Genomic DNA, 144,179 nt, shown 5'->3' with positions numbered 1-144,179 from the left:
TAAGGTCTTGCTCTGTTATCATATTCTTCTTGACATAAATGTTTTTGTATACCTCTTTCTGAGTCATGGGCTCCCGTAGGATAAAGTTACTTGATTGTGGTACATGCTGAAGTGTAACAGTAGCTACAGCAGAACTTTCATAAATTTTGGGCATGCAAACATTAATATGCAGCATGGTTTATGTTAAGGCATATAGTTAAAGAGATTCATATTAAGATAGCTTAGAATAAATGAATTTTTGCAGATTTTATTTTACCACAAAGCATATGATCTTTCTTGGATTTTTAATTAATACCATAAATGAGAACTACATTGGTCACTTGTTAACATATGGCTCAGAATTAGATTCATGACAGAGAGATTTTGATGTTTGACCATTAGGTATGCCCAATGTGATTCTCATCACAGAATTTAGAAAGAGTTAAAGTTTTCTTGAAAGAGAATGCTCCATGAGAGAAGATTGAGATGTGAAAGTTCCCTTTCCCAATTTTTTTATCTTTCTGAATACTTCTAATTTACAAAGTAAACTATACCTTTCAAGTTTTTATAATATTGCCTCCAACAAGGTAAAGAGAGAGGGGGGAGAGGAAGGGAGGGAATTAGGGAGAGAGAGGAAAGGGAAAAAATACTATACTAGCCTACACTGTTAAGTCTAGGAAAAATTCAGAACATCTATTTTCCAAATACAATGACTCCCACATTTGTAAAAGCTCAAAACACACAGTACACTCATACTGGTAAACTTCAACAGCCTGCTCTCACCAATGCATAGATTAGGGGAAAGAAACTAAACAGAAACACAGTAAAACTATTAGAAGTTATGAAACAAACAGATTTAACCAACACCTATAAAACATCTTACCATAAAATATTATACCTTATTCTCAGCACATTATGGTACCTTCTCCAAATTTTATCGTATAATCAGACAAAACACAAGCCTTCAAAGAAACAAGAAGTTTGAAATAATCCCATGTATTCTTTTTTTTCCTTACCACTTTATTTTTAAAAAAGAGGGATACACTTACACATATCTAAAGGCATTTTGGCATAACATCATATGAATAATTTTGTCACTTCTTAATTCTTTTAGAGATTTGATAGCATACAGAGAAATCCAACTAGTTACCATAAGCATGGAGTACATGTAGGACAGAACATAATATGGAAACAGATTTCTTGTTGGGTATAGATTAAACATAAGTATCTGTGAATATCAAAAATTGCAACAAGCTATTATATTAGCTCTTGGATTATTAGTGATTTGAGATCCATGTGTACCTCTGAGAGGGTGCTATACAATTATTTTATTCTCTAAGAAGGATTGAGGCTGTCTTTTTCTATTCATTTTTTTTTTTTTGGTCTTTTTTTTTTCTTGTGCTTCATATAGTCTGTGAGTTGTTTCTGGAGCATTCAGAGCTTTCTGGGATTAGTGTCCAATTATCAGTGACTGCATATTATTGTTGTTATTTTGTGATTGGGTTACCTGACTCAGGATGATATTCTCTAGATGCATCTATTTTCTTAGCAATTTCATAAAGTCATTGTTTTTGATAGCTGAGTAGTACTCCACTGTGTAAATATATCAGAATTTTTGTATCCATTCATCTACTGAAGGACATCTAAGTACTTTCCAGTATCTGGCAATTATGAATAGAACTGCTATGAACATTGTGGTGCATAGGTCTTTGTAATATGTTGGAGTGTCTCTGGTTTATATGCCCAGAGTGGAATAACTATGTCTTCAGGTAGTATGTTTGATTTGTTGAGGAACTGCCAGACTGATTTCCAGAGTAGTTGTACCAGTTTATAGCCCCACCAACAGTAGAGAAGTGTTCCTCTTTCTTTGCATCCTTGCCAGCAACTGCAGTCATCAGGATTTTTGATCTTTGCCATTCTGACTGGAGTGAGGAAGAATCTCAGGGTTGTATGATTTGCATTTCCCTGATGACTAAGGATGACAAGCACTTCTTCAAATGCTTCTCAGAAATTCGATATTCCTCAATTAAGAACTTTTTGTTTAGCTCTGTACCCTATTTTTTAATAGGACTGATTAATTTTCTGGTGTCTAACTTCTTTAGTTCATGGTACACCTTGGATATTAGGTCTCCATCAGATGTGAGGTTGGTAAAGATTTTTTCCCAATCTATTGGCTGCCTTTTGTTTTGTTTTTTTTTTTTTTTGTTTTGTTTTGTTTTTTTGACAGTGTCCTTAGCCTTACAGAAACTTTGCAATTTCATTAAGTCCCATTTGTAGATCTTTGACCTAATACCATGAGACATTGGTGTTCTGTTCAAGAAAATTTCCCCTGTGCCTATGTGTTCTAAGGTTTTCCTACTTTCTCTTATAATATTTTCAGTGTACCTGGGTTAAGGTGGAGATATTTGATCCACTTGAACTTGAGATTTGTAAAAGTAGATAAGAAAGGTTATATTTTCATTCTTCTGCATGCTGAGTGTCAGTTGAACCAGCATCATTTGTTGAAGATGCTGTATTTTTTCCATTGAATGTTTACAGATCCATTGTCAAAAATAAAGTGACCATATATGGGAGGGTTTATTTCTGGATCTTCTATTCTATTCCATTGATCCACATGCCTATCTCTGTACCGGTACCATGCAGTTTTTAACACAATTGCCTTGTTATATAGCTTGAGGTCCAGGATGGTTATTCTCACAGACGTTTCCTTGTTGTTGAGGATGGATTTCACTATTCTAGGTCTTTTGTTATTCCAGATGAAATTGCACATTACTCTTTACAACTCAATGAAGAACTGTTTTGGAATTTTAATGGGGATTGCATTGAATCTATAGATTGCTTTTGGTAAGATGGCCATTTATACAATGTTAATCCTTCCAATCCATGAGCATAGAAAACCATCTCTTTTTCTGAGATCTTCCTCGATTTCCTTCTTCAGAGATTTGAAGTTCTTGTCATACAAGTCCTTGACTTGCTTAGTTATAGTCACACTAATGTATTTCATGTAGTTTATGACTATTGTGAAAATTATCATTTCCCTAATTTCTCTTTCTGCATGTTTGTCCTTTGAGTAGAGGAAGGCTACTGGCTTGTTTGAGTTAATTATATATACAGCCACTTTTCTGAACATGTTTGTCAGCAGTAGAAGTTCTCTGGTGGAATTTTTGGGGTCACTTACATACACTGTCATGTCATCTGAACACAGTGATTTTGTTACTGCTTCCTTTTCAATTTGTATCCCTTTGATTTTCTTTTGCTGTCTAATTGCTCTGGCCAGTACTTTCAGTACAGTTTTGAATAGGTAGGGGGAGAGTGAGAAGCCTTCACTGGTCCATGATTTTAGTGGGATTCCTTGAAGTTTCTCACTGTTTTATGTTGGCTATTGGTTTGCTGTATATTGCTTTTATTATGTTTAGGTATGGGCCTTTCGAAGAATTATAATATGAAGGGTTGTTGAATTGTGTCAAATGCTTTCTCAACATCTAGTGAGATGACCATGTGGTTTTATTCTTTGAGGTTGTTTATATGGTAAATTACATTGATGGATTTCTGTATATTAAACCATCCCTGCCTCCCAGGGATGAATCCTACTTGATCATGGTGAATTATCATTTTTATGTGTTCTTGTGTTCAGTTTGCAAGGATTTTTTTGAGTATTTTTGCATCAATGTCCATAACTGAGATTGGTTTGAAATTTCTTTCCTTGTAGGGTCTTTGTGTGGTTTAAGAAAAGAAGTTATTGTGGCTTCGAAAAATGAGTTAAGTAGTGTTTCATCTGACGCTATTTTGTAGAATAGTTTGGAGAGTATTGGTATTAGGTCGTCACTGTCTGATAGAATTCTACACTGAACCCATCTGGACCTGGACTTTTTTTGGTTGGAAGGCTTTTGATGATTGCTTCTATTTCTTTAAGTGTCGTGGGATTATTTAGATGGTTTTACAGGTCCATATTTAACTTTAGTATCTGGTATTTGTCTAGAAATTCATCTATTTCCTCCAAATTTTCCACTTTGTTGAATATAGGATTTGTAGTAGTATCTGATGATTTCTTGAATTTCCTTAGTTTCAGTTGTAATGTGTCCACCTTTTTTCTCCTTTTGTTAATTTAGATACTCTCTCTTTGCCCTCTAGTTAGTCTGGCTGAGGGTTTATCAATCTTATTAACTTTCTCAAAGAACCAGCTCTTGGTTTTGTTGATTCTTTGAATGGTTCTTTATGTTTCTATTTGGTCAATTTCTGCTCAAAGTTTGATTATTTCTTGCTGTGAACTTCTCTTGGGTGTATCTGCTTCCTTTTGTTCTGCAGATTTCAACTGTAGGGTCAAGTTGCTAGTGTATTCTCTCTCTAGATATTTTTTTCGAAGCACTCAGAGCTATGAATTTTTCTCTCAGTACTGCTTTCATTTCACCCCATAGGATTGGATATATTGTATTTTCATTTTCATTAAATTCTATAAAATCCTTAATTTTTGTCATTATTTCTTCTTTGACCATGCTTTCCTTTAATAGAGCATTGTTCAGTTTCCATGTGTATATGGGCTCTTTGTTGACTTTGTTGTTATTAAAGACCAGCCTTAGTTCATGGTGATCTGATAGGATTCATTGGAGTATTTCAATCTTCTTATATCTATTGAGGCTTGTTTTTTGACTTATTATATTGTCAATTTTGGAGAATCTGCTGTGAGGTTCTGAGATACTGTCTGCCTTTGTCTCTGAGATGAATTTTCTGTATGCAGCAAAATGTTGGATTCTGTTTATGTATATAGTCTGATATCCTATGTCTTTTTATTGGGGAATTGAGTCCATTTATGTTAACAAATATTAAAGAATAGTGGTTGCTGTTTCCTGTTATTTATGCTTTTAGAGGTACAATTGTGCTTGTGTGTATTTCTTCTTTTGGTTTTCTTGCTTCGTTATTTATTTTCTTGTTTTTACTAGGATGTTGTTTCCCTCCTTGCATTGGGTTTTCCACCTATAACTCTTTGAAGTGCTATATTTGTGTTCAGATATTGTGTAAATTTAGTTTTTTTCTTGGAATATCTTGTTCTTTCCATCTATGGTGATTGAGGGTTTTGCTGGGTTTAGCAGCCTGGGCAAACACTTGTGTTCTCTTGGGGTTGGCATGATATCTTTCATAGTCTTTGTTGAGAACTTGTGTGGAATTCTGATTGGTCTGTCTTTATATGTTACAGGACCTTTTCCCCTTATTGCTTTTAGTATACTTTCTTTGCTTTGGACACTTGGCGATTTTATTATTATGTGTCCAGACGAATTTCTTTCCTGGCCCACTCTACTTGGAGTTCTGTAGGCTTCTTTTATGCACATGGTCATCTCATTCGTAAAGGGTAGAGATGTTTTCTTCTACAATTTTGTTGAAGATATTTACTGTGCCTATTAGTTGATATTCTTCGCCCTCTTCTATTCCTATTATCCTTAGGTTTGGTCTTCTTATTGTATCCTGGATCTCCTGGACAGTTTGGGTTAGGCACTTTTTGGCTTTTGCTTCTTCTCTGACTGTTTTGTCAATGTTTTCAATGTTGTTTTTGGCCCCCGAGAGTCTCTCTTCCATCTCTTGTTGTCTGTTGGAAATACTTGCATCTGTGACTCCTGTTTTCTTTTATTTTTGGTTTTCCACCTCCAGGGTCATCTCTTTTAGTGTTTTCTTTATAGATTCCATTTCCATTTTTAATTCCCTTTTCAATTCCTTTATCTCTTTGGTTCTCTTTTTCTATAGTACTTTGAGTTCCTTGATTGTTTTTCTTGTTTCCTCTTTAAAAGCTTCTATTTATTTGTGCTTTTCCTGCTGTTCTTGTTTAGGATCTCCATCATCATCTTGAGGTATGGATTCGGGTCTGAGTCTTCTATTTTTGGAGGGTTTGACATTATGCTGCTTGCTGTGATGGAAGAGTTCGGTTCTTATGTTGCCAGTTTGTCTTGGTTTCCATTTCTTAAGTTCTTTAGATTTGCTTTTGTCATCTTGTTGTCTGTGATTATATGTGCTCTTGTTGTCAGTGATTGGTTACTCTCTCTCCCGTGTACCTTGCCTATGACCCTGGATCTCTGCTCTTTTAGGTGGCAAATGGCTTGAGTGTCTGGTCCACTTGCAAGTGCCTTCTGGTTGGACACTGAGTCCCTAAGGCATAATTCCTGATCCCCTGGACTAACTGGAGGGCTGTGCCCTCCGTTCACTAGGCCTAGCCCTGTCTGTGCCCCAGCTACTCACAGTACAGTCTCACCAGCCCTGAGTCCCTGGATCTCCGCTGTTTCTGGTGGCAATAACATGTATTCTGTCAAATAACTACATGCTAAAACTAAGTCTTCAACATCAACAAAAATAACAAAGTCCACACCCTCATGGAAAATGTAAAACTCTCTTCTCTACATAGTAAGTTACAGAATAGCCAGAGGTACATGGTAAAATTAGATTAGGGAAAAATAAGAAAAGAAATTAAAAGACACATTAAAAGACTTTCTGGAATGTGATAAAAATGAAGGTACAGAATACTAAAAATTTACAGGACAAAATGCACACAGTTAAAAGAGGAAGGAATTCATAGAACTAACTACTGAGTTCCTAAGTTAGAAACTTAGAAGCACATCTGGATGCTCTTGGACAAAATTTAGCAAATACCCCAAAAAGTAGTAAACAGCAGGAAATAATTAAATGTGGGACTGAAATCAATCAATTAGAAACAAAGAGAATTATACAAAGAATCAACAAAGCTGAAAGCTCATTATTTAATCGCAGAAGATAGATTCACCCTGAGACAAATTGAGTAAAGGACACAGAGACAACATCCAAGTTAAGAAACTCAAAAATGAAATGAAAGACATAACAATGAAAACTCAAAAATATTTTTAAAAACTTGCTCTTACTATACTAGCCTATACTAATCACAATTGTAAAATCTAGATGAAATGGGTGATTTTCAAGACACCATGTTACAAACTTAAAACAGGATCAGGTCAGCTAAATGAAATAAACAGTCCAATAACACTTAAGGAGGAAATAGAAGCAGTCATTAAAAATCTCCCATGCCAAAACAAAAATGACAGATTATTTAAGTGCAGAATTCTATCAGACCTTCAAAGAATACCTACTACCAATATTCCTCTAACTATTCCACAAGATAGAAAGAGAAGAAACTTTACCTGATTTCTTCTACAAAGTAACTGTTACTCTGATACCTAAACCACTCAAACATATAACAAAGAAACAGAACCTTAGACTAATCTCACTTATAAATATGGTCACAGCACTACTAAGTAAAATTCTCAAAACTGAATTCAAGAACGCATCAAAATGATCAGTCACCAAAATAAATTTGGCTTCATCCCAGGGATGAAAGGAAGGTTCAAGATATGGAAATACATCAGTGTAATTCTCTATATAAAAAAACTGCAACAAAAAAAAATATGATCATTCCATTAGATGCTGAAAAAAAGCCTTGACAATATACAACACCATTTCATGTTAAAAGTCTTTGAGAGGTTAGGAATTCAAACCACATAGCTAAACATAATAAAAGCAATATGCAGCAAACATGATCAATACGAAACAAGACAGAAAGAAACTTGAAGCAAGTCGCTAAAATTCGATGTAAGATAATGCTTCTGACTCTCTCCCTATTTATTCAATATAGTACTCAAAATTATAGCTATAGCAATTAGACAACAAAAGAGGGTTAAAGGAATACAAATTGGAAAGGAAGAATTCAAGGTATCACTATCTGCAGAGGATGTACATAAACTAATATACATTAGCGAATCAAACATTCTACAAGAAAATTCCTTCAGCTGAAAATCAATTTCAGCAAACTGGCAGGATATAAAATTAATTCAAACAAATCAGTAGTTTTTCTTTATATAAAAGATAAATGAGATGAGAAACGAGTTAGTAAAACACCTTTCACAAAAGTTAAATATAGTATAAAATATTTTTGGTATAACTTTTACCAAGTAAGTGAAAAATATACATTACAAGAATTTCTAGTCACTGAAAAAATAAATCAAAGAAAACCTCAGAAGATGGAAATATCTCCCATGTACTTAGATTTGTAGATAAACATATTAAAAATAGCCATCCTACCAAAAGCAATCTACAGATTCAATGCAATTCCCAACAAAATACCAACTCAATGCTTCACAGAAAGGGAAATAGCAATTCTCAAATTTATATGAAATAACAAAGTACTATTGACAATTCCAAATAGTGCTTAATGCCAGGAACCAGAGCCACACTGGTACAGAGAAGGATGCTTGCAGCTAACCATCCGACTGAACACAGGGACCCCAATGAAGGAGCTAGATAAAGGACTGAAGAGATGAAAGGGTCTTAAAACCCATGAAAAGAACAACATTATCAACTAACTAAGGCCACCACAGCTTTCAGTAACTAAATCACCAACTAATGAGTTCACATGGAGAGACCCATGGCCCCAGGTATATATGCAGCAGAGAATATCATTCACTGGCACCAATGAGAAAAGGCAACTTTGGTCCAGCAAAGGCTTGTTTTCCCAGTGTAGGGGAATGCCAAGGCACTGAGGTGGAAGAGGGAAGTTGGGAGAGGGAGCACCTTCATGGAGGTAATCGGAGGGGGAGTGAAGATGGGATTGGCAGAGAAGGGATAACAATTGAAATGCAAATACAGAGATTATCCAATAAAAAAAAAGCAAAACAAAACAGAATAATGAAAACTATTCTCTCTTCTGCCCACATTCTACCCTGGGAAAGGCTGCACAATCAGCAACATTGAACAGGGTTGCACACATCTGGCTCAAGGACAGACCCAGACTAGTTGCATAAGGACAGTTGGCCTGTCCCCCCACAGGTCCCTGGGGACTCAGAAGAATGGCAAGAATGCTTTCCAGCCTAAGCAGAACCAAGACTCAGTACCCTTCTGCACATGTCTGAGTCCAGAGAAAAGCCTTGTAAGCTCTCTCCCACCTGAACACATGCAAGAGAGATAGTTGACTGCTATCAAGACTCAGAACAGGCCCTCAGACTGCTGAGACCCAGGAACAACCTTGCAAGTGCTCTCTTCCAACTCAGCCCACGGAGAGCTTGCAACACACCTTTCAGACTGTCCCAGGAAGGATAGCTTGGAGGCCCTGGATGCCAACTAGCATGGTGCACTCTGGGATCAGGTCCTTTCTGGCTCAGCAAGAGAGCTGGCTGACAATCATCAAGACTCAGGACCCACCTGCACTTGGCTGAGCTCCCAGAACAGCCTCACAAGAGCTCTACCCCCTGAGCCCAGTGAGACAAAACAGAGTCACTGCCTGTATATAAAGATCCAAACACCCAGAAGCAATTTCCTTCCTGAGCCCATGGGTCCTCAGATCCACAGGAGAGAGAGGCTCCACTCAGAGATAACTAGATCTCTTATAGTCACAGACAACAAGATGTCAAGAAGAAAGCAAAAGAACCTAAGCAACAGAAACCAAGACAACCTGGCAACAGCAGAACCCAGTTCTCTCACCACAGCAAGTAGTGTATTGCCAAAAACACCAGAAAAACAAGACTTAAACTTGAAATCATACTTCATGATGATGGTGGAGATCTTAGAGAATGGCATAAATAACTCCCTTAAACAATTACAGGAGAACCAGGAAAAATCTGATTGAGAACTATAAAAAAACACAATCAAACACATAAAATAATTGAAAATGGAAAGAGACACAATAAAGAAAATACAAAAATAGACAACCCTGGAAATGGAAAACCAAAAAAAAAAAAAAAAAAAAAAAAAAATTAGGAGTCACATTTGCATATATCACCAACAGACTACAAGAGATGAAAGAGAGGATCTTAGGGACTAAAGACAACATAGAAAATATAGACAAAACAGTCAGAAAAGATGCAAAAACCAAAAATCTACTAACCCAAACTGTCCAGAAGATACAGGACACAATGAGAAGAACAAACTTAAGGATACTATGTGTAGAAAAAGGCTAAGAATATATCAACTAAAAGTCACAGTATATATCTTCAACAAAATCATAGAAGAAAATGTCCCTGCCTTTAGAACAAAATAACCATGAACATACATGAAGTCTACAGCACTCCAAAAAATAGACCAGAAAAGAAACTTCTCCTGACACATAATAGTCAAAACTCAAAATTTTTGAAACAAAGAAAGAATCAAAAAGGTTGTAAGGGAAAATGGACAAGTAACATATAAAGGCAGACCAATCAGAATTACAACAGATTTCCTAACAGAGACTATGAAAGCTGGAAGATCCTGGACAAACATCATACAGACCCTAAAAGAACACAAATGCTAGGCCCATTACTATATCCAGCAAAATTCTCAATCACCATAGATAAAGAAAAAAGGAATTTCAGGTAAAAACCAAATTTATACAATATTTGTCCACAAATTCTGCCCTACAAATAATGAAAAATGGAAAAATCAAACACAAAGAAAAAAAACTACACCAAAGGAAAAGAAAAAAAAAATCACTCAAGGAAAGAAAAAGAAGAAAAGCACACAAACATAAGTCTACCTCTAACAACAAAAATAACAGGAAACAAAAATCATTACTCCATAATTATTCTTAGCAGCAATGGACTCAATTCCCCAATAAAAAGACATAGACTATCAGATTGGAAACAAACAGGATCCAACATCTTGCTGCATACAGGAAACTCATCTCAGAGACAGACAGACAGTACCTCAGAGTAACAGTCTTGGAAAAATACCTTTCAAACAAATGGGCCCAGGAAACAAGCTGGAGTAGCTATTCTAATATCAAATAAAATATATTTTTCAAGCAAAAGTTATCAAAAAAGATAAGGAAGGACACTTTTTACTCATCACAGGAAAATCTATCATGCTGAACTCTCAATCTTGAACACTTATCATCCAAATATAAGGGCACATTTATAAAAGTATTACTGCTAAAGTGCATATATTACACCACACAAAATAATAGTAGGAGACTTCAACACTCTACTTCCATTAATGGACAGATCATGGAAGCAGAAACTGAACAACAACCCAGAAATCGACAAGATAGACAAAATCTTAGCCAGAATAACTAGAGACCAAAGAGCGAGTTTTCAAATTAACAAAATCAGAAATGTAAGGTGAGACATAACAACAGAAATATGCCTGGGAAATGTGGTGCTGGAAGGACAGCTCCACAGGAGCTTTTATACCTGGATCAAAAGTGAGACTGGCACATAGGTCCAGGGAAGGCACACTGAGAGTTTTGAGAGAGCAAAGAGTTCTGTGGTCTCATAATTACAGGAGAACCAGAAGATAACACTCAAAGAATTCAGAAAAACACAATGGAACAGATGATGGAAATGAAAACAGAAATAGAAACAATAAGGAAAACACAAAAACAGACAACCCTGGAAATAGAAAACCTAAAAGAAAAAAAAAAAAGATCCTTTCCAGTATTATATCTGATAGGAGCTAGTCTTCATTATATACAAAACTCTCAGGGAGCTAGACTATAGAACTATAGAGAATAAAATAAGCCTAATAATAAATGTGGTACAGAGCTGAACAAAAAATTCTCAGCTGGGGACAATTGAGTGGTTCAGAAACACCTAAAGAAATGCTCAAAGTCCCTAGTCATCAAGGAAATACAAATCAAAACAACCCTGAGAGTCTACCTCACTAGAGGCAGAATGGATAAGATAGAAATTCAGGTGACAGCAGATGCTAGAAAGGATGTGGAAAAAATTTACACTCCTCCACTGTTGGTGGGGTTGTAAGTTGGTGCAACCATTCTGGAAAGCAGTCTGGCTGTTCCTCAGAAAAATGGACATAGTACTATCTGAAGACCAAGTTATCCCACTTGTGGGCATAAACCCCAATGATACTTCAACCACTAACAAGGACACATGCTCCACCATGTTCATAGAAGCCTTATTTATAATAGCCAGAAGCTAGAAAGAACCCAGTTGTTCAGAAACAAATGAATGGATACAGAAATTGTGGCACACTCAATGTAGTACTTCCCAGTCATTAGAAAGAATGACTTCATGAAATTTGTTGGCAAATGGATGGAACTAGGGAATGTCATCCTGAGTGAGGTAACCCAGTCACAAAAAAAATACACAGGGTATGCACTCACTGATAACCCGATACTAGCCTCAGAAAGCTCTTAATGCCCAATACCCAAGAAACAATTCAGAGACATTGTGTAGCTCAAAAAGAAGTAAGGCCAAAATGGCGATGCCTTGGTCCTTCTTTGAAAGGTGTAGAAAACACTCATGGAGAGAAATGCAAGGTCAAACAGAAAAACAGGGATTGAAGGAAAGATTACACAGAAGCCTCCTCACCTGGGGATCCAACAAACCCAAGCACTATAGCTTATCCCAAAAAGTATTTACTGTCAGGAACCAGACAGAGATGCACCCTCAGGGATTATGCAAGAGTCATATAGACACAGTTGAGCATGCTTACAGCTAACAATAACTCTGAACTCGGGAATCCCAATGAGGTTGCTCATGAAAGGACCTAAGGAACTGATAGGGGTTGCTACCTCATGGGAAGATAACATTATCAACCAACCAAACCCTCCAAAACTCCCATGGAGTAAAACACCAACCTTTGTGTTCACTTTGAGAGACCTATTGGTCCAGCTTTGTATGTAGCTGAGGATAGCAGTGTGTGCCATCAATGTTAGAAGAGACTTTTGATCCAGAGAAGACATGTTTTCTCAATGTAGGAAAATGACAGGGAAATGTGGTGGAGAGGTGAATCAGAAGGGAGTGCACTTTGTGATGGCAAATGAAATGGGAGGGGAGACTGGAGTGGTGAATGTGGCAGTGTAAAGGGATAACATCTCAAATGTAAATACAGAGTATGTAATTAAAATTTTAAAGAAGAATAAGAAGAGTAAGAGGAAGAACAATAGCATCAACTAATTGGACTCTTCAGAGCCCATCAAAACTATGCCACCAACCAAAGAGCATAGGTTGGCTGGTTTGTGGCTCCAACTATATATGTAACAAAGGACTACCTTGTCTGGCCTCAGATGGAATGTACTTGGTCCTGTGAAGACCTAATGCCCTAGAAGAGAGGGATGCTCGAGAGGTAAGGTGGGTGGATGGGTTAGCTAGCACCTCTCTAGCTAACCTAGAGGTAAAGGTGAGGAAGAATAGGATGTGTTAATGGTGGAGTAAGAACCAGGAAGAGGGGAATTTAAAATGTAATTAAATAAAATTCTTAATAGAAAAGAAAAAAATGAAGGGATTAATTGTCTCTTTAATACAATATGGGCCCATGTAGTCCTAAATTATTTCCACCGTGGAGCCCATCTGCCTTTCTTCTGTCAGCTGCCAAGAGATTCCTATAGTGCCTTTCCTGGTTTGGTCTCTCCCTATCTCCAAAACAACATAACTTCTCTTTTGTTTTCAATACCCAGATTTTAGACCAAGACTTTACACTAAGGACTGTGTGTCCCACGGTGACACTAAAATGTATAATATTGGTTTTTGGCCTATTCACAATAATGACAACAGCTTTATTGGAAGCAATAGTCATGGTTTTGCCCATGGCAGTACCAGATAATATTTAAAAAGTACCTTGACAATAGTGACTTAAGAGAATCGTAATACTATAATCTAAAAAGATTCAACATTCTAAATGCAGGGACGGGATTACTCTCTGATAATTATCAAATTAGTTGTGATAGCTTGACAGGTTTTAGGTATGGTATAGACTATTTTTTTTCATTTTTGTTGTTGTTGTTTTTTATAATTATACAATAAACCAAATCTCATCATTGATTTATGAAATCTTTTAGGTGAATGGAAAGTGCAGAAGAGCAGAGAAGGAATGACATCAATTGCTTAGCATTAAATATTAAAATAAATTCAAAACATTGCTTTACTCTTCATTTTCTAGAAGGGGGGATTTCCTTTTTTTGGTTTCTTGTAGGGAGCCTCCAGCCCAGAGAGGGTAGTGGTGGCGTGCACAGAGCAGAACTATGGTGGTGGCTTTAAAGTCTGAGGCTCTCATGACATTTTAGCTCTCTTATTGTACTGAAAAGCTGATGATAACTTTTAAAAAGTCCTAAAATTTTTCTTGCACTTTCTGAGGGTAACTGCCTGCTGGTTTAGGCTGACACCTGTAGCCTAAGAGCAGAGGATTAAGTAATGTGGCCTTTGTTCAATTTAGCTGGAACTGGGCCTCTGGAGTGGCAGGAAGAAAATGAGAAACATAGAAAAGTGATTATAAGTTGTAAAATATTTTCTGTGAAAGCTATCTAAGGATAAGCAGAAAAATTCTAAGCCAAGAAAGGAGGAAAATTTCCTCTAAGTAGGGAAAAATATTCTAGTTAGGAAAAATTCTACTCTCTTCTCTTTATCCTCAGAACGTACACATCTTTCAGAATACACAAATCATATGCCAGAATATTCATCACAAGTTCACACACAAACTCAAATCATAAATTGAAATACAAGTTTACAACAGAGAATGCTTACATGCATATCCATGAGGAGTGATTATCTCACTAAACATCCATCACCTGCCTCAGCTCCACAGGTTCACTGAAGGTTTTAAACCATAACTAAGTTATTAGTGAAGTTTTGTATAAATAAATCCAGTAAATATTTTATCTGCTGTCCAAGCACCTATAATAAATCATTAGTTCCCCTTTTATGATCTTTGGTTAATTGTTTTACAACCTCTTGGAATGTGCTCTGAGTAGGAGAATGCCTGGTTAATATCTAAGAGGAATTAACTGGTGACAATTGGGAGAACAGCAGAGTTCTAATTGCAGTTTTGACTATCCAAAAAGGATCTAATAGCTGTTCCACTATAAAAGAGCTTAATAATCACTGATATATATTTAGGAATTCTCATAGGATCATCATTAAGACTTACTAAGTCATCAGGTTTTCTATATAGCATCACTGCAAGATAGTACATCTTCGTAGAGTTTCAGAGATCTTCTCCGAAGGGGTGAGCTATTACTATTAGTGATTGTTGTATATGTTTAATAATAGCAGGGAGAGCATATTAATAGCAGGAATCTTTCCTAAAGTGAATTCCCTTATAGCCTTGTTTTATAGGGCAAATCTGTCACAGGTTATATAATAATCTGAATCAAGTAGATCATCTGCTAGTTATTAGTTTGTCCCATTACAGCTTGTGACTGTGTTAGTTTGTTTTTGTTAAGAGAATGACATAATCTGAAACTGATGGTAAGAGAAGAAGCATTCTTGGTTGATGAGGGAATAAATTGATATAACTAAAATAATCTGCATAAAATTTGAAATAAACTTAAATTAAAATGGTAGCAGCAAATAGACAAAAGAAAATAAATATGAAAAATGCAACCCCATAGGAAGAACGGCAGTATCAACTCACCAGAATACAAAGAGCTTCCAGGAACTAAACCACAAATAAAAGAGGACACATGCAGGGTCCCACATCTCAAGATACATGTATAGCAGAGGATGGCCTTTTCTAACATCAATAGACGGGGAGGGGCTTGGTCCAGTGGAGGCTTGATGCCCCAGTGTAGAAGAGTGCTAGGGTGGTAAGGTAGGAGTGGTTTGGTTGGTAGAGGAGCACACTCACAGAGGTAGGTGCAGGGAGAATGTGATGGGGTTTTGTTGAAAGGAGACCAAGAAGGGAACAAAGCCTTACTTCTATATAATAGAAAATTTTTTTTAAAGAATTTACAAAAAAAAAAAAAAAAAAAAAAAGATGTGGGAGATGAAGCAAAGAAGACAAGATAAAATAAACACATAAATAACAACAATAATCCTCAAAGAATAAAGCATGCAGAGCAATTTAAGTAAGACAAAAGAAAAAGAAAAAGAGAAAGGGAAAAAGTAAAGCTTGGGATTTGATTCTAGTCTTTTTGTCTGTCTTTCATTTGCTCTGTTTATTTTTTTTTCCTTTATCTTTGTTACATTGATCTTTCCATTCTTTCTTTTTAATTACTATTCATTTATTCCTATAATTTGAATTTTTTAGGTGTGGCACTGCGTGGACATTATCTCGCCACTGGAGAAGAGGAGGCAGAATGGTCAGAAATCCCATGTTAGCACAGCCCATGGAGGGTCATTCTAGGTTTAAAGTGACAGTACTCCATTAAGAATGAAATACAACAGTCATCAAAACTGCTGTGTGGTAACTTGCTGAAGAAATCCAGAGGCCACTACAATGAGCAAGTATATGGTGGAAAGACTGGAAAGATTGAGAAGGGAAGAGTTTGGGCACTATAATAGAGGGAGACCTGGAGATAAAAGGGTGCAAAGGTTCAGCCTGATGTCACTAGCAGACACTGCCATTTGAAACCATGATGCTTCTGAGGGATGCATGTTCCTGCACTATCAATGTTTTTTTTTGATGTTCATGGTCATGTTGCTGTAAAGTGAAGTGCAAACATTGCTAGTGTGGTGTGCTTCTGGAGTCATCTCCATATCTAAGTCCTGCCCCCTCAGCAGCCATAGTGCTTAGGAAAGTAGCCTTGCCCCTTGACTGGGCATTGTAGGAACCTAGGGAAGGAGAGCAGAAGAGCTGTTTCTGTTCTCTCTTTTTTTTTTTCTTTTTTTTTTCTTTTTTTGGCTATGCAGTGTACAATGTCATGTGCATGGAGAGATGAACTCCACCCTTCCAAGTATCTCACACACACACTCAAACGCACACACACACACACACACACACAAACACACACACACACACACACACACACACACACCAGCCCCTTATAGGCCGTGGAAGGCTTAAGAACTGACCCCACCCACTTGCGTTGGTTAGCCCTGATGGCAGGAGTTCAGGACAGCAGGCTCCACTCTCTGCCAGGCCTCTTATTGGAGAGATCTCCAGCCCCTGGCCAGAACTGCTAGTGGCCAGTGGCACAGTGAAATTAAGAGGAGCCCATTCAGCCTCCATGCACAGACAATATGGTCATAAGAGGCTGAAAGTGGGTGATCTGGCCCTACTCTTTGCTGGCTACAGTACTCAAAAAAGCAGGCCCTAGTGGTGTGAGTCAAGGAGAGCTGACAAGCTGAACAGCACAGCCACCACCCAGGATGAACTCCAAGGCCCTGAGATGTCCTACTACAACATTTACCTCATCTGTGGCCTGCACAAGTATATTAAGAGGCTGGCCATGCTCAACCAGAGCTGCAGGACCTTCATGATACAATGAAACAACAGGGAATAGTTTAGAATTAATAGTGTAGAAGAAGCCAGAGACTCAAACCAAACCAGTGGTGCAAGCAAAACTGTTTAGTTGTATGTGACAGACTGTGAGACACAGCAGCTTACATTGTAGGATATTTTCATATTTTTCTCTCCCTCTCTCTCTCCCTCGACCCCTCTATCTCTATCTCTGTCTCTCTTTGTCTCTCTCTTTGCCTCACTCTGCCCATCTTTGTCTCCCTTTATTTGTTCTTATTTTTATTTTGCTGTTTCCTATTGGGTGGGCAGGAGGTCAGAAGATCAGAGAGTTAATATGTATGAGAGATACATGGCAACGAGGTACATGAAGTGAACTCCAGAGAGAATAAATTCAAAGTTAAATAATTAAAGAAAATAATACACAACCTGCTGGATGAGACAAAAGAAGATTGAAGGAGGAAGTGACTTGATTAGTCAGCATCATGGAATCCAAGATGCCGGTCTAGGATCCAGATGGAAAAATGACTCACATTCCAAGAGAAGTCAGGTCACCTGTATTATGGAAAGGAAATTCCCAATCTGTCATAGTAATGGGACTTAACACCCAAGATCAGACACTTAGGAAATGTGTTCTGACACTATTCGTAGCACACTAACACAGGAGAAGCAGGTTTTCTTTTTAGTGTCCAAACATGAGGCAGTGTGCTGATGAAGCCTTCATAGCTCTAGACATATGCACACTTGGTGCCTTCATTTTCTGATTGTATCATTTCAATCCACAAATTCCAGACTGGCATGGAAAAGAATGTCCTAAGCAGTAGAGTTCTCTTCAATATTCTTTAAAAAAAAAAAGCAAACTTCACATTTTTTACATTGAAATAAACCATACAAAATTGAATTCATTCACCAAAAATATCAGCAATATTTTCTGTATTTTTTTGTTTTTTTTTTTTTAGATAAAACACAAGACATTTATTTCTATGGGATTTGCTTATAAATCAAGATGAGGCAGTACAGGAAATTATGTAAAAAGAAGAAGAAAACAGGAAAGTCAGTTGGCTATATGGGATGGCCTCTGAATCTGTCTTCTCCACAAAGAAGATGTCAATAGCAAAAAAAAAAAAAAAAAGCTTTGAAAATGTCAGCACAGCAAAGGAATGTAAACAGCAATAAATAAATGAAGAGACACAGTTTCTGGCTCAGCCTTTTTTCTTTTTTCTTTCTTCTTCTTTTTTTTTTTTTTTTTTTTTTTTTGGTTGGTTGAGTTTGGTTGGTTGGTTGTGTTTATTTTTGTTTGTTTTTTTGGGGGGGGTTTATTTGCATTTTTATTGGATATTTTATTTATCTACATTTCAAATGGTATCCACTTTCCAGTTTCCCCCTCTGCCACTCCCCTCCCCTGCTTCTTTGAGGATGCTCTTTCTCCCACCCACCAACTCCCAAGTCATTGAATTGGCATTTCCCTACACTAGGGAAATGAACCTTCACAGGACCAAAGGCGTTTCCTCCTACTGATGCCAGAAAATGTCATCCTCTGCTACATATGTGGCTAGATCAATGGGTCCCTTCATGTGTGCTACTGGGTTTATTGTTTAGTCCCTGGGAGCTCTAGAGGTCTGGTTGGTTGACAATGTTTGTTTTCCTATGTGTTGGAAAACTTCTTCTGCCTCTTCAGCCTCTAACTCCCCCACTGAAGACCCAGTGCACTGCCTGATGTTTAGCTGCAAGCATCCTCATCTATATTAGTAAAGTTGTACCACATCTTCTCAGGAGACATCCATATCAGGATCCTGTTGGCAAGCACTTCTAGGCATCAGCAATAGTGACTAGGATTGGTGGCTGCACATTGGATGAATTCCCACATGAAGCAGTCTCTGGAAGGCCTTTCCTTCATTATCTGCTTCTATCTTTGTTTCTGCATTTCCTCTCATGAGTATTTTGTTCCTCTTCTAAGAAGGTTTGAAGCATCCACATTTTGTTCTTCCTTTGTGATCTTCAAATGGTCTATAAATTGCATTTTCAGTAGTCCGAATCTGTGGGCTAAGATACAGTAGTTAGTGAGTGCACACCATGTTTGTTCTTTTGTGACTGGGTTACCTTACTCAGGGTGATATTTTCTAGATCTATCCATTTGCCTAAGAATTTTATGAAGTCTTTTTTTGAATAATTGACTAGTACTCCATTGTTTAAATTTACCGCATTTTCTGTATCATTTCCTCTGTTGATGGACATCTTGTTTATTTCTAGATTCTTGCCATTGTAAATAAGGCTGAAATGAATCAAATGCAGCATGTGTCTTTGTTATATGTTGGATCATCCTTAGGTTTCAGGGAAATGCAAAGCAAAATAACCCCAAGATTTTATTTTACACCATAGAATGACTAAGATCAAAAACTCAGGTGACATCAGATACTGGTGAGGATGTGGGGAAAGAGGAACACTCCTCCATTGCTAGTAAAATTGCAAGCTAGTACAACAACTCTGGAAATCAGTCTGGTGTTTCCTCCTAAAATTGGACATAGTGCTGGTATACCCAGCTATACCACTCCTGGACATATACCAAAAAGATGCTTCAATATATAACAAGGACATATAGCTCTGCCTTTCTTACTTTAACTTGTTCCTTTGAGAATCTTCTGCTCTCACAGAACCTCCACAGAAGGCTCTAGTTACTTCCCGTGACTAGCCATTACAAGCTGCTCTGTTGGTTTTGCTTTTGCATTACTGAGATGAGAACCTATAGGTTGCACATGCTAAGGAAGAGCTCTACACTAAAGTCCATTCCTGTCCTCACTTGTTTTTAAAACAGGATCTCATTATGAAGTCCAGGTTAGCTAAACACTTGTTATCCTCATGCCCCTTTCTTGCTACCATAGATCTAAGCCACCTATAATTCCACATCAAAAATCAATGCTGTATTCCATCATGACATATTATAAAATTTATTTCTTTCCCAAAATTTATTTTCCAAGTACCTGACAACTTAATAACTGACAACTGGATAAACACTGGTAATCTTATATCTAAAATGACTTTTAACTAAAACTTTTCCACAGTGACACTAGCAGAGAGGGATTTTGACACCCCCTTGCCAAATTCTGGATGAATAGACAGGTATTAAAACCATGAGAATCCAAACAGGTGTCATTTAAATATGTGGACTACCACTAAACTACTGATATGCTATGCTAGGGGTCTATCAACAAGTCTATAATTTACTGACTTTACCTTACAGCTTTCCCTCTAAACAGCAAATACTACAATAGCCATTTTAAAAATATTTTAGGTATTTTTTAATGGTTTCTGAATTATTTGCAGGAATCTCTACTTTATTTGTATAGAGTTTGATGTACATGTCCATCATTAAATCTAAATCATGTTTTCTATCAAAATTTATGTTAAGCAAAGCCAAACTGCCTGATCTCTGTTCCACGGGTATGCTTTGAGATGCTTCAGTCCATTTTGACAGCGCTCAGGCTCAACTTTCATCACAAGGGAATACACAGGACCTTCAGCAAAGCATACACATTAAGGAAACCTTTATTTCAGAAAGATAGAGGGCTTCAGAAATGGTGAACAGGAACTCAATGTCTTTTCCTCTGTGTTTCTACTTGATTTCCCATCAGTGAATCTCAGTAGAGAGCATGTCAGCATTGGGTAGGCTACTTCTATACATGTCAGCATGGTGCTCTTCTGATGTGTTAAATTTGAGCTGCCCCATTTCTGAGATTATCAGAGATATGCATTTCAGAGCGTTAAGGTGCTATTCAGAGAAAATACCTTTAAGTTCCTAAATAATGTGCTCTATCATTGGCTAAAGGTTTTTATATTTAAAATATGACTCTATGTCTTCTGTTATTAATAAGTAATTGTGATTGGCATATTTTTGACAACCAATTTTTACCACTGGTATTTGATTATATATTAGTGATTACTGATTATAAGAAAATTAAATTATATGCTATTAAATTATATACAATATTTTTAAATGAATGTAATTTACTTGAGTAACTTGATATTTGGAGAATGGCTTTATAATTTTCAGAATGAAAAGTTTATCACTAGAATATAAATATCTGATTTAGCATGCTTATATTTGTGATTTATGACTAAATATTTTACACACTTCAACATAAAATATATACTTTGTAAAACATAGTTGAAAGAAATATCTAATAGTGTGTCAAATCTTAGTTCCTGGATGTTAGCTAAGGAAGTGATTGGTGAAATGATCTTATGTTCAGCATTATAACCAAAACCAGTCCTTACATATAATTTCACCAATTATAGTACATAATGAATGAGAATTGAATAGGTTCTTTATTAAGCTGTTGGAGTTTGTACTTAAACATTATACATATCTTTTGCATGGAATAATCTCATATGAAAATTAAAGTTACCAAATATTAAAAACACATAAACAAGTGTAAGCATTTTCAAATTAAGTCAGGTTAGAAATCAACTTAAATAAATAAAAAATGTAAAATTCTAATAGCCATTCAAGAGAAAAAACAATGTACAATGAAGCAGGGAAAAACAATATACAATGTTCTTATGAGGGAGGAATGAGAGAAAGAGTAGATAAAACACAAATGGCTAAGAAAATTATTTTAAAATGTTCCATATCCTTAGTCATCAGTGAAATTCAAAAATAAATTACTCTAAGATTTTAACTTTCACTACTGAGAATGCTGATGAGGATACAGAGTAAGAAAACACTAACCTATTTCTGGATTCAGTTTACCAGTGTGATATTTCCTCAGAAATCTGGGACTAGCTCTACCTCAAAATTCACCTATATTACTCTCGGTCCATATACCCAAATAACTCTTCATCTTACTACAGATGCAATTGCTCACTCATATTCTTTGCTGCTCTATTAATAATAGCAAGGAGTTAAAAATGCCTAGATATCTACCAATGCATGGATGGGGAATATTATGATGTAATTGCACAGTGGAATATTGCTTAGCAAGAGTCCTTGGATACTCAATACTACATGGAGTATTTCTATCAATCCTTCCCATGTGGGTAAGGTTGCTACATGGAAGCAGAGATGGAAGGAATGCAAGAACAAGGAGATGAATGACACTGAGGAATCTGCGCTTTGAGATGCAACTGGACTGACGCACAAACTGTGCTCAGAGAGGGAAGCAAGCAGTGGTTCCCACCTGGAGTAACAAGCTATATCCAGCTGGAAACCACTAAGAAAAGAAACATTAGGGAAATGAACAATTGTCTCATACTTTTGGAATCTCAATTACCGCGAGGTTTCCAAATTATTGCTGAGCTTCCTACCAAACCTTGATTTGACAGAGCGGAGTGCCAGATCTCAGCCATGTCTTAAATACTACCTCTGCCCCAGATTTAGGTGTCTGGTGCCTTCTTAGTTCTAGAGGAATATTTAAAAGGTCAACCTGCTTATTCACACACTTCCAGCAGGGCTTTACCCATTAGCCAAACAACATTCTGAAAGAAAAAGAATGGGTTTCCATTGCTATCTGCCATGAGGAATAACACGCTATTCTTTTTGTTTTGTTTTGCTTTGAACTATATATATATATATATATATATATATAATTTAAGTTATGTTAACATTTTAATTAATTAATTTATTTTAAAAATATTATTATACCTCACAAAATTTGTTACATAATAATATATGTTAAATGCACAATTTTTTCTCTTTCTTTCTTTCTATTTTTATTTTTTAAGAAGGACAGAGGCTTCCACATCTTGCCCTTCCTATTTTTTGGGCTTCATAAGGTCCGTGAATTGTTTCTTCGGTATTCAGTGCTTCCTGGGAATAGTATCCAATTATCAGTAACTGCATATCATGTGTGTTTATTTGTGACTGGGATACCTCACTCAGGATGATATTCTCTAGTTCTGTCCATTTGCCTAAGAATTTCATGTACTCATTGTTTCTAATAGCTGAGTACTACTCCAATGTATAAATGTACCACACTTTCTGTATCCATTCATCTGTTGAAAGACATCTGGGTTTTTTTTCCAGGTTCTGGCTATTATAAATAAGGCTGCTATGAACATGGTGGAGCATGTGAACTTATTATATTTTGGAGCACCTTTGAGGTATATGCCCAGAAGTGAAATAGCTGGGTCTTCAGGTAGTACTATGTCTAATTTTCTGAGGAACCACCACAATGATTTCCAGAGTGGTTGTATGAGCTTACAACCCCACCAACAGTGAAGGTACGTTGAACTTTCTCTAAATCATCACCATCATCTGCTATGAAATGAGTTTTTAATCATAGCCATTCTGAATGGTGTGAGGTGGAATCACAGGGTTGTATCAATTTGCATTTCCCTGATGACTAGGGACATTGAGCATATCTTTATGTGCATCTCGACCCTTCAGTATTCCTCAGTTGAAAATTCTTTATGTAGCGCTGTACCCCACTTTTTAATAAGATTTTTTGATTCTCTGAATTCTAACTTCTTGAGTTATTTGTGTGTATTAGATATTAGACCACTATCAGAGGTAAGATTAGTAAATATCTTTTCCCAGTCTGTTGGATTCTGTTTTGTTTTCTTGACAGTGTCCTTAGCATTACAAAAATTTTGCAACTTAATGAGGACACATTTATTGATTCTTGATCTTACAGCACAGGCCATTGGTGTTCTGTTCAGGAATTTTTCCCCTGTGCCTATGTGTTCGAAGCTTTTTCTAACTTTCACTTCTTTATTTTTTTGGTTAATATTTTGTTTTATTATTTTAAAATTTTTAAAACAACTTTATTTTAAAAAACAAAGATAAATGTACAAATTTTAAGCATTTTTCCATAAAAGTATCTGAATAAATTTTTGTCAGTACTTGATTTTTTTTTAATTTTTTTTCTTATTCTGTTTTAGCTTTACAGTATTGAGCCTTGTGTTGTTTAACAACTTTATTTTAAAAAACAAAGATAAATGTACAGATTTTAAGCATTTTTACATAAAATTATTCAATACATTTTTGTCAGTACTTTTTTTTAGATTTTAAAATAATTTTTACATAAAACTATATGAATATATTTTTTAGTCAGTACTTGATATTTTTAAAGGTTTGATAGTATGCATTGAAAACTTAATACTTACAATGAGCATAAAGTACATGTAAAACAAAATGTAACATGGAAATAGTCAAAGTTTTCTTGTTTTGTAAATATTTTTTGTATTGTTTTGTTTTATTTTCTTTATTTCTTGGACTTCATACAGTCTGTGAGTTGTTTCTGGGGGAGTGCAAGCCTCTGGGGTTAGCATCCCACTATCAGTGACTGCATATTATGTCTGTTCTTTTGTGACTGGGTTATCTCACTCAGGATGATATTCTCTAGATGAAGCCATTTTCTTAAGAATTTGGTCAAATCATTGTTTCTGGTGGCTGAGTAGTATTCCATTGTGTAAATGTACCACAATTTTTGTATCCATTCATCCTCTGAAGGACATCTGGGTTCTTTCCAGCTTCTGGCTATTATAAATAGAGCTGCTATGAACGTTGTGGTGCATATATCTTTGTTCTGTACTAAGGTGTCTCTGGGGTATATGCCCAGAAGTGGAATAGCTGGGTCTTCAGGTAGTATTATGTCCAATTTTCTGAGGTATCGCCAGACTGATTTCCAGAGAGGTTGTATTAGTTTGCAACCCTACCAACAGTGGAGAAGGGTTCCTCTTTCTCTGCAACCTTGCCAGCATCTGTGGTCAGCTGAGTAGTGGATCTTGGCCAATCTGACTGGTGTGAGGTGGAATCTCAGGGTTGTTTTGATTTGCATTTCCCTGATGGCTAAGGATGTCGAGCACTTCCTCAGATATTTCTCAGCCATTCGATATTCCTCAAATGAGAGCATTTTGTTTAGCTCTGTACCCCATTTTTAATCGGGTTATTTGATTCTCTGGTGTCTAGCTTTTTGAGTTCTTTGTATACCTTAGATATTAGGCCTCTATCTGATGTGGAGTTGGTAAAAATCTTTTCCCATTCTGTTGGCTTCGGTTTTGTTTTCTTGACAATGTCCTTAGCCTTACAGAAACTTTGCAATCTCATTAAGTCCCATTTGTTAATCTTTGACCTTACAGCTTGAGCCATTGGTGTTTTGTTCAGAAAATTTTCTCCTGTGCCTATATGTTCTAAAGAATTCCCTACTTTCTCATCTAATAGTTTCAGTGTATCTGGTTTAATGTGGAGATCTTTGATCCACTTACACTTGAGCTTTGTACAAGGAGATAAGAAAGGGTCTATTTTCATTCTTTTGCATGTTGAGTGCCAGTTGGACCAGCACCATTTGTTGAATAGGCTGTCCTTTTTCCATTGAATGTTTACTGCTCCTTTGTCAAAAGTCAGGTGACCATATATGTGAGGGCTCATTTCTGGATCTTGTATTCTATTCCATTGATCCACATGCCTATTTCTGTACCAGTACCATGCAGTTTTCAGCACAATTGCCTTGTAAAATTGCTTGAGGTCAGGGATAGTGATTCCTGAAGATGTTTTCTTGTTGTTGAGGATGGATTTTGCTGTTCTAGGTCTTTTGTTGTTCCATATGAAATTGCACATTGATCTTTCCAATTCTATGAAGAACTGGGTTGGAATTTTGATGGGGATTGCATTGAATCTGTAGATTGCTTTTGGTAGGATGGCCATTTTTAAAATGTTGATCTTTCCAATCCATGAGCATGGGAGATCTTTTCATTTTCTGAGATCCTCCTCTATTTCCTTCTTTAGAGATTTGAGTTCTTGTTGTACAGGTCTTTCACTTGCTTAGTTAGAGTCACACCAAGGTATTTCATAGTTTTTGTGACAATTGTGAAGGGTACCTTTACCCTAATTTCTTTCTCCACATGTTTGTCCTTTGAGTAACTTTCGCTTTTTAATAGTTTCAATGTAACTGGTTTTATGTTGAGATCTTTGAACCACTTTCCCTTGAGGTTTGTACAAAGAAATGTTAGAGAACCTAATTTCATTCTTCTGCATGCTGACTGCAAGTTGAACCAGCACTGTTTGCTAAAGAGTCTGTCCTTTTTTAGCTCATTTGTCAAATATCAAGTGACCATAGGTGTGAGTGTTCATTTCTGGATCTTCAATTCTGTTTCATTGATCTATCTGCCTATCTCTGTACCAATACCATTTTCTTTGTGTGCTTCAGGTATTAGAGTAATTCGGGCTTCGAAGAATGAGTTGTGTAGTGTTTCCTCTGTCTCTATTTTGTGAAATAATTTGGAGATTATTGGTATTTTATTAAAGTCTCATACAATTCTACATTGAACCCCTCTGCTCCTGGGCATTTTTTTGGGAGGGGGCTTTGAGGACTGTCTCTCTTTCTTTAGGTGTTATGGGACTGTTTACATGGCTTATCTGACCCTGATTTAACTTTGGTATTTTGTATCTGTCTAAAAATTTGTTCATTTCCTTCAGATTTTCAAGTTTTTTTTTTTTTTTTTTTTGAGTGTAGGCTTCTGTAGTAGGATCTAGTAATTTCTTAAATTTCCTCAGTGTCTGTTGCTATGACTCTTCTTTCATTTTTGATGTTGTTAAATCTGTATACAATTTCTGTGCCTTCCATTTAGTATGGCTAAGCATTTATCCATCTTGTTGATTTTCTCAAAGAACCAGCTCCTAGTTTTGTTGATTCTCTGTATGGTAATTTTTGTTTCTACTTGGTTGATTTCTCCTCTGACTTTGATCATTTTCTGCCATCTAGTACTCTTGGGTGTATATCTTCTTATTGTTCTAAAACTTTCAATTGTGCTATCAAGGTGCTAATGTATTCTCTCGCCAGTTTTTTTTTTTTTTTTTTTTTTGGAGGCTCCCAAAATTTCGTCTTAGAACTGTTTTCATTGCATCCCATCAGTTTGGGTATGTTGTGCTTTCATTTTTATTAAATTTTAAAAACTCCTTAATTTCTTTTATTATTTCTTCTTTGGCCATATTATTGTTGAGTAGCACATTTTTCAGCTTTCATATTTATTTTTTATTGTTGTCTTTTTGGTTATTAAAGACCAGCCTTAGTCCATGGTGATCTGATAGGATGCATGAGAGTATTTTAATTTTCTTATATCTACTAAGGCTTGTTTTGTGATCGACTATATGGTCAACTTTGAAGAAGGTGTCCTAAGGTACTGAGAAGAATGTGTATTCTTTTGTTTGGGGACAAAATGTTCTGTAGATGTCTATTAATTCCAACTGGTTAATAACCTCTTCTAGTTTTCTGTGTCTCTGTCAGTTTCTGCTTCCATGATCTGTCTATTGATGAAAGTGGGGTGTTGAAGTCTCCCACTATTATTGTGTGTGGTACAACATATGCGTTAAGATTGAGCATGTTTTATTAATGTGGGTGCTCTTGTATTTAGAGCATAATTGTTCATGATTGAGAATTCATCCTATGTTGAGTAAAAAGTGTCTTTCCTTATTTCTTTTGATAATTTTTGTTTGAAGATCTATTTTTTAATATTATAAAGGCTATTCCACCTTGTTTTTTCGGACCATCTGCTTGGAAGGTTTTTTATCCCCCCAGCCTTTTATTCTGAAGTAGTGTCTCTCTTGTTCTCTGAGATGAGTTTTCTGTATGCATCAAAATGCTGGATCCTGTTTAGGTATCCAGTCTGATAGTCTATATCTCTTTATTGGAGAATTGAGTACATTGATGTTAACAGATATTAAAGAATAGTGGTTTTTCTATCTTGTTATTTTTGTTGTAAGAGGTAGAATTATATTTTTGTGTCTTTCTTCTTTTGGCTTTTTTGCATCATTATTTTCTTGTCATTCCTAGAGTATAGTTTTTTTTTTCCTTGTGTTTGATTTTCCATCTATTAGTTTTGTCAGGCTATATTTGTGGTCAGATATTGTATAAATTGGGTTTTGTCCTGGAATATCTTGGGTTCTCAATGTATGGTAATTGAGAGTTTTTCTGGATATAGTTACCTGGGCTTCTAGTGTTCTCTTAGAGTCTGTATGATGTCTACCAATGATCTTCTAGCATCATAGTCCCTGTTGAGAAGTCTGGTGTATTCTGATTGGTATGCCTCCATTTGTTACATGACCTTTTCCCTTACTGCTTTTAATATTCTTTGTTTGTTTTGAACATTTGGTGCGTTAACTATTATGTGTTGGGAATAATTTCTTTTGTGGTCCAATCTATTAGTTTTTCTGTAGGCTACTTGTATGTTCATGGTCATTTGTTGTTAATGGTAGGGAAGTTTTCCTCTACGATTTTGTTGAAAATATTTTCTGTGCCTTTTAGTTGATATTCTTCATCTACACCTATGATTCTTAGGTTTGGTCTTCTCATTGTGTCCTGGTTGTTCTGGGCATTTTGGTTAGAAGCTTTTTATTTTCTGCATCTTCTCTGACTGTTTTGTCTATATTTCCTATGTTGTGTTTGGCCCCTGAGATCCTCTCTTCCATTTCTTGTAGTCTGTTAGTGAATCTTGTATCTATGACTCATGGTTTCTTTCTTTGGTTTTCTCTCTCCAGGATTGTCTGTTCTTATAATTCCTTTATTGTATCTATTTCCATTTTTAATTCTTTCACCTGTTTGGTTGTGTTTGTCTGTAATGCTTTTAGTGATTTCTCCTGGTTCTTCTGTTATTTTTTTAAGGGAGTTATTCATGAACTTCTGGAAGATCTCCATAATCAATATGAAATATGATTTTGAAGTCTAAATTTCCTTTTTCTCGGAAATATACTACTTGCCTTGATGAGAAAACTGGGTTCTGATGTTGCCAGTTTGTCTTGATTTCTATTGCTTCAGTTCTTGCCTTTATCTCTTGCCATCTTGTTGTAAGTGATTATAGGTGATCTTTTTGTTTCTGACTAGTGCTTGTTTCTCCTGAAGTTCTGAAGGACCATGGGCTCAGGACAGAGATTCCTCCTGGGTGTTTGCCACTTCCTGGGCAGGTAGTGAGTTCTGGTTCAAGTGACTCCATTCTGTCTTTGTGAGCATCAGCTGTAAGAGCTCTTGTGAGGCTGTTCTAGGAGCTCAGCCCTCTGCTCACTTGTCCTGAGTCTTAATGGCAGAGACCCAGCTCCCTCTCCCTCTCTCTCTCTCTCTCTCTCTCTCTCTCTCTCTCTCTCTCTCTCTCTCTAAAAATTCATTTTAGATTTGAATCTCAAATCTTTAATATGGAAATATCATCATCATTTCTTTAACAAATAAAAAAAAACCTAAATGTCACTTGAAACTAAAAATATATCTACAATTATATTATTCTTATTCAACTATGACAGACATTTCAGGGTATAATTAGGGATGATTTTCTGTTCACTGATTTTTTGATAGTTAATCCATTTTGCAATTTTATTTAGTTCTAAGCCTAGATCAATGATATCTCATATCCAAAAATGTTAAACCCTTTCAATTATCAAGAGAGATCCACTACAGTATTCTTTGTTTTAGAATTTTTGTATCAGGGATATCAATGATGTCTGAATTTTTTTTAGATGACAGAACAGTGAGTGGTATGACAGCAATATTTTATAGATCCATTCTGTAATCAAGGGAAGAAGTGTCTGCCAAGGTGTTTCTCGTGAGATAATATCATGAAAGTCTGCAGAATGCTATAAAAAGTCACATCATTTACCTGAGATTACTTATATTTGAATCAAGTAGGCAGGACTGAAGATAATTTTTCTTATATTTAGCTGGTTCATATTTCAAACATTGTCAATAAAGATTGAGGATAATGTGACAAAGACTGAGAAATATGAGAATTTATCAATAATATAATATGCAAGAAACTAAAACAATGTGGCACTCAAAACACACATACATGGAAAAATCCAAAAAACAAGCAAATAGAGACTGTGCAATGTAAATTTTCAGTTAATATTTGCATAAAAATTAGGTATTTCCAATAAATAAACAGAAAGGATTAATAGTATTTTAGAACAGAAAGAAGGAATCAGGTCATCTTTTATGGCTTATAATTATAAATATATAATCTTTCTTGTTTGGTTTTTACAGTTTTGTTGCTATTAAGTAGAAATGAACTGAGTCAAATGGTCGAACTCTGAAAGTTGGACTTGCACAGTTTGAAGTACTCAATACAGCTAGTGTTCTATGTGCAGCTATGGTTTGTATTCAGTAACTTGTTAATTTTCATTTATTATTTTTTAACTTTATTTTAAAAGAGAAAGATAAATGTACAAACTTTCAGCATTTTTGCATAAAAGTATATGAGTAATTTTTTGAAGGTTGTAATTAAGTATTTGTGGGTACATATGCATACACATATGTGTATATAAAACAATAATTTAGGAAAAGAGGGTACTAATTTGAGAGGATAAGAGAAACTAGGAGGGTCTGTAGGGAGGAAAGGGGAATGCAATACAGTTCTATTTTAACTAAACTGTATTTTTCTTTTGTTGAATTTCAAACAGTCTGTGAGTTGTTTCTGGGGTATTCAGAGCTTTCTGGGGTTAGTATCGCATTATCAGTAACTGCATATTATGTCTGTTCTTTTGTAACTGGGTGATTTCACTCAGGATGATATTCTCTAGATGCATCGGTTTTCTTAAGAATTTCATTAAGTCAATGTTTCTGATAGCTGAGTAGTACTCTATTGTGTAAATGTACCACAATTTCTGTATCCATTCATCTACTGAAGGGCATCTGGGTTCCTTCCAGTTTCTGGCTATTATAAATAGAGCTGCAATGAATATTGTAGTGCAGGTATCTTTGTTGCATATTACAAAATCTCTGGGGTAAATGCCCAGAAGTGGAATAACTGGGTCTTCAGGTAGTACTATGTCCATTTTATGAGGAACCAACAGACTGATTTCCAAAGTGGTTGTACCAATTTACAACCACACCAGCAGTGGAAAATTGTTCCTCTTTCTCCACATCCGCACCAGCATCTGTTGTCATCTGAGTTTTAGATCTTGGCCAATCTGACTGGTGTGATATGGAATTTCAGAGTTGTTTTGATTTGCATTTCACTGATTGGTAAGGATGTTGAGCACTTCCTTAGATGTTTCTCAGTCATTCGATATTCCCCGATTGAGAAATTTTGTTTATCTGTACCCCATTTTTTAAAAGAGTTATTTAATTCGCTGGTGTCTAGCTTTTTGAGTTCTTTGTATACCTAGGATATTAGGCCTTTATCTGATGTGGGGTTGATAAAGATCTTTTCCCATTATGTTGGCTGTGATTTTGTTTTCTTGACAGTGTCTTTAACCTTACAGAAACTTTGCAATCTCATTAAGTCCCATTTGTTAACCTTTGACCATAGAGATCGAGCCATTGGTGTTCAGTTCAGGAAATTTTCTCCTGTTCCTACGAGTTCTAAGGTTTTCCCTACATTCTCATTTAATAGGTTCAGAGTACCTGGTTTAATGTGGAGATCTTTTATCCACTTACACTTGAACTTTGTACAAGGAGATAAGAAAGGGTCTATTTTCATTCTTCGGCATGCTGAGTGCCACTTGGACCAACACGATTGTTGAATAGGCTGTCCTTTTTCCATTGAATGTTTACAGAACCTTTGTGAAAAAACAGGTGACCATATACGTGAGGGCTCATTTCTGAATCTTCTATTCTATTCCATTGACCTGTGTGCCTATTTCTTTACCAGTACCATGCAGTTTTCAGCAAAATTGCCTTGTAATATAGCTTGAGGTCAGGGATAGTGATACCCACAGATGTTTTCTTGTTGTTGAGGATGGATTTCACTATTCTAGGTCTTTTGTTATTCCAGATGAAATTGCACATTACTCTTTTCAACACAATGAAGAAGTGGGTTGGAATTTTGTGGGGGATTTCACTGAATTTGTAGATTGCTTTTGATAAGATGGCGATTTTTAGAATGTTGATCCTTCCAATCCATGAGGATGGGAGATCTTTCTATTTTCTGAGATCTTCCACGATTTCCTTCTTTAGAAGTTTGAAGTTCTTGTCATACAGGTCCTTTTTTTGCTTAGTTAGAATCACAACAAGGTATTTCATACTTTTTGTGACTACTGTCAAGTGTATCTTTTCCCTACTTTCTTTCTCCACATGTTTGTCCTTTGAATATAGGAAGGCTACTGATTTGTTTGAGTTAATTTTATGTCCAGCCACTTTGCTAAACTTGTTTATCAGCTGTAGGAGTTCTCGGAAGAAGTTGTGGGGTCACTTAACTATACTGTGATGTCATCTGCAACACCCAAGAGGAGTAGACAGGAAAAAATTATCAAACTTAGGGCAGAAATAGACCAAATAGAAACAAAAAGAACAATTGAAAGAATCAAGAAAACCAAGAGCTTGTTGTTTGAGAAAATTAACAAGATTGATAAACCCTTAGCTTGACTAACTAGAGGGCAAAGAAAGAGTATACAAATTAACACAATCAGAAAAGAAATTGGATAAATAAAGACTGAAACTGAGGAAGTTCAAGAAATCATCAGATCCTACTAAAAAAGCCTATACTCAAGCAAGCTGGAAAAGCTTGAGGAAATGCATTAATTCCTTGACAGATACAAGATACAAAACTTAAACCAGGACCAGGTAAACCATCTAAATAATCACATAACACCTAAAGAAATGGAAGTAGCCATCAAATGCCTCCCAACCGAAAAAAGCCCAGGTCCAGATGGGTTCAGTGCAGATTTTTATCTGACATTTATTGACAACATAATACCAATTCTCTCCAAACTATTCCACAAAATAGAATCCGATGGAACACTACCTAACTCATTTTTGAGGTTACAATAACCCTCCTTCCTAAACCAAATAAAAATCCTACAAGGAAAAAGAACTTCAGACCCATCTCATTTATGAACATTGATGCAAAAATACCCAAAAAAAATTCCTGCAAACCGAATCCAAGAACACATCAAAACGATCATTCACCATGACCAAGTAGGTTTCATTGCTGGGATGCAGGGATGGTTTAATATAAGGTAATCCATCAATGTAATCTACCATATAAACAAACTCAAAGAAAAAAAACCACATGATTATCTCACTAGATGCTGAGAAATCATTTGACAAAATTCAACACCCCTTCATGTTAAAAGTCTCAGAAAGAACAGGAATCCAAGGCCCATACCTAAACATAATAAAACAATGTACAGCAAACCAACAGCCAATATCAAACTTTATGATGGGAAACTTAAAGCAATCCTACTAAAATCATGGACTGGACAAGGCTGCCCACTCTCCCACTACCTATTCAACATAGTTCCTGAAATCCTGGCCAGAGCAATTAGACAGCAAAAGAAAATCAAAGGGATACAAATAGGAAAGAAGTAAAAATATCACTATTTGAAGATGAAAAATATATTCTTATAAAATTATAGTAAGACATCTTGAGAATGAAACATAGCCCACAACTCAAATTTACATACAGAATAGTAAAGGATTAATATGAGGAAGCATGGGAATTAAATTTAAACTTTATGGTGTCAGGCTGAATGATTCCTGCTTCATTCTTGCCAAGTTTGATATATTCATGCAGGCAGCAGTTTCAGAACATTTTTTTTTTAAATCCTCACAAACTTTTTAAGGTAAATGTTTCACCTAACTGAAATAGATCATAACAAAGCTGGCCCTCGTGTTCAGAGGACTTTAATGTCTCTCAGTGGACTTATTTATGATTTAGAAAAAAACATAATTAAAAGTCATGACAGAACTCAAATATAGGCTCTAAGATTAACAACATTCTTACCTAACAGTGCATATGTTTATATATTCATGTAAATCCAATATTTTAAATAGACACAATTATTTCATAATAGGTGTAACATAAGGTTTAACTTAAAAGAAAAACAAAGACAACCAAAAAAAAAAATCCAAATTCTTCTTCCTTAACTTTCTCATAATTGAACCTGACATACAGGCCTAGCATAGAGCTACTACTTTCTTATTGAATCCTTTCTACAGGGTACAAAGAACCTAATCTAGAAGCAGAAAAACTCAACCTTAAAAGGGACTATATTTTTGTTAAATGACAATCAAATAGATATTTCTTGGCACATGAAATGCTATGGTATTCAAACTTAAAACTCATGGCATATTTAATGTTCCTTTGTGCCTTTTTTTTTTTTTTTTTTTTGCTATGTATGAGCTGAGAATGATATTGAAAAGCTACAGGAACAAATTGAGAAGCAGCAACTTAAGAAAAGATTATTCACAGGCTTACTGACCTGGTGATCCACCCTATTTGCAGCCACCAAACCCAAGCTCTATTACTGATGCCAAGAAGTGCTTACTGGCAGGAACCAGATATGGATGCTGCTTCAGAGGCACTGCCAGTGCCATATTTGTCATATTGATAAGGATGAGGATGCTTGTAGCTAACTTTGGAACTGAACATGGGTAACCCAATGAAAGAGCTAGAGAAATGAATGAAGAAGCTGTAAGTGTTTGTAATCCAATGGTAAGAACATCATTGTCAAACAAACAAGACTTCCAGAGCACCATAATGGATTCAAGGGAAGGGGAGGAGGAATGGGAGTAGGGAAAACAGGATAACATTTTAAATGTAAATATGGAGATTATCTAAAAAAAATAAAAAACAATTAATTATCTCTTAAATAAAGGAAAGACTATACAGAGCCATAGATGCTTAATGTCTTTCAGAGTCTAAAATATTTACTTGGTGGGTCTTTATAGATAAAAAATAATAAATATTAAATGCTTATGCTTATTCTAGCCTAAACAATGAACAATCCATAATATACTTCAACTTGCTACAGCATAATCTTTTTGTTACATCCTATTTTTCCTTTTATTGCATAAAGTCTTCCAATGTCTTTCAATTAAGGTTTTTTTAATTTTTTTGTATTTTTTGAGTGAACAATCTGCTTTCATTGCTTGCAACCAAAAACACATTAACCAATATAATTATCTAATGACATAATCCAAGAAATCCATTAGCCTTGTATAATTATAGAATTGAATTGACCATTTCACATGAATTTACCAGTGATTAGAAAAACCAAACAATTTTAAAATATTTTTAAAGATGTCCAACACAGTGAAAGAAAAATAAAAAAGAAAACATACCCCAATTTTTCTCATATATATAAATGAAGCTGTTAATGGAACATATTTTGTTTTCAAGGGTTACACCAAGGCCAGGAACTATTTCCATTTTCATAAAATTAATGATTTCCTGGCAACAGAATTGAGAATTTCCTCAATGACTCCTGACTGAACACCAGAAAGTACTCGGTGAAATTGGACAAGCCCAGCTCAGGAAGCTGTCTGAGGTAGACAAGCTTTCTTGTTCAGATTAGCTAAATTTACCAAGAACATGTCACTCAGGGATCGTTCATACCTCTGTCTTATTTTCTCCCACTGCTTTTACTTTTTTACTATTAACTCACAATTAGGTAGTCATCAATGGCCTGCATTTATGTCTATAATCTTCCAGATAATCCTTGTGTTTAATGAGCATCATATCCATCATCCAGTTTTCAAGAACTTTGTTGTTCACAAAGAAATGCCTGACTTTACATATAAGCAATATGATATTTATTTAATCAAACATTATTAAATAAAGAAATGTGTCAAAACTAAATTTGATGACTCCTTAATTCTATATATTCATACCAGAAACTTACTTATATTTACTATTTAAAGACATTAATGGGGAATTGTTTTAGTATTTACAAGCAAAGAATATGTGGCTGGAATATTGTTTATACTTGTATTTTGAAAAGTTGGGAATTAATTCATATGGTGGGAAATTTCTTGTTGTTCGTGTTTGATTTTGTTAGGCACTGAGAAGAGCTCATATTTGAAGACAAATGGTCTTAGACTCTGATAATTGACCCCAATTCAATGTGTAAGTGCAAAAATCACTGAATTTTTTCATTTCTTTGGACATTTCTTCTCACTGTCTAAGACGCATGCATGGAGAGAAAAGATAGCTTTATAGTACACAATTCACTTGATATTGGGTCAGTGACATGTTACTTGCACTGGTATTAATCCTTTTCCTGATAGTGATAAGTACATGAATTCTTTTAGATTGCTGCTATTTGTGGCAATTTTAGGGTAAAGTAGAAAATTTACTGCAAAGTAAGGAATGGATACCTATGAGTAAAGTCAAGAAATGAAAAATAGTGATTAGTGGCAGCTCAGACATGTTTCATACTGCTTCATTCATTTCTTTGAGCCCAAGGTGAAACTAAGAACCCTGAAAGAATGTTAAAATAATTCTTCATTATAGAAGATGAATGCATTAATTTTTAAAGATTTTATTGAATTTAATTAAGCCATAAGTAGAAAAAAGTGAATCAACTTGGAATTTAAATTTTAAAATGAAATATTGAAAAAAAAAGGTTGACATGACTTTTATACCCATTTAACATAATATGTGCATATTTTATATAATATTCAGCAAAGCACTGTAATCATCAACTAGGAATGCATGTTTTCACTCTGTCTGGTTATAGTGTTTCAATAATTTTACTTTTAATCCTATTGAAAATGAATACAGATCTAAAAAAGAATTCTCAAGTGAAGAATATCAAATGACTGAGAAGCACTTAAGGAAATGCTCCACATCCTTAATCATCAGAAAAATGCAAATCAAAACACCCATGAGATTCCAACTCACTCCAGTCAGAATGGCTAAGTTATAAATACTCAGATGATAGCAGGTGCTGGCAAGGGTGCGAAGAAAGAGGAATGCTCTTCCATTGTTGGTGTGGTTGTATACTAGTACAACCACTCTAGACATCAGTCTGACGTTTTGTCAGAAAATTGAACATAGTACTACCTAAAGACACAGTAATCACACTACTGGGCATATACCCCAAAGATGCTTCAATATACAATAAGAACGCATGTTCCACTTGTTCATAGCAGCCCTGTTTATAATAGCCAGAAGGTGAAAAGAACCCAGATGTCTTCAGTAAATGAATGAATACAAAAATTGTGGTATATATACACAATGGAATACTACTCAGCTATGAGAAACAGTGACTTTATGAAATTTCTAGTAAAATGGATGTATCTAAAGAATATCATCCTGAGTGAGATGACCCAGTCAAAAAATAACAGACATAATATGCAGTCACTATTAATTGGATACTAGCCCCCAGAAAAATCTGAATACCCCAGAAACAACTCACAGACCATATGCAGCTCAAAAAAAAAAAAAAAAAAAAAAAAAAAAAAAAAAAAAAAAAAAAGGCCAAGAAGTAGAAGCCTTAGCTCTTCTTGAGGGTGGGGAGAAACCAATAAGTGTATAGCACCCTCTCAGAGTAGGGCACACCTAGACCTTAAATCATTAATAACTCAAGAGCTAAGAAGATAGCCTTGTTGCAATTTTTGGTATTTAAAAATCATGTTTAATCTATACACATCAAGAAAACTTTGACTATTTCAATGTTACATTTTGTTCTACATGTACTTTAGGCTTATTGTAATGAGTATGATTTCAATGCATACTATCAAACCTTTAAAAAACTCAAGTACTGACAAAAATACATTCATATAGTTTTATGCTAAAATGCCTTTTAAAATCTGTACATGTATCTCTGTTTTTTTAAATAAAGTTTTAAGAAAAAAAGGTTGATGACTAAAAAATTCAAAATTATCAATCAGTTTATATATTATGAACTAAGATTAAAAATACTATGTAAATACTCATTCGAGTGTATGAGTTTTTCTTTTCTTTTACTTGACTTTTAAGTTGTGAAATTAAAGAGTTTCTCTATTGTTAAAATATAGATTTAAATTAATTTTTTGGCATTTGACCAAAGTGTAGATATTTCTATTTTTTTATCATTAATCATGTTTGAAGTTTTTTGCTTTTTCTTAATAACATATTACTTTAGGCAATTATAGCAAGTCTTTTATTAAGTCTGCATGAATTCAAGAAATATATATACACACTTGGTTGTCAGGTGAAAACTTGTTTAGAAAATTAACTGTAAACTCTTTAGCCAACTGTTGTTTTAAAGGGGTTCAAACTTCCTTATTAATCACCCATCTTATCTTTCACTGCAATGGCATGGTAGTATATATTTATCCCAAAGATACTTGCTTCCCATTCATTTTACTTTTTTTACAAGAGGTCATATTAAATTCTTTTAAAGTAAAATTGAATAAGTAATAAGATTATGCTATAAATAGATGGATTCAGCTTAATTTCTGGTGAGAATATTGGAAAAATACATCTTATATCCAAACTAAATAGACATCTTGAAAATTTTTTGTTTTATATAATTTGTTATACAAAACTGTTAATTTCATGAACAGAATATCAATGGCTTGTGCTCTAAGACCAAAGATTGAGAAATGGGACTTAATGAGATTACAAAGTTTCTGTAAGGCTAAGGACACTTTCAAGAAAACAAAACGGCAGCCAACAGATTGTGAAAAGATCTTTCCCATCCCCACATCTGATAGAGACCTAATATCCAAGGTATACAAAGAACTCACGAAGTTAGACACCAGAGAATCAAACAGTCCTATTAAAAAATGGGGTACAGAGCTAAACAATAAAATCTCAACTGAGGAATATTGAATGACTGAGAAGCATCTAAGTAAGTGCTGGACATCCCTAGTCATCATGGAAATGCAAATCAAAACAAAGCTCTTAGGAAGATTTTTATTAATGGATATTCTTCGTATTTACATTTCAAAGATTATACCCTTCCTCCAATATCATGTCCACTCTTGTGCCAATTGCTTTCATGAAAATGATCCTTCTCCTCACCACCTTCTCCCACATCAGCACATTGGTATTCCCCTATACTGTAAAAATGAGATTTCACTGGACCATTGATTCATTGATGCCAGATTCATTGATGCTATCCTCTGCTGTATTTGTACCTGAATCCATGGGTCTCTCTATGAGAACACATTGCTTTGCATTTTAGTCCCTGGGAGCTGTGGTGGGTTTGGATAGTTAAGCATTTGTTCTTCCATGTTGTTGCAGACCCTTTCAGCTCCTTCAGTCCTTTCTCTAGCTGCTTCATTGGGATCCTCATGTTCAGTCTGGTGTTTAGCTGCAATTATCCTCCTCTGTATCAGTATGGCTCTGGCAAAGCCTCTGAAAAGGCATCCATATCAGGTTCCTGCTAGTAAGCACTTCTTGGCATCAGCAAGAGTGCTAAGGTTTAGTGGCTGCATGTTGGGTGGATCCCCTGGTAAGGCAGTATCTAGATGATTTTTAATCCAATCTCTCTTCCTATATTGGTCCCATTATTTCTTTCCATAAGCATTTTGTTCTTTATTCTGAGAATGATTGAATCATCCACCTTCTAGCCATCCTTTTCTTTGAGGTTCATAATTTCTGTCAATTGTTTCTTGGGTGTTCTGAGCATTTTGGTCTAGTATGCACTTATAAGAGAGTACATACCATGAGTGCTTTTTTGTGACTGGGATACCTCACTCAGGATGTTAGCTTCAAGTTCCATCCATTTTTCCTTTAGGAATTTCATGAAGTCATTCTATTTAATAGCTGAGTAGTATTCCGTTATATATATTTACCACAATTTCTGTATCCATTCCTTCTTTGAAGGATATCTGGGTTCTTTTCATCTTTGGGATATTATAAATAAGGCTGCTATGAACATGGTAGAACATGTGTCCTTGTTACATGGTGGAGATTCTTTTGCATGGTATAAATGTGTCCTCTGGTAGTATTAAGTCCAATTTTCTGAGGAACCACCAGACTGATTTCTAGAGTGGTTATACTAGCTTACAACCCCATCATAAGTGGAGAAGTGTTCCTCTTTCTCTATATCCTCACCAGCATCTGCTGACCCTGAGTTTTTGGATCATATCCATTCTGACTGGTGTTAGGTGGAATCTTAGGATTGTTTGGATTTGCATCTCTCTGATGACTAGGGATGTTGTGCATTTCTTTAGGTGCTTCTCAGCCATTCAATATTTTTCAGTTGAGAACTTTTTATTTACCTCTTATTCCGTGTTATAATTGGGTTATTTGACTCTCTGGAGTCTAAGTTTTTGCTTTTCTTGTGTATATTGGATAATAGACCTTGATCAGTTGTAGGCTTTTTAAAGATATTTTTCCAATCTGTTGGTTGCCATCTTATCTGTTTGATAGTGTTCTTTGCCTTGCAGAAGTTTTACAATTTCATGAGGTTTAATTTGTCCATTCTTGATCATAGAGCATAAGTCATTGATATTCTGTTCAGTAAATTTTCTCTTGTGTTCAGTTGTTCTAAAATATTCCCCACATTTTGTTCTATTAGTTTCAGTACACCTGGTTTTATGTGGAGGTCTTAGATACACTTGGACTTAGGCTTTCTATAAGGAGATAAGAAATAATCTATTTACTTTGTTCTGCATTCTGACTGTCAGTTGAGCCAGAAACATTTGTTGAAGTGTCTGTGCTTTTTCTATTGAATGCTTTTAGCTCCTTTGTCAAAGATTAAATGACCTTAGGTGTGTAGGATTATTTCTTGTTCTTGAATTCTATTCTACTGGTATACTTTCTTGTCTCTTTACCAATACCGGGTATTTTTTATCACAATTCTTCTGTAATACAGGTTGAGGTCAGGGATGATAATTCCTCCAAAACTTTTATTATTATTAAGTATAATTTTTGCTAATTTGGGTTTTTTATTATACCAGATCAAGTTGCAAATTGCTCTTTCTTACTCTATGACTAATTGAATTCAAATTTTGATGTGTATTGCATTGAATCTGTAGATTCCCTTAGGCAAGATGGTCATTTTTGCTATGTTTATCTTTTTAATCAATGAGCATGGGAGAGCTTTTTTCACCTCAGCACTTCTTTAATTTCCTTTGTTAGAGACTTGAAGATCTTGTTATAGAAGCCCTTCAATTGCTTTCTTGGTTAGTGTCATGCCAAGGTATTTTGTATTCTTTGTGACTATTGAGAAGAGTTTTGATCCTCTGATATCTTTCTCATCCTGTTTATTATTTGAGTAGGAGAAGAAAAATGAACTATACATGATAATTTTATATCCAGCCACTTTACTGAACTTATATATCAGCTGTAAAATTTCTCTGGTAAAATATTTGGGGTTACTTAAGTATACTATCATATCATCTGCAAGTAGTGATACTTTGACTTCTTCCTTTTCAATTTTTATTTCTCTAATGTCTTTTTTTGCTGTTTGCTCTGGCTCATATATCCAGCACTATATTGAATAGGTAGGGAGAGACTGGGCAGCCTTGTCTAGTCCCTGATTTTAGTGGGATACCTTTAAGTTTCTCACCATGTAGTTTGATATTGACTACTTGTTTGCTGTATATTACTTCTACTATGTATGCATCTTGAATTCCTTATTTTTCAACAGGAAGGGGTGTTGAATTTAGTAAAAGCTTTCTGATCATCTAAAGAGATGATGATGTTGTTATTTTTCTTTGAGTTTGTTTATAAACTGGATTGTGTTAGTGGATTTCCGTATATTAACGATTCCTTGAATTCCTGGAATGAAGCCTACTTGAACATGGTGAATGATCACTTTGATGTGTTCTTTTATTTGGTTTGCAAAAAGTATTATTGAATATTTTTACATCATTGTTCATGAGGGAAATTGTTCTAAAGTTTTCTTTTTTTGTAGGGTCTTTTTGTGATTTAGGAAAGAACACAGTTGTGGCTTCAAAGAAAGAATTGGATAGATAGGGTTCCCTCTGCTTCTATTTTGTGGATAGCTTGTAGAATATTGGTATTAAGTACTTTATGAGTATTGCTAAACTTCTACACTAAATCCATCTGGTCTGAGAGTCTTTTTTGTTTTATTTTATTTGGGAGTCTTTTCATGACTGCTTTTATTTCTTTAGGGTTTCTAGAACTGTTTAGATGGTTTATCTGAACCTGATTTAATTTGGTACCTGGTATATTTTTAGAAAATTGTCCATTTTCTCCAGATTTTCAGTTTTGTTGAATATAGGCTTTTGTCTATGTGACTGACGATTTCTTGAATTTCCTCTACTTCTGTTCTTATGTCTCCCCATTCATTTCTGGTATTGTTAATTTGGATACTCACTCTTTGCCCTCTAATTAGTGTGGCTAAGGGTTTGTTGATCTTATTGATTTTCTCAAAACACCAGCTCCTGGTTTTGTCTATTTTTGTTTAATTATTTTTGTTCATATTTGTTTGACTTCAGCTGAGTTTGATTTTTTCTGCTGTTTATTACTCTTGGGTGTATCTTCTGATTTCTGTTCTAGAGTTTTCAGGTGTGCTGCCAAGCTGTTAGTGTATGCTATTTTCCATTTCTTTTTGGAGGCGTCCTCTCAACACTGCTTTCTTTGTATCACATAAATTAGGTTATGTTGGCTCTCTTTTCCTTAAATTCTAAAAAGTATTTGATATCTTTCTTTATTTCTTCTGTGAATAAGCTATCATTGAGTAGAGAATTGTTTAGCTTCCATGAATATATGGGTTTATTTGTTTGTTTGCTTTATTTGTTATTAAAGACAAACCTTAGTACATGGTGATCAGATAGGATGCATGACATTATATTGATGTTCTTGTATCTGTTGAGATATGTTTTGTAACCGAATATATGGTCAATTTTGGTGAAGGTGCTGTGGGTTACTTAGAAAAAAATTATATATATTGTTTTTGAAATAAATATTATATAGATGTTTGTTAAATTTATTTAGTTCATATCTTTTGTTAACTTCCCTGTGTCTCTGTTCAGTTTCTGCTTCCATGATCTGTCCATTGATGAGACTGGAATGTTGAAGTCTCTCAATATTATTATTTGTGGTGCAATATATGCTTTGAACCTTTGTAGAGCTTCTTTTATGAATGTGGATTTCCTTCTAGTTTGACAATAGATGTTCAGGATTGAGAGTTCATCTTGATATGTTTTTTTCTTTGATGAGTAAAAAGTGTCCTCTCTTTTCTTTTTTGATGACTTCTGGTTAAAAAAATTATTTTATTCGAAATTAGGATGGCTATTCCAGCTTGTTTCATGGGACCATTTGCTTGGAAAGTTTTTAACCAACCTTTTACTCTGAGGTAGTGCCTGTTTTTGTTAGTGATATGCATTTCCTGCATGCAGCAAAATGCTGGATCCTGTGTACGTATCTAGTATAATAATCTATGTCTTTTTATTGGGAAATTGAGTTGATTAATGTTAAGAGATATTAAGGAATATTGATTGTTGCTTCCTAGTATTTTTATTGTTAGAGGTAGAATTCATTTTGCGTGCTTTTCTTATTTGTGTTTGTTCCAAAAAGATTAATTTTCTGCTTTCCCAAGGTTGCATTTCCCCTCTTAGTCATGAAGTTTTCCATCTATTATTTTTTATAGAACTCCTTGAGGTCATACATTATGTAAATTTGCTTTTATTCTGGAATATGTTGGTAACTCTATCTATGGAAATTGGAAGTTTTGCTAGATATAGTAACCTGGGCTGACATTTCTGTTCTCTTAGAGTCTATATATTGTCTATCCAGGATCTTAGAGCTTTCAAAGTGTCTGTTGAAAAGTCTGGTGTCATTCTGATTTGTCTGCCTTTATATGTTTCCTGTAGTATTTTTCCTTAGAGCTTTTAGTATTTTTTTTTTTTTCGTTGTTTTGAACATTTGTTGCATTGACTATTATGTGTTGGAAAGAATTTCTTTTCTGGTCCAATCTATTTGCAGTATCTGTAGGCTTCTTGTTTGTTCATGGTCAACTTTTTATTTGGGTTAGTGAAGTTTTCTTCTATAATTTCGTTTAAGATATTTACTGGGCCTTTTATTTTGGTGTTTTTGCTCTCTTCTACACTTATTATCCTTAGTTTGGTTATTTCATTGTGTCCTGGATTTCCTGAATGGTTTGGTTTAGAAGCTTTTTCATTTTTGCATTTTCTCTGAGTGTTGTCAATGTTTTCTGTAGTATCTTTTGACCCTGAGATTCTCTCTACCATCTCTTGTAGTCTGTTGGTGATGCTTGCTTCTATGACTGACAATGTTTTCCCCCAGGTTTTCCAACTTATTGGTTGTCTCCTTTTGTAATATCTTCATTGTTTCTGTTTTCAATTCCTTCCTCTGGTTGTGCTTTCCTGTATATATTTAAGAGATCTTTGTGGGGTTTTGTGTGTGTGTGTGTGTGTGTGTGTGTGTGTGTTCTTTGTATTTCTTCTTTAAGAGCTTCAATTTGTTTATGTGTATTCTAGCTTTCCTGTACTTCTTTAAGTGTGTTATATATGTGCTTCTCGAGGATCTCCATTATCATCAAGAAGTATGATTTTAAGTATAAATATTGTTTTTTGATAATTCGGTATAGCCACTATTTGAAGTGGTAGGGGAACTGGGTTCTGATGTTGACAGGTTGGCATGATTTCTGTTTCTTAGTTTCTTGTGCTTGCAACTTGCCATCTTGTTATTAGTGATGCTAGGAGATCTTTTTGTCTCTGACTTGAGCTTGTCTCTCCTGTGGGTCTGTGGACCCATGGTCTCCAGAGGGCAATTTCTCCTGAGTGCTCAGTTCTCTTGATAGGCTGTGAGTTCCGGTGGCAGTACCCAATCCTGGAGTAACTGGGCTGGCTCTGGCCTTAGGTGGGAAGTGTCTGTTCCCATCAGTACTGCTACCTGTGCCCTGGGAATCCTGGGCAGCGTCTCCATGGATATTCAGTGGAGAGCAAGTACGGACTCACCCTTGGACTCAGGAGTGAAAGCCCTCCTGCGCCTCTTCCAGGCTCCCAGAAATTTGCTGGTAGGCTGCCAGTCTTGATGCATCTGGGCCAGCTCTGGTCTTCGGCCAGAAGTGAGGAAGATTTTCTTAAGTATGTTTTCCTAAGTCTCAGAAGCTAATGGAACAAAATTTGAGTAATCTTAGTTAATTACATGTACTATGCTCAAATTAACTTTTCATTAAAGAGCAATGTCTAAACCCAAGCATCATTCACAGCAACTTTGACACACAGACAAATTGAACTTTCAAAACATCACTTTCCTCATTAGACTTTCAGTTATTTGTTGATAGGGATCTACCCCTCAGCTCATATTTGCAGCTTTCTCATCAGTGTAATTTCAAGTTTTTTTTTTTTTTTTTTTTTTTTTTTTTTTTTTTTTTTTTTTACATATCTGTGCTTTGCCTAGTGATCTGAGTCAGTTTCTGTTTCTCTCAAGTTCACAATACATTTAATCTGTCTATTCAATTAAGTTTTTATTTAAAGTTTGTATGCTACTAATTAATAGTTGCTATAGACTCATGAGCAAAGTAAAAGAGTGATTCCTATTAATTTCCCTTTGTATTAGTGGGGAATTTTAAATAGGATATCATCTTCATCACCCTAATAGTTTTGATCATTTGATCAGCGATTAATTGAAGGCAATTTAGGGATGTAAAGCTGAGTTACATGTGTTAAACTCTAGTATAGCACAAACAACAGGTCCTCTGTGTACAAGAATTGTATTTGCCTCAATTTTTGACATATATCCTCTGCCTGAATACACTCCCCAGTACATCAAGCCATAGAATAAAATGGTTTTGGATGTATTACATATTATTAGAGATAACCACTATGTATTCATTAAAATAATTTATATTTTCTTTGTTTAGCACTAAACAATAGTTATACTGAACCTTAGTGTTTCACATCATATTGTTCATTAATTACAGCCAATGATTTTTTTAGAATTTAATAACACAAAATACCTGTTTTTATATCTTAATTATTTTTTATAAAAATACTACTAAGGTGGGTATTTGGCTTTGAGAAATAGGAATTTATTAAAAGACCATTTTGTGTAAGCATAGCTATAACCACATATTAAGATGATATGACCTGTGCTTCAATGTGAAAGCAGCTTTACACCCCTTGGGGTTTTTTGTTTTTGTTTTTGTTTTGTTTTGTTTTGTGGATTTACAAAACAAAGTAATAAGTCGGATAAGTGTGAAAATGTAAAATACATTAGCACATAAAGCACAGAGTTGTTTACAGTGTAATAGAGACTACTCACCATAGGCCCAAGATGCTACCTAATGATATTCTTAGCTTTTGGGTTGGTGAAATATACTGGTCTGCTATACTAGGAGATTCTGCAATGATTATCTGTTAACACCAGGACATGTGTTCTAACACAGAGATGTACCAGGAATGATTGGCTTTGGGTTCTAGAAGTATCTAAAAATATGGACTTGGCAGCTTTTCATATTTCCACAGTTCTAACAAGTATTTTCAGACACAAGTTTCAGAAGTTGTTCATAATGTCCTTGGCTGGTCAAGCATCAAGCTATACATTCTGGAGTCGTATATCATCTATTAAATATTTTAATTTTTCTTTTTAACTTAAAAGACAAGTATATTATTAAAATTATATTTACCAGAGTTCACCTAGAGCAACAGTCATTGGAAAATGAATATTAATGGATTACCTTGATAAATTTGACATTTACAATTATGTGAGATGGTACATATATTTCAATATATCTAAAATGCACATTATAGCAAGCAATTCGAGCAGGGTAGACCTCTCTGATGGGGCAGAAACTCCATTTAAAGTGGGAGATTCACCATTGTTCTTATGCCCATTTAAATTTGCCCATTGAGGATCTCCCAGATAATTTCAGGTAACATGACATATCCAAGAGCTCTGACAATACATGTTATGTCTATAGTTATATTTACAGTAATACCAAGAGAAGTATCTGTATTATCAGAAACAAGCTTTGGCATTCTGCCTAGATGCTTGTGGATGAACTGTTTTATTCTTTTTGACATATTGCTTAGAACGTCTTATGATGTACAATCATTGTTCTTTGAAAATCTCTTTACACACATGACTAAAATCCTAGGCCTATGATGAATCACAGTTAATGGATCTTTGGGATTTGCAAATGGATTTTTTATTTTTATAGGTACTTGAGACTTGAAAGTGAATGTTTTATTTTAACCCTCTCCTTTGCCGTTCTTCTCTTTCACCATAAATCAATTTTCATTTATCCCAATCTTTGATTCTTTTCTTCCATCTTTTTATATTGTAATTAATTTGGCATGAAGTGTACTGAGCTTAAAAAAATAGTCTTGAAGTATCGTTCACTTCCTCTATTGTTTTCTCTCTTCTTTTCTTTATTTTTATTATTTAAAGTTTTTTTACAGTCTAGCCTTTATCCCCATCCTGATTTGCCCTCTGTCAGTTCTACCTCCAGTAGAAAGACTCAGCACAAAGTGGAGAGATTGGATTATTATATATAATAATTATATATATTATATAATAGTAATAACCTCTGACACAGAATTATTCCTGAAAAGAACTGCAAGACAAAGAAAGACAAAGTTTCTGAAGGGACAAAAATGGAGAAAAGCCTAAAAAAAGGAAGTCCAATGACAGGCCCAAATTAAAATTCAGCTCAAGGGGAGTCCTCAAGGACTGACACTATTACTGATGTGTGATAGTGGGCTTACACACAGGAACCTAGCAAGACTAACCACTTTAAGATCCAAGAAGCAGCTGAAAAAATGAGAGGCAGATATTTACACCCAACCATGAACAGAAACTAGTGGCACAGCTATAGTCCTGCTTAAGGCATATTAAAATAAGAAAGGATAACTGTGTCTTACATTTAGAAACATAAACCCTGAGAGTGGGTAACAATTCTGTGTCAGGATTAATTACTTATTAATTAATTCTATATTCAGGTACTATAATTCTTAATACATTAAAAATATCTGACTTAAAGAGTGAGGAAGGGAAGATGGATAGTCAGAAAGAAAGCTAGGATCTTAGAGACTGCGCTTGCAGCTGAAGAATCCTTAGCAATGTAGAGGGTAAGCATGTTAATTATTTTAGTTGAACAGAAAAACAGAGTTGTTGCATAAAGATGAAAAAGAAGGAAAGTTAAAAAAAGAGCAATAGCTTTTTATATGCACCTAGATTAAAAGGCAGGTTTAGCTTTTCTACTTAGGAGCAGTGTTTTTTTTCTTGTTTTTATTATTTTAATGTATATTCTTTGTATTTACATTTCAAAAGTTATCCCCTTACCCTTGCTACCATTCCCCATCATTTCCACCTGCTCCTATGAAAGTGATCTCTCTCCAAATCAACCCTCTCTACCTCAGTTTTTTGGCATCCCCCCTCACTGAGAAAACACACCTTCACTGGACTAAAGACCCCTTCTTCCAATGATGCCAGATAATGCTATCCTCTGCTACATATGCAACTAGAGCAATGTGTCTCTCTGTGTGTGCTAAATGAATGGTGTTTTAGTCCATGGGAGTCCTCCAGGGTTTGGTTGATTGATAACATTATTTTTCCCATGAGTTTGCGAACCTTTACTGGAACTACCGTCTTTCTTTAGCTTGTTCATTGGGGTCCCTGTGTTCTGTCAGATGGTTAGGTGAAAGCATCCTAAACTGAATCTATATGACTTTGGGAGAGCCTCTAATGAGGCATCCATATCTGGTTTCTGCCTGTAAGTACTTCTTGGCATCAGCTATAGTGTTTGGTTTGGTGGCAGCATATGGAGTGGCTCACCAGAAGAAGTAGTCTTTGAATAATCTTTACATCAATCCCTGCTCCTTTATTTGTTCCTGTTTTTCCTCCTCAGAGTGATTTATTCCCCTTCTAAGATTGACTGAGGCTCCAACATTCTGGAGTTTTGCTTTTGATCTTTCCAGGTCTGTAACTTGTTTCTTGGTTATTCAGAAATTTTGGGAGCTAGTATTGGTTTGTCAGTGAGTGTATATCATGTGTGTTCTTCTATGACTGAGATACCTAACTCAGGATGACAGTTTCTAGTTTCATGCTTTGCCTAGGAATTTCATAAAGTGTTTGTTTCTAATAGCTGAGTAATACACCATTGTGTAAATGAACCACAGTTTCTGTATCCATTCCTCTGTTAAAGGACATCTGGGTTCCTTCCAGCTTCTGTCTATTATAAATAAGGCTGCTACAAACATGGTGGAGCATGTGTCTTTGTTAGATGTTGGAGATTCTTTTGGGTATATGCCCAGGAGTGGTATAGTTAGGTCCTCAGGTAGTAATATGTCCAATTTTCTGAGGAACTGCCTGACTGAACCCCAGAGTGGTTGTGCCAGATTGCAATCTCACAAACAATAGAGGAATTTTTCTTTTTCTCTATATTCTAACCAGCATCTGCTATCACCTGAGTTTTTTTACCTCAGTCATTTTGACTGGTGTGAGGTGGAATATCATGGTTGTTTTGATTTGCATTGCCCTGGTAACTAGGGATTTTGAGAATTTCTTTAGGTGCTTCTCAGCCATTCAGTATTTCTTAGTTAAGAATTTATTTTATAGCTTTGTACCCAATTTTTGAATAGGATTATTTATTCTCTGGGGTCTATCTTATATATATACATACATACATATATATATATATATATATATATATATATATATATATATATATATATATATATATATATATATGATATTAGCACTCTATCAGGTGTATGATAGGTAAGGATTCTTTCCCAATCTGTTAGCTATTATTTTGTCCACTTGACAGTGCTCTTATTCTTATAGAAACTTTGCAATTTCCTGAGTTCTCATTTGTCAATTCTTGAAGTTAAAACATAAGCCATTGGTTTCTAGTTCAGGAAATTGTCCCCTGTGTCAATGTGTTCTATTATCTTCCCCCTTTCTTTTCTCATGGTTTCAGTGTACTTGATTTTATGTGGATATATCTGGTCCTTTTTTATTTGAGATTTGTTCAAGGAGATAAGAATGATTGATTTGTATCTTTCTATATGCTGTCATCAAATTGAACCAGCACCATTTTTTGAAGATCTTGTCCTTTCTCCTTTGAATGTTTTTAGCTCCTGTTTCAAAGATCAAGTGACTATAGGTGTGTGAGCTTTTATTGCCTCTTCAACTCTGTTGCATTGATCTACTTGCTTATTTCTGTACCAATACCAATTCATTTTTTGTCACATTGATTATTAATACAGCTTAAGGTCAGGGATGGTGATTACCCCAGAAGATTTTTTATTGTTGCAAATAGGTTTTTGCTATCCTGGGTTTTTGTTTTTGTTTTTATTTTTCCAAATGAATTTGCAAATTGGTCTTCTAACTCTTTGAAGAATTGAATTGGAATTTTGATGGGGATTGGCTTGAATCTGTAGATAGGTTTCAGCAAATGGCCATTTTTACTATGCTGATCCTTACAATCCATGAGCATGGAGGGTCTTTCCATCCTCTGAGATCCCTATTAATTTCCTTCTTCAGAGATTTGTAGTTTTTGTCATACAGAACTTTCCCATGTTTGGTTAGGGTCAGACAAAAGTATTTTACATTTTTGTGACTATTGTGAAGGGTGTCTATTCTCTAATTTCTTTCTCAGCCTGTTTATTCTTTGAGGAGAGTAAGGCTACAGATTTGGTTGAGTTAATTTTATATCCAGCCACTTTTTAGAAGTTGTTTATCAGCTGTAGGAGTTCTCTGGCAGAATCTTTGTGGTCACTTAATTATATTATTATATCATCTACAAATAGTGATATATTGTCTCCTTCCTTTCCAGTTTGTATTTCCTTCGACTTCCTTTTGCTGTCTGATTCTTCTGTCCATGACTTCCCATACTATATTGAATAGGTAGAAGTAGAGTGGGCAGCCTACTCTGGTCCATAATTTTAGTGAGATTGTTTCAAGATTTGCATAACTTAGTTTGATGTTTGCAACTTGTTTGTTGCATACTACCTTTACTACATGTAGGTATGAGTCTTGAATTCCTGATTTTTCCAGGAATGTTAACATAAAGATATATTGAATTGTGTCAAAGGCATTCTCACCATTTAATGAAATGATCATGTTTTTTTTTTCCTTTGACTTTGTTTATATAGAGAATTATATTAATGGATTTCCATATATTGAGCCATCTCAGCACCCCTGGGTTGAAGCCTACTTGATCATGGTGAATGATCATTTAGGTATGTTCTTGGATTCATTTTGCAAAACTTTTGCTATTTATTTTTGCACTGATGTGCATGAGAAAAAATGATCTGAAGTTCTCTTTCTTTGTAGGGTTTTTGAGTGGTTTATGTAAGAACATAATTGTGGCTTCAGAAAAGGAGCTGGGAGTGTTCCTTTTGTTTCTACTTTGTGGGAGAATTTTGAGATTATTGGTATTATGGTATTATATATTCTATGAAGGTCTGTTAGAATTCTGCAATGAGTCAATCTGATACTGGGCTTTTTCTTTTTTGTTATTTTTTTGTTTGTTTGTTTTTTGTTTGCTTTTTATTTCTTTAGGGGTTATGGAACTGTTTAGATATTTTGTCAAATCCTGACTTAACTTTGGTTCTTGGTATCTGTCTAGAAAGTTGTCCATTTCCTCTAGACTTTCCAATTTCTTTTTTTTAAACAACATTATTTTACAAAACAAAGATAAAGTTGTCCATTTCCTCTAGACTTTCCAATTTCTTTTTTTGAGTGTAGGCTTTTGTAGTAGGATCTAATGATTTCTTAAATGTTTTCATTTTCTATTCTTATTTCTCCTTTTTCTTTTCTGATTTTGTTAATTGTGTTACTCTCTCTGTACCCTCTAGTTAGTCTGACTATGGGTTTATTAATATTGTTGATTTTCTCAAAGAACCAGCTTCAGATTTTGTTGATTCATGGTATAGTACTTTTTGTTTCTACTTGGTTAATTTCTGCTTTGAGTTTAATTATTTTCTTTCATGGATTCCTCTTAGATGTATCTGCTTCCTTTTTTGCCCTAGAGCTTTAAGGTTTGCTGTCAAGCTGTTAGTATGTGACATTTTTTTTTTTAGTACTGCTTTTATTGCCTCCCATAATTTTGGGTATGTTTTCCCTTAAATTTTGTTAAATTCTAAAACATTCTTAATTAATTTATTTATTTCTTCCTTGTCCATGGTATCTTTGAGTAGAACATTGTTCAATTACCGTGTTTTTGTGAGCTTTTAGTTGTAATTAAAGACCAGCATTAGTCCATGGTGATCTGAAAAAATTCATGGGAGAATTTTAATCTTCTTATATCTATTGAGGCCTGTTTTGTGACTGATTATGGTCAATTTTGAAGTAGGTTCTATGAGGTGCTGATACGAAGGTATATTCCTTTGTTTTAGAATGAAATATTCTATATAGGTCTGTTAAATTCATTTGACTCATAACCTTTGCTAGTTTCACTGTCTTTGTTCAGGTTTTGCATCCATGATTTGTCAATTGATTAGAGTGGGGTGTTGAATTCTCCCACTATTATTGTGTGAGGTACAATGTAAGCTTTGAGCTTTACTAGAGTTTCATTTATGAATGTAGTTGCCCTTGTATTTAGAATAGAGATGTTCAGGATTGAGAGTTCTTCTGGATGCATATTTTCTCTGATGAGTAATAAGTGTCCTTTTTTGACAAGTTTTAGCTCAAAATCTACTTTTTGTACTATAATGGTTTCTTTAGCATTCTTCTTGGGACCATTTGCTTGGAATGTTTTTTTCTCTGAAAAAGTGCCTATCTTTGTTGCTGAGTTGAAAATGCAGAATCCTGTTTATGTATTCAGTATAATAGCCTTTGTCTTTCTATGGGATAATTGAGTCCACTGACATTAAGAAATATTAAGAAATAGTGATTATTGTTTTCTGTTATGTTTGTTGTTAGAGGTATATTTATGTTTTTGTGCTATTCTTCACCTTTAAGAAGATTATTTTCTTTCTTTTCCTAGAGTGTAGTTTCTCTCCTTGCATTGGTATTTTCTATCTATTATCCTTTATAGGCCTGGATTTTTGTACAATCACTGTGTAAATTTGGTTTTTTCCTGGACCATCTTGGCTTCTTTATCACTATTAAGTGAGAGTTTTGCTGGATATATTAACCTGGGCTGGCATATGTGTTTTCTTAGGGTCTGTATGATGTCTATCTAGGATCTTCTAGATTTCATAGTTTCTATTTTAGAAGCCTGGTGCAATTCTTATTTGTCTGAATTATATGTTGCTTATCCATTTTCTTTTACTGCTTTTAGTATTATCTTTGTCTTGAACATTTGTTGTTTTGACTATTATGTGTCAGGAGGAGGGTTTTTTGTTGTTTTTTGGTTTTGTTTGTTTTTTTCTGGTCCAATCTATTTCGGGTTTCTGTAGGCTGATTGTATGTTCATGATCTTCTCTAAAGGTTAGGGAAGTTTTGTTCTATGACTTTCGTGAAGATACTTAGTCTTTTAGTTGGAGGTCTTCACTCTTTTCTACACCTATTATTCTTAGGTTTTATCTTCTTATTGTTTCCTGGATTTTCTGGATGTTTTGTGTTAAAAACTTTTTGCTTTTGCATTTTTTCTGACTGTGGTGTCAATCTCTTCTATTGTATCTTCTGTCCCTGGGATTTTTTTTTTTCTTCCATCCCTAGTATTCTGTTTGTGGTTCTTGTGTCTATGGCTCCCAATGTCTGTCCTAGGTTTCCATTTTCAGGGTTGTCTTTTTTGATTTCCTCATTGTTTCCATTTCTGTTTTCAATTCCTTCACCTATTTAGTTGTTGTTTCCTGTAGATCTTTATGTGTGTGTGTGTGTGTGTGTGTGTGTGTGTGTGTGTGTGTGGTGTGTATGTGTGTGTGTGTGTGTGTATGTGTGTGTGTGTGTGTGTGTGTGTGTGTTTCCTCTTTAGGGGCTTCTACTTGCTTGCCAGTATACTTCTGGCTTTCCCGTACTTCTATAGCTGTGTTACTTAAATGCTTCTCAAGGACATCCATTATCATCATGAAATGTAATTTTAAGTCCAAACCTTTTTTTATGGTGTGTTGGGGTATTCACTATTTTCTGGGATGAAAGAACTGGTTTCTGATGTTGCCAGGTTACCTTGGCTTCCCCTGTTTAGGTTCTTGTCCTTGCCTCTTGTCATCTTGATATTTGTGATGGTTGTCTGTGACTGGAGCCTGTCTCTCTATTGGATCTGAGTCCTATTGGGCTCAGGAGGGAGCATGTTGCTGGGTGTTTGACTCACTCCAGGCACAAAAATAAGTTCTTTTCTTTTTTCTTTTTTCTAATTGGATAGGTCCTGTATTTACATTTTAGATGTTATCACCTTACCCCAATCCCATCTCCCTCCTTCTCCCATTGCCACCATGAAGGTTCTCCCTCTTCCAACCTAACTCTCCATCGTCAGTGCCTTGGTATTCCCTCTATATTGGGAAAATGATCATTTTCTGGACCAAAGACCTCTCCTCTCATTGATGCCAGAAAATGCTCTTAACTGGTGCATATGTACCTGGGTCTATCGGTCTCTCTATGCAAACTTATTGGTTAGTGTTTTAGTCCCTGGGGCTGTGGTTGATTTGTTTAATTGATAATTTTTTTCTTCCTTTTGGAGTTGCAGGCCCTTTCACCTATTTCATTCTTTTCTCTAGCTCCTTCATTGGCATTCTCATGTTCAGTCTAATGGTTAACTGCAAGCATCCTCTAATGTATCAGTATGACTCTGGCAGAGCCGTGAGGAAGCATTGATCTCAGATTCCTGCCAGTAAGCACTACTTGGCAAAAGCAATAGTATTTGGGTTTAGTGGGTTTATATGGGATGAATCCCCAGGTTAGGCAGATTCTGAAGGATCTATTCTCTAATCCTGGCTCCTCTACTTGTCCCACTATTTCTGCCCATGAGTATTTTGTTTTCCCTTCTAAGAAGGACTGAGACATCTACTTTCTGGACTTCCTTCTCTTTGAGCTTCTTAATTTCTATGAATTGTTTCTTGGGTATTCCGATACTTTTGTACTAGTATTCCCTTATCAGTGAGTACATACCACAAGTATGTTTTTTTGTTTGTTTGTTTGTTTGTTTCTTTGGGTTTTCGTTTTGTTTTTTGTTTTATGTTTTGTTTTATTTTGTGGCTGGATTACTTCACTCCAATAGCTTCAAGTTCCTTCTTTTTTTTTCTAGAAATTTTATGAAGTCATTGTTTTTAATAGCTCCTAGTTCTCCACTTTGTAAACGGACCACAATTTCTATATCCATTCCTATTTTGAAGGCCATCTGGGTCCATTCCAGCTCTGCCTATTATAAATAAGTTTTTTTTTTTTTTTTTAATGAACACACTGTTACATGTGTTCTTGACGGATGTTGGCGCTTCTTTTGAGTATATTCCAAGAAGTGCTACAGCTGGATCTTCAGGTAGGATTATGTCCAATTTTCTGAGGAATAGACAGACTGATTTCCAGAGTGTTTGTACCAGCTTACAACCCCACCAACAGTAGAGGAGTGTTCTTTTTCCACATCCACACCAACATTTGCTATCACCTGAGTTTTTGATCTTAGCTATTCTCACTGGTGTGAGGTCAAATCCCAGGGTTGTTTGAATTTGCATTCCCCTGATGCCTAGGGATGCTGAATATTTTTTTAGGTGCTTCATACACACTCAGTATTCATTGGTTGAGAATTCCTTGTTCAGCACTGTACCCCATTTTTAATAGGATTATTTGATTCTCTCAATCCTACTTCTTGAGTTCCTTGTATATAGTGGATACTAACCCTCTATCAAATGTAGAATTGGTAAAGATCCCTTTTCTATTTGTTGGTTGGTGTTTTGTCCTTTTAACAATGTCCTTTGCTTTACAGAACTTTGCGATTTCATGAGGTCCAATTTGTACATTCTTGATCTTAGAGCATAAGCCATTGCTTATCTTTTCAAGAAAAAATTTTCTGTGCCTATATGTTCTAAGTTCTTCCCCATTTTCTGTTCTATTAGTTTCACCATTCTTGGTCTAGAGTGATATCTTTGATATACTTGAACTTGAGATTGTACAGGGAGATAAAATAGTATTGACTTGCATTTTTCTGCATGCTATCTGCTAGTTGAATAAGCACCATTTTTTTTAAAGGTGCTATCCTTTTTATATGAAATGTTTTTAGTGTCATTTGTGCTCAGATCCACATGCTGAGCAGCCATACAGCCATCAGGACTGACGGCCTACCCCCAGGGAGCTGAGCACTCAAAGGAGAGGCAGGAGCATTCCTCCTCCTGAGTCCAGAGGTGAGCCCATATTCTTTTTCCACTGAATATTTGGGGGAAGAACTCCAGGAACTCACAGCATGAAGGCTTCAATAGCAGTGCAGTCTGGGCTTAGACTGGTCTTCTCTCCATCTGTGCCCAGAGCTACATGCTAACCAGGCACACAATAATCAGGACTCATGGCTTGCTATCAGAGAGCTGAGCACCCAGGGGAGATGCAAGAGAGTTCTCCCTCCTGAGACCATAGGAAAGCCCACACTCTCTCTTAGTTTGTTCTGATGGAGGTGACCCAGCTCTGTCTCTGGGCTGGAAAAGTCCTGTTCCCAGACAGCACCATCCTACCTGCACCTCTATAGCTCCTGGAGGTCTCTGATACTCAGTTGTGGGGTGGGAGCTCACCTGTGGGCTCAGGTGGAAGAGTGCTTCTGTGGCTCTTCTGGGCACTCAGCAGTCTGCCAGCAGTACCTCGAATCATTAAATTTCTCTAAGAGATGATATGTGGTGGATTTCCATAAATTTTGTATAAATCCAATTACAAAATTGTTGGTGACACTGATAACATTCATAGTACTGTTGTGTAGTGACAAGGAAGTCATTACTTTAGGTTGCAAGTTTCCCAGTGGATATGTTTGTTGATTACCTTTCTTCTCTGGTAGCATGGATAGTAAAATCAAGTTTTTCACAACCTAGGGAGTGAGAAGGTATCTTCCAGATCAGTATCATCTTGATTTGTTCATGTTCTCTTACTCAAATATGTAGTGTCTTCAGAAGTCTGATTAACAGGTTATAATAGAAAACTAAATACAATAACAGTCATTGTTAACCACTAATGGGGTCCATAGGACAACAATGACAAAAAAGAAAAATAAAAATAAACTTGAAAAGAATTAACTCATACAAGGCTTTTATTTAAAAGCTTAGGGAGTTAGCATTCTTCTGCATGTTGACTATAAGTTGAACCAGCACTATGTGTAGAAAATGCTGGCATTTCCCATTAAATATTTTTACCTCCTTTGTCAAAGATCTAGTGACCATAGGTACCTGGGTTCATTTTGGGGTCTACCTGCCCGTCTCTGTACCAATAAAATGTGTTTTTTTTAAATGATTGAACTGTAATACAGCTTGAGGTGAGAGACGGTGATTTTCTCAAAAGATCTTTTATTGTCAAGAATAGTTTTCACTATCCTAGTTTTTTGTTTTTGTTTTTTTAGGGGTTTGTTGTTGTTGTTATGATAAATGAATTTACAAATTCTGTTTCTAACTCTATAAAGAATTAAAATAGAACTTTGATGGGGGTTGCACTGAATCGGTAGATTGGTTTTGTCAAGATGGCCATTTTTAGTCTGTTGATCCTTACAATACATGAGCATGGAAAATCATTCCAACTTCTATGATCTTCTACAATATCCTTCTTCAGAGACTTGAAATTTGTGACATATACATTTTTTATTTTCATGGTTAGGGTCACAGCAAGTATTTTATATTATTTTGACTATAGTGAGAGGTGTAGATTCCCTAATTTCTTTTTCAGCCTGTTTATCCTTTGAGTATAGGAAGGCTCCTGATTCCTTTCAGTTAATATTATATGCAGCAACTTTAATGCAATTGTTTATTAGCTATAGGAGTTCTCTGGTGAAATTTTTGGTGTCACTTATGTATACTATTATATCATCTGTAAATAGTGATATATTGACTTCTTCCTTTCCAATTTGTATCCTGTTTATTTATTTTTTCTGTCTGACTCTTCCAGACAAGACTTCCAGTACTATATTGAATAAGTAGAAAAAGAGTGGGCAGCCGAGTTTAGTCAATGATTTTAGTGAGATTGTTTCAAGTTTCTGACTATTTAGTTTGATGTTAGCTACTCATTGACTGTATATTACTTTTACTCTGTAAAGGTATGGGCATTGAATTTCTGATCTTTCAAGAATTTTACCATGAAGGGGTGTTGAATTTTGTCAAGTGCCTTCTCAGCATCTAGAGATATGATCATGTGTTTTTTTTTTATTTGTTTATATAGTGGATTACATTGATCAATTATCATATATTGATGTATCCCTGCATTATTGGGATGAAGCAGACTTGATCATGGTGAATGATTATTTTTATGTGCTGTTGGATTTTGTTTTTACAGATTTTATTGAGTATTTTTGCATCAATGTTCCTGAAAAAAAATTGTTCTGAAGTTCTTTCTTTGTAGAGTCTTTGTTTGATTTATGTATCAGAATAAGTGAGTGGTGTTCCTTCTGTTTCTATTAAGTAGAATAGATTGAAAAGTATAAGTATTAGGATTCTATGAAGGTCTGATAGAATTCTTCGTGAAACCAATATGCTCCTGTTTTTTTTTTTTTTTTTTTTTTTTTTTTTTTTTTTTTTTTTTTGCTTAGGAAGCTTTTGATGATTACTTCTATTTCTTTAGAAATATGGGTCTGTTTAGATGTTTTATCTTATCCTCATGTATCTTTGGTTCCTAATTTCAGTCTAGAAAATTGTTTATTTCTTCAAGATATTCCACTTTTGTTGAGGATAGGCTATTGTATTACAATCAAATGATTTCTTGAATTTCCTGAGTTTCTGTTGTTATATTTCACCTTTCATTTCTGATATTGTTAATTTGGATACTCTCTCAGTTACCTTTAGTTAGTCTGGGTTTATCAATCTTGTTGATTTTCTCAAAGAACCAGCTTTTGGTTTTGTTGATCTTTTGTACAGCTCGTTTTGTTTCTACTTGGTTGATTCCAGCTCTGAATTTGATTATTTCCTTCTATCTACTCTACTTTGCTGTGTCTGCTTCTTTTTGGTCCAGAGTTTTTAGGTGAGCTCTCAAGGTGTTAGTGTTGCTCTTTTCTCCAGTTTTTCTTTCTCTCATTCTTTTTTTTTAATGCACTCAGAGGTGTGAGTTTTCTTCTTAACACTGCTTTCACTGTGTCCCATGAGTTTGGGCATGTTGTGCCTTCATTTTTATTTAAATCTTAAAAAAAAAGTAAATTGGTCCATTCTTATCTCCTTGTACAATGCTGAAGTCTAAGGGTATCAAAGACATTCACATAAAACCAGGTACACTGAAACTAACAGAAATGAAATTGGGGAGGAGCTTAGAGTACATAGCCACAGGCAAAATATCCTGAAAAAAAGACCAATGGCTTATGCTCTAAGACCAAAAATTGACAAATGACACCTCATGAAGTTTCTAAGCTACTATAAGGCAGGAAACACTGTAAATAAAACAAAATGGAAATAAACACATTAAGAAGAGATTTTTATCAATCCTACATCTGATAGAGGACTAATACCCAATATATACAAAGAACTCAAGAAGTTAGAATCCAGAGAATCAAATAACCCTATTGAAAAAATGGAGTATAGGGGCAAACAAAGAATTTTTAACACAGGAATACCGAATGTGTATGAAGCACCTAAAGAAATATTCAGCATCCCTAATCATCAGGGAAATGCAACTCTAAACAACCCTGAGATTCCACTGCACAGCAGTGAGAATGGTTAAGATCCATAGCTCAGGTAATAGCACATACTGGTGAGGATATCAAGAAAGAGGAACTTTCCTCCATTGTTGGTATAATTTAAGCACTCTGGATCTCGGTCTGCTTCCTCAAAAAAAAAAAAAAAACCTAGTACTACCTGAAGACCCAGCTTAAACTATCCTGGGTATATATACCCAATAGATGCTCCAACACTTATCAAGGACACATACTCAACTATGTTCACAGCAGCCTTATTTATAATAAGAAATGGAAAGAACCTTGATGTCCTTCAACAGAGGAATGGATACAGAAACTGTAGTACATTTACATGATGGAGAACTACTCAGCTACTAGAAATAAGGACTTCATAAAATTCTTAGCCAAAAGCATGTAACTAGAAGCCAATATCCTGAGTGAGATAACCCAGTCAGAAAAGAACACACATGGTATGCACTCACTGATAAGTGGATAGTAACCCAAAAAGCTCTGAATACCCAAAAAACAATTCACAGAAATTATGAAGCTCAAAAAGAAAAGTGTGGATGTGCATGCCTCAGTCCTTCTTAAAGGGAGAACAAAACACTCATGAGAAGAAATACAAGAACAAAGTGGATCAAGGATAGAAGAAAAGGTCATTCAGAGACTGTCTCACCCAAGTTCCACAGCATATACAGTCACCAAATGCAAGCACTATTGCTGATGCCAAGAAGTACTTACTGGCAGGAGCCTGATATAGATTACTCCTTAGAGGATCTGCCCGATTTGTACTCTTACAGTGGATGATGCTTGAATCTAACCATCACACTAAACACAGGGACCTAATGAAAGAGCTAGAGAAAAGACTGAAGGAGCTGAAAGTTTCCGCAACCCCACTGGAAGAAAAATGTCAACCAACCAAACCCTCCAGAACTTCCAGGAACTAAACCACCAATCAATGAGCACACATGGAGAAACCTCTAGTTGCACATTTAAGAGAGAAACTTATTTTCTGGCATCAATGGGAAATAAGCCCTTTGATCCAGTGAGGTTCATTTTCCCAGTGTACCCCCATGTGGAGAGGAAGATAGAGGAGAAGAGGAAGACAGTGGTGAGATTGCGGGAGACCCCACGTGGAGGGATGGCGGAGAGGTACCACGTGGAGAGAGACCCGATAGGAGAGATTGCGGGAGATCCCGCATGTAGAGAGACTGGACAGAGAGATCGCATGTGGGGGACTGCGCATGAGAGGTCACCTAGACAGTAGAACCCGGTAGGGGGTCCCCGGCTCAGAGAGAAGTTTCCTGCTCAAGAAGCCCCCTGCTCAAAGTGCTGTACAATAAAGGTTATCCGCAGAAGAATCTGTTTGTTTGTTGCACACCTGTTCCTACCGGCTGGAAGCGTGGGTGCCTGACAAGTGGAGCCGAAAATCCCGGGAGTGCCAAGGGGAACCTTCAGGCCGCTGAACTAGATTCAAAACTGTGGAAGAATTAAAAGGTAAGTTCTGAGAGACATGTCACTCTTTAGTTTTTACGGGGTGCCAAAAGAACATGCCAAAAACTTAGGCATGTCTCTTCTTGGATTTTCTCCGGCAGTAGAAGGAGTATTACTTGCATTTGTGGTAATTGTTATAACATTACTGTTGTGGAAGTTATCTAGATGGAAAGTTAGCAGGCAGCACCTAGAGAGTGGGTCAGAAACAGAATGTGATAAAGAAAAGGACAAGGAAAATAGTCTCCGAGAGACATGTTCAAAACAAGTCAGAAACGGAGAGATGCCAGAAAGAATTAAAGGAAATAGTCTCCAAGAGACATGTTCAAAACAAGTCAGAATCGAAGAGGTCGCCGCAGAAGAACCTCCAGGAAAAGAGAGGACTGCGCCAGAGTCCAATTCTTTGTATCCGCTAAAGGAACAAATGGCTGAGGAACCGCTAGAAAAAGATAGGATTGCATCCGGGGAAACAGAGTACAAGTTTCCCAGAGAGAATGCATTGTATCTGTTAAAGGAACAAAAGGCCGCAGAGCTGGCAGAAAAAGGATCACAAACCGAATTTCAATTTGAGGAAATTTTAGAAAAACAAGAGACAAAAGAATGTGAGGCAGAGCGGTTTCAGCCAGGACAGAGGACTCCTGTAACACAACTGGAAGCTCTTAAAGCAGCTGCCTCTGCTCTTCCGCTTTACCCAGAGAGGAAGTGCGAGTTCTTTTGTACTCTGGAGACACGCCATACCATCAGGCAAATGTTTCCCATGTTCGAGGATGATCACCCCGAACATAAGCAAGTTAAAGAGTTGTCAGAGTCAGTCTGAACTTTTAGAATCACTGCTAATTATACAAAAAACCTGGATAGGCTAATGCCACCTGGATTGCATTATTTTCCAGCCAAAGGGTAATTTGTTTATTCCAGCCCAACCTAAGTGGTCACATTTTTGTATAAGAAAAAGAGATTCAGCCCTGCATCCTTAGACTGGCTGTCAATCTCGGAGAGTACATTGGGCAGTTAAGGGCCTCTTTACCTTTTCTTCTAATATAAAACTGTTTATGATAATACCTTAAGGAATTGATCTGGTTCAAAAACGGATGGATATATTGTGGCAGGTTGCCCAGCTGGGCTGCCAATGAAAGTTCTCAAGATTAATGTGTGGCCACTATTCATTATAAAAATTTTACTAAATCTGCAAATTATTCTAAACCATTATCTCAGTATCTTTTACATGTGTCCATTGATACTTGTTCAAGAGTTATTTTTGCTTCTCCTTTATCAGGAGAAAAGGCTTCTCATGTTATTACTCATTGTCTTAAAGCGTGGAGTGCATGGGGCATTCCTAAAGTGTTAAAAATGGACAATGCTCCTGCATATACCTCAGCAAAATTGCTTGAATTTTGCCATCACATGGGAGTTTCACTCCTGACAGGATTGCCTTATAATCCTCAGGGTCAAGGCATCATTGAACTTGCTCATCGAACCCTAAAGGTTTATTTAAACAAACAAAAGGGGCAAATTGGAGAGATACCCCTATGCCTAAAATGGCCATTTCTACTATACTTCTTACCTTAATTTTTTTAAATTTGGATGCTCATGGCCATTCAGCTGCCGAGCGCCATGGACAATGGCCTGTGCCACCTAAAGAGCTAGTGAGATGGAAAGATGTCCTCACTGGTAATTGTAAAGGCCCAGAAACAATTTTAATACGATCCAGGGGAGCTATTTGTGTTTTTCCACAGAGAGAAGAAAGTCCAATTTGGATCCCAGAATGTCTTACACGTCGAGTGCTACCCGGTGTTTCCAAAACCAATTCCAATGGAACATAATGCTACAGTATTCCCTAAGCTTTTCACCACCGATATTAACTTGGGTGAGGGTGGGACTCTTTGGAACAATCCTTTGCTGCGGACTTGCGTTGCTTCTCTGGCTGGTTTGTAAGCTCAAAGCCTAAACAAAAAGAGACAAGGTGGTTATTGCCCAAGCTCTTGTTGCTCTAGAACATAGAGCATCAGCCGATATCTGGTTGTCTATGCTTAAGCAGTAGGTCACCGGCCAGACAGCTTTTGCACTCCTAGAACTTCGGTTCATTGCACAGGATTAGAGTGTCTGGTTTGAGCAGCCCATGAGGGATGCCGAGCAAAGCATCGCACTGAGAGCCACTTGTTGCGGGGCATCTCTGGGAGGTATGTCATTTTGCATGAGGGTTGCCTGCCCCAGTGTCCCTCCCTCAGAAAAACGGCAGAGTGACAGGTCAAGAGTACTATGGGCTACAAAAAGTCTAGCAGTTACTCCTGTACATGGTCTTTATACACCTTAATGAGGATTTGACTTCTATCTCCGCCCTCCTAATATGGGTGTCCTACTTTGCTTAAAGAATAAAAGATAGGGGGAGATGTGGAGTGCTGCCTGCACATTCTCCATTACAAGATGGCGCTGACATCCGGCTGGAGTTAGCAGTAAACAAGTCATGTGCGCACATGCTGGGTAACTTTCCACTCCTTGAGCTCTGCCTCTCCCGTGGCTTCATAGGGCCTAACGAGTTTCAACCAATCAGGGGGCTCCTTGTCCAAGGTGAGGACAGATTCCTATGTAAGGGGATGGGCTAGATAGTTTGGGGTGATGACAGCCTTGCTCCTGATGCTTTGGAACCAGAGAGTCAGAGGAGAGGCGAGATGGGCGATTCTGTCGGTGTTTCCAAAACCGATGCCCATGAGCCTTAATGCAAAATTATTTTCTTGTTTGTTTGTCACCATTGTAACCTTTGATATACTGCACTTTCCCTAAAACACAGAGATAGCAGGGTTATAAGGATTAGAACTCTTGCCTTACCTAGTAATTTTGAGATGCTTTTGTGCAGAGAGACTGTTTCTGCTCTAGATGGTTTGCAAACTCCGTACTCAAAATAACATGACAAAGTGGTCATAGCACAAGCTCTTGCTGCACTCGAAATGGGCACCTCTCCCTCTGTTTGGCTTAGTATGCTTTAGGAAAAATGTTGGGTCTGTGTCTGGATAGCCCCTGCACCCTGAGCCTTCGAGGCATTGCACCAGGATCGGGTGTCCTACATGTAGGCAGCCTTTGCACCCTGCAGGGCTTGTTCCCATTGCACGCAGGAAGGTGCCTTACCCAAAAATTATTACTGATCATGGTCTTGAACCTTAAAGGTCCAACAAGAGCCTGATGGTTGATCGGCCATGTTTTTATTTAAGAAAGTAGGGGGAGATGTAGGGAGCCGTTTGTGCCACACCCAAACATGGCGCCGGCGTCCCGCCAAGAACTCAGCAAACAGAGCTGTTGCCCAGCCAAGAGACTTAATGTGCATACACCACATACGTCATAGCCCGCTCTCAGGGCATACTATTGACTTACTGGAGGGCACACCAATCAGGTAGCGACACGAGTCTCCTAGGCATATATAGCAGTGCATTTCTCCCCCACGTGGAGAGGAAGATAGAGGAGAAGAGGAAGACAGTGGTGAGATTGCGGGAGACCCCACGTGGAGGGATGGCCGAGAGGTACCACGTGGAGAGAGACCCGATAGGAGAGATTGCGGGAGATCCCGAGTGGAGAGAGACTGGACAGAGAGATCGCATGTGGGGGACTGCGCATGAGAGGTCACCTAGACAGTAGAACCCGGTAGGGAGTCCCCTGCTCAGAGAGAAGTTTCCTGCTCAAGAAGCCCCCTGTTCAAAGTGCTGTACAATAAAGGTTATCCACAGAAGAATCTGTTTGTTTGTTGCACGCCTGTTCTTACCGGCAGGAAGCATGGGCACGTGACATTTTCATATGCATTTTCAATGTCCATTAATATATTATATATGCATGCACAGGTGTTTGTGTGCACAAACACACACACACACACACACACACACACACACACATGCATACACATAGACACACTCACTGTTTTATCTTTCCCTTCCATTCCTTCTTTAAACTGCCTAGTTTAAAATTCCCCTTTGCATTTTATATCAACAAAATAAAAATCAAAAATTCAAGGTGTTTATTTTTAATTTTTATGTTTCAAATAATTTTATAAAACTAACTCTAAAACTATTTGCTTACATTGGTAACATATTTTGTACCTATTGTCCAAGGAATATTTAGAAACCATTAAATTTTGACCTGGAGCTCATTTTTTTTTCTAGCTTGAAGATAAAGTTCTCCATTATCTGCTTGGCCATGGTTTCATTTCCTTATTGACATATATATTCTTATTATACTCTTTAATAAAGCAAATTCTTGTGTTAAAAGAAAAATGTAACAGAATGAATGAGTCTAATTAAATTTGTTGAAAAATTTCTCTTTCCAATCAAAGGAACCACTTGAGCTTTGCAGTACTTTTAAATGAAGTGGGATATAACTCATTATATCATTACATTTAGTCAATTTTATTCTGAAGAATATATTGTATAATAAAAATTATTATTTAGCTGATTCATTAGGTCAGTAATAAGTCAAATATCATTTTCTTTTTAAGAGTGGAAAAATAGGTTTCTTTTGAAATGCAGTTAAAAAATGCTTCTATTCTTATAATCATAGAACTTAGTATCTGTGGATTCTTGACAAATATGTTCAATTTAAATTTTTTTACTGTAAGATATTTTGGTATAATGAGCCTATGTCAGAGCCTAGACTATGTTAATAGTCAGGTTTCTTTTAGAAAGCCAAGTATTTTAGGATGAATGAAGCTTCATTCATTCTAAAACAATTTAGAACTTATTGAAGCTACCAAGAGAAAATGTCTGAAGAAAGAACTAATAAAACATTCCTGCAAGGAATATTGACATTACCACCACAGAAAAATTTACACAAACACATTTTTATATTTGATAAGAGACACATATTCTTTTTAAAAATATTTGGTTAGAGACACATAATATGTATACAAAACTTGACATACAGAAATTTCTTTTTCAACACATGACAGAACTATATTTTATCTTGAATTTTAGTTAAAAAAACAAAAATGATTACTTAATATATCATTATCTGAAAGATAGAAAGCATAGCTCAGTAAAATCATTCTGCTACTACATATGGACTTAGACATTTGGTTCAATGCCTGCCTACACATGAACAAATTACATGATAATAATAAGAACACTTTTCTTATCAATAAGTATGTTATGATTGCTATTAGCATTGGGATGATGACTTCATGTTCTTCATATGTTGGGTTTTGTTTTATAGAGTGTCTAACTTATAGACTGATTTCATTTGATTGAAGTTACTAATTTCAATCCTTTCTTTTTTTTTCTATATGACTGCCATTTTCTTCAAAAAGCTTATTATTTTGAATTTATATCTCAAAGCATTAATTTTGCTTTTATTCTTATGGTGATTTTAAGCATTCAGAAACAGTAAATACTGAATAAATGAATTATTTAATGGATATTAGTTATACAAAAGCCAGCAAACTCTACCATTTTTAATAATTCATCTGTTGTCATAATGTTATTTTGCACAGTGTGAAGCCTCAAATGCAAATGTTTGTTTCCCCTCTATCTGGCTGCCATCCTTCTTCAGATAATCTTCTTTCTCAATCATGTGTAAACAATGGCCCCCTCAATTGTTTTCTAATGTGTCAGTAAAGAGACATAACAGCTAATGACTGAGTAAAGGAAAGAATAGGGCTAGAATTCTTACCAGACAGGGAAGGTGATGAGAGAGAGAGGAAGTAGAAGATTACCTATGAGACAATAGCTCTAGTAGAGAAAGTCATAAAACACAATTATCTTGGAGATTTGAGCTGGGAGATAGCCAAGGTAGTTTACAGAATTAAAACCGAGTAGTAATCCTGCTCAGTTGTTATACATCAAAGATAGATAAACAAATATAAATATCTAGTCTCAATAATCCATACTGAGAAGAAAAAAAAAAAAAGAAAAAGAAAACCTCACTGAGAGCCATTAACATTGTTAGCTAGTCTTCTATTTATACTTTAGTATTTTTATTGGCCTGAATATAGTAACATTGAAGTAGATACTATTTAAACAACAGCTTTTAACTGTTAAATCAAATTAGTGAAAGACGCACCTAAACGTATTTTGTTCCATACCAGTCAAATTCATATTATTCTCAACACGGAATATAACGTTTTCTAAGAAAAATCTATGGTATATCATTTAAAAGTACCAGTAATTTTTACAAATCAAAATCATGTTAAACATCTTTCATAACTACATATTGTAAAACTAAAACCAATACTTGGAAATTATATGTATTTATGAAAAATAAACAATTTTTTTCTAGGTATTTATGAGAACAAGGGAAACATTCAAGAATGTTTCAATGATAACAGACAACATCAAACAAAAAAAAAAATCCTTAGTTGTTATGAAGTGCCAAAATGAATACAAAAAAATCAAAGCTCTCAAATACCATTGTACTAAGATGACAAGAATAAATAAAAAACATAATTCAAAATTAATAGAAATAGATAATGAAAATTTAGTAGAAACAGAAACTAATAAAACAATTATGTCAGAAGATTTTTTAAAAATTACAAAACTTTTAAGGAAAACCAAGAAAATAAAGGAAAATATGTAAATATATAAAACTATAATTCAGAATCAAAAGCACTTGTCACTTTTGACATAACAGAAATAAAAGGTTAAAGATATTATGAACCAGATGTCAAACCTTTGATAACAGAGAAATGTACTAACTCCTAGATATGTCATATTCCTAAGTCTTATAAAGGAAAAAAAAAATAACTCCCCAATAAATACAACAGATATATGTATACATAACACTGAGAAACACATATGCACCAAAACATAAACAAATACATATTTACACATATATGCAATATATACAAACATATAGTTACACATATAAACACACATATACAACTCACACATGCAAACATAAGTACACACATATGAGCTCACATACACACTCAGACAAAAATAAGAATATGTACATATGCATACATATATATGCATACATATATATGTATATATATATATTCTCATATAAATGAATACCTAAAAATACATACAGACACATACAACTTATCATATACTTCCATACATGCCCACAGTCACAAACACATACACATTAATAGATACAGATATATACATCCTAACAAAACCTTATATTTTAAGTTATTTAGATTTATAATGATTGAAATATTTTATGTAGAATGATATGATTTCTAGTGTGTATAACTAAAGAAAATTATTAGAATACAACCATAAAGAAATTGTAACTTGGGATTCTGTAAACCCCAATCCTCAGTTACCTAGCAGCATCCAGGTATACCTCACCATTCAGTTATCTGGCAACAGCCAGGTATGCTACACCCCAGTGACCTGACACTGTAAAAGCCCTGACACTATAAAAGGGTCTGCTTGCACCCTCCTCTCTCTTATTCTCTTGCTCTTGCACCCTTACTCTCTCTCTCTCTCTCTCTCTCTCTCTCTCTCTCTCTCTCTTTCTCTCTCTTGTCCGTTTTTGCTCTCTCACACCTACTCTTTCCTTTTCCTTCGCTCTTCTTTCTTCACATGCTCATGGCCGGCCTCTACCCTTCTATTCTTCTCTCTCCCTCTGCATCTACTACCCTCTTAATTCTCCTATGACCTGAATAAACTGTTCTATACATCGAGTAGCTGGTCCCTCAGGGGAAAGGGATTCCCAATATGAGCCTCCCAGAGTCATCTCCCTTTCCTCCAGGCCTTGCTACACCTCCATGGGCCATATCTCCCCCATACCTTTCCTAACATTGGTGTGGAAACATGGGAAATCATCTTTTAACAACAGTAAGACTTCAGATGAAAAAACATTTCTTGAAATGTACAAGACTAAAGAGAAGACATACAAATCCAAAACTGGACCATTAATTGTAACATGTTTAAATTTCCTAAAAATACCATATTTATTTTAAGGAACATTCTCTTTTTATCTGTGTGTCTCTTTGTGTCTCTGTGTCGATCTCTGTGTCTCTATCTCTGACCCTGTTTCTGTCCCTGTCTCTGTCTCTCTGTTTCTCTCTCTCTCTCTCTCTCTCTCTCTCTCTCTCTCTCTCTCTCTCTCTGTGTGTGTGTGTGTGTGTGTGTGTGTGTATGTGTGTGTGTGTGTTTATATGAGTGTGTTCATGTGCTTATACACAGCCACGTGTCCATACATGTGTGTGTATGTGTGTGGGTATGCGTGTTTGTTAATATGGTCAAAATATATTCCTGTGAAAGTCAATGACAATCTCAGGAGTTAGTGTTCGCTTTGCCTTGTTTGTCACATGGTTGTTTTGTTATGTATGCCATCTATAAAAAAATTAAAGATAAATAGAAGTAATTTTCTTGGTGTTTCTGGAGACATGGCTAGTCAAAGAATCTTTATGGCTATGGAATGTTTGTCGCAGTTAGGGATGGTCATATTATCAGCATACTGGTTCTCACCATCCATAATGCTACAACCATTTCACACAGCTCCACATGGTGTCCTTACCTCCTAAATTCTCTTTCTTGCCACTTTAAAACCGTGATTTTGCTAGTAATGGAAATTCCTGACATGCAGGATATCTGATATGTGGCCCCTGTGCAATTGTTGCTCCACAGAGATCGCTGTTCACAGTTTGAGAAGTTCTGCTCTAGCAGATCTTTCGTTTTGAAGATGTGTTTTCATATAAAGCTAAAAATTGTATTTTCAAGATCAGGGAAAATTGTGTTAGAAATTAGATGGTGATTGCTTTGAATTTGTAGATTGCTTGAGGAAAGATGATTGTGTTTCCTTGTGATCCTTGAAAACAAAACATCTTTCCATCTGTTGATATTTTCTTCAACTTTTTTCTTCAATGTATTAAATTTTGTCATAAAAACCTTTCATTTGCTGGCTTAGAGGGACCACAAGACATTCAATATTCCTTGTTGCATTTTGAAAAATACATTGTTTGCCCTGGCTTCTTCCTTATTCCATTGGTCATGTGTATATACATCTACTGATATTTGTAATTTTTAAAATGAATTTGTTTATTCACTTTGCATCCTGATTGCAGTCCCACCCCTTTTTTATAAGTCCTACCTTCACTCATCCTCCCCCCATTCTCCCTCTCTTTCTGAAGAATAGGAGAGACCATCAATGGAAACAAACTTACTCTGGTTTATCAAGTAGCAGTAGCACTCTTAGCATTGTCTCCCCCGATGCCAAGAAAATATGCTTTTCACTTAATTTGTGTTTTTTTGGTCTCCTTCAGTTGTCTGATTTCTCAAGCTTTGACTTCAAGTATATTGCAGTATGTTATATACAATAGGTATAGTGAAAGTGGACAATCTTGATTGGTTCCTAATTTTACTCGAATTGCTTACAGTATTTTTTACTAACTAAGTTGATTTTGATTGTGGGTTTGCTGTAAAGACCTTTAATATGTTGCAGCATATTCCTAATCTCTCCAGGACTTTTGGTGGCTTTTGTCAAAAAACTTTTTACCACCTAATGAGATAATTATGTAGATTTTTTCCTTTTATTTTGTTTATTTGGTCGATTATATTTATAAATTTACATGTGCTTAACTATCCCTACATTTTTGGAATAGATCCTAATTAATCATGGTTGAATTTTTTTGGTGGTTTTTGCTCCAAAGTGTTTTATATGGAATTTTGCATGTATATTCAAAAGGTAAATTGATATAAAATTGTGAAGGAGGGGGTGTTGTTTTTTTTTGTTGTTTTTTTTTTTTGTTTGTTTTTTTTTTTTTTTTTTGTTTTTTTGTTTTTTGGCAGGAGAAGGTTTCAGGGTAATTGTGGTTTCATATAATGAGGTGGCAATGTTCCTTCTGTTTCTTTTTTGTGGAACAATTTGAAGAGTACTGACATTAACTTTTTGAAATTCTAGTAAAGTTCAATACTAAAACATTTTGGCCCTTGGATATTTTTGGTTGGGAGACTTTTACTGAAGGCTTCTATTGAACAGTAGTTAACTTCTCTGTTTAAATTGCTTCTGTCTTTCTTAGTGAACTTTGAACAGTTCTATTTTTAAAAAATATTATTCTTTCTTTTAGAATTTCAAATTTAGAGGAGGACCATTTTTTTGTTTTTTCTTTGTTTTTAATGTATAACCCCATAATTCATTGAATTTCCTTAGTTTCTGTTGTTATGATTCTCTAGTATGGTTGACTTGGATATTCATTTTCTACTGTTTACTTAATTAGCATAAGAGTTTGTTGAATTTTTTGTTTTTTCAAAGAACCAACTCTTTGCTTCAGTGATCCTTTCTATTATTATTTTGTGTTTATATTTTATGAACTTCAGCCCTGAGTTTGATTATTTCTTCTCTTCTATTCACTTTGAGTGTGATTTCTTTTTCATTGTTGCTGACCTTTCTGGTACACTATTCATTTACTCCTATGAAATTTTTCTAATATTTTTAATGTAAGCACAAATTGCTATGAACTTGCTTTCAGAACTGCCTTCATTGTGACTTATACGTTTGAGTAGGTTTTATACTAATTTTCACTCAATTTATGGAACATCAATTTCTGTTGACCCATTTTTTACTCAGTGGAATATGGTTCATTTTCCATGTATTTGTAAGGTTTCTATTTCCCTTCTTATTGCTGATATCAAGCTAAAGCATGGGGGTTAGATAGAACACAGGGCAGTATTTCAATTTTATTTTACCTATTGAGAATTGCTTTGCATTCAAACATGTGGACAATTTTGAAAAAATGTGAAGGAGGTTCTGAGAACATTGAATAATCTTTTAGTTTGAGTGAAATGTTCTATACAGTTCTGTTAGGACCATTGGTTTAGGATGTCACATAGATCAAGCCCTTGTCTGGTTAGTTTTTGTTTGGATGACCTGCCTGTTAGTGATATTGTAATATTGAACTCTCCAAGTGTGAACAAGTGAGGTCAATATATAGCAGTATCTTTTTTTAAAAAATGAATTTGGGTTGTCTTGCTTTAGATGCATATCTGTTATGAAATGAACCCTCAAATGATTAATTTTTCTTTCATCAATTATCATGTGTCTCTCCATATCTATTACAAATAACTTTAGTTTGAATTTTTTTCAGACATTAAAACCACTACACTAGCTTGCTTTTTATTTAATTTGTTTAAAATATTTTCCCATTCCTTTAGCCTGTGGTAATGTTTATTCTTGATGTTAAGGTGTAATAGCAACATGACTTTGGAGAGGAAATGGGGAAAGGGGATAGCATTTAAAATGTAAATTAAAAAAATATCCAATTAAAAATAAAAAAAGAAGCATGGTTCTGTTTTTCTATCCATCATGGTTTTCTGTGTTCTTTGTTTCTGTCATGTTAGAAATATTTCCTATATTATCATAATAACACATATTTACATTTATTTACAATATGGTTTTTGCAATTTTTTAAATTTAATGTGTGAATATAGGTGTTTCCCTTGCATGGGTGTCTGCGCACATGTGTGCAGACTATGGCTTATTTACTCTGTTCACCATCACAGCCTTGAACAGGTGTACGAAGAAATGAGGAAAGCAAGGAGAGTTGGAAAGATTTATGGAGCTCACAGGAATGTATGCTATCTCCTGAAATTGAGTTACAGATGCTTTTATACTACCATATGGATTCTGGAACTTGAATGGGTCTCTGAAAGAGTAACAATGCTTATATGCACTGAGATACTTACCAGGCCCAACTTCGATATGTTTTAATTGTTATAGTTAATCTGTCTGTGATATGAGCTACATTGTGCTTGTAGAAGTCAATAATAGTGTTCAAACAAATAAGCAAAATTAGTAAATATCTGATTAAAACAAAAGCTCTTCTTTTTAACCTAGTTTGATCTCTATAAACACTTTGTTTTTTATTAATATATATTATTTAATTCATTTTATTTTTCACTTTATGTCTTGATTGCAGTTCCCTCCTCCCTATCTCATCTTCACACAGTGCTACCATAATCCCTCTTGCCATCTCCTCTGAGAAGAGGAAGGAGCCCCTGGTTTTCAACCAACCCTGGTACATCAAATCACTTTAGGATTATGTGAGTCCTCTCCTACTGAGGCCTGATAAGGAGACTCAGTAAGAAAATGAAATCCATAGTTGGGCTAGTCTAGTTGTGGAGAACTGAAAAACTCTCTACTTTAATAACTGAAACAAGAAAAAAAGTAAATACTAAGGATAAGGATGGCACAACTTACACAAACCTAAGTCACATTGGTGAATTTTTCCATTGATGAGTATGAAGTGTCTTTCTGCACCTCTTTTGTTTATTTTTGATTGAACTATATTTTATTAGATATTAGAATGGATACTGCAGTTGATTTCTTGAATCCATTTGCATGGGAATCCTTTTTACAGTTCTTTAGTCAGAAGTAACATCTATCTTTGTTCCTCAGGTGTGCTCTTTGTATGCAGTAGAATATTAGATTCTGGTGATGCATCAATATGTTATCCTGTGTCTTTTTATCCAGGAAATGAGTCCATTGATGCTGAGAAATATTAATCACCAATGAAATTTAACTTTTGCTTTTTTGATAGTGTCAAAAGCAGTCAGTGTGTGTGTGTGTGTGTTTGTGTGTTTGTGTGTGTGTGTGTGTGTGTGTGAGGGAGAGAGAGAGAGAGAGAGAGAGAGAATTTTGCTGGTAGAAAATTAGTGTGTGTGTCTGTGTTTTCTAGAGTGTACTTTTTCTTCTTGTGTTGGAGTTTTCTCGGTAGGACTAGACTAGTGAAAATATAATGCTCAAATTTGCTTTTGACATGGAATATTTTATTCACCTCATCTACAGTAATTTACAAATTTCCTGGGTGTAGTAGTCTGGGCTGGCAGCAGTGATCTCTTATAGGCTATGAGACATCTTTCCAGGCCCTCCAGTATTTTATGGTTTCTGTTAAGAACTCTGGTGCAATTTTTATAGATCTGTCTTTATATGTTATTTTACCTTTGTCCATCTCTTGTGCCTCTTAATGTTATTGCTCCATCCTGTACTTTTATGTTTTGATGGTTATATCATGGGAGGATTTTCTTTTTCAAATAAGCCCACTCCATATAGTGTTCTGTAAGCTTATTATGTATTTATAAGGATCATTTTTTTAAGGTTTGGGAAATTTTTTTCATGATATTTATGAAAATATATTTGGGGCCTTTAATTTGGGACTCTTTTGCTTCATCCATTCATATTTTTCTTAGGTTTAATATTTTCATAGTTTCCCAAATGTTTTAGATTTTTTTTGTGTGTTAAAAACTTTGAGCTTTAGCTTCTCTTTGGACCAATGTATCAGTTTATTCTATCGTAACTTCTATGCCTGAGATACTCTCTTCAATCTTCTGTATTCTATTAATGTTGCTTGATGTGTTTCTTTATATGTTTTAATCCCTCTTTAATGACCTCTAACTGATTGACTATATTATTCTGTATGTCTTTTTTTTTTAATCTTTTCCCTAATTTCTTTCTCAGCATGTTTGTCCTTTGAGTAGAGGAAGGCTACTGATTTGTTTGAGATAATTTTATATCCAGCCACTTTGCTGAACTTGTTTATCAGCTGTTAGAGTTCTCTGGTAGAATTTTTGGTGTCACTTAAGTACACTAACATGTCATCTGCAAATAGTGATACTTTTACTTCTTCCTTTCCGATTTGTATCCCTTTGATTTGCTTTTACTGTTTAGTTGCTCCAGCCAGGACTTCTAGTATATTGAATAGATAGGGGGAGAGTAGGCTACCTTGTCTAGTCCCTGATTTTAGTGGGATTGCTTCAAGTTTCTCACCATGAAGTTTGATGCTGGCTACTGGTTTGCTCTATATTGCTTTTATTATCTATAGGTATGGGCCTTGGATTCCTGCTCTTTCCAAGACCTTTTCTTTTGTTATCTTCATATGATTAAGTTGAAGGTCATTTTCAGATTTGTTAGGATTTTCAAGGTTTGCTCTAGTCAAATAGTAGGTTTCTGATGGTGTCATATTTGCTTTTCGCTGTCTGTGTTCTTAAGCTGGCCTTTATTCATCTGTTTTCCTTAGTCTTGGCAGGCCTGGGTAGTCTGTGATGGGAGCAGGCTTCTGGACTGCAGGTAGTCCTGGTTGTTCCTAGAAGCAGCTGTTAGTCCCTGATGGTTGGAGGCTGCTGGTTGTTCCACATGGCTACAGGCCTCCATGGATGCATGATGAACTATATGGCATGGGGAATGGAGTGCAGAAAAGAAACACAGAGTGCAACTCACTATTGCTGAAATTACCCAGAAGGCCAGCAGGCAGGGGATTGTGTTATAGTTCTTGCCTGGTGGGTCCTGCTGAGAAAAGGCCTTTGTGATTTTGGGATTGCATATCATTTTGTGAACAAAACGATAGAACACAGAGAGTACAGGGAAGTCCCAAAGGCTGCTGGAATTGCCAACATTCCCCTACTGTTTTTACATTCAAAATAAAGTGAATGTGTCAGCCCTAAATCAATCTGAAAATAAATATCAAAGCGTAGCTTCTGCTCTACCACTTAATAGCCATTTGTTCTCAAGTGTGTATCTTCCCAAGAATTAAACTAACTAATCAAGATAGTCTTAAAAGAAATGAATTATTGGGAAAAATATTATGCAAGAACTAAAATAACCCACTGCAAAATAAAGAAAATATACCAATTAAATTGTTTAAATTTTGTTTTTAGAATATTATATAAGGTCTCTATTTGCATCATCTGATACAAAGTTCATATAAGAAAACAACCATTTCATTAATCAAAGATGTATAAATTAAAACCATAAATAGAACTTTCAATCTATGACTAAACTAATAATCTACATAGTATACCCTGCCAAGCATTAAAGGTTATTTACATTAAAAAACTCATTAAAAGCAATCAGTAATGAAATATATTAAGATGATGCTTCTTAATATGAAGTAAAGGTCCATGATCACACAAATTGGAGAAAGGGGATGAGAGGAAACTATAAAAGAAGGAAAGGGAGATAATAAAGTGGAAAGTAAGAGGACAGGCACAGAGGGGAGGAGTGGAGAGAAAAGTCTGTAGTAAGTTGGGACAATTTAAATAAACTAACACTTTAAAAACATTCACAGATTATCTAGAAATCCCATTGCTTCTTAATGTATCTTCTCAAGATGAATAAAAGTTACAAATAGTACCATATGTAAAAGAATGAATGAATAAGAATAATTTCAAAAGGAAAAATGTTCAAAAATTAATGGAAGAAACTACATTTTTATGGAACTGTATGCAGGTAAGATTGTATATAGTGACTTAATTCACAGAAGGTTTAACATGCTTTCAGGAAGAAGAATGATGTTTACTTAATTATAAGTGAATATGTTGATATAGCAACACTTTGTTTGTATTGATTATGAAAATGATGCCATGTGTTCATACTTTCTTTTATCAAAAATTTACACTTAAAGTGGTTGTGTGCATTGCTTATGAAGGATACCTTGATGAAGAACATGATATTACTGCTAGACTCTCTCTAAATTGTCAACTACCAAGTAATGACTCAGAGATTTTTTTGTTAATATGAAAGTTGGCCCTTACCTTGGCAGACTCTCATTTAGCTCTTCAGTTCTAAGTAAATGGAACTATGCATCTCTCTCTTGCCACATGGTTTGTTTCTGTGCCCCAGTCTCAAGTGTTCAGCTTCCTCTGAATCTGGCTGACAATCTCCTGCCAGCGTTTCTAGTGCTGAGATATAAGTTCCATTTATCCTCTCCTGCTTTGCTGTTCATCTTGTTGTTATACCAATCACGTGATGATGCAGAAGAATGCTAAAAAGCACTATATGCTGGTCTCAGAAACTGTCTGATCTGGGCGGTCAGTCCCATTCTAGTTCTGGCACCAGAGGGCCAACTAGAATTAACATTAATCTATCTCAGTGGCTCCACACTGCTATAGGCATTCTCTGACTTGGGCTGTTTGCAAGGTATTTCAGTTTGGCATGTTACCACACAGTTTGCTGTCATTAGTTCTGGCACCACAGGGCCATATAGAATTAACATTAACTTGTCTCTGGTTAGTATATCTTCTGGTTGCCTCTCTGCTAGTCACGCACTCTGCCCACAGTCTAATCAACCCAAAAAATTCAAATCTCTAGAAACTTATAATTTATCAATGGTTTTACTTCATATTTACTTAGCACATTTTATACTCTACAAAACATCCACACTATAAACTCAGAACCAAATGATAAGATATAATTTACCCACCTAGACAAGTCAAATGATCTTGCACAATACTATCCCTTATAAAATATGCATAACAACCCATATCTATGCAGAGAAGATCATCTGTGTATTCCTCCGTGTTGCCTCCTTCTCATTCTGACTTTTCTAAAACTTTGTTCCTGCCGATCCTTCTTTCTTGTCTAATGACAGGCCTCATTTTATCTTGTGCCTGCCTTCACCTACATAAAAGCAACTTACACTTCACTTTCTTTGTCCAATTAAAAATGAAACTTTTCTTTCTTCTCCTGACTCTTGACTCTTTATCTATTTTTCTTTTGTCTTTTCTTTTCTGTTTTTTGTTTGTTTGTTTGTTTTTGAGATGAGGTCACAATGGTGTGGATGGACCTTGTAGGACTGGGAAGAAAGGGTGATTTGGATGCACTTTGCAAACCACCCTTTACTCAACCTAAAAATAACTAAAACAGAAAAAAGATAGATATATAAGCACAACATTTTCATAATGTTGAGTTTGTTTCTTAATGTTTCAAACACTTTCTTAACTCTAGTCTAATTTAAATTTTCTCAATTTAGAAAATTTTTATCATGCTTACACCAAAGATTGTGGAATACTGAAAATGTCAATCTTTTTTTGTTTATGCTGACTTCCCACATGAAATGTTTTCAGTACCCACAACTCAACTCAGAGACTGTATGAAACTTAAAGACAAGGAAGACCAAAGTGTGGATGCTTCAGTTTTTCTTAGAAGGAGAAACAAAATGCTGATGATATTAGAGGATGGAAGGAACTTGAAAGGAAGATGACTTAGAGGATAAAAGTAGGAGTAGTTTTAAGTATGGGAGGAGAATGGAATGACATACAGAGGGTCAGGAATAAGCTTTGGGGAATGAAGAACTATAGCCTCCTTCATAATAAACATCCTGTAGAGTAAGAATATTAGAAAAATGCCTCAACATATAAAGGTGACTTATCCTAAGCTTACAGAATATATCACCCTAAAGAGAAAGAAGCCCAAATAATTTCTACTAAAATCAAGAAAGTTATCAGATAGGTTTTCTGGTCTATTCATGACTTTCACAAATTAAAAACATTGTAGATATTCATCAACAGATGAATGTGTAAAGAAAATGTGGTTTATTTCACACAGTAAAATGATAGTCAACTCTTTTTTAAAAATGATGATTATGAGGTTTACAGGTACATGGTGCAACAAGAAAAAGATTGTCTTAAGTTAAATAATACTAAAAACATGGCATATATTTTCTGACATGTAAATGTTAGCTCTTAAGACTTTGATAAGCATACTACAATCCAATTAGCCATGAAGTTTAAGTAAACAGTAAGGGACCTTGGTACGAAGGATCTCCCTAAGATGAAAAATACAATATATCTCTAAAGAGATGGGTCTGTAAGAAGAATCACCAAAATGGAATAAATGATGCTCCTATTTATTGCAATAAAATGGAACCTGCAGTGCCTGAAATTGAAATTGAGTAACTGGTCAATGGTACCCCAAGGAAAAAAGTAACCCACATTTTACCAGCACTATTAATGATGGTAACAGCTTTAAATCTATACAAATAAAACTCCTGAATTAGCATGATAAATAGTGCTGCTATGTCTTAAGAAGAGGACATCTGATATAAGCTGTACAAACTTAAATGCTGAGCATTCAAGGCTCCATGAATGTTGTCTTTTACACTGCTTAGAGAAATAATGAGGGAAAAATATCAGATAATCAGAGAAAACAATTTGTAAAAAGCACTTTGCTATTTTAATCTAGAGCTACTAAACATTCATGACATTTCACTACAGTCATACCCTCAATATATTCACACCCAGGGATTTTATATTTTTGATTTATTTATGTTATTCTTTCTGTAGGATTAAAATTGACTAGTCATACATACTTATGAATTGTCTTCCTGTATATGTTGCATTCTCATGTGAAGATATGATATAAAGTAATATTCAGAATCTTTATTAGTACCATTGTAATAATAAAAAAAGAGTTTGTTGTACCAGTCCCATGGGGTCTTGTTCCACTGGGGCTCTCACTTTAGGAGCTGCTCTAATGTGGAAATCAGTGCAGTTCCCTAGACCATTAGTTACCAAGGCTTGCACACACACATCTCATTCCATGGCCCCACACTGGACCTGCATGTTCCAGCTGCCTCTCAGCCACTGCTTTCACACACTGTCCTCCACAGCCCAGAAAAATAATGATCCTACAAAAATAACATATCAAATAGTTTTTTTTTCATGGTAAATTCTCGACACACAATCCCTCCACACAAAAATCTTACAACCAATTGACAGATATGAACCACCTCCTTAGATAAGATAAACTGACCCATAGAAATCTATCTTTTCGAAAATACACAAAACTACCAATGGCTACTCAAAGTCATGTAGATTGGTCTTCTTTATTTTCCTCCTACTTCTCCTTCTCTCCCACCTAACCAAATTTTGTCCCTGTCCCACTATATGCTATCCAATCATATATCACCTTGACCTAACTACTGCCAGCCCTCACCTGCATACAGACATCAACCTACACCAGTGCTTTGATTTACATTGGTTTGTACTTGGTCCTGTAATGATAGGCCATACTCTCAAAGACATGAAAATACTGCAGTATTAAGTGGTGGAACTAAGAACAACTGTTGCATTTTATTGAGAAAGCTATATTAAATTTAAATGTTAGACATAATAGATTAATTTAGAAATCAACGCTATGTGTAATGACCTGAGACCACAAAAGCTCTAGCTAAAAGCTATATTTCTTAACACCACCAAAATAAGCTTATAAACGAGCAATGTTTATGGCAGCCCCCTAGTGTTTCTCATGTAACCTCCACAGTTCTCCAAGGATTCAGACTCTACCACCTAATATAGACTATGCCATAAAAGTTACAGAAATGATAAGCCTAGATATTGAACCCAGCTTAAATAACATTGACAAGGGCAATGTATTTTCCTTGTAATCTATCAACAATTGAGTTTTTTTTTTTTTAATTTCCCAGAAAATATATTGATCTATGTCATTTTGAATTCCAACAACTTTAAAATAAGACATTAAATCTAGAAGCCACAGACTAAGATGGTCACATATCTTTGGCCTTCTTCCTTGTGAAGACCATAAAGTAAGCACTTCCTTTTGGAGTATGAATTTTGTATTTAGGTAGACTTGATTCTAGATCTTTTCACTCATCAATTTTATGTAACCTTGTCCAAAAGGACCCAAATATTATATGCAGGGGATATATAACATTATCTTATTACTAAATACTGAGCTATCTACAAGCATTGGTCACTGAGTGAAGGAAAATGTCTTCTCCAGGGACAAGCATGAATAATCCTTCCTGGTTTGTTGTAAACACACAGAAAAAAAAAGCAGAACTAAAGAGAGTCTGAAAGTTGTGAGAGAGGGAGGATGGGAGAGAGAGAGGGTGGTGGAGAAAAAGAGAGATAGAGAGATTAACAATTTGAGTGTGAAAGTTCTATGAGCCTATGAGTATTTATGTTGCATCTAGTTTTCCTAGAAAGAATCATACAGTGGTATTTGATTTCCAAATCTCAGAGAATCACACCCAAAAGGACACCATATGGCACAGACTTCTGGCTTAGGTGACCAAGTTAAATCATAGGCCAAAGGGACTTTCCATAACATTGATCTGGGTCTTCCCAGGTAAACTATACTGTCAGTGAAGTTAAACATTTTTTCTTTCCTAAGTCAATGAAATGCTCACATTTCAGAATAATAAAAAAAAAAGTGTATGGCATTTTCTCTCTTCTATCAGCCTCAGGGTATCAGTTTCTACATTGAGATCTCTGATCTATTTGTAGGTGAGAGTTGTGCAAGATAATTGTTATACATGTATTTTTCATCTTTTAAACTTAGTTATCCAGTTTTAGCAGCACCACTTGTTTAAGATGCTGCCTTTTTTCTCTATAGAAAGGGATATTTTGGTTCAAATCCAGATCCTTAGGAGAGGGGGATTACATACTGCTTTGCAATTATACTCCATTGATTAATATATCTGTTTTGATCAATACCATGCTATTAATATTAATATTAGTATGGCTTTGCAGCAGTACAATTTGAAATTTCACAATCTGATTTTTTCAAGTTTTTTTTTTCAAGATTGCTTTTTATATTGCTCTGTTTTTTGTCTTTTCATAGATATTTCAAACTATAGTTAAATTAATTCGCATAAGAAAGGAGTTTTTGAACAGAACACTGTTAAGATAAACATTAAGTCAAGTCACTAATGTAGGGCCCTTTAAGAAGGTACTCCTCTGAGGCACTGTGACTGAGGATGCTTCATCATTGACCATTTGTTAACTCCAAGCAGCTGAGACAAGACATTTGTCACCTGTAGTCTTTCCCCTGGCAATTAGGGTGACCTTTGAGAATGGGAAATGAAGGACTAGGAGTTAGCCAGACTCCCTGGATGGAAGATAAATATGAACAGGGACCATGGCTAGGTAATGAAAAGCTCAGGTCTCCAAGTTGGCCAGCTTCTTTTTCACACTCTAGACTTGGGAAAACAAAAGCCTTAAGCTTAAAATTAAGGCTATTTAGGCTTTTTCTTCACACTTCCAGGCTGTTTGTTGATGGACAAGTTTGAGGACTGCTTAGGGTAGGTCACACAACACTTCTGGGTGAATCAACTTTCTTTGCTTTCTTTATACTGGTTAATACTTAACTAGAGGGTGGGGAAAACTCTATAGATATTTTTAAGCTAACAGCTCTAACATAAAAATTTTATTTTGTTTTTTTTTTGTTGTTGTTGTTGTTGTTTTACAACAGAAAAAAAACTATGTATTCTTTTTGACATTATTCTATTACAATATTCTTATGTGATTATAAAACAATTTCCTTTGCTAAATGAAGTATCTAGTTTGATAAGTATTTTACCTTCTCATTATAAAAAATTTAAGTTAAATGATCAGATTGAAATGAATTCTTGGTGAAAAGATCTAATATATGAAGCAATGTCTTTATCATTGGACTCAGCCTTTATTGAGGCATTAGTTGAGGCATTAACTCCAAGGCAATTTTCAATGCTTGTTCTAGATTCCAACATCTAAAAGAAAATATTCAAAGAATAATTTAATTTAAAGCCCTTTTCACTGCTATCAGATGGCTCAATAATACATTAACTAGTATGAAGACATAGCTTTCTCTAATAATGATTTTTTTTAAATTTCTGAGGGTACGCTCTGCTTCTCAGAGGGTATGTTTCTCACGGTGTCAGGTGTATATGTATGTATACTCACCTCCAATAAATACAGGACAATAATTCAAAAAAGAAGAGCCCTGAAAAGAGAAGGCAAATAAAATAATAAATACAGGAAATTACAATAAAACAGGTAAATAATATTAATAAAACTGTCTAAAATATGTAAAGGGAATAAATTCAAGAAAGAAAACAAAAACTGAAGCAAGCCTAAAGATAGAAAACCTAGTACAGAATGCCCTAATTACTGATAAAAACATCACAAACAGAAGGCTGGAGATGAAAGAAAGAATCTCAGGTATAAAATATATGACAGAAAAATTAGTATACTGGTCAAAGAAAATGTAAAATCTAAAACTTCATGGCATAAAATATCAAGGAAATTTGGGACACTATGAAAATCCTAAAATTAAGAATAATAGAGCCACCTAGATTAGCAGAGATCCAGGGAAATAGGCTTGGTGATATTGCGCTGTGAGTAACCAAGGCGCAGAGAGGACTAGGTGGAGCACATGGAAAACACACCCCTGCAGCCCATTGTGAGGCCAGACCTCTGGCATAGGGACTCAGGATCAACCTGGAAAGCCCGAGGGCACAGACCAAATGCTCTGGCCATTTACTCTTTGAACAGCGGGAGATCCGGGGACACAGGCCTGGTGATATTGTGCTGGGAGTAACCAAAGCACAGAGAAGTCTAGGCAGACCATGCGAAAAACGTGCCCATGCGGTCAACGTTGGGGACAAACTTTGTCAGAGGGACTCAAGGTCAACCCAGAAAGCCCAGGCTCATAGGCTAGACACACAGGTCTACAGTAAGACACAGGCACTTGTCAATGGTAGCTGGGGTCTGCCAGGGAAAGCAGTGCTTGAAGTTCAAATGTACAGGCAGTCTGACACCTGGACTAGGGAGGAGCCTGGAAAGTGTGTCCAGGAAGAGTTCTCAGAGAGTAGAAATTACTGTGCTCTCTGAAAAGGGTCCACATCAGGCTATAGAAAGAGCCAGGTCCCTGTCAGTAGTACTCAGGAGCTGTGAGCACAAGGCTGAGCTAGCAGAATAGCCTCAGAAGAGCTCCCACACCTGAGCTCAGAAAGACAGAGCTGAGTCACTGCTCCCAGAACGCACTGTTTGCCAACTAAAAGCCAAACACTCAGAAGTGGTTTTCTTCCTGAGTCCACATACCCTCAGGTCCATGAGAGAGATGGGTGCCAATCACTGACAACAAGATGGTAGGGGAAAATGAGAAAAGATAAGCAATGGAACCCAGGATAATCTAACAACATCAGAGCCCAGCTCTCAAACCACAGCTACCAGTGGATTGCCAAATACTCCAGAAAAAGAAGACTCACCCCTGAAATCATACCTCAAGATGATGATGGAGATCTTCAAGAAGAGTGTAAATAACTCCCATAAAGAAGTACTGGGAGACAATGATAAACAAATTAAAGCTTTTAAAGAGGAAACAAGAAAATCAGACAAAGAACTCAAAAATTGCAGGTAAACACAACCAAAGAGATGAAGGAATTGAAAATGGAAATAGAAATATAATAGAAAACACACACTCACACACACAAAAATCCTGGAGGTAGAAAACACAAAAAATAAATCAGGAGTCACAGATATAAGCATCTCCAACAGACTACAAGAGATGGAAGGAAGAATCTCAGGTGCCAAAGAAAACATTGAAAATAGAAAAAAACATTCAGAGAAGATGCAAAAGCCAAAAAATTTCTATCCCAAAATTTCCAGGACATCCTGGACACAATGAAAAGGATAATAGGAATAGAAGAGGGCAAAGAATTTCAACTAAAAGGCACAGTAAATATCTTCAACAAAATCATAGAAGAAAATTTCCCTACCCTTAAGAATGAGATGACCATGAGAATAAAAGAAGACTATAGAACTCCCAATAGATTGGACAGGAAAAGAAATTCTTCCTGACACATAATAGTCAAAATACCCAGTGTTCCAAACAAAGAAAAAATACTAAAAGCAATAAGGGGAAAAAGGTCATGTAACATATAAAGTCAGACCATTCAGAATTACACATAAATTTTCAAAAGAGATAATGAAAGCTGGACAGAAATTATACTGACCCTAAGAAAACACAAATGTTAGCCAACCATTATACACAGCAAAACTCTCAATCAACATAGTCGGAAAGACCAAGACATTCCCAGACAAAGTTAAATTTATACAATATCTGACTACAAATCCACCCCTACAAAGAATAATAGATGGAAAACTCAATACAAGGAGGGAAACTTCATCCTAGAAAAAGCAAAAAAATAACAAAGCAAGAAAAACAAAAGAAGAAAGACACAAAAATATAATTTTCCTTCTAAAAGCAAAAATAGCAGGAAACTGCAACCACTATTCCTTAGTATCTGTTAACATAAATGTACTTAATTTCACAATAAGGAGATATAGACTATAAGACTAGATACATAAACAGAATCCAACATTTTGCTGCATACAGGAAACTCATCTCAGAGACAAAGACAGACACTATGTCAGAGTAAAAGGCTGGGAACAAACCTTCCAAGCAAACAACCCCAAGAAACAAGCTGAATTCAATAAAGTAGATTTTCAACCAAAAGTTGTCAAAAAAGAAAAGGAAGGACACTTTTTTACTCATTACAAAGAAATTTTATCAGGATCAATTATCAATAATTAACATATATGGTCCAAATACAAGAACACCCATATTCATAAAAGAAATCCTACCAAAGCCTAAAACATGAATTGCACCAAACAAATAATAGTGGGAGTCTTCAAAACCCCACTCTCATCAATGGACGAATCATGGAAACAGAAACTGAATAAGGATGCAGTGAAACTAACAGAGGTTATGAATTAGAAATAATAGAGATCTACAGAACATTTTACACTTAAACAAAAGAATACACCTTGTAGGGAGCAATGCCTGAGAACCATGCTTAAGAAAATGGCTGCACAGCAGCCACCTTAGAACTGGTCAATGCTGTAAAAGTTGTACCTACACCTCCACCCATGAGCGCCTGACCTTTCCCGAGAAACACAACAATGAGTTTCTGCAGAGATTAGCTGCCAGGTGGCAAGATAAGATATGCTTGTTGTTTTTAATAGCTGAACTGTATGTACTCCACTGTATATATGTACCACAATTTCTGTATCCATTTCTCTGTTGAAGGACATCTGGGTTCTTTCTAGCTTCTGGGTACTATAAATACAGCTGCTATGAATATTTTTGAGATGTGCATGTGTCGTTGTTAGATGTTGGACATATTTGGGGTATATGCTCAGAAGTGGAATAGCTGGGTATTCAGGTAGTACTATGTCCAATTTTCTGAGGAACTGCCAAACTGACTTTCAGAGTGATTGTACCAGTTTAAAATCTCACCAGCAATTGAAGAGTGTTCCTCTTTCTCCACATTCTCTTCTGTATCTGCTATCACGTAAGTAGATTTTGATCTTAGCCAGTCTGACAGATGTGAGGTGGAATCATAAAGTTGTTTTGATTTGCATTTCCCTATGACTAGAGATGTTGAGCCTTTCTTTAGGTGCTTCCCAAGAATTCAATGTTCATCAGTTGAGAAGTCTCTGTGTAGCTCTTTACCCTATATTTTAATAAGATTATTTGATTCTCTAGAGTCTAACATCTTGATTTCTTTGTATATATTGAATAGTAGCCCTCTATCAAATGTAGGATTGGTAAGGATAATTTTTCAATTGTTTGTTTACTGTTTTGTCCTTTTGACAGTGTTCTTAGCCTTACTTTGCAATTTTATGAGGTGCCATTTGTCAATTCTTTATCTTAGAGCATAAATCATGGGTGTTCTTTTCAGGAAATTTTCCCCTATGCCTCTGTCTTCTAAGCTCTTCCTCATTTTCTGTTCTATTCATTTCAGTGTTCCTGAGTTTATATAGAGGTCTTTGAACCACTTGGACTTGAGTTTTGCATAAGGAGATGAATAGGGATCAATTTGCATTTTTCTGCATAATGTCTGCCAGTTGAATAAGCACTATTTTTTAAAGAGGCTGTCCTTTTTTCATTGAATGTTTTTAGCTCCTTTGTCAAAGATCAAGTGACCATAGTTGTGTGAGTTCATTTCTAGGTCTTCAATGCTATTCCATTGGTCTACTTGCCTGTCTTCGTACCAACACCGGGCAGGATTTTAAAACAAAATTGATCTGTAATATAGCTTAAGTAAAATGATGATGATTTCCCCAGAAGTTTTTATATTGTCAAGATTGTTTTTTGCTATCTTGAGTTTTTGTTGTTGTTGTTGTTATTCCAAATGAATTTGAAAATTGTTCTTTCTAACTCTATGAAGAATTAAGTTGGAATTTTGATGGGGACTGCATTGAATTTGTAGATTGCCTAAGGCAAGATGGCCATTTTTACAATGTTGATCCTTTCAATCCATGAACTTGGAAGATCTTTCCATCTTCTGAGGTCTTCTTTAATCCCTGTTTCAGAAACTTGAAGTTCTTGTTGTAAAAATTCTTTACTTCCTTGGTTAGGGTCACACTAATGCATTTTATATTCTTTATGACTATTGTAAATGGTGTAAATTCTCTAATTTCTTTCTCAACCTGTTTGTCCTTTGAGTAGAGGAAGACTACTGATTTGTTTGGGCTAATTTTATATCCAGGCATTTTAGTGAAGGTGTTTATCAGCTATAAAAGTTCTCTGGTACAACTTTTGTGGTCACTTAAATATACTATCCTATAATCTACAAATATTTTAACTTCTTCCTTTCCAATTTGTATCACTTTGATGTCTTTTTTTTTTTTTTTTTTGGCTAATTGCTCTGGCTAGTACATCCAGTACTATATGAAATAGGTAGTGAATGATTGGATAGTTTTGTCTAGTCCCTGATTTTAGTGGGATTACTTCAAATTTTAGCATTTACTTTTGATATTAGCTACTGGTATGCATTATATTGCTTTTTCTACGTTTAAGAATGACTTTTGAATACCTGACCTTTTAAATACTTTTAACATGAAGGTGTATTGAAGGGATAACTTGCAGAGGTTCTTCCCGCATGAAAAGGAGAAGGGGTGTTTATAATGGAGGGATCTGCATGTGGGGATACTGGTAAGAGAGAGGAGGATGATATTGGGATGTAAAGGGAGTAAATATATATATATATATATATATATATATATATATATATATATATATATATATATATATATATATATATATAATTTAATCCAAAGTTGGAGAGAGTAAAATATGATGTAGAATACCTAAACAATGAGAAACTCACTTCCTCCAAACCAACTTATGGAAAGCCAGATAAAAATCAACTCCTAGCTGACAAGTATGTATGATTCTTTTAGAGACCCTAATATATAATGGTTAACTCAATGTCAACTTGAGTAGCTGGGATTGTCTAGCCTCTTTGTTTTCAGAGATGAACAGATCCTGATATCAGCCCTAATCAGTAGATTAATTTTTGATGAGTTCATAACTCACTGGCATTATTAGGATGGCATGAATGTCAGAAGGTTAGGCCTAGTTAGAGGAAGTTAGTTACTGAGTCATTTCTTGTGCAGGATTGTATTTTGCTCTGATCCCTTCTCTTAAGTTTCTTTGTCTATTTCCTATGTCACTAAGATGAGAATCACTCTAATCCACTGTGCTATGACTAACACCTCTAAATCTGGAAGCCAAAATCAATCTTTTCTTCTTCATAAAATAAAAATTTGAAAACAAACAATAAACTATAAACAAAGCTGATAACTAAATAAAACTCTCAAGATTGAAAACACAAAATGTGCTGAAATGCTTTAAACTATTGAAACATTCTTAGCTATCTGGGTAAATATAATTATATCTACTTTGAGATTTCATCTTACTCAATCAGAATGTTTAAGATTAATAAAAACAAATGAATGAAGGTGCTGGTCATGTTAATGGAATAAGAGAAAACTTAGTTTTGACAGATGTGAAAGCTGGTATAGCCACTATGTAATTGATATTTGTATGTTCTCTTCAGTTTCTTTTTGGAAGCACTTAGAGCGATGAGTTTTCCTCTTATTACTGGTTTTGTTGTATCCCATAAATTTGGGTATGTTGTGTTTTCATTTTCATTAAATTTTAGAAAATCCTTAATTTCTTCCTTTATTTCTTCTTTGACCATGCTTTTTTTTTAAGTATACCATTATTGAGCTACCATGTGTATATGGGCTTTTTGCTGTCTTTGTTATTGTTAAAGACCAGCCTTAGTCCATGTTGATCTGATAAAATGCATGGGAGTATCTAAATCTTGTTATATCTATTGAGTCTTGTTTTGTGTCTGATTACATGGTCAATTTTTAAGAAGATCTAAAGAGTTACTATAAAGAAGTTGTATTCTTTTGTTTTAGAGTGAAATGTTCTGTAAATATTAATTCTAATTGGTTCATAACATCTGTTAGTTTCACTGTGCCCTAGTTCAGTTTCTGTTTCCATGATCTGTCTATTGATGAGAGTGGGGTGTTGAAGTCTCCCACTATTCTTCTGTGTTATGCAATGTTGTTTTTGAACTTAAGTATGGTTTCTTTTATGAATATCGGTGCTTTTGTGTTTGGAGCATATATGTTAAGGATTGAGAGTTCCTTCTGATAAATTTCCCTATACTGAGTAAAAAGTGTCCTTCTTTATCTTGTTTGATAACTTTTGGTTAAAAATCTACTTTATTCGATATTAGAAAGGCTACTCTAGCTTGTTTCTTGGGGCTGTTTGCTTGGAAGGTATTTTCCCAGCCATTTACTCTGAGATAGTGTTTATCTTTGTCTCTGAAATGAGTTTCCTGTATGCAGCAAAATTCTGAATTCTATTTATGTATGTAGTCTGATAAATATCTCTTTTTATTGAGGAATTGAGTCCATTTATGTTAACAGATATTAAGGAATAGAGGTTTCCCTTTCCTGCAATTTTTCCTTTAGAGGTAGAATTGTGCCCGTGTGTCTTTCTTCTTTTGGTTTTCTTCATTAGGTATTTTCTTGTTTTTACTAGGATGTAGTTTCCCTCCTTGTATTTGGTTTTCCATGTAAAATTTGTTGTAGGGCAGAATTTGTGGTCAGATTTAGTTTTGTCCTGGAATATCTTGGTCTCTCTATCTATAGTAATTGAGAGTTTTGCTGGATAAAGCAGCCTGGTCTGACATTTGTGTTCTATTAGGGTCTGTATGTTGTCTGTCCAGGATTTTATCACTTACATAGTCTCTGTTGAGTAGTCAAGTATAATTCTGATTTGTCTGCCTTTATATGTACATGACCTTTTTTTCCTTACTGCCTTTAATATTCCTTCTTTGTTTTGAACACTTAGCGTTTTGACTATTACGTGTCAGGAGGAATTTTTTTTTTGGTCCGACCTATTTGGAGTTTGTAGGCTTCTTTTATGCTCATGGTCATCTCATTCTTAAGGGCAGGGATGTTTTCTTCTGCAATTTTGTTTAAGATATTTTCTGTGTCTCTTAGTTGATATTCTTTGCCCTATTCTATTCCTATTATCCTTAGGTTTGGTCTTCTCATTGAGTCCCAGATCTCCTAAATATTTTGGATTAGGAGCTTTTTGGTTTTTCCCTTTTTTCTATCTGTTTTTTCTATGTTTTCAACGTTGTCTTTGTTCCATGAGATTCTATTGTCCCTCTCTTGTAGTTTGTTGGAGATGCTTGCATTTTTGACTCCTAATTTCTTTTCTAAGTTTTGCACCTCCAGGATTGTCTCTTTTAGTGTTTTTTTTTTTTTTTTTATTGGTTCTATTTCCATTTTCAATTCCTTCATCATTTTGGTTGTTTTCCTATAGTTCTTTGATTTCTTTGAGTGTTTTTTTTTTCCTCTTTAAAAGCTTCTATTTGTTTATGGTTGTCCTCTCGTACTTGTTTACGGGAGTTATTCATTCTCTTCTCAAAGATCTCCGTCATCACCTTGAGGTATGATTTCGGGTCTGAGACATTTTTTTTCTGGCATGCTTGGCATTCCATTGCTTGCTGTGATTGGAGAGCTGGGTTCTGATGTTGCCACGTTTTCCTGGTTTTCATTACTTAAGTACTTTCGTCTTTTTATTTTATTTATTTATTTATTTTTTTGCCATCTTGTTGTCTGTAATTATTTGTTGTCTTATTGTCTGTGATTGGTACCTGTCTCTCCTGTGGACTTGAGGGACTGTGATTTTAGGGAAAAAAAAAAAAAAACAATTCTGAGAGTTTGCCTTTTAGTGGGCAAGCAGTGAGTTCTTGTAGAAGTTACTGAGCTCTGTCTTTGTTGGTTCAGATATGCTTTGAGAGCTCTTGTGAGGCTGTTCTGGTAGCTCAGCCCTGTGCCCACAGGTCCTGAGTACTACTGAGGAACCTGGCTCTCTCCCTAGGCCACAAGGGACCCTTTTCTGACTAGTACCGTACTTTCTGCTCTCTGAGGACTCCCGATTTGCTCTCCCTGGGCCTATGTGTCAGACTCCCCTCTGGTCTAGGTGTAAAAGGGTCTGTAGAGTTGAACTTCAAGCACTGCGTTTTCTGGACTAACCCCGGCTTCCACTGACAAGGACTTGTGCCTTACTATGGGCCTGTGTGTATAGACTTTGAGCCAGGGCTTTTTGGGTAGATCCTGAGTCCCTATGCCAGAGTTCCAGCTCCACTGAACCAGAGGGCCACCTTTCCACATGCTCTCTGTGCTTTGGCTACTCACAGGGAAGTCTCACCAGTCCTGTGTCCCTGGATCCCCGCTGTTCCAGGTGGCAAATGGTCTGAAAGTTTAGTTCTCGTGCAAGGCCAGGTATTTCTTTAAAGCCTTTGCAAATAGATTTTGTTGTTTTTTCCTCTGCTGTGAAAGGAGATGAGAGAAAACCAGTGTGCAGGGTTGTCAGTAATCAACCCAAAGGTTTTATGCCATTCTACTTAAACTTGATAAAAATTACAATAAGTCAGGATGATTTACTTTATAGGTGTGAATTTCTACATGAGCATGTATGCCAGGCTCCTTTTCACAGGTGTGGAAACATGCTTATAAATTACATTGTTTTCAATTCTATTTAACAATTATCTGTGAACACTTAGGGTAACCTAGCTACTTTGCTAAGAATTGAAAGTGAGAAATTTATCAGGTTGAACAATTTTCCTTTCTTTAGTGAGATTTTGCATTTCTGTAAGTAAATGAAGTAATATGAGTGAGAACAGAAAGTAGTAAATATTATCAAGGACAGCATGAGGATCATGCTGCTGCGTTACACTATCCAAAATTTTCTGTTATCACATAAACTTGAAAAAGTTTCCATGAACATCCCTTGGCCAGAGACTAAATATGACTAGAAAATCTCAACAGAGTTCTAAGTCTTCAAGTACTGCACTTCTTGGTGCTACTGTATTTAATTTTCCAATTTCATACTATTCTTATATAGCTTACTCAATAAAAGTATTAATAATTTATAGTCATTCTCAACAAAATATTTAATTATCTAGTAGCTGTTCAAAATTATTTATATTCTTAACATGATTGACCATTCAAAACAAAAATATATTCTGCCTTTTCCAATATCCTTTTGACTAGTGCTAAGTGTTAACTTATAATCTTTGTTAAACAGTAAAATATATTAAAATAAATTTATACATGGTTGAGAAATATGTTTCATTTAAAACACAGAGAGATGTCAAATTCAGACTTCAAGAATTAGTTTTTGTTAAATAAAAGTCAGAAGCAGGACCTGAGCTTCTCAGAATTAGGTAGGTGCTTTCTTCCAAAAAAAAATTACTTGCATTCATTTATGAGAGCTTTGTTACTTTGGCTTGTCCAGGAAATACAGTCATATACAATTCACTTGATCTTTTTTCCCCAGCAATCTGTTACTTTGTGATAAACCTCAAATTTAGTTAAGTTCAATATATAGAGTTCTCTATGACTGTAAAAAATACAAACTCATGTTAGGAATACAGATTTAATATATAAAAAGCTCCTCTGGTTAAATTTGAAATGAAGCAAAGGATAGGCACATTTCTAAGGACGATAGCCCTTCTTAAAGAATTTAGCAATTAATGTACTGAAAGTTTGCCTTATTTATTTTATTATTACCAACTTTTGTAAAGTAACAGTGTTCATAAATTTTGCAATCATAAATTAAATTTTAAATTCCCAACATTTGATCCTGGACACATTTTGCACACATTTTGGTATCTTAGATAAGTGACTAAATTCTTCTGTGTCTCTGTTCATAATATAGAAATGAAGTTATTAATGTTGGTTACCCAAAAGCTATTGAAAGATTAAATAAACTTTTAATAAAATATGTAAAAACGATGAATGTTTCTGTTTTTGTACCTCCACTGAGCATGTTTTGTCCAAATCTTTATAGATTATGGTACCAAACATCTAATGGTCTAAAAATTTACCACATTCTACCTTTTCTATGACTTTTTCTTTCTTGCTCTGGCTATACAATAAACATTGCTTTATAGGAGCTTGCTCATCCTTCTCACAGCGTAGGAGCCACAATTGCCATATTTAACAAAAATTTGTTTAAAGTTTTATGTTACATTTTGTGTGTGTGTGTGTGTGTGTGTGTGTGTGTGTGTGTGTGAAGACATGTGTCCACAGTGGCTCAAAAGGGGAGAAGTAAGCCTGAGATCCCCTGTAGTAGGTATTACATGTTGAGAGATGAATTAAAATCTCTAGTTCCATATGCCATCAAATTTTATAATACCTCATCTTCTGTAATTTTCTTTAATCAGTTCTGTATCTAGTGGACATAAGACAAATATGTAATTTTAAAATAGAAATATCTTTTAAGAAAAGAAGAAAAATGTCATTCATCACTCTAGAAATACAGTTTATGAAATCCTTATAAATATGAAGAATGATATGCTGAAAGTAAAAAATTGTGATTCTGAAGATTAAAAGTATTTATGAAAGTTGTATAAATAAAACTTATAAATTAAGATCTAAAGGTTTAAGAAATAAAGTCTACATTCATCAAACTTTATTTATCTTGATCAAAGCATTAAAATATTGATTAAAAATATAGGTTGTAGAGACCCCATGAAAACTCAAGAGATAATATCTGCAGCCAAGTTGGGAGACAGTCTTAACTCCAGGCATTATATGAACTATGTCTAATTAAATCTTAAAGTTATTCTTTGGCATGCATATCTGCACACATGCACAGAAATGCTCATAGACCCAATGAATAAATAATTATAATTGAGTTACTTAAAAGAATAAGACATAATGTTACTAAAATTTAAAGCATAGGAAAAGAAATAAGATTTTTTAAAAACATTCGCGTATTAAAAAGTTTTCTTGAATTTGTTATTAATGAAACAAAATTAAAAGAAAAACATTATGCACCTGGCAGTTGGAAATGTTTTGAACCCAACATTATTCAAACTGACAAGCAAGTTAAAGTACACCAAGACAGCAATTTTTATATATTATGTAAAATATTTTATATTAATTAAACTTTAATTGTTAGTATGCTAAAATATATGATTTGTGGCATTTACATTTTAGGATCAATGAATGTAAGAAAATGTTTTTTCCAAAATTTGAACATAGACGTTGGAGAATCTAAAATCTAGAAGGTTAACACTAAAACATCTCAGAATTTCAAAGACAATTTAACTAAGTAAATAGCTATATGTACAACTGACAATTAACAAAATAGGCAACTTTTGATTACAATCATGTATATCGTATATGTCTATGTAGTATATTGACATTTTTGATATTTATTACTATAAATGATCATTGTCATTTTGAAACATGTGGCATATGTTTATAAAATATGAAATAATAAAATGTTAATGAAATGGTATCTATAGGTCATATTTGATACTGAAAATGAAAGAAAATGAAACATTTACTTGTACATGAACCATCATCAGAGAGACATATATGATTAAATACTTATAATTAAAAGTAAACATTTAAAACATAAGAAAGCAGTAATGTCAGAAAAAGAATATAGAAATCACATAGGAATAATTCTAAAAGCATTAAATAAAATAAATTTGTAAAGCTAAACATAATACAAATCACTACAGAAACATGATCTACAAAGCACAACTGTGTATATGTATTTCCATTAATTAGCATCAATTAAGTTTTCCAACAGAATCAAGTGAAATATTTCCTACTAAGCACTAGAAGCTACTATGTCTAAAATTATAAGATAAATACTGGAAATACTCATTATCTTTTCATGATCAGTAATGAGGAGAAGAAATTTAATAGAAGGAGTTTTCAGAGTACTTAAAGGCACTGTGTAGGCAGATAGGGATTAAGGAGTAGCCCTCAAGTTTCCAACTATGTAACCTGTGAACTGAAATAACGCCCTGAGTGGCACGATATGTCATGTGTTCACCAGTGACACAAATGTTATATGGGTAACACTAAGGCGTCACATAGAGAGGAAGCATACATCTGATCCTATAAATTTGAACAAGAACCAATGGCTTGTGATCTCATGGGCCTCATCAGAGAACTTTCTTTATCCAGTGAACAGTGATTAATGTAGGAACTAACAAGGTGTCAAATCACAGAGAGTTCAAGTGACATGCACTGAAACAGGTCTAATATCTCTACCCTACCTGTTTCCAAGGCTCAAGACCATTGTGGAAGAAGGAACAAAAACGTTGAGAGCCAGAGGTCTAAAATGACTGGACAGAAACTGCCTTCTGTGCATGACAGGACTGCAGCAATGTTTAACTCAACTCACAGCTGCTTTCGGTGCCACTTCAGAACTAATACCATGTCAATGTAGTCAACCATCTAGCACAAAGAAAGCTCCTAACCTTAAATGAAATGCTATGGGTAAGTGACAGATTTTTTTATTAGGTAATCTCTGTATTTACATTTCAAATGTTATCCCCTTTCCCGCCACTCTCACCCCTCTCCTCTTGCTTCCAGGAAGATGTTCCCTCTCTCAAACACCTTTTCCATCTCAGCACCTTGGTATCCCCCTACTTTGAGAAAATGTGCCTTCATTGCACTAAAGGCTGCTTTTCCTAATGATGCCAGACAGTGCTGTCCTCTGCTACATATGGAAGTGAAACCATGGTTCTCTCTATATGTGCTCATTGGTTGGTGTTTTAGTCCCTGGGAGTTCTAGAGGGTTTGGTTGGTTGATAATGTTGTTCTTCCCATGAGGTTGCAAACCCTTTCAGTACCTTCAGACCTTTCTTTACTTCCTTGATTGGGGTTGCCATGGGGTCCGTTGATTATGTACAAGCATCCTCAACTGTATCAGTATGACTCTGGCAGAGCCTCTACGGGTACATTCATATCTGGCTCCTGCAAATAAGCACTTCTTGGCATCACCAATAGTGCTTCAGTTGGGTGGCTGCATATGGGGTGAATCCCCAGGTGATGCAGTCTCTGGATGATCTTTTCTTCAATCCTTGATCCATTGTTTGTCCCTGTATTTCCTCCTGTGAATGTCTTGTTCTCCCTTCTAAGAAGGACTAAGCATCTAAATTCTAGACATCCTTCTTTTTGAGAACATAAAGTTTGTGACTTGCTTCTTCGACAAAAGAAAGGGGAATCAGTGGCTTTAAGACTGTGACCTCTGATAGGACAATTATATGTTACTAGATGGAATCACAACCTGGAGAATAGAGGCTGCACTGGACTCAATGAGTTATTTTTTAAAATATACTATATGAAATTGGGGAGGAATGGAGGCTGATCAAAGTGGAGCTAAGGAAATGAGTAAGAATGAATATAATCAAAATATAGTTTATGACATTTCTAAGAATTAATATTGATTTAACAACAGCTATGACAAAAATATGTAAACACTATAAGGATATGACACACACATACAAAACACTCACTTATGTAGGCACACAAACACTTCTATTGTTTACGCAACAGTGTGTCACCCCAGTACTCATACATATGTGACACTCACTAGACTTTAATAATATGTAAATAGAAATTGAAGAGAGACAGGGCCAGAACTTGTCTGAAAGAAGATAGAGAAATGTTAATATGAATAAAATATATTATCTATAAATATGAAATTTAAAAAACTAATTGAAAATAAATTTATAGACATTGAAAAGCAAAAATTTTGAAATAAAAATTAAACTAAGTAAAAGCCATATCATTTAAAATATAATTTTTGTCTTTAATTAAATTAACAATTTTCTCTTTTTCCAGAAAAATTATAGTCTTTTTTTCTTGATTTTTCCCACATGCAAAAGGTGGTAACTTGAGGATTAATTAGTGTAAATTGTTTGAAAACTAATCTGCAAGAATCACAGGAGAATAGTAAGACAATTAGGAAGTGGTGGAAAGGTCATTAAGGATTTAAAATAGGATTACACAGACAATCTTTTCTAGATAAGAAGGGAAAAAGAACCAGCTGTGTAAATATCAGTTCCTCTAAGCCATTTTATTTGTTGAATGTCTCATTCTAACTGGGAAGTCTGACAATCTCAATAATGTTTTAAGTTATGTGTTGATTTATTTTTCTCTCTCTACCAAACTAAATCTAAATGTTTTTGTTCTTGAATCTCCGAAAATTTCTGTTCTCATAAAGTTTTTTTTTTCAATATTTAAGCTAAAAGCTATAAGGTTTATCTTTTTTTATGAAGTAATTATAAGTTTCTGTGAATTTGCTTAAGCTATGGCACCTTATAGCTCCAGCTGTCCTTCAGAGTGCTATTACCTTGGCCTATCAGGTACTAATTCTCAAGATTTGTATCAAGATAAGATACTTAAAATATCTCTTTTCTTATTCTACAGGATGAAATTTTAAAGAGTCATCTATACTTATGACTGTGTCAGTCTTATAAATGTTTTCTTTTCCAAGCTATGAATTTCAAAGTTATAAGTTAATTGCTGGTACTGTCTTGGCTAACCTAGAGAATATGGTGAAACTTCAATGATGCAGATACCCTTTATTCAAATCACAAACTATGGAGATAGCAGTCAGGTAATTACCTAAAACCTTCTCTCTACTGACTAGCTTTCATTATGCATTCTGTTAAAGGAAAAATGTCATCTTCAACCTCTTCTATCTTTGAACCCTTAAAACTGCAATTATAACTGGTCTGGTAGAGCTATTGGTATAGTGTTGGCAAGAAAGCCATAGGAGTAACCATTTATTTTCTGATTAGATTTGAACCCTGCTCCAAGAAATAAAACTTATAGCCAACGTTGATCACAGTGCAGAGAATGATAGTCTGTGGTGTGTGCAGACCTAAATGGAACATATCTCATACCCTTCTCAGCACATAATGATCTTCACAGGGGAGGGAGTACCAAGTGCTATAAATAATGGGCTCAAGGAAACAGTGTTTTTTAGACACAACAGAAAAAAAAACTGATATGATCTCAGTGATTGGTACAGCATACCACGACCTGAACAATCTTAAGTTCAACAAAATTCCAGCATGGACATAGCATGGTATGGTGAAATTGGAAAGGAAATCATGACACTAGCTTAACACGGAGAAGAGAGAGAGAGAGAATTGGTTTTATTTAAGTTATTATTCTCTTGATTGATAGACCATAGTCCCTGTCTGGCCCCATGCCCAAATTAGATAACACAACCTGGACTTGAAGAGCAGGAAATAAAGGAAAAGATGAAAACTCAAATTTTAGGTAGAAAGTGTAAGAAGGTAGAGAAGGGTGACAGTGATCAAAAAAGATTGTATGAATTCCTGATAGAATTAAAAATGACTGTAAAATATTATAAACATTTATCTGTAAAGTGATGGTTTTACTTTTCCCAGCCAGAGAATATTAGCTGTTAAATTTTAAAAAAATAGATTATTGTGTGGAAACAATTCTCAGGAGTTAAAGAATTGAGTTATAAGCAGTTACAAGCTTTTCACCAATTTCTGAATGGCCAATATATCTGCCTTGTTTTCATTTGTAATCAGTGTTGCCTCAGGTAATCTATCCTAATGAGTTTATAATATTTTATTATACTTTCTTCTTTTATCAATCACTCTATTTATTTACATCCCAAATATTGTTCCACCCTCATGGTAACCCTCTCAGATTTCTTCTGCATACTTCTCCACTCTAGGCGAGTGTCTCCTAAGTAAGCTGCTACTTGGGGCATCAAGTCTCTACAGGAAGAGCGGGATCCTTTCACATAGAAGCCAAACAATGCAGCCTTCTGCTATTTATGGGTCAAGGACCTTGGACCAGCCAGTATATGGTCTTTGCTTGGTGGCTTATTCCTAAGGGGTTGTCATTCATTCAGTTCCTTCAATCCTTCCCCTAACTTTTCCATAGTAATCCCCAACCTCCATCCAGTCCTTGGATGTATCTGCATCTGTTTCAATCACCTGCTGTTAGACCCCCTCAGATGAGAGCCATTCTAGGTTCCTACTGCAATCACAGCATAGAATCAGTAATAGTGTCAGAGATTAATTCTCATCCATGGGATGAATCCTAAATTGGACTGGTTACTGGTTGACTCTTGATTCAATATGCTCAAAATTTTTTTCCCTGCAATTTTTTTTTTTAGACAGAAGCAATTAGGTCAAAAGTTTTCTAGCTGGGTTGGTGACCCCATCACTCCAATAGGAGTCTTGTCTGACTACTAAAGGTGGACCTTGACATATACCAAAAAAAAATTTCCCCAACATAACACAAAGACATGTTCTCTATTATTTTCATACCAGCCTTACTCATGATAACCAGAAACCAGAAATAACATTGAGGTCCCTCAACTGAAGAATGAATTCATAAAATGTGATACATATACACAAAAGAATACTTTTCATCTATTAAAAACAAAGATATCATGAAATTGCAGGCAAATGGATGGGTCTGGAAAATATTATCTGACTGAGGCAACCTAGACCCAAAAAGACATGCATGGTACACACTCATTGATAGGTAGACATTAGCAAAAAGTACAAATTACCAATGATACACTCCACAAACAGTCAGAAGTTAAACAAGAAAGAAGGCCCATGGGAGGATACTTAAATTCTACTTAGAAGGGAGAACAAATAATCATGGGAGCGAGAGGGAAGGAGGGATATGAGTAGAAAAGGAGAAGAAGGGGGAAACAGAAATAAGATCAAGTATATATAGAGAGAGACAGAAAAGAGCTCCAGGAGAATGAAGGATAATATCTAGCTCCAGGTCATAAGGTGTGGAGGAAACCTCTCAAAAGTCCCAGAAAACTTAGATGGGGAAGGCTCCCACCACTCAAGGTGGTCAAATTTGGTTAAAATCACTAAAAATGGGAACATGAACCATGAATTAATCACTTCCAATAACAACCATACTTTCAATAACTGTATTGAGAATCATTGTAATGTTTTAAAATTTAATACCCAAATGGCTATTATTTACAATTTAATTTTATGCACTTATTTACTGCTTATTCAACTTAAAAAATTATATTTTCATATTTTGACTCATGGCATAATTGTAATATCTATATTCCTTTGGGTTTATTGCAAGAATATTATTTTCGTACATTTCCTAGGGTGTACTTTCAATCCTTGTGTTGGAGATTTCCATTTATTACCCTTTCTAGGGCTGGATCTGTGAAGAAATATGCGTAAATTTATTTTTGCCATAGAATATCTTGGTTTCTCCATCTGTGGTAATTGAGAGTTTTGCTGGGAATATAAGCCTGAACTGGCATTTGTGCTCTCTTAGTGTCAGTATGATATCTCTCCAGGATCTTCTAGCTTCCATGGTCTCTGTTGAAAAGTTTGCTCTAATTCTGATATGTCTGTTTTTATATGTTGCTTGTTCTTTTTTCATTACTGCTATTAATATTCTTTCTTTATTTTGGGCATTTGATGTTTTGACTATTATGTGAAGGGAAGTATTTCTATTTCTATCCAGTCTGTTTGGTGTTTTGTAGGCTTCTTGTACGCCTGTTAGCATCTCTTTCTTTATGTTAGAGAAGTTTTCTTCTATAATGTTGTTAAAGATATTTACTGGTCATTTAATTTGGGAATCTACCCTCTTTTCTATGGCTATTATTCTTAGGTTTGTTCTTCTCATTGCGTCCTGGATTTCCTGGATGTTTTGGGAAAGGAGCTATTTGCATTTTGTATTTTCTTTGTTGTATCAATTTCTCTGGTATCTTCTGGCTTTGAGATTCTCTCTTCTGCTTCTTGTATTCTGTTGGGGAAGCCTTCATCTATGATTCCTGATTTCTTTTCTAGGTTTTTTGTCTTTAAGGGTGTGTCATTCTGTGATTTATTTATTATTCCTATTTCCCTCTTTATATCCTGGATGGTTTTGTCTAAGTCCTCCTCCCAATTGTTAGTGTTCTACATTTCTTTAAAAAAATTATTCATGTCCTTCCTCAAGTTCTCTTTCATCATCATGAGATATGATTTCAAATTTGAATCTTGCTTTTCAGAGGTAATGGGATATCGAGGTCTATCTGTATTGGGTGAACTGGGTTCTTATGTTGTCCAGTAGCCTTGGTTTCTGTTGCTTATGTTCTTGTTCTTGCCTCTTGCCATCTGGTTGACTCTAGTGCTATCTTGCCCTAGCTGTCTCTGACTGGAGTTTATTTTTCTTGAGATCCTGATTTTGTCAGAACTCCTCAGAGTCCAGGTGTCTCTGTGATTCTATGATTCTGGTATCCTGGGATCCTGGGGGTGTCAGAGCTACTTGTTTTTAAGCTGCCTCAAAGATTCTGGAGTCACAGTATGATCAACCTCCTGATGTTCTTTAGTATGTCAGTGTTCTAGTGCTCTTGGGTGTGACCAATCTTCTGGGTGTCTAGCTTCCTTTGTGATTCTTTTAGCTTACCTGATTTTCTGTCATACTGTGTTCCTATTATCCTGAGATCCTGTGAACCTGGGCCGCCTAGATAGAACACCTGGGTGACAGGCTCCTTCTGGTTGCTGTGGGATTTGGTGCAACACCAGCTTCCAAGATCTGCTCAGAGCTCAGGTACAAACTAAAAGAGATGTGGGTTGCTGGCTGGGCAAGGGTACCTGTTTCAATAGATCATGGGAGACCATGTTACTCTGAGTGTTGGAACACATGTTGTGTTCTCCTCACCTTTGGTCCTTGGCATCCTAGAGTCCTGCGTGATGGGCTTCCTTTAGGTGATGTGGGATTGAGAGCAGTACCAGTAACCAAGGACTGCTCAGGGCTCAGGTCCAGACTGAAAGGGTTTATGTATCAAACTTTCAATTCACAGACCCTCTGCAAAATAAGATTATATTAAATAAACAAAGATTCAAATTGCCCTTATATATAAGGGGAAGAACTATAAAATTCTTAAAATATTCATAGCTACCTAACCCCAATTAAGTTCACAAGAATCCAATTCATTTTTCTATAATTTTTTTTCCTCTTCTGTCCTCCCTTGCTCTCCTTTTTCCTCTCCACCTTCCTTCTCTTGCCTAATCACTGGTTCTCGCCTTTACTAATTAAAATGACTGGTTCTGATGAAGTCACCTGAGTATGTGACTAGGCAACCCTTCTTGGAGAAGTGGAATTACCATCAAAATATAAACGGCTGCAGGACCATCTACATTTCCCTCTTTTTGTATAGTTAGTATTTACTGCAACCAGTGCTTCTATTTCATCTTTATTTTTTAAAAAAATTATTTGATATTCTCTGTATTACATTTCAAATGTTATCCTCTTTCTCCCTACTCCCATCCTTCCTCACCCTCCACCTGCTACCACAGAGTTGCTCCCTCTCCTAATCACCATCTCCACCTCAGGGCCTTGGCATTCCCATAAACTGGAAAAACGATTCTTCACTGGACCAATAACTTCTTCTCCCATTGATGCCACACAATGCTACCATCTGCTACATATGCAACTGGCATCATGGGTCTCTCCATATGTACTCATTTGTTGATGTTTTAGTCCCTGTGAGTTCTGAAGTGTTTGGTTGGTTGATAATGTTGTTCTTCCAATGGGGTTGCAAACCCTTTCAGCTCCTTCAGTCCTTTTTATAGCTCTTTCACTGGGGTCTCCATATTTAGTTCGATGTTTATCAGCAATCATCTTGAACTGCAACTGTATGACTCTGCAGAGCCTCTGCAGGGGCATCTGTATCTGTCTCCTGCCAGTAAGTACTTCTTAGCATCAGAAATAGAGCTTGGGTTTGATGGTTGACTTTTGAGTGGATCCGCAGGTGAGATAGTCTCAGAATGACCTTTCCTTAAGTTCCTGCTCTTCTATTTGTCCCTGTATTTTCTGGTGTGTGGGACTATGTAAATGTTTAATAGAATCCTGATTTAACTTTGGTACTTGGTATCTTTCCATAAAAATTGTTTATTTCATCCAGATTTTCCTATTTTGTTAAGGGTTAGGGTTAGGGTTAGGCTTTTGTAGTAGGAACTGATGATTTTGTTAATAGCCTCATATTCTCATGTTGTGTCTCCAGTTTAAATTCTGATTTTGTTGATTTAGATACTCTCTCTTTGCCTTCTAGTTACAAAAAGGTTTTTCTATCTTGTTGATTTCTCTATCTACCTATCTATCTATCTATCTATGTTTCTCTTTCTCTCTCTCTCACTCTCTCTCTCTTACTTGGTTGATTTCAGCCCTGAGTCTATCATTCCTGAGTGTATTTGTTTCTTTTTGTTCTAGAGCTCTCAGATGTGCTATTAAAATGCTAATTTGTGCTCTATACAGTTGTTTTGGAAGTATTCAGAGCCCTGAAATTTCCTCTTAGCACTACTTTCATTGTGTCCCATATGTTTGCATAGGTTGTGTCTTCATTTTCATTAAATAGTAAAATATCTTTAAATCCTTTATTTCTTCCCAAACCAATTTATCTCTGAGTAGAGAGTGGTTCAATTCCCATGTGTGTGTGGAATTTCTGTTATTTTTGTTGTTATTGAAGACTAACCATAGTCTATGTTTTTGGTTTTTGGGTTTTTTTTTTTTGTTATAATGCATGGGATTATTTCAATCTTCTGGAATCTGTAAAATCCTGCTTTGTGTCCAATTATATGGTCAATTTTGAAGAAGGTACCATGAGGTGCTGAGAGAAAGGTGCATGTTTTTGTTTGAGGATATAATGTTTTATAGATATATATTAAGCTCATTTGGTTCATAATGTCTCTTATTTTCAATGTGGCTCCAATTATTATATGTTTCCATGATCCGTCCATTGCTGAGAGTGGGGTATTGAACTCTTACACTATTATTGCATGAGGGGTAATGTGTACCTTGAGCTTTAGTTAAGTTTCTTTCATGAATGTGGGTGCCCATGCAACTGTAGTATAGATGTTCAGGATTAAAGTTTCACTTGGTACATTTTTCCTATAATGAGTATGAAGTATATCTTTCATTATCTTTTGATAAATTTTGGTTGAAAGATGGTTTTATTTCATATTAGAATTACTATTCTGGATTGTTTCTTGAGGCCATTTGCTTAGAAAACAATTTCCCAGCCCCTTTCTCTAATGTAGTGTCTGCTTTGTCTCTGAGGTGTATTTCTCTTGTACAGCAAATGTTGGATTTGTTTACATATTCAGTTTGTTAGTCTATGTCTTTTTGTTGGGGGACTGAGTCTATTGATTATAAGATATATTAAGGTCCAGTTATTTTTGATTCCTGGTTTGTTGTTATTGTTTTTGTTAGAGATAGAATAATGTTTATGTGGCTATCTTCTTTTGTGTTTGTTGAAAGAAGATAACTTTCTTGCTTTTTCTGGGGTACAGTTTCCCTCCTTGTGTTGGAGTTTTCCATCTATCAACTTTGTAGGATTGGATTTGTGAAATAACAATGTGTAAATTTTGTTGAGGGCCGAAGGCTGCGCCTTACAAGATGGCGCTGGTTTCAGGTGCCATGAATCAGCTAAAGTGTGGTAAATAACCACTGGGCACATGTGCAAAGAGTGGTGCGAGCCACGTCACCGCCCATCTCGGGGCGTCATGATCAGACCACTGGCGGGCAGCCAATCACACAGTGACACACCACCCTTGGGGGGGTATAAATTAGGGTGCCTTTTCCTGCCCGGTGTCTTCCTCTTCAACATACAATAAAGGTTGTTCGCAGAAGAATCCTGTTGTTGCACGCCTTTTCCTGCCAGCGGGAAGTGGGGCGGGCGCGAGACAAAATTTGTTTTGGTCATAGAATATATTGTTTCTCCATCTATGTTAATTGAGAGGATTGCTGGATACAGTAGCAAACTGTTATTTGTGTTCTCTTAGGGTCTACCTCTTCTGTCCAGGATCTTCTAGCTTTCATAGTTTTTGTTGAGAAGTCTGATGTAATTCTGATAGGTCTACCTTTCTTCATTTCTTGTCCTTTTTTCTTACTGCTGTTAATATTCTTTCTTGGTTGTGTGCAGTTGGTGATTTTATGTCACAGGCAGAATTTATTTTCGATCCAATCTCTTTGGGGTCTTCATTGACATCTCATGCTTTAGGCTGTGGAAGTTTCCTTTGATAATTTTGTTAAAGTTATTTACTGGCCCTTTGAGTTGGGAATCTTCACTATCGTAATATATATTAGTCTTATGTTTGGTCTTCATATTTTGTCTTTGATTTCCTGGATGTTGTCATTTAGGAGATTTTTGCATTTGGCATTTTCTTTGACAGTTGTTTCAATATTATAATCTTCTACACCTTAGATTCCCTCTTGTATTTTTTGTTTTCTGTTTTTGATGCTTGTGTCAATGTTTTCTATGTTATTTCTACACCTGAGATTCTACCTTGTATCTCTTATATTCTGATGGTCAAGCTTGCGTCTATGGCTCCTGATATCTTTTCTTGATTTTCTATCTCTAGGGTTGTATTTGTTTATGATTTACTTATTATTTAAATTTCCAGTTTTAGATACTGGATAATTTTGGTCAATTCTTCCACCTGTTTGGTTGTGTTTCCCTGTAATTAATTATGGGAATTATGTCTTTACTATTTAAGGGCCTCTAACAAGTTACTTGTTTTCTTCTGTATTTCCTTAAGGGAATTATTTATGTCCTTAGTAAAGTCCTCTATCACCATTATAAGATATGATTTTAAACAAGAATTTTGCTTTTCTGTTATATTGTTGTCTAGGTCTTGCCAGGGTGTAAGAACTGGGTTCTGATGATACCAAGTAGCCATGATTTTTGTTGTTTAGTTTCTTACCATTGTCTCTTAACATCTTATTACCTCTGGTGTTAGCTGGTCTTTCTTCTTCTAATTATAGTTTGTCTTTTCTTTGAGCCTGTAATGTCGGGTGTGACAGGACTGCTGAGAGACCATCTGTCTCTAGGTATGATTTGTGTAAGGAGAACTGTGCACATAGATATATCTAGGGTGCACATGGACAATGAAAGTATTTTGATGTTCTGAAAACTTTGTGAATTCTTTAGTCTAAAAGACTTTCTTTTTTGAGCTTTCACAAACCTCATGCTCATTCACAAAATATTATTGTAAATAAAACATAAGTAAAGCTTCAATTTTGAGCAATGGTTTTTTTTGAACAATTTTATTTTTAAAAACAAAGATAAATGTAAAAATTTTAAGAATTTTTGCATAAAAGTATATGAATACATTTTTGTCAGTGCTTGATTTTATTTTTTTTCAAAGGTTTGATAGTGTGCATTAAGGTCTTACTAGTTACAATGAGCATAAAGTACATGTAAAACAGGATATAACCCAGAATTAGTCAAAGTTTTCTTGGTGTGTAAGGATTTAGCATAATGGATTTTTCTTTTCTTTTCTTGAACTTCACACAGTCTATGAGTTGTTTCTAAGGTGTTCAGAGCTTTCTGGGGTTAGTAACCCATAACCAGTGACTGCATATTATGTCTGTTCTTTTGTGACTGGGTTATCTCACTCAGGATGATATTCTCTAGATGCAGCCATTTTCTTAAGAATTTCATTAAGTCATTGTTTCTGATAGCTGAATAGTAGTCCAATTGTGTAAATGTACCACAATTTTTGTATCCATTCACCTACTGAAGGACATCTGGGTTCTTTCCAGCTTCTGGCTATTATAAATAGAGCTCCTATGAACATGTGGTGCATGTGTATTTGTTGTATGTTGGAGTGTCTATGGGGTAAATTTCCAGAAGTGGAAAAAATTGTTCTTCAGGTAGTACTATGTCCAATTTTCTAAGGAATCACCAGACTGATTTCCAGAGTGGTTTTTACCACTTTACAACCAAACCAACAGTGGAGAAGTGTTCCTCTTTCTCCACATCCTCCAGAGCATCTGCTGTCATCTAAGTTTGGGATCTTGAACAATCTGACTGGTGTGAGGTGGAATCTCAGGGTTGTTTTGATTTACATTTCCTTGATGGCTAAGGATGTCAAACACTTCCTTAGATGCTTCTCGGCCATTCCACATTCCACAATTGAGAAGTTTTTTTTTTTTTTTTTTTTTTTAACTCTGTACCCCATTTTTAATAGGGTTGTTTGATTCTCGTGTCTAGATCTTGAGTTCGTTGTATACCTTGGATATTAGGACTCTTATCTGATGTGGGGTTGGTAAAGATCCTTTCCCACTCTATTGGCTGCCTTTTGGTTTTCTTAAAAGTGTCCTTAGTCTTACAGAAACTTTGCAATCTCATAAAGTCCCATTTGTCAAACTTTGACCTTAGAGCAGGAGCCATTGGTGTTCTGTTTAGGAAAGTATCTCCTCTGCCTATGTGTTCTAAGGTTTTTCCTACTTTCTCATCTAACAGTTTCATTGTTTCTGGTTTAATGTGGAGATCTTTTATTTACTTGCACTTGAGCTTTTTACAAGGATATAAGTAAGGGTCTATATTCATTCTTGGACATGCTGAGTGCCAGTAGAACCAACACCATTTGTTGAATAGGCTTTCCTTTTTCCACTGAATGTTTATAGCACCTTTGTCAAAAATCAGATGAATATATTCATGAGGTATTATTTCTGGATCTTCTTTTCTATTTCATTGATCCACATGCCTATTTCTGTACCAGAACCATGCAGTTTCTAGCACAATTGCCTTGTAATATGGCTTGAGGTAAGGGATAGTGATTTCTGCAGATGTTTTCTTGTTGTTGAGGATGGATTTCGCTATTCTAGGACCTTTGTTATTCTAGATGAAATTGCACATTGCTCTTTCCAACTCAAGGAAGAATTGGGTTGGTATCTTGATGGGAATTGCATTGAATCTGTAGATTGCTTTTGGTAAGATGGCCATTTTTAAAATGTTGATCCCTCCAATCCAAGAGCATGGGAGATCTTTCCATTTTCTGAGATCTTCCTTGATTTGCTTCTTTAGAGGTTTGAAGTTCTTGTCATACAGGTCCTTCACTTGCTTAGTTAGAGTCACACCAATGTATTTCATATATTTTGTGACTATTATGATGTGTATGTTTTTCCTAATTTCTTTTTCCACATGTTTGTCCTTTGAGTATAGGAAGGCTATTGATTTGTTTGAGTTAATTTTATATCCAGCCAATTTGCTGAACTTGTTTATCAGCTGTAGCAGTTCTCTGGTGGAATTTGTGGGATCACTTAAGTACACTAACATATCATCTGCAAATAGTGATTTTTTTTTTACTAATTTCTTTCAAATTTGTATCCATTTGATTTTCTTTTGCTGTCTAATTGCTCCAGGCAGGACTTCCAGTACTATGTTGAATAGGTAGGGGGAGAGTGGACAGCCTTGTGGAATCCCTGATTTTAGTGTGATTGCTTCAAGTTTCCCACCATTAAGTTTGATGTTGGCTGTTGGTTTTCTGTATACTGCTTTTATTATGTTTAGGTATGGGTCTTGAATTCCTGTCCTTTCCAAGACTTTGAACATGAAGTGTTGTTAAATTTTGTCCAATGCTTTCTAAGCATCTAGTGAGATGACAATGTGTTTTTTTTTTTCTTAGAGTTTGTTTATATGGTTGATTACATTGATGGATTTCTGTATATTAAACCATTCCTGCATCCCAGGGATGAAGCCTACTTGATCACAGTGAATGATTATTTTGATTTGTTCTAGGATTCAGTTTGCAAGGATTTTTTTGAGTGTTTTTGCATCAATGTTCATAAGTGATATTGGTCTGAATTTCTCTTACTTTGTAGGGTCTTTGTGTGATTTAGGAACAAGAGTTATTGTAGCCGCAACAAATGTGTAATGTAGAGTTTTTTCTGATTCTATTTTGTGAAATAGTTTGGAGAGTATTGGTATTATGTCGTCAATAAATACTTGATAAAATTCTGCACTGAACCCATCTGGAACTGAGCTTTTTTGGTTGGGAGGATTTAGATGACTGCTTCTATTCCTTAACTTGTTATGGGATTATTTAGGTAGTTTACCTGGTCCTGGTTTAACTTTAAAATCTTGTATCAGTCTAGGAATTCAACTATTTCCTCCAGGTGTTCCAGCCTTGTTGAGTATAGGCTTTTATAGTAGGATCAAATGATTTCTTGAATTTCCTCAGTTTCAGTAATTATGTCTCCACTCTCATTTCTGATTTTGTTAATTTGGAAACTCTCTCTTTTCCCTCTAGTTAGTCTGGCTAAGGTTTTTTCAGTTTGTTTTTTTCTAAAAGAACCAGAAATTGGTTTTGTTGATTCTTTCAATGGTTCTTTTGTTTCTATTTGGTCTATTTCTACCCTAAGTCTGATTATTTCTTACAGTATACTCCTCTTGTGTCTATCTGCATCATTTTGTTTTATAGCTTTTAACAGTTCTGTCAGGTTGCTAGTGTATGCTCTCTCCAGTTTATTTTTGGAAGCACTCAGAGCTATGAGTTTCCCTCTCAGTACTGCTTTCATTGTATCCCATAGGTTTGGGTATGTGGTGTTTTCATTTTCATTGTAATCTAGAAAACCTTTCTTTCTTTACTTCTTCTTTGACCCTGCTATTGTTTAATAGATCATTGTTTGTTTCCCATGTGTATATGGGCTTTTTGTTGTCTTTGTTATTATTGAAGATCAGCCTTAGACCATGGTGATCTGAAAGGATGCATGGGATTATTTCTATCTTCTTATATTGATTGAGCCTTGTTTTCTGACCAATTATGTGTTCAATTTTTGAGAAGGTGCCATGAGGTGTTGAAAAGAAGGTATATTCTTTTGTTATAGGATCATATGTTCTGTATATATATATATATATATATATATATATATATACATATATATATATATATATATATATATATATATATATTAATTCCAGTTGGTTCATAATCTCTGCTAGTTTTACAGTGTCCTTGTTCAGTTTCTGTTTCCATAAACTGTCCATTGGTGAAAGTGGGGTATTGAGGTCTTCCACTATTATTGTGTGAGGTAAAATGTATTATTTGAGCTTTAGTATGGTTTCTTTTATGAATATGGGTGCTTTTGTATTTGTAGCTTATATGTTAAGGATTGAGAGTTCCTCCTGACAGATTTCCCCTATAATGAGTTAAACATGTCCTTTCTTATCTTTTTTGAAAACTTTGGTTGAAATTTTAATTTATTCGACATTAGAATGGCCACTCCAGCCTGCTTATTGGGGCCCTTTGCTTGGCAGTTTATTTCCCACCCTTTTACTCTGAAATAGTGTCTGTCTTTGTCCCTGAGATGAGTTTCCTGCATGCAGCAAAATGCTGGATTTTGTTTATGTATCCAGTCTGATAGCCTATATCTTTTCATTGGTGAGTTCAGTCCATTTATGTTAATAGATATCAAGGAATAGTGGTTGCTGTTTCCTGCTATTATTGCTTTTGTAGGTTGAATTGTGCCTATGTGTCTTTCTTCTTTTGGTTTTTTTGCTTAGGAGTTTGTTTTCTTGTTTTTACTAGGATGTGGTTCTCCTCCTTATATTGGGTTTTCCACTTATAATTCGTTGTAGTGCTGGATTTGTTGTAATATATTGTGTGAATTTAGTTTTGTCTTGGAATATCTTAGTCTCTCCATCTATGGTGATTGAGAGTTTTGCTGGGTATAGCAGCTTGGGCTGGTACTTGTGCTCTTTTAGGGTTTGCATGATGTCTTTCTAGTCTCTTGTAGCTTTCATAGTCTCTGTTGAGAAATCGGGTGTGAGTCTGATTGGTCTGCCTTTATATGTTACCTGACCTTTTTCCCTTACTGCTTTTAGTATTCTTTCTTTTGCTTTGGGCACTTGGTGTTTTGACTATTATGTGTTGGGGAGAATTTTTTTTCTGGTCCAACCTATTTGGTGTTCTGAAAGTTTCCTTTATGCTCGTGGTCATCTAATTCTTAAGGGTAGGGAAGTTTTCTTCTACAATTTTGTTGAAGATATTTACTGTGCCTCTTAGTTGATATTCTTCACACTCTTCTATATCTATTATTCTTAGGTTTGTTCTTCTCATTGTGTCCTGGATCTCCTGGACATTTGGGTTAAGAGCTTTTTTGTTTTTGCAACTTCTCTGTCTGTTTTGTCTATATGTTTACTGTTGTCATCTGCCCCTGAGATTCTCTCTTCCATCTCTTGTAGTCTGTTGGAAATGCTTGCATCTGTGACTCCTGATTTCTTTTTTTAGGTTTTCTACCTCTAGGATTCTCTCTTTTAGTGTTTTCTTTATTGTGTCCATTGTGGGTTTAAATTCCTTTTTCGATTACTTCATCTCTTTGCTTCTGTTTTTCTCAAGTTCTTTGAGTTCTTTGAGTGTTTTCCTTGTTTCTTCTTTAAAAGCTTCTAATTCTTTATGCTTTTCCTCCCGTTCTTGTTTAGGGAACTCTATCACCATCTTGAGGTAGGGCTTCGGGTCCAAGTCTTCTTTTTCTGGAGTGTTTGGCATTACACTGTTTGCTATGATGGGAGAGCTGGGTTCTATTGTTTTCAGGTTGTCTTGGTTTCCCTGGCATACGTTCTTTTGCTTTCTTCTTGCCATCTTTTTGTCAGTGATTGGTTCTTGCCTTTCCCATGTACCTGGCCTGTGTCCCTGGTTCTCTGCTTTTCCTGGTAGCAGATGGTCTGAGCACCTGTTCTACACCCAAAAGCTGCCAGCTGGGAACAGAGGGCCCAATGCCGGGTTCCTGGTTCCCTGCATCAAACAGGGTAGTTGTGTACTTTTCGAGCGCTAGGCAGAGATCTCTCTGCCCTCTGGCTACTTAGAAGCCCTTTTCACCAGGTCTCTGTCTCTGGATCTCCACTGTTCTTGGTGGGGGTTGGTCGGATTGCCTGTTCTGCACCCAAAAGCCACTGGCTGGGAACAGAAGGCCCAATGCTAGGTTCCTGATTCCCTGGATTAAGCTCGGCAGGGGTGCACTTTCCTTGTGCTCAGGACAGATCTCTGTGCCCCCTGGCTACTAGGAATGCCTTCTCAGCAGGCCTGTGTCCCTGGATTTCCTTTGTTCCTGGTTTGTCAATGGTTTTCAAACTTGATAATCATTCTGTGACATTTTTTACATGATTGGCAGTCAGGTGATTGATAATAGTGATCCTTGCCTTTCCTCTTCTGTCTTTTTTTTTTTTGCAAACTACCTTCAGTGTATAATGTTGTATGCTTCTCCACATTCTTCAAAACACGTTTGACACCTTATCTAAAACTCAGAAACAATATACCCAAATTACTTTAAAATGAAACCGTGAGCCAGCACAAACTTTTCTATTTTTAATTTGATTTCCTCAGATTTGTTTTACAATGCTGTAAAATTAACATATCATCAAAGATCATTTCCTAATATGTGTAGTGTTCTAAAATTATTATAATTAATGGACCGTTAAATGTAATATAAGAATTCTATCTACTGTTTGATATAACAGTTTTAACATGTTGGCATAGAGGATCACATTGATTGATTTTTCAATATTGAATGAAGTTTGTATCTTTTTATTTAATTCCTTTGTCAATATGCATGGCATTCTATACAGATTTCTGAGTTCTGTTCACATATTTACTTAGAATGTTTCAGGTATTTTATAAAGAGATTTTTTTTACAGGATTTCTTGTAAACTTTTCTCAGTTTATCATATGAGGGAATATTAAATCTATGAATAAATTAAAATCACTATTTCCTGTTTTGTTTTTAGAAATCCATTACTTTGGACTAGTGTTATTTATTTTTTAAATATCAGAAACAATTTTAGAACCCCCTTATAAAACATTGCAGGTAAACCTGTGTTTATTTGTGGTGTGGGTGTTAATAAACTCATAAGTTGAATATGCTTAATACAATTAACAATTCAATTACTTCATTCCTTTGGCATAAGTTGAGGTTCTTGATGTTTTTCAAAGAACTATCTTACTTTTGATTTGAGGCTTTTTCCCTCTGTCTATTTACTGTAGTAATAAATTTGCCTTTCAACATTGGTTTAGCTCTGTCACATCTTTTTTCATACATGGAATGTTGATTTTCATTTATTTCAATTTATTTTAATTATTAAAATGTTCTTATTTTCAATGGGGTAATATATAAGTACCATAACTAGTTTTCAATTGTCTGAAGCATTGCTTTCATCTTTATAATTATTATTAATCATCCATTATCATTATAATTAATTCTTATATTGTTCCCATTGTGCATGGAAAAAGTCTTCACTATGATTTAAATCATTTTAATTATATTATATTTTTTTCTGACACATAATCTGTTAAGGTATTTTTGCTAAAGTTAAACTGAAAAGAATGTGTATGATTACTCTTGGATAGGACTTATTAATTTTATATGTCTTATGAGATATCAACTGAAAAGAAACAACAATTAGATGTTCAGTAATAATTGTGATTAGTAAATATTACGTAAAGCTGTCATGATGCTAATTTCCTTTGGAAAAGATTTTAGAGTCTATAATCAAAGATGGAACTCAAAAATTATTATCAGGTCCTTTCAAATGCCCTAGGTTTCTTTCTTCTTCTTTTTTTTTCCTCATTTTTATTAGGTACTCTGTATTTACATTTGAGATGCTATCCCTTTTACCCTGCTCCACACTCACCCCCTTCCCGCTCCATTTCCCTTCAGAAAGGTGCCCTCCCTCCCTATTGCCTTGGTATCCCTTTACATTGGGAAAACATGCCCTTGCTCTACCTAAAGCCTCTTCTCACATGAATTCCAGACACTGATATTTTCTTCTACATATGCAACTGGATGAATAAGGTCTCTCACTGTGTGCACAAGGTTAGTGTTTTAGTCCATGTGAGCTGTGGAGGGTTTGGTTGGTTGATAATGTTGTTCTTTCCATGAGGTTGCAATTCCTTTCAGCTCCTTCATTATTTAGCACCTTCATTGGGATCCCCATCTTCACTTCTATGGTTAGCTTCAAGCATGCTCAGCTCTATCTATGTGATTCTGACATGATTACTGGTTCCAGCCAGTAAGAACTTCTTGGCATCAGCAATAGTGCTTGGATTTGGTGGCTGCATGTGTGGTGGATCCTCAGGTGAGGCGGCCTCTGAATTATCCTTTCTTCAATCCCTGCTCTTCTTTTTGACTTTTCATTTACTCCCATAAGTGTTTTGTTCTCCCTACTGAGAAGGATTGAATGCTCTAGGTTTCTAAGAGAAAAATCCCCCTCCCTCTTCCTCTCTTCTTTCTCTCCATTCCTCCCCCTCTTCTTTCCTACCTTACATATGGCTTTTTAAACATTCAACTATTTACCATACATTCTTTGGTTATTTGGAACTCACTGTGTTTCTATCTCTATTTTTTGTGCTAAATATTCACTAAGTATTTTTGTTCCTATATATTCACTGCTCATCTCATTTTGGTATCTCTAATACCCAACAGTCTATTGAAGTTAAAATGTGAATGACCAAACATTGATTTATAGGTCCATGATTAGAAAAAATGCCCCATAAATAGAAGCTTGAATGGAAGCTTCTTTGTCTCTTGAGATTTCTGCCTTGATGTATAAAAAATAAATCACTAGATATTATTATTTACACTGGCTATGTTTTGGCTTTCAGTTTTTATTTTGTAAATGAGTGAGATATTTCTTAATCCTTACATGAGTGCTGACTATATATATATATATATATATATATATATATGTGTGTGTGTGTGTGTGTGTGTGTGTGTGTGTGTGTGTGTGTGTGTATGTGTGTCTATGTATATATATGTGTGTGTATGTATATGTATATATATATATATATACATATATTGTATATAAGTTTCTTTCCTTTTATTATCCTATGAAGACTCATCATTACTAATATTGTAGTATGTTGCATCCTATTCCCATGTAAGTTAACATAGGCTTACCATTGTAACAGATATACTTTACAACCTACTGTGATTACTAGTTTCCCATTTCTTTAAACAAGTAATTAGATAATGTTAAAATGCTAAACTACATAGATTCATTTTGTCTCATAAATGCTTAAGTATTGGTTTAGGGTTATGTTCCACTATTGCATGTTCTTATGTTCAGTGCACAATTAGAAAGTATATAGTGGAGAAGATACACTTCACTTTTCATTGTAAAAGAAAAAAAAAGAAAGATAAGTATTAGAAGCAAAAAGTAACTCTCAAACTCATGGATTGTGTTATCTGCTTCCTTCCACTAGACCATACAACAAAATACTTAAGCTGTCAACTCATAACACATCATTGGATTCATGCATTGATGAAGTTAGCTCACTGATGCAGTTATTCCTCAAGCGTATTGCCAGCTAGGGACCAGATGTTCAACCTGTTATCATTTGGAGACAATTTATTTTCAAATACTAGTTCCATAAAAACAAATTGACATTTATTTTTCTCCCAGTGAAATGTGAATATCAAGTTTGATTCCAGTTGTCCTTCAGAAAATTAGCATGAAAAATTTGGGAACTTCAATGTGCTTTATCAGGTTTTTCTTTTCTAAAATATGTTATGCTAAAATGGCAGATAGTCTGCTCACAGTGAATTTTACAGATTTATCCTGGGATGGACAGTCCATGTACACACATTCCATTGTCTAAAAATCCTAATGTCATACAGAGTAAGCAATGTTTTCTGAAGCTAATCAGCTCTTTCATTCACCATTCTTCTATGTGTATTTTATAATTTACCATTTGTAAAGATCCTTTAAATTTACATTTTATACACGATTGAATGAAGGCTTAGAGAGATAAAGACTAAATTTTTTTTACCAGGTAGAAATATAATCAAAGGATTTGTAACTCTAAAATTAGAGTAGTTCACACTAAGACTTATATTGTATTCATAAGTATATTATCCATAGGGAAGTGAGTCAAAATTGTCTGTTTAGTTTGTCATTAAAAATTAGTATCTATTTTAAAATAACGCATTTTATTATATTATATTAAAATTACTTTTTTATCATTTTATATTTTAGAAATCATCCCACAGTATTTCCATTCCTGTAATGATTACAATGACTATACTTTACAGAAGAAAATAAATACCTCTTACACAGTATTTGCCATGTTCTAGTGCTGGGCGAATGTGGAGACTTCATACACCTGGATCATGACTTTTATATACAGACCTTGCGGACATATATATCAGATTTTACCACACTTCTGTTGATTTCTTATTAATCACAGATGTTTTTTTCAGCCCAGTTAGTGAGGAACAATTCAGTGAAGCACCAAATATTTCATTTCCACAGTTTTTTTTTTAAATTCAAACATATTCCACAACAAAGAATTTGAGAGACTTTTAAACTTTTATATAAAACTACACAAGCTCATCTTCCGTTGTCTGTGTTCTTGCATTCAAACACCACAGAAGAGCCTATTAATCACTGAGCATGCGATAGTTATTCATGTTCAGTGTTCCAAATTCTTAGACAATATTCCCATTAGACAATTTGGGCAGGTGAATCAAAGAAACTTCTTCTCCCATCTTCTGCTCTATTTTGTTTCTTTTTCTGACAAATACATGGCTAAAGCAATTCAGAAATTAAGAAGATTATTTGGCTTACACATGTAATTAAATCCACCTCAAAGGAAATCAAGGCAAGATCTCAACTAGAAATGGAGGCAGATACCTATAAGAATGGTGCTTGTTGGCTTACTACCAGATGCAATTTCAGGTGATTTGTAGAACTTTCAGTATAGATCCACCTGCCATGTGGTGCTCGTTACGTTTAACTCAATTAACAATCAAAAAGGGTCCAAAAAGTTACCCAAAGGTCAGTCTTGTTAAGCTAATACTAGAAAACAAACAAACAAACAGAAATATGTCTTAGAAATGATAAAAAGCAAATTACTTTTAGATATTTGAGTGCTAAAATAGAACACGTACACACTTTTTCAGCACATGAGAACCTATTTTTCCAGTTATTTAAACAATCACTATCACTTATATAACAAATGGTTTAATCTTGAAATTAATAAGTTTATTTTATTCTCAAGGGAAGAAAAGTATATTTCAATGAGATTCAAACCATACCACTTATTTTGTTTTGAATAATGGTATATTTTGAGATCAATATTCTAGTTTTCATTATGAATCCTAATTTGAATAATTTGAAAAATAATAGAACTCGCAAATTACTTTATTCTGTTACTGTTAATAAAGATTGCTTATTTATTTGTGTCATTTTAGGGGCAGGAAAATACAGCTGATTAAGCATATTGACAGTTTTTAGTAAATGTATAGTTGTATCTTAAATGTGTGGTTAATAATTTTGAACTAGGAGATATGAAATATTCTTCCATATTATGCAAAGTTTGAGAATGTATTGACACACTCTATTAGCAATTATTGAAGTAACACAGCAAACTTATTAAATCAGATTAAAAAATCAGAATTTATTATAAAGTTACTGAACAAAACCCAAGATTGCCATCTTTGAGAAAATTTGCTTGACAATTACAATTTTATGTTAAATAAAACAGTTTATTGATGAATCAGTTATTCATTAACAGTATTATCATTTCTGTTTTTTTGTTTGTTTTTTTTGTATTAGAATTAGATTTGTAGCAGAGCCTTTAACTTTGAGATAATTAGGAAATGAAGGTGTGACTGCTTGTATTTGTACCTTAATTTGTATCACCAAGACTCCTTTTCTGAACACTTGCACTTATGTAACTTCAGGAAACCTGTTGCCAACTGGTTCTAGTTGGTAAATAAAGGTGCTGGCAGCCAACGGTTGGGCAGAGCAGAAAGACGAAGGACTTTTAAAATTCCCAGACTAGGGGCAGGTAGGAAGAAGGAAGAAAAAAATCCACTAGGCCAGAAAGGGTGGAGGAGAGGAAAGAGGAAATGCCAGGTCTGAGAAGCTGTGGGACAAAGAGTATGTAGGAGTAAGGGTAGAGCAGCCCAAGAGGAATGTAGGAATTAGTCAGTAATAATTTGGGATTATTGTTGGGAGGAGGATTAAGGTGGAGGTCAGGAACTAGCCCATCTATTACACTGATTAAGGCATAGCAAAATAAAAAAGCTGTGTGTGTGTGTGTGTGTGTGTGTGTGTGTGTGTGTGTGTGTGTGTGTGTATGTTTTATTCAGGATCCCATAATATTGGTGCAGGAAACTGTGGGATTTATTTAGTAATATACTAGTATAATAAAGAAATTATACTTTTTAGACATCAGCATCATTTTACATCAATTTAGAGATTACAAAATTGTCCCAGCCCCCTAAAAAAACCCACAAAGTTTCTTCTGAAAATTTTATTAAAATTACTTATTTGTGCATGTGTGCATTTATGTACAATACCACACAACTAGATGTTAGAAGACAACTTAAATTCCTTTTTTTTTCTTCTTTTTTTCTTTTTTTTCTTTTTTTTTTTTTTTTTTGCTTGGGAGTTAAGGAACTCATTTTCAATGAAAAATACACAGTATTTCTCTGGTACAAGGTGCTATTAACTCTTGGGAGGTTTTCAATAGTGGAAAGAAATATTGGGTTGATCAAATTTTGGTAAATTTAGAGTGTTTATAATGATGTGGCATAATTTTTCAGTAATGTAAAAATTGAAACAGACACTTTTCCAAATAGAAGCTTGTATTTTGTCAAATGTGTGTAATGTCATAATGTCAGTAGTAAATCACATTTTTCTGTAAACATGATACATGTCATTAAAGGACAGATACAAAAACACTGAATTTCATTTATATGTGAAATAATAGCTCTTAAATTACACCATTCAGAAAGGTATTTTTTTAAGACAGAGATTAAAAAATCAGTAGTGTGCAATAAAGATAAAATTGTCTGAAGACAGTTAAAAAAGAGTGAAAATGTCAGGAATGAATTTTAAAAGAGATAAAGAAAGGGAAAGAATAAACAAATGAAAACCTGAATTTATATAGATATATATCAAGGCCTGAAAGGATGGAATAAAGACTAAGTTCATAACCAAAAATATAAACCTGAAATTTATGAACTTGTAAAACAAGTTCATGGGAGCTCTGAGGGTCCATTTGGTTAATACTGTTGTTCTTCCTATATGTTGACAATCCCTTACAGCCCCTTATTTTTAAATTGTATCATCTATCTACATTTCAAATGTCCTCCTTCCTGGCCTTGCCTCTGCAAATACCCCACCTATTTCCTCCTCCCCTTTGGCTCTAATAGAGGCTTCCCCACCTACGCACCCACTCCAGCTTCATCCCTCCAGCATTTCCCAGCAACAAGTCTCCACAGGACCAAGTGCCTCTCCTACCATTGGTGCCAGATAATGTAGTGTCTGCTACATATGTAGCTGGAGCCATGGACCATGCATACACTTTGGTTGGTGGTTTAGTCCATAGGAGCACTGAGGGTCTCGTTAGTTGACACTGTTGCTCCTCCTTTGGCCCTTTCCCTGAATCTTCCATTAAGATTCCTGGGCTCAGACCCATGGTTGGCTGTAGGTATCTGCATCTGTATTAGCCAGGTGCTGACAGCCTCTCGGGAGACAGTCACACCAGGCTCCTGTCTGCAACCATTCCTTGGCATCAGCAATAGTATCAGGGTTTGGTATCTGTGGGTGGAATGAATCCAAAGGTGGGGCATTCTTTGACTGGCCATTCGTTTAGTCTTGGCCCTGGTTTTTTTCCCCCCTGTATTTCTTTAGGCAGGAAAAATTCTGAATTAGAAATTTTAAGATGGGTAAGGGGTCCCATTTCTCCATTGGCCCTATTTCTATCTACTAAAGTTCAATAACAGTTCTATCTCCCTGTAGTTAGGTATTTCAGCCTCAAATCTATTTAATTTTCAAATCCTACTGACTAAATAATTTTGAGATTTTTTTTTATTGAGAATTCTTGAATATTATCTCCCTCAGCATCATTCATGTTATATTTTCATCAAATTTAAATTTTTAATATTAGATAAATATAAATATGCACATAACTGAGATACAATGCAATATGTATGTGTAAGTATATATGTATGTATGCATATATATATATGTGCAAAATCAAATTCAAATTAATGTATTTTTCATAGCTTTATTGTTTTAATTTTTACTGGAATGATATAAAATGAATGGCTCTGCTAAACGAAACATGGAGCCAAGACGACTCATGGACAAATGCATCACCAGAATGCCTACCGAGTTTGACCACAGACTCAGAAATGCAGTACCCATGGTGTTCCTTGTACAACTTCCACAAGTCAACCATGAAGTCATTTCTCTTTCAACAGTCAACTGCTGCTTACACAGTATTAGAATACTTTTGTGAATGTTAAATTTCTGTAAGATTCTGGAGCCTTATTATATTCCCATTCTTCACTTGAGGGTGTTTCACTTAGAAGACAATAGTTACACAACATTCTATTCTACTGTGGCATTTTAGTTTTTCTACATTTTATACAATTACTCCTAAACCTACAGGGACTCATATGGATATCTACTTGTTTCTTCTACTTCTGGCTGAGCATTGGGCTACTATGCCACATAAATAGTTACTTATTTTAAGTACACTGTCCACCTCCAACAGAAAGACAAGGTACAAAGTGAGGAATGGGGTGGCTATACCACAGTCAAAATTGTTAACCATAAATGTTCATGTCTGAAAAAACAACAAGAATAAAAATGGAGAAGAGTCTGAGGAAAAGAAGATACAAGGAATGGGCCAAAGTGAGATCCAGCTCAAGGTGATGCCCCAAAGTCTGACACCATTACTGAAGCTATGGATGACTCACAAAAGGGACATATCATGAATGGACTCTGAAAGACCCAACAAACAGCTGAAAGGGTCAGATATAGATATTTAAAACCTGTAGGAGGACCAGCAGTCTCAACCTGAACACGTAAAATATCTCAGACACTGGATCACAAATAAGGCAGCATAAACCAGCTGACATGATATAAACACACACAGCAGAGGTCTGAGTTCAGTCAGAGAAGATACACATAACCCTCAAGATACTAGAGGCCCCAGAGACTTTAGAGGTCTGGTGATGTGGGAAGGATGGGGATATTCACATGTAGAGTGGGCATAGGGGAAGAGGTATGGTTGGAGGGTGGACCAGGAAGGAAATAAAATCTGGAGTGTATAAATATATAAATAAACAAACAAACAAGTAAATAAATAATAATATTATGAAGACAGACTATTATGACACACTACAATAATGTTCCCATTGCAATACTGAAGTTTCTCTCTTTGACAGAGGCTGATGGACCGGTAAGCTATTTTTGCTAACAGCAATATTTTAAAAGCAATGAGAAAGGTGTATCATGTCTGTTTAGAAAAATCTGAAATTGTTTCTCCCAAATAAACCTATCATTGCCCCTGACATAGGACTTTGGACTTTTTTAAAGTACAAGACAGTGGACTGGCAAGATCCAGGTGAGAATAGATAGCAACTAGCCAGGGGGCAGAGAGATCTCAGACAAGCATGTGGAAAGTGTGTGCCTGCTTGGCTTGATCCAGGGATCCAGGAACACAGAGGCAGCTTGGAACCTGTTCCCAGCCGGCAGCTTCCAAGTTACACAAGAGGCACTCAGAACATCCGCCACCAGGAACAGCAGAGATCCAGGGACATGGGCCAGGTACAAGGGAAAGGCAAGAACCAATCACTGACAACAAGATGGCAAAAGAAAAGCAAAAAACATACCCCAGGGAAACCAAGACAACCTAGCAACACTAGAACCTAGCTTTCCCATCAAAAAAAGTAAGAATGCCAAAAACTCCAGAAAAAGAAGACTCAGACACAAAGTCCAACCTCAAGATGATGATAGAGATACTTAAGCAGGAAGAGGAAGAAAAGCACAAAGAATTAGATGCTTTTAAAGAAGAAACAAGAAAAACACTCAAAGAACGCAAAAAACTAGAAGAAAACAGAAACAAAGAAATGAAGGAATGGAAGAAGGAATTTAAAATGGAAATGGACACAATAAAGAAAACACTAAAATAGACAACCCTAGCGGTAGAAATCCTAAAAAAAGAAACCAGGAGTCACAGATGCAAGCATTTCCAACAGACTACAAGAAATGGAAAATAGAAAATCGGGGGCCGAAGACAACATTGAAAACATAGACAAAACAGTCAGAGAAGATGGAAAAACCAAAAAGCTTCTATCCCAAAGTGTCCAGGAGATCCAGGACACACTGAGAAGACCAAACCTAAGGATAATAGGAATAGAAGAGGGTGAAGAATACCAACTAAGAAGTACAGTAAATATATTCAACAAAATCCTGGAAGTAAACTTCCCTACCCTTAAAAATGAGATGACCATGAGCATTAAAAAAGCCTAAAGAACTCCAAATAGGTTGGACCAGAAATGAAATTCCTCCTGACACATAATAGTCAAAACACCAGCTGTCCAAAGCAAAGACAGAATACTAAAAGCAGTAATGGAAAAAGGTCATGTAACATATAAAGGCAGACCAATCAGAATCACACCCGATTTCTCAACAGAGATTATAAAAGCAAAAAGAACCTGGACAGACATCATGCAGACGCTAAGAGAGCACAAGTGCCAGCCCAAGCTGTTATACCCAGCAAACCTGTCAATCCTCATAGATGGTGAGACGAAGATATTCCAAGACAAAACAATATTCACAAAATATATGACCACAAACCCAACACTACAACAAATTATAGGTGGAAAACCCAATACAATGAGGGGAACCACCTCATAACAAAAAGAAGAAAACTTCTAAGCAAGAAAACCAAAAGAAGAAAGACTCACAGGCACAATACAACCTACCAAAGCAACAAAAGCAGGAAACCGCAACCACTTTTCCTTGATATCTATTAACATAAATGGACTGAACGACCCAATAAAAAGATATAGGCTATCAGACTGGATATATAAACAAAACAAAACATTTTGCTGCATACAGGAAACTCATCTAAGAGAGAAAGACAGACACTATCTCAGAATAAAAGGTTGAAAAAAAACCTTCCAAGAAAATGGCCCCAAGAAGCAAGCGGGAGTGGCCATTTTAATATCAAATAAAGTAGATTTTCAACCAAAAATTATCAAAAGACTAAGGAAGGACACTTTTTACTCATTACAGGGGAAATCTGTCAGGAGGAACTCTCAAGCTTTAACATATATGCTCTAAATACAAAAGTAACAATATTCATAAAAGAAACCATACTAAAGCTCAAAAAATACATTTTACACCACACAATAATAGTGGGAGACTTTAATACCCCACTCTCACCAGTGGACAGATCATGGAAACAGAAACTAAACAAGGACACTGTAAAACTAGCAGACACTATGAACTGGAATTAATAGATATCCACAGAACATACTATCCTAAAGTAAAAGAATACACCTTCTTCTCACCACCCCATGGCACCTTCTCGAAAATTGACCACATAATTGGACACAGAACGAGCCTCCATCAATATAAGAAGATTGAAATACTCCCATGCATCCTTTCAGATCACCATGGTCTAAGGCTGGTCTTTAATAACAACAAAGACAACAAAAATCACATATACACATGGAAACTAAACAATGCTCTATTAATTGATAGCAGGGTCAAAGAAGAAATAAAGAAATTAAGGATTTTCTAGAATTCAATGAAAATAAAAACACGGCATACCCAAACCCATGGGATACAATGAAAGCAGTACTGAGAGGAAAACTCATAACTCTTCCAAAAAGAAACTGGAGAGAGCATACACTAGCAACCAGACAGCACAGTTGAAAGCTGTAGAACAAAAGGAAGCAGACACAGCAAAGAGGAGTAGACAGCAGGAAATAATCAATCTTAGGGCAGAAATAGACTAAATAGAAACTAAAAGAACCATTGAAAGAATCAACAAAACCAAGAGCTGGTTCTTTGAGAAAATTAACAAGATTGATAAACCCTTAGCTAGACTAACTAGAGGGCAAAGAGAGAGTATACAAATTAACAAAATCAGAAAGAAAAGTGGAGAAATAACAACTGAAATCGAGGAAATTCAAGAAATCATCAGATTCCACTAAGAAAGCCTATACTCAACAAAGCTGGAAAATCAGGAGGAAATGGATAAATTCCTAGACACATACAAAATGCCAAAGTTAAACCAGAACCAGGTAAACCATCTAAATAATCCCATTACACCCAAAGAAAGAGAAGCAGGCACGAAAAGCCTCCCAACCAAAAAAAAGCCCAGGTCCAGATGGGTTCAGTGCAGAGTTTTATCAAACATTTATAGACAACATAATACCAATACTTTCCAAATTAGTCTACAAAATAAAATTTGATGGGACACTACCTAACTCATTTTTTGAGGCTACATTAACCCTCGTTCCTAAACAACACAAAGACCCTACAAGGAAAGAGAACTTCAGACCAATATCACTTATGAACATTGATGCAAAAATACTCAACAAAATCCTTGCAAACCGAAACCAAGAACACATCAAAATGATCATTCACCATGATCAAGTAGGCATCAACACAGGATGCAGGGACGGTTTAATATAAAAAAAAATCCATCAATGTAATCCACCAAATAAACAAACTTAAACATAAAAACCACATGGTTACCTCACTAGATGCTGATAAAATATTTGACTAAATCCATCATCACTTCATGTTAAAAGTCTTGGAAAGAATAGGAATCCAAGGCCCATACCAAAACATACTAAAAGCAATATACAGCAAACCAACAACTAACATCAAACTAAAGGGTCGGAAATTTGAAGCAATCCTACTAAAATCAGGGACTCGACAAGGCTGCTCACTCTCCCCCTACCTATTCAACATAGTACTGGAAGTCATGGCTGGAGCAATTAGACAGCAAAAGGAAGTCAAAGAGATAGAGATTGGAAAGGAAGAAGTAAAAACATCACTATTTGCAGATGACATGATAGTGCATTTAAGGGATCCCACAACTTACACCAGAGAGCTCCTACAGCTAATAAACAAGTTCATCAAAGTGGCTGGATATAAAATTAACTCAAACAAATCAGTATCCTTCCTATATTCAAAGGATAAAATTGTTGAGAAACAAGTTAGGGGAAAAATACCCTTCACGATAGTCACAAAAACTATGAAATACCTTGGTGTGACTTTAAATAAGTGAAGAAAATGTATCACAAAAATTTCAAACCTCCAAAAAAGGAAATCCAGGAATATCTCAGAAAATTAAAAGGTCTTCCTATGCTCATTGATTGGAAGGATCAACATTTTGAAAATGGCCTTCTTACCAAAGGCAATCTACATAATAAATGCAAGCCCCATTAAAATTACATCCTAGTTCTTCATTGAGTTGGAAAAAGCAATGTGCAATTTCATCTGGAATAACCAAAGATGCTGAATAGTGAAATTTATCCTCAACAACAAGAAAACATCTGCTGGAATCACTATCCCTGACCTCAAACTATATTACAAGGCAAATGTGCTGAAAACTGCATGGTACTGGTACAGAAATAGGCACATGGATCAATGGAATAGAATAGAAGATCCAGAAATGAGCCCTCACATATATGGTCACCTGATTTTTGACAAAAAAGCTGCAAATATTCTATGGAAAAATGACAGCCTCTTTAACAAATGGTGTTGGTCCAACTGGCACTTAGCATGCAAAAGAATGAAAACAGACCCTTTCTTATCTCCTTGTACAATGCTCAAGTGTAAGTGGATCAAAGATCTCCACATTAAACCAGGTACACTGAAACTATTAGATGAGAAATTAGGGAAAACCTTAGAACTCATAGGCACCGGAGAAAATTTTATGAACAGAACACCAATGGCTTGAGGTCAAAGGTCAAATATTGACAAATGGGACATAATGAGATTGCAAAGTTTCTGTAAGACTAAGGACACAGTCAAGAAAACAAAATGGAAGCCAACAGAGTGGGAAAAGATCTTTACCAACCCCACATTAGATAGAGGCCTAATAACCAAGGTATACAAAGAACTCTAAATGCTAGACACCAGAGAATTAAACAACCCTTTTAAAACATGGGGCACAGAGCTAAACAAAAATTTCTCATTTGAGGATTATGGAATAGCTGAGAAACATTAAAGGAAGTGCTCAACATCCTTAGCCATCACGGAAATGCAAATCAAAACAACCCTGAGATTCCACCTCACACCAGTCAGATTGACCAAGATCCAAAACTCAGATGACAGCAGATGCTGGCGATGATGTGGAGAAAGAGAAACACTTCGCCAATGCTGGTGGGGTTGTAAACTGATACAACCACTCTGGAAATCAGTCTGGCGGTTTCTCAGAAAAATGGACATAGTACTACCTGAAGACCCAATTATTCTACTTCTGGGCATTTACCCCAGAGAAACTCTAGTATACAACAAAGATATATGCACCAAATTGTTCATTGCAGCTCTATTCATAATAGCCAGAAGCTGGATAGAACCCAGATGTCCTTCAGTAGATTGATGGATAGAAAAATTGTGGTACACTTACACAATGGAGTACTACTCAGCTATCAGAAACAATGACTTAACAAAATTCTTAAGAAAATGGATGCATCTAAAGAATATCATACTGAGTGAGAAAACCCAGTCACAAAAGAACAAACATAATATGCAGTCAGTGATAATGGGATACTAACCCCAAAAAGCCCTGAACACCCCCAAAACCACTCACAGACTATGTTAAGTTCAACAACAAAAAAGAATATATTTTATTTAAAATAGAATTGTATCACATCCCCCTTTCCTCCCTACAGCCACTTCTTGTCTCTCTCCTCTCTCCTCAAATTAATAGCCTCTTTCCTATATTATTGTTACATATATACATATCTGTATATATATATGCACCCACAATAGTTAATTACAACCTTAAAAAATGTATTCATATACTTTTATGCAAAAATGCTGAAAATTTGTACATTTATCTTTGTTTTTAAAAATAAAGTAAAAAAAAAAAGTGCAAGACAAAGATTGCCCTCCAGTTAAGTGCCCAATATATACAGCCTTGATACTTTTAGTTTCACTTATAACAACTGTGCCACAAGTGTACCAGTAGCACACCTTTCCTGGTGTGTGCGTATTGAATAGTTTCAAGGTCTATAATTCACCAAAACTGTCAGCAATAATTCTCAACAAGCAGGTACTTTCTGTTACATAAAAGTCAGAAAATATACAAGGAGCTTTCAGATCAACTTTAGTCTGATATTCTACAAGACATTCAACAGTAGGAGGTACCATTTATGGCATACAAACAACTGGACTGACCATGGCCTTATGGTTTTTGAGTACTTAAGAAGTTTCTATGAAAGTAGCAGTGGAGTAGGTACCCTGCAGTGTGTTCAACAACCTATGGCTCATGGCAGTATACTGTAAACCTAAGTTAGTAAACTGTAACTTCATTTGAACACATTAGTGCTCACTGTTGATTTGTTTCAAATTCTTCCATATGCTTTACTGATTGCAGACCTTTAGACTTTGTGACGTGTACTGAAATGTGACTTCCAGGATTCTTTCATTGCCCACCTATGTATGTTTCAAGTTGACCTTCATATATAACACTTAGTGGGATATCTTTTGCATATTAGCAAGTCTAGTACACAACAGAAACATCATAAAATTTGTGTTAATTATTCCATCAAAAAAACAATGTTGAGTGCTGCATACTGGATCAAACACAATGCCATTTCTAGCTCTCTGTGATCAGTTGCAGTCTTTCTGCATCATGCTTCCTCACACCGAAGTTATGTGTGGTGGCGGTGTGGATCAGTCTTCACTTAAAGTAATCAGTAAAGCCAAATCTTGGTATTTGGCCTGGCCAGGGAACAAGTGGGAACATGGCTACAATCTTCTTTGCCATATGTGCTGATTCTGGACTTTATCTCTCATTCTAACACGTTCTAGCCCAACACTGTGGAAACTATTTCTCTATGGACCAGACATGGCAATAAAAAGATGTTCAGAATAGGCAAATGACCTCATCAGCTAGTGTAATTTCTTGCATTGGAGAAGAATATACAGTACACTCTGGGGGATAAGTATATGCTATTAGCACAAGCTTAGTTTTCTAAACTAGAGTGTTATAGAATTTCTCCTTGTAATAGTTATGTGTCAGTTATTACGATAATAATCTACAAGAAGGGCAACTTAAGAAAAAAAAGAGTTTAATTGGAAGAGCTCATAATGAGAGCAAAAGCTTGGGAAAAGAACAGCTGAGAGCTTACACCTTAAACTTCAAGCAGGAAGTTTAGAATACTCTAGAAATGACTTAAATGTCTCAACACCCTGCCAGTATGTTTTTTCAATAATTTGTACATGGGGCAGCAAACATGAAAATATACCTAGACATTCTAAAACAACACACTGTTATCACCTATTTGGTGAATTGTTCCTCAGTAAATCATTCAAATAACGTAAGTACACAAATTAGTACTATTTATTTTTATTTATACTCTATTCTCAGTAATATTAATTTGAAAGATCATATAAAATGATTTTGTAAAATATTGTCTCATACTTTTTAAGTGGCACTGATTACGTATTCAAAAAGTAATGTATGTGTCCTTTTTACTATTCTGTGCCTTTGGAAACCTAATGTCTGGCACGTAATAATATTTGTATTAACCAGAGAGGCCTCTGCCAGTGGTTTGGTTTCTTATTGCTTATTTTTCCTTTAGACTAAGTTTAAATTCCAAGCCTAAACAATTTTCCCATGCAAGAGTTAGCACGGAAGGAATTATTGAAACCACGGGGTGGAAATTAATGATTAGCTTCATGTGCTATTAGCATATCAGCAGGAGAAAAGGCTAAATGAGCTATCATCTGAAGTAAAATATGTCATCATGGAAATTGCAAACGGCATGATGGAGAAACAATAGTGGTAATGAGGGAGGAAAAGAAAGAGCTATTAGACAAGGGTGCAAGGAGACAAGCGTTTATGAGCACAGAACACTGGGAGAGCACAGCGGACCTATGAACCCAGACTGAGAGACAGGACGGTGAGTGATGCGCACAGGAAGAAATCCATCACATTCCCCCAGGGAGAAGAGAGGAAGTAAGATAGAAAGTACTTTCCTACTTATGTAAAAAATACAGAGGTAAATACATCCTCCATGCTTCCTTAGTTAAGTGGCATCCTTTAGCTGCCAGAACAAAGGCTCGCTGTTCTGAAAATTGCTGGGAATAAAATGAAATGAGAATAAACTTGGAAAATTTTTGGATAATATACAGTAAAAAAAAGAGAAAAAAGAGCACTCAATGTGTTTTTTCATAGACAACTACAAAATTTTAATCATTTTCTAACGGGTTAAATTCATGTCGCAAAGAAGAGAGAAAGCTCACTAACAAATTATCAGCCAGCTGTGTTTGTCAAACTTTGTGAGTTTTACTGTTTCTGTATCGTTATTACCCTCACTGCGATTTACCTGCCTTGCTGACAGGACATCATTCCACTCTGTGTCTGGCCTGAGGACATTTGTTTGAGAATGGAAAAGACATTACAGTCCTGTAGCTGTTCATCAGGTAGGGAACTGAAGATTAGATTTATCCTGTTTACATGATTGAAAGTGGTAACATGAAAACAGGAAGTTAGATCAGTCTATTTCATCAGAAAGAAGCATTTCTTCCACACTAATCATGTGCATAGATACAGAAACAGAATTTTCCATCCCATGAACTGCTATGTTCAGAGTTCCATCACAAAACACCAGAAACTTCAGCCAACCCTAAGCCCACCAAAGTAGATTTGCAAATCTCCACATCTATTTATATAAAAAATAATATAATGTTTAATTAAGCTGTGTTTGATAGTTTTAAAATAATTTAAAATTCATAATTTCATCTATACATCTTTATTTAACCAATGAAGAATTGACTTAACAAAATAGCTAGGATCTTTGCTTTTCATACTGGTTACTAATCCCAAAACTGCACACAAGTTTAATTTTCTTTTTCTTTTTTTGTTTCAGTGAAGTATTTGGACAAGAATACACTTAATTAAGAAGAGTTTAGATAGATCCTAATTCCACATTACTTGCCACCATTGTGGAGAAGTTACAGCACCAGGAGCTTGAAGCCTCTGGGCAGTCTGAGGCACACTTATTAGAGAGAGTGGATCTGCGGAATGTAAGCAGACTCAGCACACTTCCTCCACTCTTGGATAATTCAGGAACCCATACACAGTGAATTAAGCAGTCCACAGAACACGATCCTTTCTCCTCAGTTAATGTAACCAAGACAGCCCCCGACAGGCATGTCTACCGAGCAACATAATCTAGACAATCCATCATTGACATTCTATTCACAAGTGTGTCTAGACTGTGTTTAGTTGATAATTAAAATCAAACATCAGCATATGTAAGAACCTTAAAACTGAGACATGTTTTCAACTTAATAATACTTTATTTTTCCAAAGCAAACTCATATTTTGTCAGCACAGTTTCTGATTATTTATTACCCAATCGTAAGCTTTTGTTTCAAAGTTTTATTTCCAACAACCTCAAAGCTGAGTCACAATGCTTGTTGCCTTGTGTCAGGAACTTAGGAGTGACCCTTGTACAGTAAACAACTCAGTGTGGCAACACTGCGTATTGGTTAGTGAAGTTTAGAGTCAGTGAGACGGTGGAACTGCACAATGGACATTTTGGAATGATTAAATAATTTTCTCATAGAAGAAGCTTGAGGTCAGACTTGAGGAATGAAAACATTTTGCTAATTTTCCAAGGTGAAGAAGGTCATTTGGTATGGGAGTATTATATACATTGGTGTATTATTGCTGAACTATGTGAACAGGTTAACCATAATATTTTTTTAATATTTCTTGAACATAGAATGAAAAAAAATAGTGAGCCAAAGGGAACATCTTCACCAATACTAGAGAAATAAGACAACACAAAAGTGTGATAGAATTGGCAAGGATCAAAACTTAGCTCCTATTTAAATACCATAAATCTCTGTTTTACTTCAGCATATGCCATTGTGTTGTTTAACTAGACTTGATCTTGTTGATCAATGACAATACACATAGCTGACAAGCAAGTCAAACGTCTCCTTTCAGGCTGAGGTGATCTATTGACTTGCCTTGCACCAATTCAGCTAACTCCAGAAGGTGTTTGAGACAGGCAGTGAAGATTGGAGCTATTTTATATTCGAAATAGATGTCTAGAAATAGTGTCTTTTATAATTATGTAAATAGTACTTCTTTTATCTCCCTAGTTTTAGAATTATCATGTTTCTCAGCCCTTCAAATGTCTTCTTTATTAATTGGTGAAAATGATTATTCAGACAGATGGCTTATTTAAGGAAACTGGTTTACTTTTATATCCCTTGGGGAAGAGCCATCTGTTCTGATTATGGGTCTGTTGCTTCCAGATGTTGCCATTTCTCCCTAACCTGTGGAATCCTTGCTACCCATTATTTCAAATCTGATATAGTACTCCTCAGCCAACTGCAAATGGTGTGGGTCCTGCCACCTACCAAAACATGCACAATATTTAGATACAGCCTCGTGTGTGGAACAGAAGCCAGATTCACTTCTCTTCGTTTCTTGTCTTATACTTGCTTTTGTTTGAAAATCGGAAATGTATTTTAAACTTGAGTGCAGACCTTAAAAAAATGAACAAATTGTTCAAACTTATCTCCAAAGTTTATTTACAGATTGTCAATAAGTTTATATAAGATTTCTCTACCTCTATAATTATTAAGAAAATGCACAAGAAGGTTAAAAAATGTCTATACATCACAGCAGAACAAAGCAAATTCCTGAAGAAGGAAGGGGTTGAAGATGACAATGTGCTGCTCCTTTGGAACTTTATGATTGCTGGGACCTAGGTAAAATAGTGCATCTGCAAAAGTTATCATATAATTATTTCTCAAAGCATCCTCAAGAGCAGTGTCTGCCTAAAGAAGCATTTCTGATTTTAAATTATAGAACCCTAAACTGAGAGCAATATCTCCAAAGATTTTTAGAACCTTGGATTGAAACCTTGCTTAGTCTTAAATGAAATTAATTTCCTCTTCTTCTTGTTTGGATATAAATTGAGCTGCAATTATTACTACATAGAGGCAGAAAATGTTTCTACCATTTTATTAGTAAATGAAGTAAATTCAAGTTTTTTAGGAAAAGGCTTTGTCTTCTTTAGTAATACTAAACCTCCCTTATTCTGACCCAAAAGACCTATTCTGTCCTGTGGCTAGGAGAAACCTGCCTACTCTTTCTGCTCTCACTGCAACTTCTTTTGTCCTCCTTTCTCCCTTACTCTCTTTTTATTTTTGATGATTTTTATTAGATATTTTCTGTATGTACAGTTCAAATATTATCTCTTTTCTTCCTATCTTCCGTACCCATCCAATTCCTTCCATGAAGGTGCTCCATCTTCCAGCATCAATCTCCCACCTCAGATCCATGAATTCTCCTAGAGTGGAAGAATATTCCTTCACAGGTCCAAAGGCTTCTTCTCACACTGATGTGAGACAATGTCATCCTCTACTACATATACAACTGGAGCCATGGGTCTCTCCATGTGTGCTCATTGGTTAATGTTTTAGTCCACGAGTTCTGGATGGTTTGGTTGGTTGATAATGTTGTTCTACTCATGAGGTTACAAATACCTTCTATTACTTTCTCCAGCTCTTTCATTGGGATCTCCATGTTCAGTCTGATGGTAAGATGTAAGCATGCTCAATTGTATCTGTATGACTCTGAGAAGCCTCTGAGAAGGCATCCATATCTGGCTCCTGTTAGTAAGCACTTCTTGTTATAATAAATACTGCCTGAGTTTAGAAGCATAAACTCAGGTGAGGCAGTCTCTGGATGATCTTTTCTTCAATCCCTGATCCTCTATTTGTCACCGCATTTGTTCCCTGGGTGTTTTGTTTTCCCTTTAAAGAAGGACTGAGGCATCCACATTGTGGTATTTTTGCTTTTTGAGTTGTATAAGTTCTGTGAATTGTCTCTTTGTATTCAGAGCTTTTTGGGAATAGTATTTACTTATCAGTGAATGAATACCATGTATACTCTTTTGTGACTGGGTTACCTCACTCAGGATGATAGCTTTTAGCTCTATCGATTTACCTGATAATTTCATAAAGTCAATTTTTCTAATAGCTGAGTAGTACTCCATTGTATAAATGTACCACAAATTCTGTATCCATTTCTCTGTTGAAGGATATCTGGGTTCTTTCCAGCTTCTGGCTATTATAAATAAGGCTGCTAAGAACATGATTGAGGATGTGTCCTTGCTATATGTTGGAGCAACTTTGGGTAAAACTCTCAGTTATTATAGATGAAGAAACCAAGATATTCCAGGACAAGACCAAATTTACACAACACCTATAAACAAATCCACCCATGCAAAGGATAATAGATAGAAAACTACAACAAAAGGAGGGAAATTACACCCTAGGAAAAGCAAGAAAATAATCCTCTTGCAACAAAACCAAAAGAAAAACAGCACACAAACCTAAGTCTACCAATAAAAATAACAGAAAACAAGAATCACTATTCCTTAATATCGTAATATCAATGGACTTAATTTCCAATAAAAAGATATAGACTATCAGACTGAATACAGGAACAAGATACAGAATTTTGCTGCATACAGGAAATTCATCTCAGCAACAAAGACAGATACTACTTCAGAGTAAAAGGATGGAAAAAACTTTCCAAGCAAACGGTCACAAGAAACAAAGTAGACTAGCCATCCTAATATTGAATAAAATAGATTTTCAATTTTCTTTATTTTTTCTTGACCAAGTTATCATTGAGTTCAGCTTCCATGTATATGCTTGATTTTTGTTATTTTTGTTGTTATTAAAGACCAAGCTTAATCCATAGTGATCTGATAAGATGTATGGTATTATCTCAGTCTTCTTGTACCTGCTGAGGACTGTTTTGTGACTAACTATATAATCAGTTTTGTTGAAGGTGCTGAGAAGAATGTATTTGTTTTTGTTTCAGGATAAAATGTTCTATAGATGTCAGTTAAATTCATTTAGATAGTATTTTATGTTATTTACACTATATCTCTGTTTAGTTTCTACTTCTGTGATCTGTCCATTGATGAGCGAGTGGTGTTGAAGTCTTGCACTATTATTGTGTGTGGTGGAATATATGCTTTGACCATTAGTAGAGCTGCTTTTATAAATGTGGGTGCCCTTGTATTTGGAGCATAGATGTAATGAGTAAAAAGTGTTCTTACTTACATATTTTATTACTTTTCATTGAAAATCTATTTTATTCAATATTGGGATGGCTAGTCCACTTTGTTTCTTGTGACCGTTTGCTTGGAAAGTTTTTTCCATCCTTTTACTCTGAAGTAGTATCTGTCTTTGTTGCTGAGATGAATTTCCTGTATGCAGCAAAATTCTGTATCTTGTTCCTGTATTCAGTCTGATAGTCTATATCTTTTTATTGGAAATTAAGTCCATTGATATTACGATATTAAGGAATAGTGATTCTTGTTTTCTGTTATTTTTATTGGTAGACTTAGGTTTGTGTGCTGTTTTTCTTTTGGTTTTGTTGCAAGAGGATTATTTTCTTGCTTTTCCTAGGGTGTAATTTCCCTCCTTTTGTTGTAGTTTTCTATCTATTATCCTTTGCATGGGTGGATTTGTTTATAGGTGTTGTGTAAATTTGGTCTTGTCCTGGAATATCTTGGTTTTTTCATCTATAATAACTGAGAGTTTTGCTAGACATAGTAACCTGGCCTGACATTTTAGCTCTGTTAGTGTCTGTATGACATATCCAGGATCTTCTAGGTTCATAATTTCTGTGGCTATGTCTGGTGTGATTTGTTTTATCTGCCTTTATATGTTACTTTTCCTTTTTCTCTTACTGCTTTTAGTATACATTTTTGTTTTGAACATTTGGTGTTCTGACTATTATGTGTCAGCAGCAATTTTTTTCTGGTCCAATTTATTTGGAGTTCTATAAGCTTCTTGTATATTCATGGTCAACATGAATTATGTTACAGAAGTTGTTTTCTGTAGCTTTGTTGAAGATATTTTCTGGGCATTTTAGTTGGTATTCTTCACTCTCTTCTACACCTATTATCCTTAGGTTTGGTCTCCTCATAGTGTCCTGGATTTCCTGGATTTTGGGGGTTAGCAGCTTTTTAATTATTATATTTTCTGTGGTTGTTGTGTCAATGATTTCTACGTAATCTTCAGTCCCTAATATTCTCTCTTTTATCTCTTGTGTTCTGTTGGTGGTACTTGTATCTGTGGCTCCTGATCTCTTTTCTCTTTTCTATCTCCAGAGTTGTGTTTTCTTTTTTTTTTTTTTTTTTCTATTTCAATTTATAGATCATAGATAGATTTGTTCAGTTTCTTTTTCTGTTTGCTTATATTTTTCTGTGTTTCTCTAAATGCTTTTGCTTGTTTATTTGTGTTTTCCTGTATTTTTAAGGGGGGTATTCCAGTGCTTTTTGAGGCTCTCCATCATCAACATGAGGAAAAATTTCAAGTCCAACTATTGTTTTTCTGGTGTTTTGGAATATACACTATTTGCTGTGGTTTAAGAACAGGCCAGAAAGTCTTGGTTTCTATTGCTTAGATTCTTCTGCTTGCCTCTTGCCATCTTTTTATCTTTGATGTTAGTTGATCTTGTCTCTAAATGGAGTTTGTCTCTCCTGTACATTTCTGGGTTATTGGACTCTGGAAGGAGATCTGCCCTGGATGTTTAGTTCTCTATTGGCAGGGTTGAGTTTTGATGGTGTTGGGCTGGCTCTAGCTCTGGGTACAAATGGAGGCCTGAAGAGTGCAAACCCAAATACTTTTGTGATCTCTGTGCCTCAAGAATCTTCTGAGGTCTCTCCACAGAGAGTCAGTGGACAGAGAGTTTGGGTTCTTTCATAGGCTCAGGAGGGAGAGTGCTCCTTCATCCATCTCTTCTGGGTGCTCATCTTTCTGAGGGCAGGCCACAAGTTCTGATGGATTTGTGCAGGCTCTGCCTGTGGCTCCGGGCACAGATGGAGGCTGGTACAGTTTGTTTCCATTCTGCCTTGGAATCCCTGCACTCTGAGAATTCCTGGTAATCTTTTTCCAGATAGTCAGTGGACAGAGAGTGAGGGCTCACCTGTGGGCTAAGGAGAAACAGTACTCCTGTGTCTCCTCTATGTGTTCAGCACTCTATGGAATTAATTTCTATTGTGTGGTTAGAGTAAGTGAAATTAGCAATTTACATATAGAAAATTATGAGTATATAGACAACTGAAGTAGTAAAAACCTTAGAGATATTACAAAGAATGTTAGCTACTTGTGTCTGGAGCAGAAACAATGTGAGGTTGTAGTTTATTAAGTGTAGAGTTTCCATTTAGAAAAGAAAGATCAGTTGTAGATAGACTTAATATTAATAAATATGCTTTATTACAACAAAATTAAACAAGTGGTTAAAACTCTTGATGGTAAACATAATATCTCTTTCTTACATATTGATTGATAAAACACCCAGCCTAGTTTGCTGATTTGTTGAATTCTAAAGACATGTATCACTCATTTCAACTTGAAATGCAAATCTCATTTTTCCTTTTCAAAAAGAGATCACTCATCACATTTCCATTTTACAAACATCTATTTCTGATCAGACTCTAAAAGTTTGTAATTGATGGCATCTTCTTATTCTCATACAGTTAAACATTTAGTTGTCACTACCCATACTGATCCTAAAACGTTCTTCCTGGATCACGGCATGTTGTAAAAGTAGAAAAAGGAAATGGGTCAAGAAACGTTCACAAAAGAAGTAAGTTAATGTGAACAGAATAACTGAGATACACAAGGAGCCAAGCCACAGATAAACTCAGGTGAAGAGGATGGAGCAAGTCTAAGTGAATACTCACTCGTAAAAATCTGGATAACCTATGAATCAGTAAGACTAGTCAAAAGAACATTCAAAGACTTAGTAGAAATTTGCACTTCTCTACTTGGAGATAATAAAAAAAAAAATAATGATGATCCTCTTCATGAAATTGAAGACTCTAGTTAAAAATATACTAGATGAATGAAGGTCAAATTTGAAGTATTAAATCAACATTTAAGATGAACTTAATATGAATGTGTATTTCTTTATAAAATAAACTATTCAAGAGCATGATATATGTTAAGGATTATATGGATATTCATTATTCTTTTAAAAACATTATAACCAAATTACATGCTCAGTGATAGGGATAACTTTTATTATAAGTACGCAGTACCAGCATGATAAAATACATAATAATGAGAGAACATGTCATATAAATTAAACCTATAATTATGTTAAAATAAATATTCAAATAAATTAGAAATAATACTGATAATTATTAAATGGAAATGAATAGGGTTTTTCTTTTTAATATTTTTGTTGCTGTTTTATAATGGTATTTGAGATGAATAAGAAAAGATGGCTATTTTGGGTGTGGTTAAGAGCTCTTGTTTAAATACTACTTTGATTCCTGAAATCTAGCAAGTATGCAAAGTAAGCCTTTTATCTCTATTTCATTTATCAGAAAGGTAAAGATTAAGTATTGCTGCAAGATAGATAAATTAAAAAAGGTGTCCCAGAGAGTTTTGTAAAAGTTTGTTTAAAATAAATATAGTATTCTTTAATTATATGGATGTGGGAACTTCATTTAGATATGTGCATATGAGTTATATTCCTGAGCTGAAGTTACATTTCTGAGTGTTGAGAATTGAACTCAACTAATCTGCAAGAGAAGTAATTACTCTTACCCACTCAGCCACCCTGCCAGTTCTGGGTAGTTTTATAGTCTTTTTTTTTCTCTAAGCGTACCAGTGTATGTACACACATGTTTGTGTATGTGTGTATGTGGATGTGTGTGTGTATGTATGTTGTGTGTTAGGGTCTTTGCCCATGCAGAAGCCAGAGAACTTTACAGGTATGCTATTCTATTGTTCTCCATCTGATTTCTTTATTACAAAATCTCTAAACTCTCAAAGTCTGCCCTTCTCTAGTCTCCTCATAAAATATGCACCATTTGGGTTTTAAACAGGTGCTGAAAATTTAGTCTCAGGTGATGATTGTGTTACAAGTGCCATTACTAAATTAACAATCTCTGAGCACTGAAACACAGGTTTATAAAGAACCTACTCTTTCTCTGCTGCCCATGCGTTTTGTCTGATAATTAGATTTCTATTCTGATATCATTCTGCATATGTACATAGAGTTGCATGTGATTTTCCATACCATCCATTTGAATTCCCTGTGATTAACATCAGAAATGTACCTGAATTCACACCACTGCCGGCCTTCTTAATGCCATTTCTCTCCATAAAGCCCTTCTCATGCACAATTATTACATCTCCAAAAATGTTTTACTGATTTATAAAACTTGGAAAATCTCTATTTTCATGAAAAAAATTATTTTATTTATTTTTTATTTCTTGATTTTTTTTCTTCGGTGTACTTTCCGTGATTTTGTTGGAGTTTTTCTTCTGTTATCCTCCGTATGGCCAGACTAGTAAAAAAATATTGTTTTGTTTTATTTATTAGATACTCTCTGTATTTATATTTAAAATGTTATCAAATTCCCTTCCCCTGATCACAATTCTGTTTCCCCTCCATGTGTTTTCACCAAAGTACACTTTCTCCTAATCACCCTCTCCACTCCATTACCTTGGCATTCACCTACACTGTAAAAACATGCCATCCCTGAAACAAAGGCCTCTTTTCACATTGATACCAGAAACTGCTCTCTTCTGAACACAGACACTCCAATGAAGGTGCTAAAGAAAGGACTGAAGGAGCTGAAAGGCGTTGCAACCTTATAGGAATAACAAAATTATCAATCAACCACACCCTCCACAATTCACACCGACTGAATCACCAACCATTGAGCACACATTGAGAGACAAAACCAATTTTTTTTTACTCTTAATTTTGTTATATTAGACTTACACAAAAGTTACAGAATGATGCAGATTTTAGATATGTTTCATATATTTTATTTGAAATATGTCATTGAACTAATAAGGAGCTCTGTGGGAGGTTTTCCAAGAAGAAAGAAAGAATAAAAACAGTATGAATAATGTGTATAAAACAATGCTAGGGTTAAATGTGATGGGAATGGGAAGAAACAAATATGGAAAGAGATTATTAACAAAAAAAAAATAATCCTTCTAAAAATCTCATAAAACCAACTGCTATTTTAGAAGCTTTTAAAAATAATACACATTTATATATTACAGGACTTTAAGTGGAGTTATCCTAGAAAGAGGAAACAATGCTTTACCAGATACCAGAGGCAAACAAATGAAACTCTCAGCACCTGGAGAGAGATTTGTCCCTTTGGAGTTATTCACTAATGGTGTTCCATAGGCTACAATCATTACAGACTATTGCCATTAGTCTTGATTGCATTCTAGAACTTGATAAAAAAAAAAAAAAAAAAAAAAAAAAACCCAACTGGTGAAGATACCACATACTTGAGGCACAGAACATGAACGTATCAGGGAAATACTAACCTAGCAGGCAAAAGTCAGAGACAGCTCCGGCTTCCACTGTTTGAAGACCTATATGAAGATCAATTATAAACAACTGTTACATATGTTCAGAGATCCTACATCAGTCCTATACATGCTCTCTGCTTGGTTTTTCAAGTTTTATAAATCCAGGTTATCTGAATCTATAGTTTGTGGTTTTGTTTTGATTTTGGTTTTAATGTGTGTGTGAGCGAAAGTGTGCATGTGTCTGCTGTAGCATGTGTGTGCACAATGTTCTTGACCCCTCTGACTCCTTCATTCCTTCCTTTCATTCTTCCAAAGGATTCACCAACCTCAACCTAATGTTTGACTGTGGAGTCTTCTGCATCTGATTACATCAGATGCTGGATGAAGCCTCTTTGATGATTATTAAGCTTAGTTCTTGTCTACAAGCCTACTAATAAGTTCATCATGTAGGGTGGGCTCTCTCTCATGGTAGGGAATACCAGATGGACTCATGTTTGGTCATTTCCTTAATTTCTGCTTCATCTTTATCCCTGCACATTTGTAGGCAGTAAAAGCAGTGGGTTAAATTTTTGTGGCTGAGTTGGTCTTCTAGTACTTACATTGTAAGTCTTGCCTGGATACAGGAGATGGCTGGCTCAAGATCATATCCCCATTTGTAAGAGGGTTATCTGAGATCATTCTCAAAGATTTCTGAGATTTTACAATTGCTCTAGGTTTTTAACTCATCTCAGAGATAACCCCACCATTCCAACTGTTTCTCCCTGTAGTCTTCCTCCTTGAACCTTCCTTGGTACTTAGCTTCTTTAGATATGTGGATTACAGTAGAACATCCCTTTATGTCAAAGCTAATATACACTTATAAGTGAGTACACAACATGTTTGTTTTCTGGTCTGAGTTACCTCACCAACAATGAGCTTTTTTAGGTCTGTCCATTTGCATATAAGTTTCATGATGTGATTATTTTGAATAGTTAAGCAATACTCTTTTTTATAAATATACATTTTTTTCTTTTTTTTCTTTTTAGTTTGTTTGCCTTTTAATGTTTATTGAATATTTTGTGTATTTACGTTTCAAATGTTATCCCCTTTGCCTGTTCCTCTATCTCCCATTCCCACTCAACTTGCTTGTATGAGGATGCTTCTTCATATGCAGCCACCAAACCCAGTCAGTATTGCTGATGCCAAGAAGTGCGTGCTGACAGGAACCTGTGATATGTGTGTCTCCTGAGAGGCTCTACCAGATCCTTACTGACACAGATGAAGGTGCTTATCAGATAGTCATCAGACTGAGCTCAAACAACCTAATGGAGAAGTAAGAAAGCACTGAAGGAGCTGTAGGTGTCTGCAACTCCATAGGAAGAACAACATTATCAACCACTCAAAACTCCACAGCTTCCAGGGATTAAAACACCAACCAATGAGTACACATGAAAAAGACTTTGGCTCCAGTTGCAAATGTATCAGAAGATGGCATTGCCTTGCATCAATAGGAGGAGAAGTCCTTGGTCCTGTGAAGGTTGGTTTTCCTTGTATTGAAATGTCAAGGCACTGAGGTGGGAGAGGGTGGTTGGGAGAGGGAGCATCTTTGTAGAAGCCAGGAGAAGAAGAGGAGTGATGGGAATGGGAGAAAAGTGGATAACATTTGAAATGTAAATACAGAGAACATCCAATTTTTAAAAAAGGGGGGAGAAAAACTAAAAATCAACAGGAAGAAATAGATGGTATTATTTGATAAGAATAAGAGAAAAGAAAAGACTTTGTAGAATTTAATGAAAATGAAGGCACAACATTAACAAACTTATCAGATATAATAAAACCAGTTCTAAGAGGAAAACTCATAGCTCTGAGTGACTACAAAAAGAACCTGGAAAGAGCATACACTTAACAGCTTGACAGAACACTTGAAAGCTCTAGAACAAAAGAAATAAATACACCTAAGAGGAGTTTTTTTAATCAACCAGCAGAAGAAAAAGGCAAGCTCTGTTAAATAATTCACTTAAGTAGTATTTATTGTGTAAGTTGTTAGATACTCAGCTTAAGAGCGATTCAACAACCTTAGTAGAATTGGCTAATGGCATAGTCTTTTGTGATGGCTATCTTGGATGTCAATTCAAATATTCCCAAATATTGGACTGATTATACCTTCAAGAGTCAGTCCAAATAAAAGAATGTGAAATAAGGAATCTTTTGGGTTTTGCCTGCCTTTTGTTTTACTTTTGCTAACAAAATCATCTCTCCTGTAGCTATCGGTGTTAGAAACTACATTTTTGACAGTACAACATAGACTCATCAACATCATCATTGGCCTTCTCTTATATTCTAGCACCAGACTAGGACTGTTAAAACATCTAATCTCATGGACTGAAAAATTACTTGATTCTTGGCCTTTCATTGTAGAGACAGGAATTTTTGGACTACATGAGCCACAGCTATTAAGCCACTCTAAAAATTCTCCATTATTAGCCACTCTATTAGTTCTCTTCCTTTGAAAATGCCTGAAGAGTTTAAAATTCTGGTGGTATGGGAGGGTTGGTATATCTGCATGGAGACAGGGTGGGGGACAGGAAGGATATATGGTGTGTGAAACTGTTGGAGGGTAGACTGAAAGAGGAATAATATCTGGATTGTAAAAATAAATAAATAAATACATAAACAAACAAAATTTTAAAATAAAAATATCCTGAAAAACCTGCTGACTAACTTCAAAATCATTTAATATTTTCTATAAAGAAGTATTGATAACAACACAACAACAACATCAACAAGTACAACAAAAACATGACCCTACATATCTAAAACAAAATCTCACACTATTTACCTCTATGTTCAACATTATTATTATCCACTCAAAAATATGACCAAACAACAATGATAACCTGTCTGCTTATTTAAGAAGGATAATGAGAAAGAAGTAGAACAACTGACAAGAGAGTCAATTCCTATACTCAGTGATCATAAAAGCATATGAAACTAAGAAATATAGAATGGTGCAAAGACTTTAAAATGTATTAAGATAAATATTTAATATATATTAAACACTTTTGAATAGAAAAATGACTTCATAGTTAAGAGCATTTGATGTTTATTTCAGAAGATGAAGGTGCTAACATCTCCCACAAAGACCTCACAGGCATCTGAATCTCTAACACACACACACACACACACACACACACACACACAATCAGTAGGTGAAAAAAAAGGCATATCCATATGACTAAAGAAGTAAAGAATAAAGAATATACAGATATTAAGAGCCATTGACAATAGACATTTACAGAAAGAGTTATATAAAGAGATGAGACAATAAAGGATATTGGAGAAAAGTATTTTAATAAACTTGAAAATACAAAGACATTCATACCTTTTCCCCTCTGTAACAGCCTGCACTTACTTAGCCAAATAGGTATTAAGGACCTAAAGTACCACAGAAAATATTTTCTAAGAACTGGAACTGATTATACTCCACGAGGCATAACAATTTATGAAGTTACAGTTAACAATTCACTATACCTTGAAAAATTTATTCAAATAACAAAAATTTAAGAGATAACATTCTATTTAATACAACGAAACATGCTATGAGCCTAAGAGAAGAGTCAGTAGTGAAGAGCACTGGCTGTTCTTCCAGAGGACCTGGGAACCATTAATAATCTTTTGCCAGGTGATCTTCTCTTCAATTCTGTCCTCAATGAAAACACCATAAACATGGTGTACAAACATGGGCATAGGCAAAGTATTCATACATATAAAATAAAATGGATAGATTTTAAATACAATAATTTACATATATTGTTAGGTATATTAAGCATTAAAATTGCCTTATAAAACCATTCACTTGATATATCTTTATGTAAAAATTTACTGCCTCAAATTTTAATTATTACCTCTTTAGTTAAATAACAATAATTTATGTTGCAACACTGAACCAATTAGTATTGTTTTTTGTTCTGAAGACCTAAGTCTATCAGTAATTTTACAATTTATATATTTCAGGCAAATCAGGATATAAAAGAAGCAATTTCTTTTTCCAGTCTCCAGCTGTACCCAGAGCTCGGGAAGACCCATGGCCTCTGGAAAAAAAAAATTCCCTCTGAGAGCTGTTCTATGAGAAAGGAGCACTGTCACACATAAATCTAGAGGTGAAACTGCTTTCATTCTACTGACTGTCCAAAAAGAGACACTCTTGGAGCACACTGGGTGCAGAAGTTCCATGGTGGCCGAGGACAAGACCTATTCTGTTTACATCTATGTCCAAAGTTAAGACTGTCTCACAGACCTTCAGACCCAAAAGCTGCCCAGAGAAAGCTGGTCTCCCAGGAACAATCTCATTCCAAGCATTTCAGGCTCAAAAGGCAACACATGACCTAAAAGCTCCAGCCTGTAACAGCAAGACCAACTAACATCAGAGATAACAAAATGGCAAGAGTCAAGTGCAAGAACATAAACAACAGAAACGAAGAAAATTTGCATTAGCAGAACCCAGTTCTCTCACCACAGCAAGTACTAGATATTCAAACAGATTAGGAAAGAAAGATTTAGATTGAAAATAGCACCTCATGGTAATGATAGAGGACATTAAGAAGCACAGAAATAACTCCCTTAAAGAAATACAGGAGAACACGGGTAAACAGGTAGACACCCTTAAAAAAGAAACACAAACATCCATTAAAGAGTTACAAAAAAACACAATCAAACATGGAGGAATTGATCAAAACCATCCAGGATCTAAATAGAGAAATGGAAACAACAAAGAAAACAGAGAGCAAGAGAGAGAGAGAGAGAAAGAGAGAGAGAGAGAGAGAGAGAGAGAGAGAGAGAGAGAGAAAGAAGCCTGGAGATAAAAAAAATCTAGAAAAGAAATCAAAAGTAATAGACACAAGCATCAAGAACAGAATACAAGATATTGAAGAGGGAATCTCAAAGGGCACAAGATAAAATAGAAAACATTGACACAATACCCAACAAAAATCAAAAAGCAAAATCCTCCTAACTCAAAACATCCAGGAAATCCAGTAGTCAATGAGAAGACCAAACTTAAGATAAATAGGTGTAGAAGAAAGCAAAGATTCCAAAGCTCCAGTAATTATCTTCAAAAAATTATAGAAGAAAACTTCCCTAACTGAAAGAAAGATATATTAGTGCTCACTTTGGCAGCACATATACTAAAATTGGAACTATACAGAGAAGATTAGCATGGCCCATGCTCAAGGATGACACAGAAATTTGTGAAGCATTCCATATTTTTAATAAAAGCAATATACAGCAAACCACCAGGCAACATCAAACTTAACAGTGGAAAACTTGAAAAAATCCCACTAAAATCAGAGACTCAACAAGGCTGTCCACTCTCCCACTACCTATTCAACATAGTACTGGAAGTCCTGGTTGAAGCAATTAGAGAGCAAAAGAAAATCAAAGAGATACAAATTTGAAAGAAAGAAGTAAAAACATTAGTATTTGCTGATTACATGATAGTGTACATAAGCAACCCCACAAATTCCACCAGAGAACTCCTACAGCTAATAATCAAGTTCAGCAAAGTGGCTGGACATAAAATTAACTCAAACAAATCAACAGCCTTCCTATA

The sequence above is a fragment of the Micromys minutus genome (genome assembly GCF_963924665.1).
Source record: "Micromys minutus genome assembly, chromosome: 26".
In the NCBI taxonomy this organism is placed as follows: Eukaryota; Metazoa; Chordata; class Mammalia; order Rodentia; family Muridae; genus Micromys; species Micromys minutus.
The sequence above is the reverse complement of the archived record's forward strand: the minus strand, read 5'-3'. Positions refer to the sequence as shown.